Source organism: Chionomys nivalis, chromosome 1 (genome assembly GCF_950005125.1).
Source record: "Chionomys nivalis chromosome 1, mChiNiv1.1, whole genome shotgun sequence".
Classification (NCBI taxonomy): domain Eukaryota; kingdom Metazoa; phylum Chordata; class Mammalia; order Rodentia; family Cricetidae; genus Chionomys; species Chionomys nivalis.
The window spans coordinates 62,707,355-62,848,977 of NC_080086.1; the positions used below are offsets into that span (position 1 = coordinate 62,707,355).

Consider the following 141,623-nt stretch of genomic DNA (forward strand, 5'->3'; position numbering starts at 1 on the left):
GAAGCAGAGAGAAGGAACTGGAAGAGGGAGAGACAACAAACTCTCAAGGCCTACCCCAGTTACACACTTCCCTCAACAAGGTTCTGTCTCCTAAAGGTTCCATAACCTCCCTCAAACAGCACCAGCAACGAAGTGTTGCCATTCAGATACATAAGAAATGGAGACATTCCTTATTTAAAACACCATGGTATACTTACACTAGTGATTGGGAGATAAAGAGAGGTTTGCTAAGCTTACATTTTGAAGCTTCAGAGTACAGGATCAAATGGCTCCCTGGGTTTGGCTCTGGCAAGAGAAGCGTCATGATGGCAGTGTCAGGCAGGCACGAGCAATCCGATCTTGAAATGGGGCAGAGACAGAGAAGAGAGACAGATGTTGTGGAATAATTTTTTTGTACACTGTGAAGATGTGTCATTGTAATTGGTTTAATATAAAACAGAATGGCCAATAACTAGTCAGGGGAGAATCGGCAGGACTTCCAGGCACAGAGAGGAAGTCAGAGGGATGAACAGATGCACAGGAGGGCACCCGTGAGATGCAGGTGAAACAGGATGCGCCTTACAGAGATGAGGTAATGAGCCATCTGGCAGAACAGAGATTTAAAAATATGGGTTAATGTAAATTATAAGAGTTCATTGGAAATGAGCCTAAGCTAAAGGCCATGCTTTCTTAATTGGTAATCAAGTTTCTGTGTCACTATTTGCATATGCCAGGCTTCCCTGGACTCCCAGTCCCTAAATCAAGACATGAAGACTAATTATTAGTTATAAAAGCTCAGCCTTCGCTTAGGGCTCAGTTCTTGCTAGCTCCTACAACTTAAGTGGTTTCTCTTCATCTACATTTTGCCTCAGGGATTTTTTTTTTTTTTAGACAGGGTTTGTCTTCTGTAACAGTCCTGGCTGACTTGAAACTTGCTCTGTAGGCTAGGCTGGCCTCAAACTCACAGAGATTTACCCACCTCTGCCTCCCAAGTGCTGGGATTAAAGGTGTGTGCCACCACCGCCTGGCTTGCCTTGGGGATCTTTACCTTTCATTCTGTGCCCTACTTTTCCTGCTCATTCCATGTCTGACCTGCTGGCCCGGACAACAGCTCCCTTTAAATCTCCCTCATTCTTCTCTCTCTCTCTCTCTCTCTCTCTCTCTCTCTCTCTCTCTCTCTCTCTCTCTCTCTCTCTCTCTTCTAGATTTCTTCTCCTACTTATTCTGTCTGTGCACTAGTCCTACCTATGCCTCTACTGCATAGCTATTGATCATCCAGCTTTTTATTAGATCAATCAGGTGCCTTAGGTAAGCTAAAAACAAATGCAATACATCTTTACATAGTTAAACAAATGTAACACATCTTTACAAAGTTAAAGTAATATTTCACAATATTTGCAGGCTGGTGGACCTGACAAGAAAGTACTGTTACAGAGATCAGGGCTCACAGTCCCCTTCACACGCATGACTCCGGGACCCACATGCCACCTACACCTTGCAACACCTACCAGTACCACACTCTGGGGAGCAAGCTTTCAACTCATGGGCCCCAGTGTGAGATCATGCTGGGGAAGTGAATTCGAGCTTTATATTTGCCTTGGAGAGAAGAGCAGGAAAGAAGAGAAGAGAGGAGAAGAGACTCTGCTTCTAAAACTATTCCTGTGTTCTTCATACCCAAGAGCACCAAAAGCTCCTGACTTGGGGTACCATGTTCTGAGTCCCCCAGGAGTTAAAGGAAAAGTGCAGTCTGGGGTTGAGGGTACAGAGTGCACACTGATAAGTACTGGAGAAGCCAGGGGTGTTAAACACACAGCTCACCTCTTCAGCGGAATGGGATGTGTAGCTGCTCTTCCTAGAACGCTGGCAATGACGGAGTTTTGCAACCTGGTGACCCTTTCCTATCTGATAAGACAGGCTCTGTCTCTATCTCTCAGAATTTATGGTTTTATTTATCCAAGATTTTTTTTCCCTAAATATTGAGCATTGTAGCCGGGCGGTGGTGGCGCACGCCTTTAATCCCAGCACTTGGGAGGCAGAGGCAGGCTGATCTCTGGGAGTTCGAGGCCAGCCTGGTCTACAAGAGCTAGTTCCGGGACAGGCACCAAAGCTACAGAGAAACCCTGTCTCGAAAAACCAAAAAAAAAAATTAAAAAATAAATATAAATAAATAAAAAATATTGAGCATTATTTTTAGACCTTAAAACCCACTATACGGCCGGGCGGTGGTGGCACGCACCTTTAATCCCAGCACTCGGGAGGCAGACACAGGCGGATCTCTGTGAGTTCGAGGCCAGCCTGATCTACAGAGCTAGTTCCAGGACAGGCTCAAAAAGCTACGAAGACAGCCTGGTCTACAAGAGCTAGTTCCAGGACATGACCAAAAGCTAAGGAGAAACCCTGTCTCAAAAAATACAAAAAAAAAAAAAAAAAAAAAATTTAAAAGCTACGGAGAAACCCTGTCTCGAAAAATAAAAAAAAAAAAAAAAGAGTTAGTTCCAGGACAGGCTCCAAAAACAAACAAACAACAACAGCAGCAAAAAAAACCTACAAAGAAACCCTGTTTCAAAAAAAACAAAAACCAACTAACCAAACCACCCACCCCCACCACCACTATCTGAGTGGTGTAGTTAGTTTTTTTACTCTTTGGGGCCCAACATCTAGCACCCAAGTTAATACATGGAGATTTATTCTTCCTTATGAATGTCTGGTCTTAGCTTGGCTTGTTTCTACCAAGCTTTTCTAACTTAAATTATTCCATTTCTCTTCAGCTATGTTTTGCCTCGGTTTGTGGCTGGGTGGCTGGCCCCTGGCATCCTCCTCCTCTCTTCCTTTTCTCATTCCTTGCTCATCTCTTTTTTTCCCGGCCTAGATTTGCCCTCTGATTTATTCTCTCTGCCTGGCAGCCCCACCTGTCCCTCTACTGCCTAGCTACTGGCCATTCAGCTCTTTATTAATCAGGTGATTTGGGCAGGCAAAGTAACACAGGCAGAGATGAACAAATGAAACATAAAAGAATGCAACACAAAACAAATATCTCCAGCATAATCAAATGTAACACATCTTAAACCAATATATCACATGATGTCACTTGTGCTTTACAGCAGCCTAAGTGACTTCTGTGTTATTTTAGGGCCAGGCCAATCCTCACACCCACAAGTGTTATGTTTACCTTAGTCAAGCTCCCTAGACACCAATTTTTTTTTTTTTTTTTTTTTTTTTTTTTTGGTTTTTCGAGACAGAGTTTCTCTGTAGCTTTGGTTCCTATCCTGGAACTAGCTCTTGTAGACCAGGCTGGCCTCAAACTCACAGAGATCTGCCTGCCTCTGCCTCCCAAGTGCTGGGATTAAAGGCGTGCGCCACCACTGCCCAGCCAATCTTTTTTCTTTTTTATTTATTTTATTGAGCTATATATTTTTTTTCCGCTCCCCCTCCCTTCATCTCCCATCTCCTTCAACCCTCTCCCATGGTCCCATGCTCCCAATTTACTCAGGAGATCTTGTCTTTTTCTACTTCCCATGTAGATTAGATCCATGTATGTCTCTCTTAGGATCCTCATTGTTGCCTAGGTTCTCTGGGATTGTGAATTGTAGATTGGTTTTCTTTGCTTTATATCTAAAAGCCCACTTGAGTAAGTACAAATGATATTTGTTTTTCTATGTCTGGGTTACCTCACTCAATATGATGTTTTCTAGGTTCGTCCATTTGCCCGCAAATTTCAAGATGTCATTGTATTTTCTGCTGTGTAGTACTCCATTGTGTAAATGTACCACATTTTCCTTATTCATTCTCCAGTTGAGGAGCATTTAGGTTGTTTCCAGGTTCTGGCTATGACAAACAATGCTGCTATTAACATAGTTGAGCACATGTCCTTCTGGTACAATTGAGCATCCTTTGGGAATATACCCAAAAGTGATATTGCTGGGTCTTGAGGAAGGTTGTTTCCTAATTTTCTGAGAAATCGCCACAGTGATATCCAAAGGGGCTGTATCAGCTTGCACTCCCACCAGCAATGCAGGAGTGTTTCCTTTTCCCTACAACCTCCCCAGCATAAGTTGTTATCATTGTTTTTGATCTTGGTCATTCTTCCAGGTGTAAGATGGAATCTCAGAGTTGTTTTGATTTGCATTTATCTGATGGCTAAGGATGTTGAGCATTGCCTTAAGTGTCTTTCAGTCATTTTAGATTCCTCTGTTGAGAGCTCTCTTTAGGTCTGTACCCCATTTTATTGGATTATTTGTTCTTTAGATGACCTACTTCTTGAGTTCTTTGTATATTTTGGAGATCAGACCTCTGTCTGATGTAGGGTTGGTGAAAATCTTTTCCCATTTTGTAGGTTGTCATTTTGTCTTGTTGACCATGTCCTTTGCTTTACAGAAGCTTTTCAGTTTCAGGAGGTCCCATTTATTAATTGTTTCTCTCAGTGTCTGTGCTGCTGGGGTTATATTTGGGCAGTGGTCTCCTGTACCAATACATTCAAGTGTACTTCCCACTTTCTCTTCTATAAGGTTCAGTGTGGTCAGATTTATATTGAGGTCTTTGATCCATTTGGGCTTGAGTTTTGTGCATGGTGATAGATATGGATCTATTTCCAATCTTCTACATGTTGATATCCAGTTATGCCAGCACCATTTGTTCAATATGCTTTCTTTTTTCCATTTTATATTTCTTGCTTCTTTGTCAAAAACCAGGGGTTCATAGGTGTGTGGATTAATATCTGGGTCTTTAATTTGGTTCCATTAGTCCTCCTGTCTTTTTCTGTTTGTTTGTTTGTTTTTTGAGACAAGGTTTCTCTGTTGCTTTGGAGCCTGTCCTGGAACTAGCTCAGCCTGTCCTGGAACTAGCTCTGTAGAACAGGCTGGCTTTGAACTCACAGAGATCAGCCTGCCTCTGCCTCGTGAGTGCTGGGATTAAAGGCGTGCGCCACCAACGCCCAGCAACAGTACCCATTCTGGTGAAAGAAGCCAGATTACTGCCAGATTACTTCACAAGGAATCTCAATGTAAACATATTCTAAATAGTTGTGCACTTGGGGCTGAGTTACTTGCTATCTGAATACGGGGCAGACTCTAGACTAATGGTTCAGCACCTGTTACGATAAAATTGGGCCAAGTCGAGTTCTGTTCTTGTCTTTGTAGATCATTTTTTCCCTGCCTGCTGTAAAGCTTGTGGGGGAACAGCCACATTCTAGAATAGCCGTGCTTATAAAACTGGGGACTCACCCACCGGAGGCTTACTGACAGATAATGGGAAGACTCAAGCTACAAGGACAAAAACCCACTGCAAAGTGGGGAGGATGAGCTATGGGTGAATTAAATTCACATGCACGGGAAGCCAATCTTAACTTGATGTGTCCAGAAACAGCAAGAAATACACATCGTTCAGAGCTGTAGCCAACAAGAAGAACAAAGCCCAGCTGTAAGAGCAGTGGCTGCAGCTAGGCACAGGGGTGCTGTCTCATTGCTTCCCAGGAAGACTGAGGCCTGCCTGGGCAACTAGCGATCTCATCTCAAAAAGCAAAGACAAAAAAAAAGAGTGATTTCTTCTTATAGTGATCCTGGGACAGGAAGAGGTGGGACAAACATCTGTGCTAAAACTATTTAGTGTTTAGTTGTTTTTGTTTTTGTTTGTTTGTTTGTTTGTTTTAGCCATATGTATGTACTTTGACTTTTAAAAGTAAATAAGGGGGGCTGGAGAGATGGCTCAGAGGTTAAGAGCATTGCCTGCTCTTCCAAAGGTCCTGAGTTCAATTCCCAGCAACCACATGGTGGCTCACAACCATCTGTAATGAGGTCTGGTGCCCTCGTCTGGCCTTCAGGCACACCCACAGACTGAATATTGTATACATAATAAATAAATAAATATTTAAAAAAATAAAAAAATAAAAGTAAATAAGGTGCTGGAGAGATGGTTCAGTAGCTAAGGGCATGTACTGCTCTTCCAGAGGACCAGAGCACCCACAACCACCTGTAACTCCTGCTCTGGGAGACCCTACACTTCTGGCCTGCATGGATACCCACATTCACTTGCACAGACCCACACACAGTAATCCTGTAGTGACGGTGCACACCAGTGAAATCCTCTGAAGAGGCTGAGGCAGGAGGATCAGGGCTGGCGTGAGTACACCTCTGGGCTGTCCAGGCTCAGTAGGTAAGCCCGATGACCTGAGTTCGACTCAGTAGGTAAGCCCGATGACCTGAGTTCGACTCCCAGGACCTGGGGGGTGAAAGGAGTGACAACCTGAAGTGACCTCTGACCTTCATAGACAAGTCCTTTCTGACAGTCACACCCTGTCCTCCCCCACTAAACAGGCTTAACTTTTGAAATAAGTAAATAAAGCTTGTAAAAACAAAAACACTTGCCTAGCATGCACAAATCTCAGAATTAGAGCCTTAGCAACACAAATTTAAAAAGACTAAATTTTAAAAGCTTTGTTTTGTTGTTTTCAAGACAGGGTTTCTCTGTATCCTGGAACTCACACTGTAGACCAGGCTGGCCTCCAACTCAGAGCTCTGCCTGCTTCTGCAGCCCGAGTGCTGGGATTAATGGCACTCACACCCACTGCCAGGTCCCAACTTAAAAGTTTTAAAGTTATTTTAAAAATCAAATTGCAAGGCTGCATATAGTGGTATATGATACCAGCTGATAGCCTGACACAATCAGCTTCTCTTCCTTCATACATTGGGATAAGAATTAAACAGGTAGAAAATTCTTCAAGTTAACAGTAGGGGCCTGCCTATCTCTGACTCCTCGGTATAGGAATTATCACAGATGTGAACCACCAAGCTTTGCTTTTTGAAAAAAATGTTAAGGTAAAAGTCTCACTTTGTTGTGGTGGTTTTGGGGGTTATTGAGACAGAATCTCTCTATGTACTCTGGGATATTTTGGAACTCACTCTGTAGATCAAGTTGGCCTCAAACTCACAGAGATCCTCCTGCCTCTGCCTCCTAGGTGCTGGGTTTAAAGGCATGTGCCACCGTGCCTGGCTAGAGTCTCACTTTGTAACCCAGACTGGCCTCAGACTTGTTCCTCAACTTCCTAAATGCTGCGATTACAGGCATGAGCCACCACATACAGCCTGGCTTGAGAACTACTTCTTCTACCTCAGCCTCTGTGTGTGTGTGTGCGTGTGTCTCGCATGTGTGCCCGCATGTGCACGCACATGTGTGTTCCCATATAAGCTCATACCTGTGGAGGACAGAGGTTGATGTCCAGAGTATTCCCCTGTCTCTCTCTATTAACCAACAGAAGGTTTCTCACTGAACTCAGAACCCTCTGCTTTGGATAATCTAACTAGCCACCATGCTGGGCTATGGCATTAAGCATACAGGGGTTTTCGTTTTGCAGCAATAGATGGCTGATACAATAATTTGGCCCAGTGTCTGCCTGAACTAATGGCTGGAAAGTCTGGTACTCTGTCCTCCCGGAGGTGGTTAGCAGGTGGCATCCCCTGAAGTCTCCATCCCCAATCTCTAGCCCTGCCTTGCTTAACTTTACAGCTCTTAGGAGACAGAGGACAGAACCAAGCCATGCGCTGCCTCCTTATAGGTTGCTCAGGAAAGGAGACACCTGTGTCCCTGGCTCTGTCATGTCTCATACCTTAAAAGCCTTTTGGCAATGGTAGGGAAGGGAAAACCCAGCAGTCAAAACCCCACCAGAGGCTGTGCTTTTTGTGAACCCCCTCGCTCACCTTCTTTCCCAGCGGCTATCCCGGGTGTGCTGAGGGTCAGGACTGTGTTGGTCCTGTTCTGCCACCAGCTAGCCAACGCCCAGAACCAGTTTTAGTAGACTTCCTGAATTCCTCCCCATATGTGAGGTCCACAGTACACTGCCTTCAATTATGACTCTCAGTTGTCAATACCAGGAAAATAGGGAAAGTCCCCATCTGCGTCAGAGCCAGGGACCCACCACAACCTGCTCTCTGCTTGGGCTCCTGTGTCCACACGGTTTCCTTCTCTCTGACATCATAGCTGAGCGATGTTTCACCAGCAGTTTCCAGGATGAGTTATGACACCGTCTCCTCTCCACACCTTGAGAATGCTGGGCTCCCCGGTGATAACCGCCTTCCTCTTTCTTTACCGGCAGAAGTTTTGCTTTCCTGAGTCACCAGACTGCTACCTCCTCTGGGAAGTCCTTGAGTGTCCCACCTCCCTGGTGATGTCAAGGGCCTCTCCTGAGTCACTCCAGATAGCATTAATTCTGCTAGACTGATGGCAGACACAAGAAGTTCTCCACCAGCTACCATTCTCGTCCAGTGTCTGTCTGTTGCTAGAAAGCAGCTGTCCAAACTGGAGCCCAAGTCACAGCCCTCTGGCTTGTGGGCGTGGCCACACAAGTGGCTCCGGCCTCAGGTACGTGAGCAGAAGCTGTGCGTCAGGACTGCCGGAGGCTTTGAAGTGGGTGTGCCACTTGACTCTCTTGTCGTGTGATCGGCTGTATTTAGACAGTGACAAGCCCCTTTGGTATGGCGCTGGTGTGGCACCTGGGACCTGTTGATGGAGGGAACATACCTGCTGTTTGTAGCATGAATAATAAAAACCCAGAGACAGATATTGGGGTTCAAGGTGAAGATCAGAAAAACAATACAGCCAGGCCGCTAGAGAAGTCTTACCTCTACCAAGGCTGGGCGACTGCAGATTGAGCGCTGAGCTTCTGTCTCCTTCCGTTTATATTCCCCTTTAGTGCTGGAATTAAAGGCGTGACTCTCTAGTACTGCCATTAAATATGTGAGCCACCACCACCTGGATTTGTTTCTGCACTGATCTTCTGTAGCCCAGGGTAACCTTGAACTCACAGAGATTCTTCTGCCACTGTCTCCCAAATCTTGGGGTTAAAGGTGTGTGATACCACTGCCTGGCCGCTAGTGGCTTAGTTTTACCAAACTCTGATCTTCAGGCAAGCTTTATTTATTAAAACATAAATAAAATATCACAATAGCTGTTATTTTGTTTGATATGGAATTTCTTTGGAGACATATTTTCTTGTAGCTAAGTGTGAGCCAGCCCTAAGTCCTTGGCTTCCAAGATCAGATAAGGTGGGATACATTGCACCAAGGATTGTATGGCTACAGACCAGATATTTTGTTACAGCATCTAGTGTTCTCTTACTTAGAACACACCTTAATGTTCTGTTTACTCCTTACTGAATGTCCTCTTTGCGAGACTGGTTTTAAAAGAAAGTGGGGATTTTGTTTTTCTGTGAAGGGAGAGGACAAAGGAGCATCAGACATATATGTAACGCCAGCAGGTTAAGTTTTGCCTTCCTGACTCACCTGACTGCTGCTTCCTCTGGAAGGAGTGTCCCACCTCCTTGGTGACATTAAGTGTGTCTCCTGGGTCACTCCAGCTTCTTTCCTCTCTTCAGAGAGCATTCCTTTACTCTGCTGGACTAATGGCAGGGACAAACAAAATGAATCTCACTGAGGAAGGTCCCCGACACTGCCCCTGGCCTGGGAGTTATACCAATGCAAGAGGCAGACAAGGGCATGAGCTTTAGGGGGAGAACCACAGGCAATGTGACACTCCCCACTGGCTAGTATGCTGTGCTTTTCCCTCACTCGCCTGTTTGCAGCTTGATTTTTAGCTCCAGATCCCCTGTATGTTACATAGAGCTATATGTGCACACATAACCTTTGTTTTCTGTCTCTTCCACAAGAACATACATTCCAGTAGGGCAGAGTTTCCTGTTGGTCTTATTCACTGAGGTCTCCTATCAGGCCCTACCTAGAGCTGTCTGTGCTTGCCAGGCAGTAATGTTCAAGCTGTGTTCATTGTGTGAATGAATGATGCAAACAGGCTGGATTGAAACAGAGTCTCCAAGGCTCCAGGATCTTTCTAGAAAAAGCCTATCCGAGATGCACACAAATGGAGCAAGGCCAGCCACCCCCAGCTCGGTCAGGATATGGCTAGAGCAGGGCTTCAACCCACAATGGAGACAAAACGGATAAATGGAAGCAACTCTGTTATTTCTATTTATGAATCTGAGTGAAAGGCTGGAAACAAGTGGGTGAGAGGTCAGATGAAGTAGAATTGAGGGGGTGTCAACCATGTGACGTGCTAAAAGAACCCACAGTCAAGGTGTCTCTCAGCCACCTTAGCTCAGTTCCACGGGGGGCCGCTCTGGGGCTTGTGCCCTGCCTTCGGTGGGGTACTGAGTGTTGAGGGCTCAGATGCTGAAGTCTTGGTCTGCAGGTGATGACTCAGCAGAGGTGATTAAATTCCAGATGGGCTCGGTGGGTTGGTCCTCTGGACAACTCATCTTCAGGGGGCTGTTAGGAATGAACATTACTGTCAGACTGTCAGGACGTGTGGCCGGGTTTTGTGCTTGAAGGGTCACCTTGTTTGTGGGCTCTTCTTGCTTCCTACCAACCATCAGGTGAGCAATTTTCTTCCACCATGTCCTTCTGCCATGTCTCAGTAGCCTGTGGACAGAGACCTCACAGGCTGTCAGCCAAAATTCATTCTCCCCGCTTCATGTTATTTATTTCAGGTACTTATTTGAAACTACTAGAGAGTGGCTGACACACATCCGACTACAGCAGCCTGCCGACTCTGGAGTAGACACCCTGTCTATGGGCCAGGAATTGTCATCCTCATCCCACACAAGAGGGAAATGAGGTTAAGCATCATGTCAGGCAGGACTCTTAGAGGCAAGAGCTGGAAATCCTGTTTGAATTGGCTTGTGTTTCTTGGCAGCCTAGATCAGAGCCTGAGAGCAAAGTTCAAGATGATGTTGCTGACTGTGGTGTTCAGTCCTGGACAGCAAGACTGGGACAGAAAGAGAAGAGAAGAGAGAGGTGTGTCATCAACTGTCCACAGAAGCACAGTGCTCCATCTGTCCCACAGAGGCTGCCAGACCAAACTCAACGAGGCACAGGCAAGCGTCAGCTGTAGATGGCTATGGCTAGTGTTTTAGCAGAAACATTCACATTTGCGAATTCTGACAGCCTGGGCCCAGGCGCTATCTCTAGGGAGGTCATTTGAAGGCTCTACCTCTCAGCCCCTCTTCAAATTCTGAGTCTAGTCCTCAGTTTGTCCTGGGGGATTGTGTTAATAAGATCATCGCAACAAACGCCTGGCATAATTTATGAAGAAAATAGGATCGTCTCATGGTCTTTTGCTAAGATCAAGTGCAGGTTAAAAGAAAAGGCATGTTTTGGTTCATGTCTTTGGAGGTAGCCAGGTGCCTACACACACACACTCGCAAATTAAACAAACAACCACCCCACCATACACACACACGCACTAGCAACTTAAACACTCCACCACACACTCATACACACACTAGCAAATTAAACAACCACCTCACCACACACACACTAGCAAATTAAACAAACCACCCCACCATACACACACACACATAAGCAACTTAAACACTCCACCACACACACATAAACACACTAGCAAATTAAACAAACAAGCAAGCACCCCATCATACACACACACACGCTAGCAAATTAAACAAACAACAACCCCACCATACACACACACACACACACACACACACACACACACACACCCAGTAAAACAGTTTTGAAAGTTCCTGTCTGTGCTGATTCAGCTTTTGCCAACTTGACACAAGTTAGGGCTATCTGAGAAGAGGGGATGTCAGCTGAGAAAATGCTCCCATTAGACTGCCCTGTAGGCAAGTCTGTGGATGCATTTTCTTGATTAATGGTTGATGTGAGAGGGCCATCCCACTGTAGGTGGTACCACCCTGGGCGGATGGTACTGGCAAGTATTACAAAGTTGAATTTGAGTTTGGAGTAAGCCTGCGTTAGATTCCCAGCACCCACATGGTTGCTCACAACCACCTCTAACTCCTGTTTTAGGGGATCTGACGTCCTCTTCTGGACTCCAAGAGCACCGGGCACACAAATGGTACTCAGACATACATACGGGGATAAAACACACCCACACATGTAAAAACTAAAATTAAAATGAAATAAAATTTAAAAGGAGCACCTGGCAGCAGGGTGTAGTGCATGCCCGCATGCCTTTTATCCCAGCACTTGGGAGGCAGAGGAAGGTGAATCTCTGAGTTCTAGGTCAGCCTGCTCTACAGAGTGAGTTCCAGAACAGCAGGGCTTACACTGAGAAACCCTGTTTCAAAAAACCAATAAAGAAAACAAAACACAAATTAAAAAGAGCAGAGTAGGAAAATCAAAAGAAAGAAGTATAACCTCCAAGATTGTTTTTAAGAACTGAGGCTTTGGAAGGTGATTAAGTTGTTTATGAGGGCCCTACAGTCATGAATGGCATTAGTGGCCTTAAAACAGGGCTCAGAGAGCCTGGTCATTCCTTTTGCCTGCTTCTGCCATGTGAGGACCCATCAAGAAGGCTTCATGTTGGAGGCAGAAGCAACAGCCCTTACCAGTCACTGCCTGTCTTGGTGCCCTGACCTCACACTTCCCTACATGGGAGCTTCAAGAAGGCAACTTCTGTTCTTATACATTTCCCTATGTAAGGGATTTGTTGTGTGCATGCATGTGTGTGTGTGTGTGTAGTTTTGTTTGTTTGTCACTGTTTTCAAAACATGGTCTTCTGCAGCACAGACTATCTTTGAACTCTGTGTAACTGAGGGTGAGGATGGCCTTGAACTTTTGACCTTCCTGCCTCCACCTCCTGAACGCTGGGATTGCAGGTGTCACCACACACACGGCTAAAGTGATCATTTAAAATATCAAAATCAGCCGGGCGGTGGTGGCGCACGCCTTTAATCCCAGCACTTGGGAGGCAGAGGCAGGCGGATCTCTGTGAGTTCGAGACCAGCCTGGTCTACAAGAGCTAGTTCCAGGACAGGCTCCAAAGCCATAGAGAAACCCTGTCTCGAAAAACAAAAACAAACAAAAAAATTATAAGTTTGATTATTACAGATGGCTATTAATCTGTATTTCTTAATTATACATTACATTTTTAAATGATCTGCATAAACACAATACCCCAAACAAGAGTAGAAACATATATACAGTATACTCAAATTAGCTTTAAATTTGTATCAATAAACCAAAATCCATACCAATATAAATTATTTTGAGATTAAAGTTGTTTTTTGAATTAAAGAAGATTCAGTAATCTACCCTTTTATCTCATCATTTTTGTATTATACCCTCTTTTTTCCTTTAGAAAGAGATCTTTGCACTTAACTCTTTTGTTTAGCTTTTTTCTGACTATGACCAATCACAACTTGTACCCAATCCCACTAAACCATGACAAACATTTATAATCCATCGAATAACCTAAACATACCCATACTCCATCTCTTGGGAATATGGGCATCATTCTCTAGACACTTCCTGTTGTCTGTGGGCACTGGTATCTTAAGGGGAACCTTAAAATCAGGATAATTGTTAAGTCTCTTAGTTGGAGTTGTTTGTGAGGCTGGACCATTTCAGCCAGCACACTTAAAGCTATTCTGGATGCAAAATTCTGAGGAGAATGTAGCAAAGGCATTTTGAGATGCTGGCTCATCTGGATCATCCTTTTTTTAATTGGTGTTTGTTCCCTTGTTCTGAAAATACATAATTTTTTTTTTTTGTTTTTGTTTTTCAAGACAGGGTTTCTCTTTGTTATAGCCCTGGCTGTACTGGAACTAGCTCTTATAGACCAGGCTGGCCTCAAACTCACAGAGATCTGCTGGCCTCTGCCTCCTAAGTGCTGGTATTAAAGGCATACACCACCACTGCCTGGCATGAAAATACATAAACTTTTAAGGGTGACATATATGGCTGTATCAATACAAGTATAGACTATGTACTGCACAAGTTAGCCAAAGGTGATTTTCTTTTATGTTTGAGCAGTTCCTGTTGGGCTTCACGGTCATGTGTGTCAGTGTTATTAGCCAGTTTTGCTTCCTGACTGCTGGTCTAACTGTCATGTGGAGGGTGACGCTATGCCCAAGATGATTTGGAGAGGCAGGAGTGTGCACCAACTTCCCATATCCCTACAGTTGTGGAAAGTCTGACTCTATCACCAGTTCTTTATTTCAGTCATTCCTAAGGTTCTACTTCCCTTTCCAGTTTTAATAGGGAAGCTAGATAACCACTTTTACTAGTTGCTGAAGTCTGAGTTTATTCTACCCTGGCTTTTTGTTGTGAGATATTTGATTACATAGTGTAAAGATACATCACTGTGACTGTTTTAATAAAAATCTTAAGAATCAATAGCTAGGCAGGAGGTATAGGTGGGACACTTCAGGACAGACAGAGTACTGGGAAGAAGAAAGGGTTAGTTGCCAAGAAAGGGTTAGTTGCCAAGAAAGGGTTAGTTGCCAGTGGGGTGCAGAGGAAACAGGATATGCAGAAGGAGAGGGAAAAACCACAAGCCATGTGGCAGCACATAGATGAATAGAAACGGCTAATTTAAGTTATAAGAGCTAGTTAGAAACAAGTCTTAGCTAAGGCCGAGCATTCATGATTGACAAGAAGTCTCTGTGTTATTATTTGAGCGCTGGCTGGGACAGAGAAAAACTCATTATAACTCACCCCCCCACACACACAAAAAAGGTCACATAACCTCTTTTGTTCTTGTTCTTTTTTATAGTTCCAAAGTATTCAGTTGAATGGCCAAGTAACACTTAACTTTTGAGATCTAAGCAAAAATTTCACCGTGTGTTTTCATTTAAACACTGTCTGTTATATCAAGTGGTGAGGATCTTAGCAGAAAGGTCTTTTTAATTAATTAATTTATTTATTTGGCTTTTCAGGCTGGAGAGTTGGCTCAGCCATTAAAGGCTAGGTTCACAACCAAAAATATAAGAAATGTCTTGTTTTTTTCTATTCCTTAGGATCTACAGATGTCTAGCATGTTCTCAGTCAACAGTTTGTTGGAAGAACACACTTCTATTTATTTTCTATGAGTGATTTTATTGTATGCTCAAATCCTTATTTTCATCAGAGGCACCCCAAGCCTAACTATCCCATCTCTTCCTCAGACCAAACCATCTGCCACTTCCACATCTCATGGGGATGTTCCATCTCAGTGATTCTATACTTAAACTGTCTCTAATAGTCTATTACTACTTCTGGGCTTCAGTCTCTGTTCCTCTCCGACCCCTCCAGCTCCTTCAGTGGCACTGCAGTGTCCTTAGTCTGGTTTTCCCACTTAACCTTATCCTGTCCAGCTATTGGCCAGTCAGCTTCTTTATTAAACCAATCGCCGCGTAATTTACACAGTGTACAGAAGGATTATTCCATAGCATCCTCCCCTCTTTTCCTTTGTTGCAGCACTGTGAACCTACTGAACCACATCCCATAGCAAACTTCCTTCAATAGTTCTGTGCATGGATCAATAATCTCTACTTGTCTCTCTCAACCCAAACTCCTCACCTGTCTCACTGGGTTTCTGTGTCTCCAGACATCAAGCCACTAGAGATTTTATCTTATTATTTTTATCTGTCTATTTTTTTTGAGACAGAGTCTCATTATGGAATTTTGAGTGGCCTGGTAATGAATATCAAGGCTGAGCTTAAACTCAGAGAATCACCTGCTCTGCCACCAAATATTGGAATTGAAGGAGTGTGCCATGATGCCCAGCTTTTTGTTTTTAGACAGGCTCTCAGCCCAGGCCTTGAACTTAAGGTAATATTCCTGCTTTATCCTCCCAAGGGCTGGATTACAGACAAGAGCCACTGTATCCTGTGGAAGTAAGTGCAGGATGCATGTGTGCTGCTGGGGATGGAAACCAGGTGCTCAGCAAGTCCAGGGAAGTTGATTCTACCACTGAGCCACATCCAACCTTTCTTTTTCTTTCTTTCTTTCTTTTTTTTTTTTTAATTTTTCAAGACAGGATTTCTCCATAGCTTTTTGGTTCCTATCCTGGAACTAGCTCTTGTAGACCAGGCTGGCCTCAAACTCCCAGAGATTTGCCTGCCTCTGCCTCCCGAGTGCTGGGATTAAAGGCGTGCGCCACCACCGCCCGGCTTCCAACCTTTCTTAGAGAACTTCTCCTCCTCCACCTTTTGGTTTCTCAAGACAGGATTTCTCTATCTAGTTCCAGGCTGCTCTGGTATTTACTCTAGACCAAGTTGGCCTCTAACTCAGAGGCCTGCCTCTGCCTTGTGAGTGCTGGGATTAAAGGCGAGCACTACCACCGCCCAGTTTAGAGAATGTGTAAGTTTCTGTGATACTGTCATTCCCTAACAACTGTGAGATATGGTCCCACCTCCACCTGTTCTAGGACTTTTTAGACAACTCTTCCATTCCAGTATGGTCCTGTCCCATTTGTCTACTGGTACCTAACTAGGCAGCCAGCTGATGTGACTTGGGTATGGCTTGAGTGAGTCTCCCTGGAATTCATGTGTTGGGCGCTCTCTCCTTAGCCTGAGATGTTGGGGAATGACAGAACCTTTAAGAGGTTGTCTTAGCACAAACGGATTCCTTGATACCGGTACTGGATAATGAGTTTGTAGTCCTTCGAAATCGAAATATTATACAAGGTACTAGGAAAATAGAGTGGCTGTAGGGCCCAGGTCTACCCTTGTTCTTGGGGTTCATCTTGAGGACAATTTCTGGTCAGCCAGCTAAAACATTCTGTTTGTTTTGTGCTCCCTCTGCCCAGCCTGGTGATTAGCTGCAGGGCATTGTTTACTCCATCTTTGGTGTGTTAATTTCCCACCTGCCTGGGTGGAAATCCTTGTGCAGCTAGGTATATAAGGATTTCCCCAAGGCTAAATAAACTTATTTGGCTGATCTCCTTTCGAATGACCCAGGTCTCTTCGTGTGTTCTTTCAATCTCCAGGCCCTTGCCCGACTAGTGTACAAACTGTACCAAGGGGGTAACACAGAATTGGGTATTACTAGTGGCAGAGCCTGTAACCCTAGAGTTTGGTTTTGTTTGTTTTTTTGTTTTTTGAGACAGGTAAACCAGAATCCTGAAGGCTTGAGGCTAATCGGAGTTCAGGCCTTTAATTGAATTTCAGGGGTGGGGGGGTTTGGCGACCACTGGTCCTTTGGGTTTTTGGGAGGGGATTTGGTACTATCGAGAGATCTGTCCTGTCTGTCTTTATTGGACCTCTTTTTATGACTAAATTTTAGGCCTAGTCTTTTTGTTCTCTTGCTTCTACTTCCCTGGGGTGAATTCCATGCCTGTGTCGCCACAATCACCCTTCTGTGTGTCTCTTTTCAGTTCAGCAACCCCTTAGCTCTTTTTCCATTTTCCTGGATCATCTATCCTGCCCAGGTATCTAAATACATCTAGTTCACCCCTGGGCCTCCATCATTGAGGACACTGTAGACAATCCTTTCCATCCACCTTAGAGGTTGTACCCGGGTGTAATTAAGGGGTCGACTGCTTTATCAGTTCTCGGCCCAATATGGCGTGCTTCAGCTTCCGCACCACCCTCAAAGATGGCAGCCCCCATCTGGAGACCGCCATATTTACCCTACGAGACACCCGGCCAGGGCCTGAGGCGACCGGAACGTGACGCAAAGTGGAGGCGGGGCTCCTCCCCCCAACCCCTGGCGTCGAGTGTCTCGTGACAGGCACTTCCGCTCGGGGCGGCGGCGGTGGCGGAAGTGGGAGCAAGGCCGGAGCTTTGGCCATAAAGCCCGAGGCGGCGGCGTTGGCTACGGTGTTTGGGGCTGAGCAGCTCCGAGGAGCCTGCTGGAGCCGGAGTCGGACTCTCTGTCGCGGCCTGCATTGTGTCTCTTCCTCGGCGGACCCCGCGGTGAGTGGCGGGCCCGGGCCGCCCTTCCCCCGCCACGGCCCCGGCCTCCGGGCCTGGCGTCCTAGGCGAGAGCCGGGCCGGGCCAGGCGGGGCGGCGCCCGGCGGGCGGAGGTCGGAGGTCGCGGGGTGGCCCGGCGGGCGGCGGGTACGGGGACCCTGGGGCTCCGCGCGTCCTCGGCGGCAGCCCTGCTGGCTGGGAAGAGGTACCGGCCGGCCACCGAGGCAGCGCTGCCAGGCGCGTCACATGCCCCGGCCCGCCGCGGACACCGGGAGACAGGAGCTTTCAGGGTCCTGCACGGTAGATCCTATTTCGAAGTCCCAGGGGGCAGGACCTCCTGAGTGTCTCTCAGAAGGCCTGGTGCCCTCCTGGCTGGTAATCGTGCGAATGTGGAGAGTAACGTTGGGAAGATTGCGGATTTCTCGTTTGCCTGGGCTGCGTGGCAAGACCGCACAGGTTGCCCTATGCTCCCAGCAGCCCTCCGAAGCACCGAGGCAGTGTCCACTTACAGAGAAGTCAAAGAACAGAGAGGTTAAGTCTTTCATCCAAGGTCACACCGCTGATAAGTTACACAGAGAGAGACCGAGGCGTCGACACTCTGGCTACTTAGCAATCTACTAGCCTCTGGCCTCTTCTGCTTTAGGTGCTTCCAGAGCTTGCCACCTGTTATCTGTCCGTCAGCACCCCCCTCCACCTCCTGTCTAGTGATGTCATTTGAGAGCTTCTTGGTCCTACCTTAAAGCCGGGTTGCATTGGCAGTTGTAACTTATAAGGCATATCCCGGCAGTGTAGTCTCACCGAATCAGAAGATTTGAGTTCTGGCAAGGTATGTATTGGATTTGAATAGTTTTCGCATCCAGGTCTTTTCTTTGAGTCAGGTCTGGCATGCCTGTCGTGTGCACCTTCCCTTCTATAAGAGTTGATGGGTGCCTTGCTTGTTGAAAATACTGTCTTTGCCTTCCCACAGAACAGACTCTTGTCTCTTCCTTGTGACATCAGCTGATGACCCGCATGATTGAGTCAGTAAAATCTCCTGTTAGTATGTTTTTCTTCGAGCTTTGGGAGGGTTGATTCAGAATTGAGTTCAAGAGCTGGCAAGTGAGTTCCAGCTACTTCTGAAGCTGGCCGAGCTAAAGTTTGGTGTTCTAGAGTGCCTGGCGTTTACCATTGTTACCCAGCCTGGTCCACATAAGGAGTGGGAGAGCAGTGGCTGGCACCTTCATTTAGGAAATGTTTTCTTCCATCGTGTATGTGTCAGGCATTACTGGGTCCTGACTCAGGGAGACAGGCATGGGTCCTGGCCTCCAGGAATGCTAAAACGGTGAGCCTCACAATTCAGAACTCTGTTTTGGGATGACTGGGCTGTTAGAAAGAATGTGAGGCTTTTGCAGAAAGTGGTTGGTTTTTTTAGGTGAATCAGACATCCAAAAGTGTTGTGTTCTGGCTAAGAGCTTGAAATATTTGCCAACTTTTTGTGTGTGGTGTGTGCATGTGTGAGGTTGACATTGTTTGACTTTTTTTGAGGCAGTGTTTATTTACTAACCTGCAGCTCATTCAGTGCTAAGTAGGGGAGGCTTGGCGAACTAAAGCCCCCCCCCCCCCCCCCCGGGTTACAGGTGCCTCTGCACCTAGCTTTTTCTTTTTCTTGATTGGAATGTGAGTTCAGGGGATCTGAACTCAAGTCCTTATGCTTGAAAGCGCCTGAGCCATTTTTAGCCCCCATCTTTGTGAGCTTTAGGAACAGTGTTTGTATGGTTTGCTTCTGAAAGAGGGGATCAAATTACAGCTTATGACTGATCACATCTTATGAAGAGTAACCATCAACACTAAACTTGATTCCTTTTTTGTTGTAAGTGATATTTTTGTCCTCCCTCCCGGGGAAATGATGCCACTTGGTACAGTACACTGTAGTGTGTGAGCAAAGGCACATTTGATATGCTGGGTTTTCCTTGTCAGCTGACAAAAAACCTAATGTAGCTCCTGCCAGACTTCGTGATGCAGTCTGGATTTAGACAAAGAAACAAACAAACCAGTGCCTTCTGTTTCCTGCAGCTTTCTGGTTCCTTCTTTAAGGCCAGGTTTACTCTGAAGGTAGACCTCCATGAGTAGACACAGGAGGGTGGGGCTGAGACACCTGAAAAGTCTTATTAGTGCAGTCTTCCAGGTGATTGTTGGCGGCCGTGAGTGACTTTCCTGGCTTGCTTTTTTGGTGCCAATTGTACCTTACAGTCAGAGGTCCTAACCCTGTAAGAGGACAGCCCTTGTAGGAAACGGTCTGTGAATCAGTTTCTGGCTCCACCACCAAGTGAGGCAGGAAAGTTTGGTCCTTGGATTTGCTGTTACTCCATCTTCAAAGAGATCTTGCACTAGTAATCCTTTAACCTTACATTTCCCGTCAAGCTTGCTGTGAAAATACAGTGCAAACCCAGACCCTGAGGTCCACTAGGCATCTCTGCGTTCAGCCTCCCTGGGTCTGACATGAATCTTTCATTTTTTTTTCTACGATATCCATCCAAGTCAGCAGATATGGCCAAGATACATGACAGTTTCCCTGGGGAAGTAACAAGGAGGTGACCTCCTAATCTGGGCTTACCAGCAGCTCCTTTGGGAGCTAGGTCCTCTTTGGAAGGGTCCTGAAGCTCTGCTATATTTTGGCTCCTGCTTTCTGCACCACTGGGGTTGCTCTCATTGTCTTCTGGTTCTGTTCTCACTGTGTTCCCAGACCCTTACCTGTGCTGTCCTGTGCTCTTGCTCTGTGGTCTGGGTGCTGTACTGCCTGCAGTTGCTGCAGAGACATTTGCAGAGTTCTCGAGTTATTTGTCCTCAGATCTTTCACCTTTTAGAGCACTTGCATTTATGTTTTAAAGTGTAAATATAAAACACAACCAGAGCCAGACTTTAAACGGTGTCTGTGAGCAGTGATCTGCAGAGCTGCTGTGATGGGTAGGATTGAAACAGGCTTTAGAAGGCTCCCTGACCAGCTCCACTTTTAATGCTGCACTCTGATTCCAAAACCAAATTTAAGAGGAGCTACTTGCAAAATGGGAAGGAAGAGAACTTGGGATTTGGCTCCAGTGGTGAAGTGACATGCAGTATTGGCTTTGTTCATCTGCTTTAAGATGCAATAATTAATGCACAGGGTGGGAGTCCAGCCAGAGCTCTGTTTTGGTGATGTCATCACTGCTTTGGAGATGTTTGATTCTGTTGTCCACTTCCTGGTCTCCTAGGACTGCCTGTGTTGGCACAAAACAGATCTGAGGCAGCCTGAGGACCTGAGCAGTCTGTAGGGATTGCACAGCCAGGTCTGATTCTCACTTAACCTTGCTTATGATGCTGCCAGGCAGAGTAAAGGAGGTTCTTGACGCTCCCTAGGCGTTAAGTGAAGGAAGCTCACTTGACTTCAGGAGCCCTGTAACAGTTACTGCACATGAGTGAAGTGCACTATATACATGTATGAAAATGACATAAAAATACATGATAATAAAAATTAAAATGGTTAACACCATGTGTTCCAGTCTGTGTATCAGTGTAATTTTTAAAAGGTTGACTTCAATTTCGTAAACTTTAGTTTGAATTGAGCACACAATGACAAAGCTACTATGAATTTAAAGCTACTTAAAAAAATAGTGGGTTGGTGCTCATACACACACAAGCCAGGTACATCTTTTGAATAGGAACTTCTGTAGTCCAGGTTAGCCTTAAATCCTTAAATTGCTAAAGGTGACTAAACTGATCCTTTTTTCTCTAAGTGCCGCAACTGTAGATTTCCATCACTGTGTCTCTTAGATATAATGATTGGTCAGCCGGCCAACAATTCTCCATGCACTTACCAGATCTGGGGACCTTGAAGTAGCTCTAAGTCATCTTTGCAGTTCCTCGTAGAACTGTTTCTAGGGTGTGGTGACATACACCTTTTGGGAGGCAGACAGGTGAAGCTTTGAGTTTGAGGCCAGCCTGGTCTACATAGTGAGTTATAGATCAGCCAAGGCAACACAGTGAGGGCACCCCCGTTTTCTTTTTAAAGCAGCCTGGGTGTGTTAGCACAGACCTTTAATCACAGTAGGTGAATCTCTGAGTGAGGTCAGTCTGGTCTACATAGTTCCAGGACAATCAGAGTTACATAGACCCTGTCTGGGGGAAAAGTGCGTTAGCCTATGTTATTTTGTCACTCACTGCTGGAAGAACATTGTTGACTTGTAGAAACCCTCCTACCCAGCATCTTCTGTAAATACCGTCTAATATTTGTGTGTTACTTATGGGTTCCAGGGAATGTAATTTTATGCTCACAGCCTGGTGTTTCTTGTTGAGATGGTCGTGACTGGTTGGGTGGCCCAGCTAGAGTGGAATGCCATCCTGCCTTCTCCATCACACGTGTTCCCTGAAGACCTTAGTAGTTGACCTCTTATGCAGATGTGCCTTTCTTCTACTAATTTACTTAAAGCCACATCTTTTTTTGCTAACTATTAAACTACTCAGATATTTTTTTAAGGTAGGAACTAGAAAGAAGAAACGTTTGTAATTTTCTACCTACTAGTTTCTTTCTGCAAATATATACTTTAATTTTATTTATTTATTTATTTATTTATTTATTTATTTATTTATTTCCAGACAGGGTTTCTCTGTGTAGCCCTGACTGTTCTGGAACTCACCCAAGGCCAGGCTGGCCTCAAACTCAGAGATCTACCTGCCTCTGCCTCTCAAGTGCTGGAATTAAAAGTGTGCACTACCATGTATGGCCCACTTTTTAAATAGGCAAATATCTATATGGAAATAAATGTAGATGAGCAGTTTTAAAGACTTTTCACAAACTTTAAAGATTGCTTCTGCCTCTTTCAAGCCATTATCTCCTTACTGTTCTTAACTCTGCTGAGGGTTTTCTTTCTTTTTTCATCTTTGTAAAGCTATTTATTGAACATCTCCTCCAGCCCCAGTCCTATCCCACTCCCACGCTCAGAACATGAAGCCAGCTGCAGCTGATTTCTAACACAGTGACTAGTTTTGCTTGGTTTGGATTCTTTTGTGTAAAGGGACTTATCCACTGTGCAGTCTTTCCTCTTTATCTGATTTCCTTGACTTTTCTGAAACCTTGAGTAATGTGTAGTTTTAATTCCATTTTCGTTGCACAGTAATAGTCTATTATGTGATTAAAATGTTTAAATTAAGTAGAGTTGGTGGTGTGGTGTGCACCTCCATTTACTCTGGAGGCTGATACAGAGCAATCTCGAGCCCAGGAGTTCAAGTTCAGCCTGGATAACGCAAGAACACCTCTATTCAAAATATAAATGAATAAATAAAAGTAGAAAGGCTGAGTTTTAGGCAATGTGTCTGCTGGTATGCCATGAATCCAGTAGTTTAAATAGCAGCAGTGTATTCCCTTATGGCTCTGGAGGTTATGCACCTGAGCTGCAGACGGACAGACAGAAGGGGCTTCTGAAGCCTCTTCCCCGCCCTTTACATCATTGTCCTCTTTTGTGTGGTGTCCTGACCTCCTCCTCAGTCAAGCTGAATAAGGGCCAACTCTAATGACCTCTTTAACCTGTAACCCCTTTAAAGACCCTACCCTGCGGTAAGTCCCATTCTGAATTGGAGCTGGGCTTACAGTGCATGAATGGGTGTGGAGGGTTGGGGCAGGTCACAGTTTAGCTGCTTCACTGTAATAGACAGGGCCCTTGCTCACAGAATCCGACCCTTTGTGCCCCCCCTTCCCCTTTTTCCCAGTGTAGGGAGACCTGGAGTAGGCAAGAGAGATAGTTCTAGTTTGAGACTACTGACAGTGTTACCTGTTAGAGGTGAAGGCTGAGGAATGCTTGATTAGCGTGTGTAGGGACCTAGGCTTGATCCTATAGCACTTCAGAAAGGAAAATAAGTAATGAAATGATGAATGTTCTGAGGTTAGAAAACCAGAATGACTTCAGTGTGGTGAGTGGAGAGAAGCCTTCCATGGCTACTCATGTGGTCTCTTTGCTTTTATGATCTTTGATCTTGACCCATCTATCTCTGAGCTTGGCCCAAAGGGTATAGCTCGTCATAGCAGAGGGTGCTGGCATCAATCAGGCTGCCAGTTTTTTTGGCTGAATGATCTTGAGCTTTGAACATCAGATCTTAGTTTGAAATATTATATGTCTTTGCTTCTTCCCAAATCTCAGCCCCCTTTAAAGCTTTTAAATTCTGCACCCAGAACTCTTCAGAGTAATTTACTTTTGGTAGTATGTGAGTAGTTTCTGGACTGGTAGTTAATTTGCTAGATTTTTATTGTCTTCTATAAGAAAAGGCTGCCAGCAGCTGTGAGTAATGTAAAATTAGGAACCCTGTAGATTCAGGCGTAATTGTTGAACCAGGAAGGTGAGAGTCCTAGAAATAGCTTAAAGAAAATGTTAAAGTTCTTTGACTAAAGTAGGGAGACAGGACCTCAGTGAATTTTTGGATAGTGTTGGCATGGAAGTGTGACTTAGTGGGAAGGCCGTATTGTGGCTAAGAGGTGCCACCGATGTTAATGCTGTGCCATTATGTAGACATTCTCTGTTGAAGCTCATGACTGTATTGAAGAGTCCGGATAGTTGGACTGTTAGGACTCATGCTTTTAATCCCAGCACTTGGAAGCAGAGTCAGCCAGATCTCTGAGTTTGAGGCTGGCCTAAACTTGTAAAGCAAGTTTCAGGACAGCCAGGACTGTTACACAGAGAAGCCTTGTCTTGGAAAAAAAGAAGCAGCTGGATATGCCCTAGTTCTGGGAGAGAAATGCCTTTGTTGTGATAGCTTATTATCACAGTCGAACCAGGGGCCTCATAGGAGCTAGGCAAGTACTCTACCACTGAGCTATAATCCCACCTCAGATGCCTTTCGCAGTAGGTTGAAAACGGGAAGAATAGAGGTGGAAGATGAGTCTTAATTTGATTTACCTCTTCAACCAGCCTGCTGTTTGAGTTCCTTTTAGGAACTTAGGGCCGAGCTGTCATTGTTTGCAGAGTCTATGATACCTGGAACTGTTGAAAACAGTTCTTATAGAACTGCCTGTGTTACTAGCTATCTGCTTTATAACCTGCCTGTCTAGCCAAAAAACCACTATCACCCTTGTCACTTATTTAGTTCTAGGTTTAAAATTTTAACTTTGGATAGCTTTGGAGATACAGCTATATATATGGTAGAGACCAGCAAATGCAAGCTGCAAGCGCCTCCCTTCCCTGCTCACCCCCCCCACCAAAAAAGTAAACACGATAAAGCTATAAGAAGGGCAAACCCTCTTAACGAGAAATACTTTCCAAGGAACGTGCCTTTTTTTTTTTTTTTTAAAATTCCCCCATTGGTTTTTTGAGACAGGGTTTCTCTGTAGCTTTGGAGCCTGTCCTGGAACTCACTCTGTAGACTAGGCTGGCCTCAAATTTACAGATATCCACCTGCCTCTGCATCCTGAATGCTGGGATTAAAGGTGTGTGCCACCACTGCCCAGCTCAAGGAACTTGCTTTTTGAAAGTTGCCTTTGTTTTTTCTTCCCTGTGGGAATATGATACCTGGAACAGAGTGTGAATGGTCTGTACATTGCATCATTTAAGCTTCACAAATTAAATTTCTTGACATGTTACTTTTCTTCTTCCAATGAGATCTTCAGTATTGTGAAACTACTACGTAGAGGGTCTGGGTCTAGCACCAAGTATCTAAGTTTGTAGAAGGCACTGTGACCCTAATGTGAGAATAGCATCTTCAGTGAAGATCTGCCTTCCTTAATTTCGTGCTTTGTGTTTTACCAATTCAGAGTCAGCTCTACAAGCCAGGTGTGTGATGGTGCACACCTTTAGTCCCAGCACTCAGGAGGCAGAAGCAGGTGATCTATGTGAGATTGAGCCCAGCCTGGTCTGCAGAGTGAGTTCCAAGATAGCCAGGGCTACACAGAGAAGCCCTGTCTCAAAAAATAAAACCAGTTGGTTATACTTGCTGTTCTGTTTCTGTGATGTGTAAATTCCTTTGAAGCATTATCAGACATAACAGGTGAGGCTGTGCTTTGTAACAACCTCTGAATGTACAGTAAATAGCACATGGTTCTTAGCTTGCTGCTAGGATTTTATTTTGTTTTGAGAGGAGCCTCACACTGTTAACCCAAAATGGCCTTGTACTTGAGATAATAGGTCCGCTTCCCTTCCCCTCTTCTGACCTCTTCAGGTACCAGGTATGCATATGGTGCACAGACATCCATATGTACAAAACACCCATATACATAAATAAATTAAAAGAATTCAGTGTTTATCTTTTGCCCCTTATCTAATCATTTCCTTAAGATACAGTGTTTATATAATCTTAAAATTGTTTTCATTGCCAAGGGGCCTCGAGAAGGTTTGTACTTAACAGTTATAGTTTGGAAATTGTGCTCATATAGGTGTCAGTTGTCAGTTTCCTTAATTTTGTCCACTTAACAAATGAGAAAAAATGTTAAATACTTTAAGCTTTGAGTTTTGTTAGATTCAGTGTGTAGTAGTTTGAATGTTCCCCAAAGTCTCAGGCATTGAATGGGTGATCCCCAGTTGGTGATGTTGGAGGAGACCTAAGAGGTGTGGCTTTCCTGGAGGAAGTACTGTCACTAGGATCTGGCTTTGAAAAGCTAAAGCCATTTTAAGTTCATTCTCTTTCCTGCTTGTGAGATCTGTTTGCTGACATGACTGCCTGACACCAAGCTTCCCTGCCTTGATGGTGATGGGCTTTTATTCTTCTGGAACTATAAACCCAAACAAACCCTTCTTGTGTTGGTCGCCATGGTCATGACATTTTATCATAGCAGTCAGAAAGTAACTTAGTTTTAAAAATACATTCATTAGTTATTTGTGTTCTGTGAATTTGCTCTTGTGTGCCAAAATTCAAGTGAGTCCCTCCTTTCCTCCATCTATAAATGGCTCAAATAACAGTTTTTGATTCTTTTTCTTGGCGAAATTTGGTGGATGATGTTTTTTTGTAGAAACAAACCTTTTTGTGTCAGATCTGCCACCTGGATTTTATGTCATACTTAGCCCTTTTCTATACAGGACAAAAACAGCTGTTCATCTAGCCCTTGGTCCGTATGTGACTTTTGGGGGGGGGGGATCTTTCTCCAGATGCCTGTTTAGTGCTTAGTTGTAATGTCTGTTCCTCATTCACAAGGTACTACTTTATCACATGAATTCCCACCTATGTGAATTTCTCCCCTTCAACTCCCCTCCCCTCCTATCCCATCCCACATTTTCCTCTCTGTCTTTGGGGCAGTTTCCTGCTGTGTTTTGTAAGCCAGACAGTTTTCTGTCCCTCAAAGAACTCCATTAAAGTTGCTTCAAATATTTCTCCTTTGATCAGTTTGACCAGCAGAATCACTCATGTAGATATCGAGAGGAATCTTTTCCTAAGGTGCCTTCAAAGAGTGAAGAAGCTAAATATGTATCTGTTAATGTATCTGGGACAAGTGCTGTATAGTTGTCTATTTTTACAGATGCATAATGGTAGAAGACCTGTTTTTGATCCCCAGAGCCCTGGGTTTGCTGGGACAATAGTAATGGAATAATGTTGGTGTACAAAAGAGTTCACACTAGCCCCGAATGGAGTATAACAAAGGCTTATTTATTTGGGGATAAACTCACAGAAAATGTAGCGATCTCCAGTCCTCTGCGTGTGCTGGGAACTGGAACTGAATCCAGCAGCCAAGAGGCCCACTGTTTGCTTTTTGTCTGCATTTATAATACATGAGACCATACCCAAAGTGGACCTGTATCTTAAAAGCTATTGGCTGAAGGACTTCCCACAACAGAGTAATGGATTACCCCTTGAAGAAGCAAGTGTTCGATTTAAATTATGCCCATGAAACTCGTATTTCCTACTCTGCCTTCTCTTGTCTTTTCCTGCTGCATTTGAAACAGTCTCAGGGAGGTGGCTCAATCTGTAAAGTGCTTGCTGCAAGCTTGAGAACCTGAGTTTGGTTATTCAGTGCCTACAAAAAAAGCTGGATATGGTGGCACACTCCTGTGACTCCAGCACGGGTGAGAGGAATGAGGTTGGGGAGGCGAAGATAGATGGATCCCAGGGACTTGCTGGCCAGCCAGTGTCACCAGAATATTGAGCTACTGGATTTGTGATAGACTATGTTTCAACAAAGAAGCTGGAGAGCAATAAAGGAAGACACCTAATGTTAACCCCTTACATACCTGCTCACCCACCCACACGGGAGCATGCATGTTCAACAGCAACAACAAAAGATTTCACAAGAGGGCTGGAGAGATGGCTCAGAGGTTAAAAGTACTGGCGGCTCTTCCAGAGGTCCTGAGTTCAATTCCCAGCAACCACATGATGACATATAACTATCTATAATGAGATCTGGTGCCCTCTTCTGGTGTGCAGGCACACATGCAGGCAGAACACTGTATACATAAATAAATCTTTTTTAAAAAAAGATTTCACAAGAACAGCTCCTTCATAATCTACATTGTAGATGAGTTATTTACTATTAATACTGTATGTTAATTGTTGTCTTTGAACTGGATTTCTTTTATTATTCCTGTAAGGAGTTGTTAATGGTGGATTTTCTGTTTTACTAATTTAAAAAGCTTGATTTTTATATGTATGGATAGTTTATTTGTATGTCTTTGCAGCTCTCTGTGCCTGGTTCCTCGAGGAATCTTGAAGGTGTCTGATCCACTGGAATTGGGTTTGCAGATGGTTGTGGGTGCTGGGATTCAAACTCAGGTCCTTTAGAAGAGCAGTCAGTGCCCTTAACTGCTGAGCCACCTCTTGTTTTCAGATGAAGAAAAAGTTAATTAGTATTCACAGAGTTAACCAGAGGGCTGTTTTTTTTATCCCAGAACTTTTAAAGGAATGTTAGCCATCTGAACTGAGGAAAATGATTGCCTTCTAAACAGGAAGAGAGTTCATGGGTCCGCTAACTCTTCCCATTTTGCGTTGCTATCTTTTGGAGGCTGAGTTAATCATCTGTACATGCCATGTGAAGTCTGTCTTTATGTACCTGCTGAGTTGTTCCTGCCAAAATGGCCGCCTTTTGGCTTGCAGTTCTGTGCACCCATGAAGTTGTCTGGAGTTGCAGAGGATCCTCAATCTGCTTGTTGTTTCTGAAGGGCAGAGCCTTCTGGTCAATGTTTCGTTCTTTCTTTCTTTCTTTCTTTCTTTCTTTCTTTCTTTCTTTCTTTCTTTCTTTCTTTCTTTCTTTCTGTCTGTCTGTCTGTCTGTCTGTCTGTCTGTCTGTCACATAGGGTTTTAAAGCAGACAGGTTAGGAAGATTCCCCTTACCTACTCTTATTAGTGTGTGTAGTTAGAATGAGTGTGTATATGATGGGCAGATGGCATGTATAGTTAATTAGTAACTTCACCTGTTCAAACGGTGCTGGTCAGAAACCGAGAAGTGAGTTGGTTTTTCTGTTTCTCATTGCTGCTGTAGAGAACACTGAGTTCTGTCCTTGGGATTCAGGGGAAGTGAGAGTGTAGTCAACGTACAAGCAGCCTCAGGATGCATCATACTGAGTACTAGGCTAGAGAAAGGCCTGTGGAAGGGGTCGGTTTTTCTGCACTAAAGAATTGAAGTATGTGAAGGGCCATCAACAAAAGATGACATGAAGATATGATGTGCTGTGCTGAAAGTTAAGATTGCAGAGGCTTTAGGATAATTTTTTCCCCCTTTTTGCGTTATTTTGCAGTTTGGGGCTGCTGAATCCATGGCTCCCACAAGTATCCATCACTGAGCCACAACCTCAGCTCCACCTTTGTGAACAATGTTTTTGTTGTTGTTAGTTACTGTTTTGTGACACAGGGATTCTATGTAGTTAGTCCTGGATGTTTCCCCATCCCCCACAAAATACAAGGGATTTATTTAGAAGATAAAGTTCAAGGTAGATACGGTACAGAGGAGTAGTGAGTGAGGGCAAAATTGTCTTGGTTTGTTTGATTTTTTTTTAATTTTTTATGTGTATGGGTGATTTGGCTGTATGTCTGTGTGTGTATGCAGTACCTGCAAAGACTAGAAGAGGGTATTGGATTTCCTGGAACTGGAGTTAGAGATTTTTGTTAGCTGCCATATTGGTGCTGGGACTGTACCTGGGTCCTTTGAAAGAGCAGTCAGTACTCTTAAGTGCTGAGCCATCTCTCCAGCCCTGGCTTTTTGTTTGTTTGTTTGTTTTTTCTCTTTTACTTTTTTTGGGGGGGGGTAGTCTGGCCTGTCACTAACTTTATGTCCCAGATTGACCTTCAGCCTCCAGCAATCCTCTTGCCTCAACTTTGGGAGTGCTGGTACTACAGGTGTGAGCTGCCATGACACAAAAGGAAATCTTGAAAGTAAAGTGTTTGGCCCACTTCAGCTGAGATTCTCTTAAGAAATAATGTTGCACCAAGTGTACTGGTCCATGCCTTTAATCCTGGCACTCCAGAGGCAGTGGCAGGTTTGAGGGCAGGACTGCAAGGGCAAAACAAACAAAAAACAAACAACAAAAACAAAACAAAAAACAGAGAGAGAGAGAGAGAGAGAGAGAGAGAGAGAGAGAAGAAAAGCAAGAAAGCAAACAAGCAAGCAGTGTTGTAGCAGACTTTGACCTCTAGCCCCCAAATCATAACATCTGTCAAACAGATGGCAGGATCCTGGTGACCATGATGTGGAGCGTGGAACATTCCTTGTTCCCACATGGTCATTCATCATGGGGCTGTCCCTCTTTGAGGTTATTTCTGCTAAGTGCAGAAATCAAAGAATTTGTAAGGCAGTACTGTGAACAATTACATACCTGTTAATTAGATAACCTAGATGACTGGACAGATTCCTAGCAGTACCAAACCTAAGGTTGAATTACAAAGAGATAGGAAATCTGAGTAGGCTCATAACCAGTAAAGAAATTGAATCGTTTGTCTCTAGACTGTTTACAGTAAAAAGCCCTGGGCCTGGTAACTTGATTGGTGAATTCTACTGAAGTAAAGAACTTAGACCAGCTCTTCTAATAGCCATGGTGTCTTCACAGCAGTAGAGCAATGACTGAGACACTATGCGGCTACCGCTTTTACTTCATTTAGCTGTCTCCCTGACACTTCAGGTTTTTTCATCAATAGGTTGTGATTTTGTTTAGCCTCCTTGAATCAATTTAATTCTTTTCCATACTTTTATAAATAACTTGTTTTATTAACTTCCTTTTGAGATTATTAGTGTATAGATCTGTGATTTTAGCTTGTAGATTTAGTTTCTACAGTTTTGCTGAGTTACTTTATCAGATCTAAGCTTTCTTGTTATTGAAGTCCTTAGATTCCAGCCTGGCACACTAATGAGTTAATAAGTTAATAATTCCATGACCACAACAACTTTTTTTACTCTTCTTGTTTTGTTTTGTTCTTTTATTTCGAGACAGGGTTTCTCTGTGTAGCTTTGGAGCCTGTCCTGGACTAGCTCTTGTAGAACAGACTGGCCTTGAACGTTCGAAGGTCCTCCTGCCTCTGCCTCCCTAGTGCTGGGATTAAAGGTGTATGCTACCACCACCTGCACCACAACAACTCTTACAAGCAAAAGCATTTAATTGGGAGCTTATTTACAATTTCAGTGGCTTAGTCCATTATCAGTGCAGGGATCATGGTAGTTAGGCATGGTGGTGGAGTAGTTGAGAGCTACATGCTGATCCATAGTAGAAGGGTGAGGGTAAGGCAGGCAGACAGAGAGATCAAAACCCTAAGATGGACTAGTCCTGGGGGCTTTGAAACCGCAAAGCCCACCCCTAATGGCACATTTCCTCCACCTAGGCTGTACCTCCTGGGAACATTTTAATTCTATCAAAGAGTTTCATTCCCTGGTGATTAAGCATTCAACTATATGAGCCCATGATGGTGGGGTCTTTCTTATTTAAACCACAAGTCTGATGACCTAACTCAATCATTAAAAAATCAGATGCAGTGGTTTGCATCTATAATCCTATCACTTACTAGGGTGAGAAGGGAAACAAATTGCTCAGAAGCTTGTGGGATAGCTAGTCTGCATTATGTAGTGTGGTGCAACACACAACATATTTTTAAAGATTTTAATTTATTGTGTATGAGTGTTTGATATACACACACACACATACATACATACATACATTGATTGATTGTGCTATGTGTGTGCCTTGTGCCTGAGAAAGGCATTGGATCACCCAGAACTGTCCTCTACAAGAGCCACAAGTGCTGTTAACCTCTGAGCCATAGATCCAGCCCCTCTTAAGAAAAAAGAAAGAAATTGAAGAGGGCTATGATGAAACGGCTGAGAAGCAGCAGCTTAAAGGAAAGAGTGTTTGTTTTGGTCTGACTTTGAGAATATCCAGCCTCTCAAAATGGGAATATGGCAGCAGGAGTGTGAAATGGTGCTTACTTTGTATCCGGAAGAAAGAGATGTGCCTACCTGGTGGTCAACTTCTGTTGTAGTTATTCAGATCCTGACTCCAGCCTATCTGCTCTCATTAAGCTGTGTCTTCCCTGTTCAGTTAAAAAGTAACGCAGCCGGGCGATGGTGGCGCATGCCTTTAATCCCAGCACTCGGGAGGCAGAGGCAGGCGGATCTCTGTGAGTTCGAGACCAGCCTGGTCTACAGAGCTAGTTCCAGGACAGGCTCCAAAGCCACAGAGAAACGCTGTCTCGAAAAACCAAAAAAAAAAAAAAAAAAAAGTAACAAACGCTAATCAAAACACAAGCTTGACGGAGGAAATCCAATTTTTAATCTCAGCACTGGGGAGGCAGAGACTGGCAGATCTCTGTAAGTTCCACCCTGGTCTACAAAGAGTGTTCCAGGGCATTCAGGAACATAAACAGTTCCAGAGCCTGCCTCAAAACAAACAAACAAACAAACAAACACAAAACAACAATAGTAAAATTTCAGCAAATAGCCTCATAGACTTATCCAGAGGCTTCCATGGTGCTTCTAAACTGTTTCATTTTTTTGATAGTGTCTCGGTGTTAGCCCTGGGTAGTTTGGAACTTGCTAGTAGACTGGACTAGCCTTGAACTAACAAAGATTTGACTCCCCCTGCCTTTTGGTGCTCTATTGGTTTGTTGTTGTTTTGTTTCCAACAGTCTGACAGTGTAGCCCTGGCTGGCCTAGAACTCACTATGTAGACCAAGCTGGCTTGGAACTCAGAGTCCTATCTGCCTCTGCTGCCAGGAGCTCAAATTAAAGACATGTATCACTATGCCCAGCTCTGGTGATTCTAGATTTTATTTATTTGTTTGTTTGTTTTTTAAGACAGGGTTTTTCTGTGTATCTCTGTCTGTCCTGGAACTCACTCTGTAGACCAGGTTGTCTATAAATCTTAATCAATTGATAAGCTTAACCGTGCAGCTTGACTATAACTCAAATTGATAAGATTGACCACTGCAGCTGGACTGTAACTCACTGGAGAGGATATGTGACCCATCCTTAGCATTGCAAAGAGGGAAGGAAGGCTAAATGAATGAAAAGAAAGATAGCTTGTGTTCATTGATTAGAAAATTTACTGTTTTAGGAAATCACAGAGCATCCCCAAATTTAAATACCTACCTTTGTATTTTGACATACACCTCTAACTTCTACATTCAACAGGCCGAAAGAGGAGGGATATCTAGAATTCAAAGCCATCTTGACATTACAACATAGTAAGATTCTGTTTCAAAAAGAAAAAAAAATGGTGGGCTGTGGTAATACAGGCAGATCACTGATTTCTAGGCCATCCTGTTCCAGAACAGCCAGGACTACAACAAGAAACCCTGCCTTAACAAACAAACAAAGGGAAAGAAAATAACCTACCCCAGTTTTATGTGGGAATTCATGTAATTCTGAATACCCACATTGTCTTAACTACCCAGAACTTGGTTGTTGGGATTGGGGGGGGAGGGTTCCTAATTTCAAATTTTACATCAGAGCAAGTCAGGCATCACAGAAAACCATAGCTGAAATCCCACCAATCTGGAGACTGAAACAGGCAGATGACAAGTTCCAGACCAGCTCTACTTCCCCTAAACACAGTGAAACTTCTCCTAAACAAAGCTGCTCCAATCACAGCAGCTTGGTACTGGCACAAGTCCATATTCTGACTTGAGGTCATTTTTCCCTCCTTAGATAGCAACAACATAGTAACAAGCATAACTGACTTTTTTTCCCAATTTTTATTATGATACAGTGTACATGTGCTATAAAACTTGCCATTTTATCTTTTTGCTTTATTTGTGCTATTGAAGGCACATTTTTGGCAGGCGTGTGTGTGTCTGTCTGTCTGTGTCTGTGTGTGTGCACGCACTCAGAGTTGGGGGTGTGCTGAAGGCCAGAGGCTTATATTGGGTGTCCTCTATTACTCTCCACCTCATATATTGAGAGGCTACGTCTCAGTATATAAATATAGAGCTTGCTGGTTCAGCTAGTTTAGATTGCTAGCTTGCTCCAGGGATCTCTTGTTTCTGTTCCTGCCTGCTGGAATTACTGGCAGACCACCCTGCCCAGCTGTTATTTATGTGAGTACTGGGAACCCAAACTCCAGTCCTCATGCTTGCTTGGCAAGCGCTTACCTACTTAGTCAACTCCCTAGCAGAGTACACTTTCATTTTTATTTATTTTTGAGTTAGCTCTGGCTAACTTTGAACTTAAGCTCTTCCTGCCTTGGGTTCGCTGCCTTGACCTACGTGACTTTGGGATTGATGTGACAGGATGAGGGAATGAAGAAAGGACAGATACACAGAGGCTGGGATCAGGTGGGATTGAACCATGCACTCTGATGGAGCCATACCAAAAACAGTCCGGAAACTCAGTATTTATTCTTTTGAATGAGGACACAGGTTTTGCTAATTTTGATAGGTGGTCCCTATAGGGGAGCAATTTTAGACTGTAAAACATCTGGAGGTGTTCCAGGCTTTTTTTTTTTTTTTTTTTTTTTTTTTTTGCGGGGGGCACCAACCAGCTCCCAAATCATGACACATGGACTTCTTATTAGTTATGAATGCTTGGCCTTAGCTTAGGCTCGTTTCTGGCTACCTCTTTTAACTTAATTAAGCTTCTTTCTATCTATCTTTTGTATATCTTACTTTCTGTATATCTTACTTTCACTGCTTCTAATGTCTGTTTGGCTGGTGGCTGCCTGGCATCTCTCTCTCCCTCCCTCCATCTCCCCCTCTCCCCCCCCTCTCTATCTATCTCTCTCTCCCCCCTCTCTCCCCTTCCCTCCCCTCTCCCTTCTAGATTTCTCCTATTTATTCTTGCTCCCTGCTAGCACCGCCTATCTTTCTTTGCCTACCTATTGGTCTTTCAGCTCTTTATTAGACCAATCAGGTGCCTTAGGCAGATAAGGTGAAACAAATGGAGCACATCTTTACATAATTAAACAAATGCAGCAGAACAAAAGTAACACACCTTTACATAGTTAAATTAATACTGTGTAGCATAAACAAATATAGCTCGTCGTTACCTGGTTAAAATAATATTCCACAACAGAGAGGAGGAAACTTTGATCTATCCTTTTTACACATACTGTCAGCATTCAGACATGGCCCAGGGGAAGGTGTTGCTATTTTCATGATTCTGAAGCAGTGTAGTCTTTGATATGGCTATGCTCACGTCAATAGTACATTCATTCAGGACTTCATCCACTCCTTACAAAGGGCATCCTTTGATCCCCACAGTTCTCCCCTAAGTACCACGTAAACTGGGCATGGTGGTGCATATATCTGTAATCCTAGCACTGTGGAGGTTGAGACAGAAGGATCAGAAATTTAGTGTTACAAGTACCGCCTTCCAACATTCAACCTATTGAGATATACTTAGCTTGATTTCCACATCTTGGGTATTGCTATATCTTCTTTTTAAGAATATTCATTAATAGTAGTAGTTGTATTAATAAATTTAGTGGGATTTTTATTTTTGGTTATTCAAGACAGGGTTTCTCTGTGTAGTCCTGCCTCTCCTGGAACTCAGAGATCCATCTGCCTCTGCTTCCCAAGTGCTGAATTTAAAGGCATGCACCACCACTTCCCTGGTTAGTGGGATATTTTTGGTGTGATAAGATATACTGATGAGATTCTGCCTCCCTTTTCCACTCTCCACCCACACTTTTCCAGCCCCTAGTGATCATCATTCTACTTTGTAAATAATTTTAACCTCTCGTATACATGGTATATACATTTGTCTGTGTCTAACTGCACTTAATGTGCTCCCCTATAGTTCCACTCACTTTGCAGCAAATGACAGCGTTCGTCCTTCTTTATAGCTAAATCATACTTTGGTGTATATGTATTATTTCTCCTCCTTTTCCTTTTTCTGGCTTAAAAAAAAATCACTGTTTGCATGTCATGCTCACTGTTGGAGATCAAAGGACTTCTTTTGGAGCCAGTTCTTTCTACCTTTTATGGGTTTAAGAGTTGAACTTAGGTCATCAGGCTTGCTCTGCAAGTTCTTTTACACACTGAGCCATCTCACAGGCTCCTCTTCTGCTGTGTTTGCTTTGTGGGGTCTTTTTGGTTTGTTTGTTTTAATTTTTCAGTCAGTCTCATGTCAAACTCACTGTGTAGCTGAGGATGACCTTAAGCTTAAGACCTTAAGTGTCTGTATCCCAGGTGCTGGCATTACAGGTGTGCTGTACCATGTCTACTCTGTACCCTCCCCCCAGCTTTTTTTTTTTTTTTTTTGGTTTGGTTTTTCAAGGCAGGGTTTCACTGTACCTTTGGAGCCTGTCCTGGAAGTAGTTCTTACAGACCAGGCTGGCTTTGAACTCTCAGACATCCACCTGCCTCTGCCTCCCCGGTGCTGGTATTAAAGGTGTGTGCCACCATCGCCTGGCTTTTATCTGTTGGTTTTAACACCTGGCTGAGTTCATGTCCTAGCTTTAGTGCCACAGTGGACGTGGTGTGCTGGTGTGACATGTATCTTCTTTTGAGAAAAGTTCCTTAGGTTCTTTGTTCACTTTTACTGTAGCGCCTGTACTACGGGATGGTATGGGACGGTATGCAAACCAGGAACTAGGCTGGAGATTTAAAAGCATACACACACAGACAGAGACATGGGGACACAGGTCATTCTTGAAACAAGAATGCCAACTTTATTGTGCTCCAGGGAAGCTTATATAGGGATCCTTAACTGATAGCCACACCCCAGTTCTTGGGATTTCCAGCTCTAAAACCCATCAGAATTCACTCCTGATAGAACTCATGAGGGTCTCATGCTCAGAGCAGCTGCAAGCTTTTACAGGAAATTCGGGGTCTGGGGGTCCACAGCCCCCAACATTTCACAAAAATGTATTTTTATTATTTCTAAGTATGTGCGTGTGCACACGCACATGCATAGGTGAGTGCAGGTACTTGCAGAGACAAAAGGTATCAGATCCCACTGGATGGTGATTACAGGTCATCGTGGACTGCCTGATGTGAGTGCTGGGAATTGAACTCTTAACTGGTGGGCCGTCTCTCCAGCCTATCTTTCCCTACTTTTGATTGGATTGTTCTCATCCTATGAGTTGTTGCTAATATGTTTTGCCTTAATTCCTTATTGAGGGATGTGGTTTGCATATCTATATTTTCTCATTCTGTAGGTTGTTCTTTCTGTTAATAGTTTCCAATCCTGAATTTTGTACTTGATAATTAACTCTTTGTGAGCCATGTGATGGCTTTTAAAAATGACATAAAATCCCTTGAGAGGCCTTTTTCTTATCTGTCCAGACTGTGTAGACTTTCACACCCAAACAGGGCGAAACTGCTTGTGCAGGTTGTAAAGATGCATTGAAGCTTTAGTCTGGCACGTAGTGTTGCCCAGGTGATTGTCCCTCTGGTGCTGTGGTTGCTTTTTCCCTTTGTTCTGGTGTTATGATGGTTAGACTCCTTAGCTGAAGCTTAGTCCCAGTGGAGTCCAGAGACTTTCACAAAGGGTTTGGGTGCCTATGGTCTGCTGAGACAATGGTCACAGATATTTTGAAATGTACAGTATACCATTCTTATGAAGAATTCACATATTAGATTTTACCCAGTGCTTGCCCTTGAAAAACCAAGATTTACACTGTTCCTTCAGGAGCAGGAGAGATAGATGGGTTAGATACTGGGTAATGAAACAAGAAGTGATTACATGTTGAGATTTGAGATGGTGGCAGACTATTGATCCTAGTAAAATACCCTCAAATGTTTAGATCCACACTGTGCAGTAGAAGTTTCTGTCATGGTGGAAGTGTTCATATCTGCCTTTAATTCCTGGTGATTATTGAGCACCTAAAATGGTGCTAATGTTGCTGAAGAGAGTGTTTGATTTATTGAATTGATTTCCTTAAGTATAGCCAGCTGTGGCTAGTAATGACTATATTGTAGGTTCAGATCTTAACCAGCATTTCTCAAGCTTTTTCCATTACTGTTTTCTCCTCCTACTTGTGTCTCTAGACGTTTCCCTACAGTGTCTCCCCGAGTCTAGCACTCTGCCGTGTGTGCTGTGCCTATTAGATTTAAGGCCTCTGATCATTGGTTAGCATCTTTTTTGGGGAATGCATGGTCAAGACTAATGGAAGGTGATAATATTATGAAGCTAACTAATTATCATAGTGGTTGTTGTTGTGACAGTTAAGGCTAATCATATTTGTGACTTGTATAGTTGAGGACTTGAAAGCTGAGGAAGGTTTTGGAGGAGCTGTAAAGTTCTCATTCATCCTTTGTCTTTAGGGAACGTTCTTATACTATCAATCTGTATTTGTTTGTTTGATTTTTGAGGAAAAGTCTCATTATGTAGGCCTGGCAGGCTTGAAACTCTGTATACGGACTAGACTGTCCTCAAACTCAAAAGAGATCCACCAGCTTCTGCCTCCACAGTGCTGGGATTAAAGACATGTGCCACTATGCCTACCAATCTGTTCTAATAGTGGATAGTACTTCCATATATAACTCTGAAGAGACATACTATTCTTATCTGATCAAAGTAGGCACCTTGGACACTAGGAGTCTAGACTACCTTTCATGAAGAGTTGGAAGTTCCAAGAGTGTTCCAATTGGTTCTGGAGAGACTGTCTCTCAAAAGATGTCTTATGGTAAAGGATGATCCTAGTACCAAGTACTTCTCACAGAAGAACTAGAAGAATAATAGGTGGTTTCATTAGAAACTGCACAGGAGGTGGTGAGGTATTGTGGATCTTAACTGGTAAAGAATGTAAATAAAATGTGTGTGTGTGTGTGTGTGTGGGAGTGGGGACATGTGAGGACACACAGGAGCCAGAGGAGGTCATTAGGTGTCCTGCTTTATCACTCTCTACCTTCCATGACACAGGGTCTCTCACTCCTGGAGCTAGGCTAATGTACCCCACAGCACTGAGGTTATAGCATGTGGATTGTCCACTCCTGGATTTTTATGTGGGTGTTGGGATGAGGTTGTCATGCTTGCACAAGTGCTCTTACCCATCTAACCATTCCTCCAGTCACGATAAAATGATGTGTAAGAATCCTTTACGGCTAAGTTTAAGGTACTTTGGTTTTTGTTTTATAATTGGCCTGTTCTCTTATGGAATTGTTTAGATTTCCTGATCTAGTAAGGAGCTGTTCAGTAACCCCTGAATTGGTCATTGAGGTTTCTAATTTGACATTTGCAGAAGCCACAGAACTTGGTGCTGTGCTTACCATCTGGTAGGAAACTCAGATGGCCCTTTTTGATGCATGACAGGACTGGATGTACAGGTTGGTCTAAACTGAACTAGATGTTTACTACTACTAGATTATGGTCAGTGACTACTTCTCCAGAGTTTATAACTAGGGCTTGGGATTGGGCATCTGGAAGTTGGGACTAGAGGAAGTTAGTCAGAGGATAGGATATTTTAGCCTGGAGTGAATAGGATCATGAGAATTCAGATTGGTCTGTGGGAGTGAGTCACTTGGAGACAAGGGTCCATGATTTCAGTACTGCTTTCTTTTTCTCTTGTTGGTGTTAGCCATTTAGGTTCATAAAGATCTCTAGCTTCTTTGATGGACAAGAACCATGTGCTGAACATGAGTTTCCACTGAAGTGTTAGTTAAAAGCATATTGAAACATTGGGAAGTACACAGGTGAATGTGTACTACATGTTAGAATAAAGATGCTGGTCAGAAGACATATACAGTGAATGCACACATGGATAGAACAGAGCTGGTGTGGGATGTAGAGATGGAATAGTAACATTGCTGATTAATAAATGCTTTTTGTCCAAATTACTAAAGCTCTCATGTGATAAGGCCACTCATGAGATATAGTTCTGTTTTTTGTTTTTTGTTTTTGGTTCCCCCCCCCCCCAAGACAAGGTTTCTCTGTGTAGCTCTGGCTGTCCTGGAACTCGCTCTGTAGACCAGGCTGGCCTCGAATTTACAGAGATCTACCTGACTCTGCCTCCTGAATGCTGGGATTAAAGGCATGTGCCACCACCGCATGACTGAGATATATTTCTTGTGTCAGTTGACATACTATCAATTTTTTCTGCATTATTTTACTTAAGATTTTTGTTTTTCAGATGAAAATAAAGACACGTTTGAGTTCATGCAGTGGAATGTGTTGGAGTGGGTGGGATTTAAACTTGGGTTTTTCCTCAAGGCTGAAATTGAAATGGCCTTGCCTTGGCACTGCCTCACCCTGCTTCCGTCCGTCTGTCCTCCCTTCCTCTCTCCTTCCTTCCATAAATGTTAATTGTATGTATCTGCACACAGGGCAGGGGTGTGTCCATGCATATGCTTGCCATGGTATGCATGTAGAAATCAGGGGAACTATGTGGAATAAATTCTCTTTCCATCTGTTTGACTTGTACAGTAAATACTTTATCTGCTCAGTGTAGCAAAACTTTTTCGTAAGGACCACCAGCCCACAAATAGTGACATGGAGACTTAATAATTTTGAGAGCTTGGCTTTAGCATAGGTTTTTTTTTCCTGATTAGCGCTTACAACTTTATTAACCTGTTTCTATTAATCTATGTTCTATCACGTGACTCAGTTACCTTTCCTCTGTCCCATATGTCCAACTTGGTTTGTGTCCCCTTGGCATCTCCTGTGTGCCTTGATTCATCCTCCTCTTCCTCTTTCTCCCCGGAAATCCTGCCTATCCTCCCTGCCTAGGTATTGGCCATTCAGCTTTCTATTAAACCAATCAGAAAGCACCTTTAGGCAGAAACACAGCTTTACAGCGTACACAAATAATTCTACAATTGTTAAGCGTTTTCACAGCTCCTAGCCATGGTTCTTTCCCCAGTGATCAATCTAAACATTTAGCCGTCTCTTGAGAGTGTGGGAGTCTCTGCTTTTTGTCTGTAGTGTGTGATATGATCTCAAGTTCTTTAAGAAGCTTCTCTGAGCAGAGCAGTCAAAGAAGACTGTAAAGTCTCCTAGCACTTGGCAGGTGGAGTCAAGAAAGGGATTCAAGACCTCCAACCTCAGTTCCTTAAAGAGTTTAAGGTCAGCTTGGGATACACAAATATCCCCAATCAAAAATTAAAAATACAGTCAGAAAGTAGAACTGTAATATAGAACGAGCCTGGTATAGGGCACTTTGATACCCATGAAAAATGACTATTTGGGTGCTAGAGGATGATTCTTGTAGAGAGATATCATTGAAGAGTGGGAACTCAAACTATGCTCTCTGAGGTCACATACTGGCTTCATAGTCTGTAGCTGTGACCATTTAATCTTACTGTTCTCTGTAGGCCTTAAGTTCTGAGCAACAAATTGCCACTTACACAATAGCTGAGAGAATCTGTACCTTGTGTAGGTCAGAGCAGTTCTCCCTGATTGTGTGGGCTGATCCCACATGGCTTGGGAAGCTGCTGTCTGCCTTCCTGCTCCCTTTCTATTACCTTACAAGCAGTAGTGCCACAGGTCACACAGGCCACACAGCCATACAGGCTCCTTATGGCAACACAAAGGGATAGTAGTGTTTAAGGGCACCAAGGCTGGCTTGTGGAAATTAATAACAAAAGCCTTCTAACACTTAGCTCCCTATCTAGTAAATGCACACCAGCTTGCCTCTGCTGTCTACCATGGCAATAAGATAGAGAACCATGGACAGAGTTTATTGAAGTTTGATGGGGAGGGGAGTTGCCAGATAGGTTTTAGATCTCCTGTAATCTTCCTAGATTTTTGCTTTCTTACTCAGTCAACCCTTTAAGGATCACAGGCCACCGAGTAAAAAGTAGTATTTCCAGCTGAGGGATTTAGTCACCAATGGAGCAGTTGCTTAGCATGTGGGAGATCCTGTTAGCATATTTATAGCACTAGCAATAAATCTGGCTCTACTTTCTAAGGGTGAGCACAGGGAACACTTATTATCTTGTTGCTTCAGGTTTTTTTTTTCTTGTCCAGACTTAGCCAGCCTTTTCTCATGATGACTAATAGGCCTAAAATCTTCCTTTGAATAAGACTAAACAGCACCACAGACCCTAGTAGAGTTGGAAACACTCAGGGTAGCCACCTAAGAATGGGTGTCTAAAGAAAGAAGTTCTGGGCAGGACTGTACACTCTCCACAGTATTTACCAAACTTTCTTCCCCCAACATTGCTGGACGTGGAAAGTTAGCATGAAAGAAAGAATTACTTTAGGATAGTGTGTACCCTCCCCCCCCCCCCCCCCCCGCAGGACAAGTGGTCATGAATCTAACATAATAAAGAGTGGAGTGGCCTGGTGTCCAGAGCATCATTGCTCTCAGGAGAGCAAGCCTGCTAAAGGGCACGTAGTGAGTAAGGGCTAGGGAGTTGTGATGAGCTTACTTGACAGTAGGTACTGGGGGTTGAGAATGAGGCTTAGTTGAGAAGGTAGTTGTAAAGTTTAACTATTTCTCTCAACTCTGCATGGTTGGTTTCCTTTGCCATGGTTAGCTACCACCTTCGATGAACCTTCTCTACCTCCCAGCTGTCTCCTTTAACCTCTTGAACATCAGCTCTCAGGATCTGACCCTTGCTTGTTTTCCAGACTCCTGTTCCTTTTTTTCTTTTTCTTTTTCCTTTACATTTTCTGTCCTGCTTTCTGGATTAATAACAAGTAAAATGTCTTACCCCTTATCCCCGGCCCCCATCCCCCATAAACTATGATGCATGTATGGAGAGGTGAGAGGATAGCCTGGGCTGCTGATCATAGTCTCTGTTTGCATACGTCAGGGGAGCCTGCCTAATAGCGTTCAGAGACTCCTGTCTCTGCCTCCCGTTTCACCCTGGGACAGTGGGTCGGTCACAGATGTGCACTAGCTACCACGTTTATAGCTTTATATGGTTTCTGAGGTTTTGTGCCCAGGTCCCCATAGCCACACAGCATTTACCCTCTGAGCCTCTCGAACTCATTTCTGACAGTGCCAAGGAAGGAATGCATCTTTCCAAGAAATGCATATTCATTATTGAGTTTGTCTCTATGCTGGCATGTCCCTGCCTTTGCTATGTTCTGCTTGTACGGCCTGGTGTCGCAATGATATCATTTGACTTCCCAGATAACAAGCGTCTAGAAAGGCAGCTCTTTCCATCAGTTTTCTTTTATATTGCATTGTGTGTTTGAGAAATACTGGTGTTTGCAGCTTAGCGTAAGGGGGTAAAATCCCAACAGAAACAAGCATTCCTTCGGGTGAAATTTAAATCCCAAATAATCACATTATCCTTCTTTGAAGATAGGATCTCATAATACAGCCCAGGCACCCTTGACCTCACCATGTACCCAGACTAGCTTCAAACTCTTGATCATTCTGTTTTGCCTTCTTGTGTGTTTTTAACAAGTCACCTTGCTAGCAGAGCCCTACACTTCTTGTGCTCTTTCTGTCAATCAGGGTTACTGCCCAGATCTCTTGTTCCTCGATACTGTTTCCTCCAAGCCTCACCTTCATTCTAGTGCCATCAGCTCTTGTGTTGATAGCCGCATCGGGCCTTCGTGAGCTTCTCTAGACTGTGGTTTCAGGACTTTCTCGTGGCCTGCAAGGCCCCATGTGATGTGGTGAGTGGACTGTCTGATTCTTATTTCTTTCTCTGATGAGACCTATGAACATGCTGTTCTCTCTGCCTGAAAGACTCATTGCTATCTTTCTACTTTAGACCCACGCTCAGCTGGATCTTCTACAGGAATCTGTTTCCCGTTCTTGAAGCTGTCATAATTGCCTTCAGCATAGCTTGATTTTAGTATTTACCACATGAACACACAGCATACAGGGTAACAGGTTTCATTATGACACTGATTTGTTTGGTGTCTCGCACGCACAGTATTTTATGTCTGTGATTGATATGATTTTTGCCTGTATTCTAGTGCTGCATTTTGCATTTGATTGATATTCGTTTGGCGAATGTAGTAAGATCATTTTAGTGCTGATTGATGGTCCTGGGGCTGCAGTGTTCTGTCAGTAGCATAAATTCAGAAATCATGTATTCGAGCTTCTATATGGTGCACATATACACATGCAGGCAAAAACAGTCACACACATAAAACATCTACAGGAGAGAGAACAGAACTAAAAATCTAAGACACGAGGCTGAAAGATGGCTCAGAAATTAAGAGTACTTGGTGCTCTTGCAGAGGACTCAGGTTTGATTCCCAGCTCTAACATGGTAGCTTGCAAGTGTCTATAAATAACTTCAGTTCCAGGAGATCCAATAGCCTCTTACCTCTGCAGACATTTGGTACACAGACATTCATGTGATCAAAACCCTTGTATATATGAATATATCCAAGGAAAAAAGCAAGACATTTGAGAGACTCTTTATTTTCTTCCTACATGTTTGTCTATCATTTCCTGCTAGACCTATTTGAGTTTCTTTTGAGGGTTTCTAATAGCATTTTCCTTTTGAATTTCTTCAGAGATGGTAGTTCTAAATTAAACTACAGATCAGCAACTACTTACTAAGAGGATTGACATAAAATTCTTGGAACATGAAAGTTAGGCATGACCATTATGCTATGTATTTCAAGTCTTAGTACATTTTAGCATCTCAAAAGCAAGTGAAAACCACACAAAATCATGTAAGTGGAGGCAATAACTTCATTAAGAGGATGGTGATTTGGTAACTGTTCCCATCAAAAGTGGCAACATGCCTGTCTTTCATATGCACTCTTGTTTTGTGTTGTTCAAATTCCCTTCTCAAGTTAGCAGAATGGCTTGGATCATGTGTGGAACCCCAGTTGCTCAGGTAGTGCAGGAAGAGCAATGGCCACTGGAAGGATGGAGGTTGAACGCTAGCTTGGACTTTGTAGACGTCTCATGATTGTCAGTGAAGATACATTTTGACCTTAAGGAAAATTACAGACAGGCCCTTGTGCCCTGGGAGGCAGGAGACTGGATTTGGAGTTCAGTAGCTAAATTGCCAGTGGCACTGCTGTACAGTCAGAGAGGTACACAGACTCAGTGTGACCAGTTACTGAATTCTGCTTTCCAGGCTGTCCTCACAAAATGACTTCGTTATTTTACAACAGTGACCTGGCCAAAGCACCCACTCATACCCTTCTTTCTGGTCTGACTGGTGAGATTTTATTCTTGCACTCCGAGAACCAGCTATCAATCTCTCTCAACTTTTCTGGGTGCTCCAGATAGTATAGCTGAGCCATTACTTCTTTCCTTCTCCCTCCACTGTGCTAGCAGACATGAGCCGTTTGTTCCATCTAACCTGGGAATTTCCAGCACTTCCAGATAGTTTTTTATTCTGTTAGTTTTAACCAGTGAGACATTTTTGCTATTTGTAGTTCTAGTCAGTTTCAGCCCCTTAGCTTCCTGTTGTTTAAGGTAATGTTACTGTATTTCTGGGCTCTCTTTATTTCATTTCTATTTATTGTCTGGAGTGTATGTTTGGGGCTAGGAGGCATTCATGTGGCTAGAGGTACTTGTGGAGGTCATAGGACAGCTTAGGGGGCAGGATCAGTTCACTTCACCTTGTGGGTCTCAAGCATTGAGTTCAGGTCGTCACACTTGACAGCAAGAGCTTTTACCCACTGAGCTAGCTTGCCAGCCTATTCTGCCATTCTGACCCCTTTCCTCCTCCTCTGTGTACAGTTTTCCTGTGTGCAGGTTTATTTTATAGAACTTTTTGAAAAATACATTCAGGAAAGTATAAACAGAAGTGAATATGGTCTCATCTGCCCTAAAGAGGTGATGTTTGATCTGGAAGGGTGATCACTAAGTCCAAATAATCACCTATTCAGGACCCTTTCTTCACACATGATCTACTTAACAGGCGGATCTCAGTGAGTTTGAGTTTAGCCTGTTCTATATAGGGAATTCCAGGACAGCTATGGCTGTTATACAGAGAAATCCTATCTGGGAAAAAAAAAAGTTTGTAAAAACAATTGCAAAATTAAAGTGTGTGTCCTTCAACTTCTGGGTAGACTTCTTCCCCTACTTGGTGGCAGATCCACAGATGTAGATCTGCAGCTCTCTCAGGCAGAACTCAACATTTGGTGAAGACTTGCAGTAGAGTGGGCTGTCTTCTGCACATTGAACAGCTTCCTGATCTTCTTACTTCTGTGTATCACACCACATTCTACTCCTTTGCCTCCTCTCCCCCATCCAGCAAGCACGAGGAAGTAGCCTTACCTGGATTTTCTTAACTATTATTCAAAGTGGCCATTCTTCTCCCTACCCTTCAAAGGACCAGCTGACTCTGTCCCCAAGTTGTTCTAGCCATCATACTTCCCAAACCAGGGGATAAACACAAATTCTTTTTTTATTTTAAAAATTATGTATGTATTTTATGTATGAGTGCTCTATCTGCAAGTATGCCTGCACGCCAGATGAGAATGTGCTGTTTAGGTTACCCTTTATCTGTTTGTTTGTTTGTTTGTTTTTTGAGGATTGCGACAGGGTCACACTATGTAGCCCTGGCTGTCCAAGAACTCATTATGTAGACCAGGCTGACCTCAAACTCACAGAGATGTGCCCACCTTTGCCTCCCAAGTGCTGGGATTAAAGGCGTGTGCCACTATGCCCTGCTCTACTTGGCTTCTTAATGGTGTTCTATTCGGGGAAGCTGGGCCTAGTTGCTTCTGCTACTGCACAACTTTATCAGTACTTTACCATGGATGCCATTAGCTGATGCTGCTGTTAAAGTCTTCCATCTTAAGCTTCTCAGAATTAAAAGCCCAAATTCATATTTATATTTTATTTTCTCTTTACCCTGTTTGTTCACAAACTGATCCTAGAAACTGCCTAATTTTTTTATCAAACTTGTAAGTTTTCACTGAGACATCTTTTTAGATAGTATATACGCAATGCTTTGCTGGGAGCCAGTAAAGGCTGGTTTCACCTGTGCCCCCTAAGCTTTGGTAAAAGCAAAATATACCTTGGTTAGTAAGTTATGTGGGATGTTGAAGCTTACTATGGGCCCTCTGGGCACAGCAGCTTGTGCTGTATGTGTTCTTCATGGGGAGCCTGGGCAGCTGGAAGGGAACTTTTTCCTGTAAAGAATAAGTGTGCTCTGCCAAGGGTGACGCTGATGTCTTTTGATCCTAAACCGTATGCTGAATGGACTCCCGCAAGAACTCCCATTGTTAATGCCCACTGCTATCTACTGGCCACGTGTAGAAGCTGTGTGAGTCTGAATGGAAGATCTCTCCATCCCTGAATTCTCCTCTAGCTCTTACAACCTCCCAAAGAAAATTATCCCACAGACAGAAAGAATTCAGAAATATTTTCTCTCCTCTCTCTCCTTCATTTCCCTTCTCCCTCTCTTTTTGGTGTATGGACTAAACAGGTCCTTTTACCACAAAACAACATCCTTAGCCCCAGAGACATGCCTTACAACATTCATCCTTCCACATTTTTCATGTATTAACAGCATAGGAGAATCAAAATAAGTCAGTTGTATGCTGCTTGTTGTGGTGGTAACTTGATGGCCTTGGGGCAGCAGCCCCGTGTAGTTTCCAGATGAAGAAAGTGACTCACTTTACTGCTGCAGAGTAAGCATGTTAGGCGCTCTGTGGCACTGCCTGTGGGCAGACACAGTGGGAAGGAAACAGATGGGTCAGTATGTGTGAGCAGATCCTGAGTGTAGTCTTCCTTTCCGATACTCAGAGAGGCTACTAAGAAATCAAGCTATGACCAGGACATGTGGCACACGCCTTTAATTCCAACAGTCAGGAGGCAGAGGCAGGTCATGGGTCTCTCGTGAGTTCCAGGTCAGCTTGGTCTACATAGTGAGTTCCAGGACAGCCAGAGCTACATGCATGCATGGTAAGACCCTTTCTAACCCCCCCCCCCAAGAAAAAAGAAAGGAAAGGAAATCTCTGCAAAACCTTTCTCTTTATCTCTTAACTCTGTCCCTTGGATTTGCAACCTGTCCAGTGGCATAATGTAATCTCCATCTCAAAAAGTGATTCTAGACCTTAGGTGGGACTGAACCCTTGCTTAGTCAAGACAGCCCTTGGGGAGGTGGGGGGAAGTTAGACTCCATATATAATGCATGGTTTAGGGTATGAGAAAAATGTAGCTGTGACAGGAGGCTAAAGGAAAGTCTCTGAGGATTCGGATCTCTTACACAGCCTGTATACTCAGCACTGGCTGCTGTTTTCCTGACCAGTGCAACTAGTGAGAGTAGCCAGACCTTCTCTGATGGTTGATCTATTTGCTTGTTTTTTGAGACAGCATTTCTGTGTAGCCTTGGCTTCCCAGGAACTCACTCTGTAGACCAGACTTGTCTCCACCTTATGGGGTTGCACCTGCCTCTGCTTTCCTAGTGCTGGAAGTAAAGGTGTGTGCCACCACCACCTGATCTTGATTGCCAGTTTCATTTGATTGAGAGACACTTAGGAGATGTATAAGGCTCGTTTTGGGGGTGTCTATGATGGCGTTATTGCATTGATTTTATTGTGTGTATATGTGTGTGCATGTCTCAGCATCCATGTAGAGGTCAGAGGACAACTTTTAGGAGTTGGTTCTCTCTTTCCAATCTGTCATACTGGGGATTGAACTCTGGTTATTAGGCTGGGAGGCACTGACCCCAGAGACAATTAAGTCAGGAGACATTCTTTGAATGTGGGTGGTACTAACCCATATGTTGTTATGTGGTGGGGGAAGTGGCTGATGAAATAAGGAGCAAGGAGGAAGCCTAGTGGTACAGAGTTTCTTGGACCCCGCTCCCCCAATCATGACATAGAGACTAGGCTTAGTTCTAGCTATCTTTTTTTTTTTTTAACTTAAAGTAACCCGTTTCTACTAATCGATGTTTACCTCATCTGCATACTGTCCGTCTTGCTTTTCTACTTCCTCTGTGTCTGGCTGAACACCCCCTCTCCCCCGCCAGTCCTACCTTTCCGTCCTCTGCCTAGCTATTGGCCATTCAGCTCAGACACAGTAAAACAGCAGCACATCTTTACACAGTCAAGCATTCTATCTGCAATGGTGGTGTGTCTTTGGTTACAATTCCTGTGATGAAATGGCATGACTGACCTTGGGGAAGAAAGGGTTTATTTGGCCTACATATCCCAAGTCACAGTTCACCAAGGGACGCCAATGTAGGAACTCAAACCAGATAGAACTTGGAGGCAGGAGCTGATACAGAAGCCATAGAAGATTGCTATTTACTGGATTGCTCCTCGCAGCTTGCTCAGCTTGCTTTCTTATAGAGCTCAGGCTCATTAGCCCCAGGGTTGGTGCCACCCACAATGGGCCGGCTCTCCCACATCAATCACTAATTAAGAAGATGGCCTACAGACCTGCCTGATCATATGGAGGCATTTTCTCAATTGAGATTCCCTCCTTTCTGACCCTAGCTTGTGTCAGGTTGACATAAAACTAGCTAGCTAGCACCCATGATGCTTAAAGTGGTTCCTAGCCAGCTGTGGTGGTGCAGGCTTTTAATTCCAGCACCAAGGAGGCAGAGGCAGACAGATCTCTGAGTTGGAGGCCAGCCTGATCTATGGAGCGAGTTCCAAGAAAGCCAGAGAAACCCTGTCTTGAAAAGCCAGAAAGGAAAAATAAATAAGTGATTCCTTTGCTGAGAAAGTAGTGCTTAAGTAATGAGGCATATCTTTACTTGTGGACTCGTGATGACTCTGTGTGGACCATTAATCCCAACTAATAATACCAGGAATGGATCCAGCATTTGAGAGAGAAGGCAACATCTTCATCCTTGCAGCTCCTCCCTTGTTGTCTAGACTAGCTCAAGGGTTCACGGTTCTGCTAAGGATGCTGTTCTCTTCATCAGAACCCCAGGGCAATCTGAGTGAAGGCTGGGGCTCTGTTCCTGATTGGGTAGAGTGGCAGCACAGGAGACAATGTCTGTTTCCTCAGCTCACCTGTGCTTTTCTTCTTCTACAGCTTAAAGGATGACCTCTAGGAAGAAAGTGTTGCTGAAGGTCATCATCCTGGGAGATTCTGGGTAAGTATGTCTCATGAATTTGAGCTCACAGATGGATTTGAAGCCTCATCTTCACTGATCCCATCTCTGACAGCTCCACATTCTGCTCTGGGCCTGTCTTCTAGCCTTACTATTGGGATATAGTAGAAATTTGAATGTTCCTTTGGTATATATTTTTGTTCCTTGGTTTTTTTGCATGGGTTTGTGTGCATGTCCCTGTGTGGATGTGTGTTTTCCTGGGAATATTCCAGGGTGTTGAACATGTTAGGCATGCACTCTACCACAGCTGCATCACTGTCTCTTTTAACATGTTTGGATTTGGGATTTTTGGGGAGGTAGTGAGGAGGGGGTAGGTCTGAACCCAGTAAATGATTGTCATTTTTATGGATCCTCTGCTGTGCCATGTGGCCAAACTAGAAAGTGCTAGTCTCATGATCAAGGTACTGTCAGTACCTTGCCTATGCAGATGTGGGTCTGTCTGCATATACATTGCCGTCCCCTTCTGTGCCTGACCAAGGCTTGTATGTGGAAGAGCCAGGACCAGAAGAAGACTGGATTTTGTTTCTAGATTGTCCACTCAACAAGTAATGAACTCTTCAATGGCCATTATTAACATTACTTGTTGGCATACAAAAGAGTTCCACAATCGTCTAGTAGGCTTTTCTTTTCTTCTTTTCGGGGGGTGTTGAAACAGGGTCTCATCCTGTAGCTCTGACTATTCTGGAACTCATTGTGTAGACCAGGCTGACCCCAGACTCACAGAAGATCCACCTGCCTCTGCCTTCCAGTTGTTTTTTTTTTTTAGTTTCAGACTTGGTTTCTTATGTGACTCATGACAGCCTTGCTTCACTGAGTGTTTGTATATAAATAGTAAGTTGGCGCAGTGCACATGCCTGTCATCCCAGTTACTTAGAAGGCTGACATGGGAAGGTCACTTAAGCCTGAAGCAAGCCTGAGCAGCATAGACTCTGTCTCTGAAAAAAGAAGGCAATAAGAACATATAAAAAACAGGTGTGCCCCTCTATTCCAAATTTCCTTCCTTTTCGTAAGAAAACCAGCCCCTCCCCAGCATTATCTACAAACCTTCTAGTATGTGATGGTGGGGTGATTGTTGTCCTATGCTTGGTTGAGAGGGAGATACCTGTTCTCAATGATGACAGGCGGGTTACTTTGATAAAATGCTTTGTTGTTGTTATTGTTTTCATTTTTCAAGATGCTGTGGAGGTTAAAACCAGGGCCTATGTGTGTCATGCAAGCACTTGCCAGCTGAACTATCTCTCTAGCCCAACAGGTTGCTTGTTTTTTTTTATTTATTATGTATATAGTGTTCTGGGCACCAGATCTCATTATAGATGGGTGTGAGCCTTCATGTGGTTGCTGGGAATTGAACTCAGGACCTCCGGAACAGCAATCAGCTCTCTTAACCTCTGAGCCATCTCTCCAGCCCAACAGGTGGCTTTTTAAATTGTGAGCATAAGTTAGTTTCAGTCCCTTATTTGACTGAGACTTGTGGTTTTCTCCAATTTCAGTGTTGGAAAGACATCGCTCATGAACCAGTATGTGAATAAGAAGTTCAGTAACCAGTACAAAGCTACAATAGGAGCAGACTTTCTGACCAAGGAGGTGATGGTGGATGACAGACTTGTCACCATGCAGGTAAGCCACTCCAGAGCTGCTAGCCTGTTAGCTTACTGAATCTTTTAAGAAATGTATTCCTTATATGTGTGTGTCACAGGACAATTTGGGGGAGCTGGTTCTCTTTCTACCTATATATGTGTTCTAGGGATTGACTGAAAACACTTTACCAGCTGAGCCCTCTTGCAGGCCCAGCTTATTGAATCTAAATTGTTTTCACATCCACCTCTTGTAGGTGGACTTTTCTTTCCTACCTGCCAGTTCCCAAATAACTGACATGGAGACTCAAAATTTAATGAAAATTATAAATGCTCAGGCTTATTACTAACTAGTTCTTAAAACTTAAATTAACCCGTATATATTAACCTACATTCTACCACGTGACATTACCTAACTCTTTTACCTCACACCTCTTGTTTCTTCTCTGTGTCTCACTGGACTCCTGACTCCTCCCTCCTTCTTCCCGGTGTCCTTAGTCTGGTTTTCCCACTTAACCTTATCCTGTCCAGCTGTTGGCCAGTCAGCTTCTTTATTAAACCAGTCACTGCATAATTTACACAGTGTACAGAAAGTTTATTCTACAGCAACCTGTAGTCAGCTTCTTTATTAAACCAGTCACTGCATAATTTACACAGTGTACAGAAAGTTTATTCTACAGCAACCTGTTTTCTTCCCTGTTTCTTAAACCTACCATTATATTCATAGAATTGTTAGATAAAACAACCGGTTTAAACTTGATTGGAGGCATGGTAGGAATGGACCAGGGCCTTGTGCATGGGTGCACATGTTCCCCCCACTAAGTTAGACCTTAGCCCTAAATTTGAATTTTAGATTGCAAGACAACTAAAAATTTTTGTAAAATTTAATTTAGCTAGGTTTATTGTCTGGTTTTTGTTGTTTTTGTTTTCCTGTGTTCCAGAATATCATCTTTCTGGTTTTTTGTTTTCTTTCTTTTTTCTTTTCTTTTCTTTTCTTTTCTTTCTTTCTTTCTTTCTTTCTTTCTTTCTTTCTTTTTTTTTTTTTATAGATTGGGGGCTGTAGGGTCTTTCTGTGTAGCCATGATTATCCTGGAACTTAACACGGTAGACTAGGCTGGCTGGCCTTGAACTCAAAATGATGCACTCGCCTCCGCTGGAATTAAAGACTTGAGCCACCATTCGCCATTCAGCTTATCTCTTGGAATCTTTGTCCAGTGTTTCAGGTCAGAAATCTTTGTGTGTTTCCTAACTTCTTATAGCAGACATTAAGGTGGTATTTATTTATTTGCTATTCTATTTGTGGCCTTTGGGACTGTAAAAGATGGCTATGTGATTAAGAGCACTGGCTGCTCTTTGCAGAGGACTCGGGTTCAGTTGCCAGCACCACTATTTCTAACTCCAGTTCTAAGAGATCTGATACCCTCTTCTGCTCTCCAGGCACCAAGCATGCACAAGTGCAGGCAAACACACACATTAATAAATCCTTTTTTATAAGGTTGAATTCTGTTAAGCCAGTCTAGTTTTTCCATGTGTCTGCTCAGCTTCATGCTCCAAATATATTAGTGGTTCCAGTGAAACAGACTTTTTGAAAATCTTCATCTTATGGCCATACTTTTTTTGTTGTTGAGCGTTTTGTGTAGTGTATATATGTTCTTGTGCACAAACACGTCTAGAAAAAGAATCTCAATATTTTTGTCTTCTCTTCTGGTCCGTGATGCCCACTCAGGTAGTTGGTACAGCAACATCAAACTAAAGAGACAAGAGAAGATTAATTTTTTAAAATATTTATTTATTTATTTGTTATATATACAATATCTGTCTGTGTGTATGTCTACAGGCCAGAAGAGGGCACCAGACCTTATTACAGATGGATGTGAGCCACCATGTTGCTGGGAATTGAACTCAGGACCTTTGGAAGAGCAGGCAATAGTCTTAACCACTGAGCCATCTCTCCAGCCCGAGAAGATTAATCTTTGAGTTTCACATTAGATTTTTAGCTTTCCATTAAAGCTGAGGGCTGTTGTCCCTTATTTTAAATTTTTTGGTGTGTGTGAATGCAGGTACAAGTATACCGAGGCATGAGTATGTGGGTTAGGAAACAACCTCGGGGGTTGATCCTTGCCGTCTATCCTCCCACCCTTTTATTTATTTTTATTTATTTTCTCCTTAGACAAATAGGATCTCACTTTGTCGGTCTCGCTGACCTGGAACTTGCTGTGTTTACCAGGCTGGTGTTGAACTCAGAAATCTTCTGCCTCCTGAGTACTAGGATTAAAGGTGTGCACCACCATTTCCAGCTTCCACCCTGTTTTGAGACAGGGTCTTTGTTTTTGTTTTCCCACTACATATGCCAGACTAGCTTTCTCTGAGCTTACAGGAATTCCTGCCTCTGGCTTTCATCTCCCTATTATAGCACTGGCATTATAGAGGCTCTCCTTGTAAGTCTGGCTTTTATGTCATGAGTGATGAGGACCAGAATTCCGGTCCTCGTATTTATAACCCTCTGCTTTCTTTAAAAATCTTACTTTTTATGTGCATAGATGTTTTTGCCTGCATGTATGTCTGACTGAGGGTGTTGGATCCTCTGTAATTGGAGTTACTGACAGTTGTGAGCTGCCACATGGGTGCTGGGAATTGAACCCAGGTCCTCTGGAAGAGCAGCCAGTGCTCTTAACTGGTGAGCCATCTCTCCAGCCTTTTTTTCTTTTTCTTTTTTTTTTTTTTTTTAAGATAGTGTTTTATTTAGCCTTTTACGGGGCTTGGGGAACAACAGCGTCTCATAAAGTCCAGGTTAGCCTCAAACTCTGTAACAGAGGATGATGGCCTTGAATGTCTGATCTTTCTGCCTCTGCCTCCTGAGTGCTAGGATTATGGACTGCTGCCACACACCTGGCACAAAGTAAGAACTCTTTTAGTTTTTCGAGACAGGGTTTCTCTGTAGCTTTGGAGCCTGTTGTGGAACTAGCTCTTGCAGATCAGGCTGTCCTCGAGAGATCTACCTACCTCTGCCTCCCGAGTGCTGGGATTAAAGGCATGCACCACCACCGCCTGGCGTAAGAACTCTTAATTGGCTCACATTTTAGGGTGGAGGTAATGTAAATCTGCCCTCCCCAGCCTACCCACACTTAAACATCTGGAGGTTTCTAAAGTATCTGAGTGAAAGTTAAATAAACCAAATTTGAGAAAAGGAAATGACCAGATTATAGGAACAAAGAAGAAAGTGAAACTGTTACACACAGGCTCAGGCTTCTGCCATGGGGTGGGTGTGGCTCGACTTTCTTTGGACTGCCAACTCCCAAATAATGACGTGGAGACTTGGTGATTATGAGAGCTTAGTCTTAGCTTATGCTTGTTCCCAACTAACTCTTAAAACTTTCATTAACCCATTTATATTAATCTATGGTCTGCCATGTGACTCCATACTGTATGTCTGACTTCCTCTGAGTCTCTCTGGGGAATCCCTCTCACCTCAGATTCCTCCCAGACTTCCTACCTTTCTCTTTCTTGGTCCTGCCTATTCTCTCCTGCCTAACTATTGGTGTTTGGCTCTTTATTAACCCAGTCAGAAGATGCCTTGGGTAGGGAGTTTAAACAGAGACACATCTTCGCAGTATAGAAAAAGGATTATCCCACAACACATGGATTGATTTTGTAAGTTTCAGCTGTGAAAGGACAGAAGATGTAAGTTACTACCCATGTGGGGAGCTGAAGCTGCAAAACGCACGCTCAACAGCACAAGTCCAGGGCCCAGAAAGACTGTGAAAGGAGGACAGGAAGATGGGCCAAGGGTGTGGCAATGCTTGTGGGACTCCTGAGCTTGAGACATTGCTCCATTGTTTACCTGTCCACTCGTGTGGTGGTTGCTTTTGGTGTGTATTTGGGGAATGGAGAACTTGGAATTGAATCTAGGATTCCTTAAGTGCTGCACAAACACTGCTGTTGGGCTTTGTCTGCAAACCTTTTTAAAGTAGTGTCTTGAAACAACACACAGACCTTGAACTTGCAGATCTCTTTGTCTCAGCCTCCCCTGGGTTTGCCTTCCCAGATTTGACTTTGTATGTGTAGAATCTATACTCTTCAAAGAACCTGGAATCTGTCTTGAAGAATTTAATAGAAATGCCTATCATTCTTGACAAACACCAAGATTAGTTTGTGGGACAAAAGTGGAGTGAGAACATTCTCTCCTGGCCATATGAGGAAATCATATGCCACAAGTAATCTTCACAATGACTGTCATTTTTTTAAAAATGGGAATAGAAACCAGAATGGAAAAAAATGAGGAGATGGAGAATTTAGAACTTCAAAAACTGAAAAAACAACATCAAAATAAATGAAAGACACTGTTAAATTGTAGAAGCACAGTAAGCTACAAGGCTTGGGTAGGGTTTCAAAAAGAACCTGAGAGTGGCTAGGCTTAGTGGCACATGCCTTTGATCCCAGCACTTGAGAGGCAGAGACAGGCAGATCTCTGAGTACTGTGGATCTTTATGAGGCCCTCTGGTCTACTTAGTCGAATAAGCGTCTGCCTTTGAAAAACAAACAAAAGGAACCTGAGACTGCCAGAAACCAAATGGCTGCCCAGGAGCTCCCAGAAATAACAGGTGATATGGAGGAAGGGTAGCTAGGCTGGTGTTCCCCACAGCAGCAGAGGCGGGAGGGAACCGGTACTAGCTAAAATGCAAGTGCTGCCCTTGGGTCCTGTGGTCACAGGGTTGAGAATTTAGATCCCAGCCACACTCACTGTGGCAATACATCCCATCAAAGAGGCACAGCTGGAGACCCACAGGGCAGAAGGGTCCGGGAAAGGGTGAGATGAGATGGCCGCTTCTGAGTGATGGGGCAGTCTGGAGAGAGCTCCACATATTTCTCAGCTTGTAGTAAAAGATAAATAAGAATGAAGATATCACAAAAAAAGAACCCGAATGATGACCTCCCTGGGCTTGGAGAGTGTATTTTATATTTTAAAAAGGAGCCTGGTCTGGTTCCACAGGCCTACAATCCCAGCTAGTTCAGGATCATCCAGGACAATTGATTCATATTTACAGATAGTCCAGGCTGCCCGTAAACTCTTGGAATTCTTTTGCCTTTGTTCTCCCAGGGGCTAAGAGTGTAAGCATCAACTACCACAGTTGGTTAATGTGTAAGAACTCCCCACTTTGAGGGTTGAGCAATGTTAGGGACCAAGCCTAAAGCTTCCGATAGGAAGGTGTTCAACCACAGAGCTCTGACTACAGCCCTGTACACTGATTTTAATTTAAAAGAGGAAAATAATTGTGCATCTGCAGAAGAAACAAATGGCAATATAGATTTGAGGAGAAAAAATTAATAGAACTTCTAAAACTTTGGGAATCTTAGTTCACAGTAGATTGGATACAGCAGAAAGGATCTACAACAAAGAAAACTGGCAGGAAATGGACGGGAAGGCTCTGTAAGGGCACACCTACCCACTTGTTTTTGTTTAGGGCCTTACACATACCCAGCAAGCACTCCCACTGAGCTTATGTATTTCCAGTACAGACCCACTTTTAATTAATTTCAGGAGGAATAAGAGAAGAGATTAAAGATGAAATTTGCCAAGAATTTCTCAGAACTGACATTGCACCAAATGATGCCCACTTTCAAAAGATTAAGGAGGAGCCAAGGGAAGTGTAGCCACAGAAGCCAGGGAAGGAGCAGCCTTGAGGTTGCCGCTAATCCTCGATGGCGGTGCAGCAGCAGCAGGGGGTGCTGTCCAAAGGGCACAGTCAGCATATTCAGCAGGCTGTTCTAGAACTCTTGACACTGAAAGCGTGAGTTTTCCTGCTTTGGCCTCCACTAGTGCCCCACCACAGAGACACATAAATAAGAATAAAACAAAAGCATAGAACTAGAGGAGTAATTTCATGATAGAATGTTTGCTATGACCTATGAAGCCCTGGCTTTTATCACTGTGGAGCAAAGAAAGCATAGGCAGCTTCCCTTGGTATCTACTCAGAACTGGTCTGAGACACTTCCTCACCCAGATGCAACTTTTATATCATGCCCAGGGCTTTGGGTTTATATCGTTGAGTGGTCAAGCACTTGCATAGCATGCATGTGCTCCTGGATTCAGTCCCCAGCACAACAGAAAACTGAGTGTGGTGTAGCTAGCCTGTTAGCCAGCACTTGGGATACAGCTACAGGCAGGCGGATTCAAGGTCAGTGTGGGCTGGAGAGGTGGCGAAATGTTTAAGAGTACTGGCTCTTTTCCAGAGGACCCAGGTTTGAATCTCAGCATGCATAGTGGTATTCACAACTGCTTGTAACTCTAGTCCCAGGGAATCAGGTACTCTTTTCTAGCCCCCTTGGACACCAGGCATGCACATGGTACACACGGGCAAAACACTTATAGACTAAAATAATAAAAATTTTAATAGAAATAAATGTTATAATTGATTGTCATGTCTGTATAGAACGTAAGAATACCCTTGTATATAATTTTAATCTTCAATTTACTTACAGGATCTAATCCCATGTAAGCAGTTATTAGACTGTGTCTAGGAATAATGATACAGAGGGAAATCCATAAATGCCTACTAAAGTTGTGGCCTGCTGTTAGTTGGATCTTCAGGTGTGGCCCACATTGGGTCCTACTGTAAGGAAACCAGGATTGGAGTTATGCATTGTAATGTTCAGTGGAAGAATAGTGGTGGCTGTGTTTTATTTACCATTTACATTTCTGATATTGTCGAGGAAGAAGCTAGGTGTCAGGTGTGCATAAACACTCAAACTCAGTAAGCTGAAATTGAAGTCACTGAGGCAGCGGTATTAGCACAGATACACAGAAGGCCCATGGGGCAATAGATAGGCACAGAACTCTCCTGGGACCCTTAGGGAGAGAGCTTCTGCTTGGGTTAGAGTGGAACCTTCAATAGAATAACTAGAGGCTTCAGGACCCAAGTGAGGTGGAAAAAGCATAAAGTAAAAATGTTTAGATGGAAAATAGCCTTTGACATTTAAAGTGCAGCAAGAACAAGGTCAAAGTTGTATGAGACCACATTAAATCAAATACCTAAATAGTGTGATTCCCAAATAACCAAAGTAATCACTGAACAGGAGAGTATGCTGTGTATGTATGCCTGTGGTTACATGGGCAGGCTACAGCAAATGGCAGGTTCTAGAAGCCTGATTTCAGGGAATTGGAGTGATGTCAAGGTGGAAGCAGGCAGGCATTGTACTTTTTTACAGTGTGGATACCCGCATACCTCCCAGCCTAATGTTTTCTGTGTCTAATCAATGGCTTAAAACTTACCTATGGGCAGGAGGAGAGAAGCATTAAGAGTATCCATTGCCACCCTGCATGTGAGGGTGGATGGCCAGGGAATAAACTGCAGTATAATAAGGTCATGGGATACTGTTAGCTGTTGATTTGGGGTATGAGGAAAGACAATTGAAAGAGATTTACAGCAGAGTACTGTTAGTGTAAGACATTTTTTTCTTTTTTGTTTTTCGAGACAGGGTTTCTCTGTGGCCTTGGAGCCTGTCCGAGAACTAGCTCTGTAGACCGAGCTGGTCTCGAACTCACAGAGATCCGCCTGCCTCTGCCTCCCGAGTGCTGGGATTAAAGGCGTGCGCCACCATCGCCCGGCTAAGACATTTTTTTCAAGAACCATTTGCTTCTGGGGGAAAGGTGTCATTGGGGGCAGTGTTTTATGTGTGTGTGTCTCTGCACCACATTCCTGCCTGGAGCCCACAAGAGCCGCAAGAAGGCATCAGATTTCCTAGAATTGGAATTACAGGTAGTTATGAGTTCCAATGTGGGTGCTGGGAACTGAGTTCTCAGGAAGAACAGCCATTGCTCTTAACTGCCGAGCCATCTCTCTGGTTATTATAAGTACTCTTAAAAAAAAAAAAAAAGAAAAGAAAGAAAGAAATGTAGGGGCTTGCCGGGCGGTGGTGGCGCACGCCTTTAATCCCAGCACTTGGGAGGCAGAGGCAGGCGGATCTCGGTGAGTTTGAGACCAGCTAGTTCCAGGAAAGGCTCCAAAACCACAGAGAAACCCTGTCTTGAAAAAGCAAAAAAAAAAAAAAAAAAAAAAAAAAGGAAGGAAAGAAAGAAAGAAATGTAGGGGCTGGAGAAATGGCTCTGGCTCAGTGGTAAGAAGAGGCCCTGAGTTCAATTCCCAGTAACCACATGATGGCTCACAACCGTCCATAGTGAGATCTGGTGTACAGGCATACATGCCTGCAAAATACGTATACATAATAAATAAATGTTCTTTTTTTTAATGTAAAATAAGAACAGTGGCAATATTAATACTTACCAGGTGGTAGAATGTATACTTAGCATTCATGAGGCTATAAGTTCCATCTCCAGGTTCCTTCTCTAGTACCCCCCCAAATTAGAGCCTTGGATAGGTAAATATATGGGTATTCTTTTGGATATAAAAGAGAAAATATTTCATTTGGGAATCTGTGCAGTAAGCAGTAGAGCTTGCCCAGAGTGTGTGATGCCCTGTATTCTGTTCCCACCACTACTTTCCAAAAAAAATTCAGTTAGAAAATTTAAAAGGACCATTTGACATAGGGTTATTTTTTTTTTTTGTTCTTGTTAATTGACAGATATGAATTATACTTTTGTAAGTTTGAAGCTAAGGTAAATTTAGAAACTTCCTGGGAATAATGCACCAGTTTTCAGCATGAGTTTTTTTCTTCATTTTTTTTAATATGCTCTGACTTTGATTTCCTTATACCATTTGCACCTGTAGGACCATGTATATGCCGAATCAGTGGGACCTGCTCCTAGCTTCTACTTGGTTGTTCTTGTCTCTCCAGATCTTTTTTTAAAGAATTTTTAATTAACTTTGTTTTTGTTTTAATTTTTTTTAAAAAAAAACTTGTTTATTTAAAGAAATGACATTATTAAAAACCCATCAACACAAATATTCATTTTAGTCAGTAATCTTTTATTTCTACTACCCCTAGAAAAGCTTGTGGTAATGAATACCTTGTAATCTCAACAACTGAGAACCTGAGGCAGAAGGATTGCAAGTTCAAGGCCTGCTGTAGCTACATAGAGTACTCAAATAAAGCACAATAATCAAGCCCTTAGAAAGTTCCCAGAATGCGTAAGTCTTGAGGCTGTACCTTCATTTTCTTTGTAGCCTGTCCTGGAACTCACTTTGTAGATCAGGCTGGCCTTGAACTTACAGAGATCCACCTGCTACTGCCTCCCCAGTGCTAGGATTAAAGGCGTGAGCAACCACCACCTGGCTTTGTATGTTAATTTTCTTTTTAAATTTATTTATTATTTATTGAGAGTTGAGTATAGAGTTCATTCAGTGGATTATGGAGGGGAAAGGAGAGAGGGGGGAGGGAAGGAATTGAATCTAGGTCCTTTGGAGGAGCAGTAGTGCTCTTAACTGCTGTAGCTTTATTTTCATTTCCTGTATGCATACCTGGGAGAAGATAGAGGAGACTCATGTCACTCCCTCCTATACCCCCCCCCCACACACACACACAGTGCCCAGCATCTTCTGGAGACCAGGTCTTTTGTTTCTTGCAGATCTGGGACACAGCTGGTCAAGAACGGTTCCAGTCTCTTGGTGTGGCCTTCTACAGAGGTGCAGATTGCTGTGTTCTGGTGTTTGATGTGACTGCCCCCAACACATTCAAAACCCTTGACAGCTGGAGAGACGAGTTTCTTATTCAGGCCAGCCCCCGGGATCCCGAGAACTTCCCTTTTGTTGTGTTGGGAAACAAGATTGACCTTGAAAACAGACAAGTAAGTGCTACCTTATCTTGACAGGCCCCTCCTCTGGGACCTTGGAGTTTGGTGGGTTCTCTTCCAGGCTGAGAATAATCTAGGAAGGTACTAGTGGGAGTGCTGGTCACCCAGCCAGCTGTGATGTGAGACCGACTATTAGAGGAAGGAATAGGAATAGGTTTTCTCGCTTCAGGGTGGAAGAGTGCTATGAGTCATGCTGCTCATCGGAGTTCTACACAGCATTTCTGTTGGAACACAGTTTTGTTGATTTTAGCTCAGCTTATTTCTGACCATCTCTCTCCCTTTCTAGAGTTTGTCTCTGTTTCTTGGCTTGGGCAGGGGAAAGACCTAAGGGGTGAGCACTGCAAAATCTGTGCCACTTGCCACTTGCAGGTGGCTCAAGATGGGTGTGAGTAAAGGGGTTTATACCAGAGATCAACCGTGGACCCCAGGAGAAATCGCTTTCTACCTCCTGGGATTGGCTCTTGGCTGGTGGCACACTGCTAAGGCCCACAAGGTCTGGCTACAGCCAGAAATAGCTCGAGTTTGGATACCTCACATGGGCAGCAGAGTGACTGACCTGCAGGTCTATAGGCTACACTCATCCTCATTCCCAGATCTGTCCTGGGGAGGACCGAGTCATTGTCTACTGTTCATGTCAGTAGTGTCCTCCTCCCTCCTCTAGGTGGCCACAAAGAGGGCACAGGCTTGGTGCTACAGCAAAAACAACATTCCCTACTTTGAGACCAGTGCCAAGGAGGCCATCAATGTGGAGCAGGCCTTCCAGACAATTGCTCGGAATGCCCTTAAACAGGTGGGTCTCCAGGACTCCCCAGATGCAAGGCGCTCTCTGGTGATGTCTGATGTTTTTCCTTGGTGACTTTCTTCCCAGCTGCAGCTGGGAAAACCTAGGGTGCGTCTCTGGGTGGGTTAGGTCATGATATACTCTGCCCCAGTCCTTAAGAGAGCCATGGCTTTATTAGTCGTCTAAAAGACATAGGGCAGAGCTAGGGTATGGCTTAGTGGTAGAACACTTCCCTAAGATACAGAGCGCTCAGAGACAGCTTGGTCCTTGAATAATGAGTTCCAGACATAGTGAAACCTTGGGGAACAAAACAGACATCCAGGTGAAGGAGGTATGGGCTTGTTTTTTCCTGGGCTGTTTAGGAGATCAAGCCACATGGGACCTCATGCCAGATCAATACTTCTAGTTGATGAGTTAAAATTGAGTCAGATCTCAGCTGCACCTAATTATGTATGTCTGAGCTTCTGCCTCTTCCATGCAGAACAATGCCAGCTTTGAAGGGTGGGTGGTTACCTGCCTCAACTCTCAGACCATGAAATAGCTGTTTCCTGAGAGTAGTTATGGACATATACAAGTAAGAAATACAAGAAAACTGAATCACAAAATCCAGAGCTCCTAGCTACCCTCTTCTTGGAGAAAATAGTATGCGCCACGGCAGTATGGAAGCCAGGCCTATGACATAGGCCTGTAATTCCACCTATTGCAGGGAAGCTGAGGCAGGACGGCAAATTCAAGGCCAGCGAAGGAAACACAATAGTGCATAGGAGCGCTGGAGGTGTAGCCAGTTTAATGTTGGTTTAGCACATGCAAGACCCAGGAGTTTGTCACAGTGTAGGGGAGAATTTTTTCAAAAGTGTGGGCTTGGGCTACTGGCACTTTTGTAGGCCATGGTAAATTAAAGCTGGCTACAAGGCTTCATCATGCATGATCCAGAAAACAGTGTGGGTCAGCAGGGACACCTGAGGCAGGCAGTAGCTGCAAAGACAAGGCATGTTCTCCCATCTCTAGGGAGCTGGGTATCAATGCACTGGTTCTCAGCAGGACAGGACTACTGGCTGTGTGGGTGGCAGAGACTTGGAATGAACTGTTTCAGAGGCAGGAGTTCTGGTGTAGAGAGGCTGCACAAAGTGCTTTAAGACAGTGGTGGGCCTGCCCAGGTAGAATCATTCATGCAAATACCAAGAAGCCCTCCCCCCTCCCCCAAGAAACATGCTTTCTTTTGATGTCTCTCCCCCTCCCCCAGTCTACCCTCCTACCTGGATTTTTCTTAGCATGCATGTATCCATGTGAAAATCCAAGTCTCTCATCTCTGTTCTGTGGCCTGACACCGTCAGGTTCTCTCCAACCCTGCTGTTCTCTTTCCGGAGATGACTCCTATACTCTGGTAGACTGTTTTGGATGGGGCTGGGTGGTTCACCCAGGGAAGCTCCCCAGCTGTAGGTGGTACCACAACTCCAGCTGCTGGATCTGTAAGTTACCACTTTATAGCACTGACCCTTTGAGCCTCTCCTAGGCTTGACACTCTGGTCTGATGCTTTTCTGTCCGCTTAGCAACTAAACATGAATCTATTGACATTTTAATTATCATCTGCTACCCCACGGCCCATCAGTCATTGCCCTGCCAGTAGTTTTAAATTAAGTCTTTATCATTCTATTTATCAATAGAAGACTCAGAAGTCAAAGGTGAGGGTGAAAACCTGCTGGCTCAGAGAGATTGTTGCAACTAGCTGATCATGCTTTTTGGTTAGATACACTGCAAGAACTTCATCCTAGAACCAAGAGAGCTCAAATTTTAGTCCCTGTCCTGTGCATCCTTTCTATCCAAATTGCTGGCTTCTCTGTGCCCAATTCTAGTCAGCTAGTCACTGGCTGTGCTCCCTAATTCAAAGTTTATTGGACAGTCTTGGGCATATCAGTGTCATCAAAATGTCACACAACATTCTCATGGGGCTTGTTGTGCTTTTTAATAGTTCATCTTCTCTTTTCCTGGAAAGAGAAGCTACATGTCCTTTTCTCCAGACCAAGATACCTTTAATATGATGGGACTTTTTAGTTCCCTAACTCACCAAGGGTCCTTATACCAATGTGTGGTTCTTTCAGAAGGAGTTCTTGGGAATGTGCCCAGAGTGAGCGTATGAACTCCTAGGGAGTTGAGGTAAGAAGAGAGGAGAATGACAAATTCTAGGACAGCCTGGGCTACATGTGGTAGAACATGTTATAATCCCAACACTTGGAAAGTGGAGACAGGAAGATCAGGAGAGTTTAAGACCAGCCTCAGCAACAAAGCAAATTCAAGGCTACCCTGGAAGACCCTGTGTCTAACAAGAAAAAGTCATCTTTCTGTCAAATACAAATACAGGCTGGTTGTAACCTTTGCCCTTCAGAGAACCCACGTTTCCAGTGGGAGTGGGTGTTGGGGTAGCTGTTGTCCCCTTAAAGTGTGCCCAGTTGTTAAAGCATTCATGTTCTTCTTTCAGAATTCCTAGACTGTCTTGGCCATGTCTGGGTTCTTTTACCTCAGTGGTTCTCAAACCTATTGTTCCTCTTGTTGTGGTGAGCCCCCTGACCATAAAATTATTTCATCGCTACTTTTATGAATTGTAAATATCTGATTTGCGGGTTAACCCATTTACCTGGAGGAACATCTTTATTTCAGTATCTTGAGTGTATAGTTCTGCCTACCTGTAGCTACCTCCCAACTCCCTCTCAGCCAGGTCAAAGCCTCTTGAGATTTTTGTTGGAATTGTATATCTACTTGGGTGGGCCATAACAAAATACCATAGATCAGACAGCTTATACATATATTTTATTAGAGTCTGAGACCAAGGCTGACACACTGGTTTTAGGATAGGAGACTTTCCTGTCATGCAGATGACTGTCTTCTTGCTGTTCACACAGAGATAAGCCTCCTGGGGTGTCTCAGTGACAGCATATATAGGGTAACTTCTGGAGCTTGAGCTCAGTTGGTATAGAGTGCTCTCCTGGCATTCATGAGACCCTGGGATCCATCTTCAGTATGAGATAAACCCGGCATGGTAATACATTCCTTGTCCCAGCACCAGGTAGAAGCAGGAGAATTTAGTAATTCAAAATTCAAGGTCAGGCCGGGCGATGGTGGCGCACGCCTTTAATCCCAGCACTCGGGAGGCAAAGGTAGGTAGATCTCTGTGAGTTCGAGACCAGCCTGGTCTACAGAGCTAGTTCCAGGATAGGCTCCAAAGCCACAGAGAAACCCTGTCTCGAAAAACCAAAAAAAAAAAAAAAAAAAAAAAAAAAATTCAAGGTCAGCCTGGGATACATATGAGACCCTGTCTGAAAAGGAAAATTGGAAGTCCTGTGAGATCAGATGTCAGAGATAACCCTATCTAATCTGACTTTCTAGGCATAGGCAACTAGGGGGTTAGAGCTTCAACATCCAAACTTTGGGTTGACACCCATTCTGTCTAAGACTGTCATTCATAATCTGCTTTTTGTGTTAAATGTACATATTAGTACTGACAGGAGTGTATGTACATTATTGTTCACCAACTGATGAGTGTCTAAACAAAAGGTGGTTTCATCTACTACAGATGTCATTCAGCCATAGGAGCAGTGGAGTAGGCCAAGGGTCTAATGCAGAGGCTAGAATGAAACCTGTATCATATTAAGACCCTGTATCTCAGAAGTCCGTAGCGTATGGTGTGCACACTTGCCGTCCTTGTAGAAGCAGGAAGATTGCCCACAAATCCAGGGCCAGGCTGAGCTACAGAGTAAGACCCTTTGTATAACAAGAGAAATGAGACAGGTCTGGGATGAAATGTGACTCATTGGCAGAGTGCCTGCTTAGCATTTATGAAGCCCTGGCTTCCACTCATATTCATGGAGGGGGAAGGTGATGAGAAAACAACATTGGTTGTGGTGGTGGTGGTGGGGAGAATGGCTGCTAAAGCACAGGGTTTCTTTTTCGGGTGATGATGCACTAAGATAAAGCTCCTGCTGTATTCAGTATGTATTCTCAGTTATTGCATGTTTTTGTAGCTGTTGTGAATAAAACAAGAATAATACTGCTTAGGAAACTTTCCTTCTTGGGTACCATGCTGAGGGGCAGCTCCATTCCTCCTTATAAGGATTAGTCCAGGAAATGACTGAAGCCCATCTTAGCTGCTCATGAAGCACAGGTGGTGGCATCCCCCACAGCTCTGCCCCTCAGGCTGCAACCTGTGGAAGAAAAGAGACGAGCTCCTGGACAACAGTCCAGAAAATTCAATGGGACGTGATCACATGGGGAGCATCCTGGGACTGTGGAGCAGTGAGCAGGGCCCTACCTGACAGTTACTGGTGTGGTCTACGATGCTCATCAGCAACATGTGTTCTGACTAGCTGGTGTAGATGTGGTTCCTGCAGACTCCTCACCGAGTCTGTCACCTGCACCAAGCTGAAAATTGTCATCAACCTCTCTCTCCCCACCAGGAAACAGAAGTGGAGTTATACAATGAATTCCCTGAACCCATCAAACTGGACAAGAATGACCGGGCCAAGGCCTCCGCAGAGAGCTGCAGCTGTTGAAAGGGCAGTGAGCACAGAGCACAGAGTCCTTCACAGACCAAGAACACACATAGGCCTTCAATATGCGTCCCTCCTCCTCTAAACAGAACAGAACGTGATCTCTCACATCCAGCTGCCAAAAGAAAACTCCACCAAACACAGTCAGCCACCACACACACACACATACACACACAGCAAGCAAACTCTAGCCTGTGCCTGACAGGCTCTTGGGGCAGTTGCCCACCATGAGCCCTGTGTACGGCAGGCATATGGCGGAGACCCTGGGTGCTCTGGGGTACAGTGGGCATGGAAAGCTTACTCTTTTTGTCCACTGGAGAGTGAGAGAACTGTTCACAGTTCGTCTGTGTCTAATTATCTGATTTTTTTTTTTAACGGTCTTGTGGTCTTTACCCCTACCCCTCCTTGAAGGTCCTGTGGGAAGGCTGGTGCCCACGTTCCATTCTGAACAGGCTGTTTTGTATGTATCTGTTAATGCTTGTTACTTTTAACTAATCAGATCTTTTTACAGTATCCATTTATTATGTAATGCTTCTTAGAAAAGAATCTTATAGTACATGTTAATATATGCAACCAATTAAAATGTATAAATTAGTGTAAGGAATTCCTGGATTGTGTGTTTAAGTCCTCTAACGCAGGCGTGCAAGGTGGAGGGTTGAACCCTGTCTGGATTACAAGAGTGTTAGAGACTCAAATTTGGAAGTCCAGCTAGCGGCAGTATTCTGTACAGTAGACACAAGAATTATGTACGCCTTTTATCAAAGACTTAAGAGCCAAAAGCTTTTGATCTCTCCAGAGGGAAAACTGAACTAGACAATTTCCTTCTGCGTCTAAATTTTCCAAAAGGTTGATTTGCATAATACAGTAGTATGTACAATGGGTAAATTGCTGTTATTTTAGAAATTAAATTCTAATTTTCCCCTTCTTAGTTTTTTTTTTCTTCCGTTCAACACTTTACTAGGCCCTTTAGATCAATATCCTACTCTAAGGGGAAAGAGAACCCCACCAGACCTGTCCTAGTGACTCTACCTTTGTTCTAGAAGGCGCTCCTTTCAGGGTGGTACCTGTAGGTTAGCAGACCCCTCCTCCTTTTCCCCCACCCCACCCAAGTGTGGCCCAGCACTAACCCACCCGTCTCTTGGGTTGAGCCCTGGCAGTTTTGTCCCCTCCCGAGGTCTTGCCCTGCATCATGGCTTGCTTCCCAGAGCACTTCCCCTCCAAAAGTCTACATTCTAGAGTGTAGGCTGAGTTCTTCTGTAAAGAGACGAACGTGATGCCAATAAAATTTAACAGGAACAAAGAAGAGTTGCCCTGTCTTTTTTTTCTTGCAGACCAGCTGTGTGGAGACATTCTCTGTGTTCATTGTACCCTTGTGGGCCCTTGTGGAGCTTAGAGGCAGGAGTGCCTTCATGCCTAACCCTAGAGTACCTGCCGCCCTAGTGGGATCTTTTTCTTAACCACAGTATTGGGAGAGGTGGGGCATGGAATGGAAAACATGTTTCCTGAGAGCAGCAGCCCTAAACTGCTGGTGACCTCGGGCCATTATACACCTGGGATCTGTGTGTGTGTGTGTGTCAGACAGGTGGGCTGAATGACTGTGTGTATGTGTGTGTATGTCACAGTGTCAGACAGATGGGCTGAGTGACTCTGGGACCAAATGACAGTTGTCACTTTTCACAGGTCTTCCCTTCTGGCAGCAGGAACCTGTACCCCATCATACACAGGGCACGTGCTGACTGAGAGGCTGCCATTGCAGTGGTTCTTAATGTGTCCGTTGAGGTCTTACTAACCATCTCCCAGAATCTTCAAACTCCTCTCACTTTCCTTCTTTCTCCTGCCCCTTGGCACAGACTTCATTGTTAAAAATTACATTTTTCTGGGCATTGTGATATACTTGTAGGCAAATGAGACAAAAGATTGAGGCAGGAGGATCGCTTGAGCTTAGGCATTTGGTGTCAGCCCTGTGTCTGTCAGAAATCTTGCCAAAGTTGAACTGATAAAACCATTTCCCCAAGACAGACTTGACAGCACACGAGGGAGGCTAGGGCAGGAGGAAGGGGAGTTCAGGGCCAACCTGGGCTACATAGTGAAACCTGTCTCAAAAAATGCAAATATAAGGCTGGGGGAGGTGGTACATGCTTTTCGTCTCTGGAGGCAGGGGTAAGTAGTGAACTCTGTGAGTTCTAGGCCAGCCTGGTCTGTGTAGTGAGTTCCAGGGCTATATAGAGAATCTGTCTCAAAAAAAAGTCAAATACAATTTCCCCTTCATACATCCAGCTTTTCTACCTTCACTTTAAAAACCTGGAATACTTCCTAAGTTTCTAGTAGTGATTAAGGGCCCACACCTCAGTCAAATTCTGGGGGTAAGGGTGTGACTTGGAGGCTCACACTTGCCTGGTGAGACCTTGGATTGCACCCAGAATCCACAGAAACCCTCACATCACGAGCAACTATGAGTGGTATGGCCTCTGCCAGGCAGAACATGCTGAGGCTGGAGGGTTGCTGGGGAGTCTGTTCCTGCCCCTTCCTATAGAGGGGGCCCCTGTGCACCTCACTCTGGCACAACTGCCATAGTTTACACTACAGGGCAAGCACATGCTTTACACTGCCCGAGCTCCACAACACCACCTGGAGTTTGTGCGTTTCCTAGGGTTTAGATCAGCCCACTTTATCCCCAAAACAACATAGCACAGCCCCATGATAGAAAAGTGGAAATGTGTGTGGCATCACAAGGCCACATAGGCAGAGCTGGCATTAAATCCTGAGAGGCCGGGTGCTCAGATCGTGGACAAGATGGCCACATACTTTGGCACCATCAACAAAGCAGAGAAAAGGCATCCAGATTGCAAAGGAAGACATCAGCATGTCTTCCACAGACAGTGCACTCATGTAGAATACTGTTAGAGCTGATTAAGTCAGCAAGGAACAATCCCAAAAGCAAACCAAGAAAAATACTACATTTATAAAATCACCAGAAAACAAAGGTTTTCAGTTTTGAGACAGGATCTCTTGTCCTAGGCTCACCTCAGATTCACTATAACTATGGATGGAATGGCCTTGAACTTCTTTCTCATCCTGCCTGTGCTCACCTCCTTACCGCCGGGTTACATGTGAAAGCCACTTGTGGTTGGTCCATGCTATATATACTAGGAATCGAACCTGGGGTGAACACTACCAACTGAGCTACACATCTCAGCACCAAAAACTAAAGTATTTAATGTTGTAATATGAGCGGCGGGGCTGCGTCCCCGGCACCCAGCCGCCCACATGGCTAGCTTATGCCCCGAAATAATTACACGGAAACTGTATTCTTTTGAACACTGCCTGGCCCATTAGCTCCAGCCTCTTATTGGCTAGCTCTTACATATTGATCTAACCCATTTCTAATATTCTGTGTAGTACCACGAGCTGGCTTACCAGGGAGGATCTTAACCTGCGTCTGTCTGGAGTGGGAGAATCATGGCGACTCACTGACTCAGCTTCTTTCTCCCAGCATTCTGTTCTGTTTACTCCACCCACCTAAGGGCTGGCCTATAAATGGGCCAAGGCAGTTTCTTTATTAAATGAAAGTAACACCTCCATCAATTTAAAAATAACAAGAAGGTAAAAGATTTGCTCATTAGAAACAAGACGTGGCTGAAGCTCAGTATGGTGACATGACTTCATCCCAGCCTCTGGGAAGCTATTCAGGGCCACAGAGAAATACTCAAAAACTTTACACATTTCAGAAATTAAGATAGCTGGGCAGAATAACTTACAACTGTAATTCCCTCTGACACCAGGCCCTACCTTCAGTGTGGTGGTTCTGGAGAGGACTCTGTTGCAGCACTGTGTAGATTGGGGTCACTGGAGGGGCTGGCATTCCTGCCAGACCTGCACTTGTAGGGCAGCCGTTCCCAGGAAAGTCCCACATCGACGGCTGGCCCAAGTGCTAAGCCCAGGATCTGCTTCCAGGCTTTCAGGGCTGTCTGAGTGGATAGACTCGCTTCGAGGTCCCCCCCCCCCCACGCAGCTTCTAGAGAGGCAGAAAGAGAAGAAATTTAGCTGTCATTTGATTTTTCTAGTTTCCTTCTTTTTTAGGCCGGCCTCTTTTGGCTGGTGGGTGCCGCAGTGAAGGGGGGCTTCAGGCAAGGGTAGAGTGCCCTAGTAATGGCAGCATTTCTCTCCGTAAAAAGAAAATTACAGTTAGACCTGTAAGCATCTCACACAGATCTAAGGCTAAGGTGCAGGGGTGCGATGCTAGACCCGCAGTTCTCAGCCTGTGGGTAGCGACTACCAGAAAACACATTCCCAATGGCCTTAGGAACCCTCAACCATAAATTTATTTTCATCACTACTTCATAATTATATTTTTGCTACTGAGTGATGTCTCAGTTCCTAAGACCATCAGAAATAAGTGTTTTCCAATGGGTGCGACCCACAGGTCGAGAACCACTGCCTTAAACTGTTGGAGACAAGCTGACCATCCTACTTCTTGGCTATACTTTCCTGCTGGGTGTTCAAGACCATTGTTGTGGCCATAATTAATTATGTTTTTTGTTTGTTTCCCTGTCAAGGCCATTTGAAGATCTGGTCCTCAGGCTCCTCTAGGCTCCTTAGATCCGTTTTTTTCCATCTATGCGAGAAAAGTCTGTTGTAGGAGCTGCGGGCTGCGTTCCTGCCTCCCAGCTCCCGGCCGCCTGGCTAGCTTATGCCCCGAAATAACAACACACAAACTGTATTCTTTTAAATACTGCCTGGCCCATTTCTATTAATGTGTGTAGCACTGAGGTGCGCTTACCAGGAAGATTCTAGCCTACGTCCATCCTGGGTCAGGGCTTCATCACGTCTGCCCCAGAGAGAGGAAATGGCTTCTCTGAGGCGTCTTACCTCATTTCCTCTTCCTCCCAGCATTCTGTTGTTTACTCCACCCACCTATGTTCTAACCTATCAGGGCCAAGCAGTTTCTTTATTAATTAACCAATGACCTTCCTCCATAACAAGTCAAAGGCCTTGCTTGAAAGCATGGTGCACATTTTCCCTCTGTTCTGACCCTCCTCTTTGTAGACTGGACACTGGGTAGAGCTCACCACATGGGGTATCCGTGGCTCTGAAGAAAGGAATGAGACTCCTACAACTAACATTTAAAAGATGCCTGCCGTACAGTCCCTACAGGTCAAGGTGGGAAGATTCTGCCTTTTCATCCCTCTGAGAACATTCGTGTAGCTCCTGATACAGTTGCTGAACACCCAGAAAGTGTCTGTCTGGTACTGTAATGACTGTGCACTATTTAGATAAAGCGTGGGTAAAAGCCAAACACTTAAAACTTTGATTAGATGTACATTTTTGTTTCTTAAGCCAGTTCTTGTCATTGTTATGGAGACCAGGCCAGTAGTAATTCCATCAATTTAAGTTGAGATTCAATATCAGCAAAATGAACTCTGACCTACATGCCATATCTAACTCGCTCAGGCCCTTGTCACTTTGGAAACACATCTAGCTACCCTGCAGAACATAACATCAATACCACCTTAGTAAAAGAAAGTTGAACAAACCGCATACATAATAAGTGATCATTACCTGTGTGCGTGCTGCTAAACTGTGGGTTGGAAAGTTCCCAGGTAAACCTTTTAGAGCACACAGGACGCTCTTCATACACTGCACGGAGCGATGTCTAACTGCTTCTGGTTCTGGAGGAACATTGCGTAGTAGAGACAGCTTTGTTATGTGTGAGATGAAGAATGGTCACAGGCCTTTACTCGGGTTATTTTGCTGTCCTTTCTTCCTGCCACAGAGTCGGCCACACTGACTTAGGAAAACGTAGGGGCCTTGGAAGACATTTTTAAACAAAACATGGTTGGGTCCAAATCCCACCTCCAGAGCCAGCTTAGCTTTTCCATGAGCTCAAACAGCATGTGATAACTTAATGAATACACAAAAGGCATTTGTTCTTCTCTAAGCCTGAACCTCAACACACTGTTGGGTCCAGGGGTATCTGGCTAGATCCAAAGTACCTGTCCTCCCTTTTGTGCAGATGCATCATACCTATTGGGGCACACATTCTAAGACTTCACACTTTTCCAGTTCAGGAGCATCCGTGGTCAAGAGGACCAAACTGACCAAAGTTTCTGCTTTATCAATGCCTAACCTGAAGCTCTGGCTAGACTTAGAGGGACCAAGTGACTGGAAGTCTGTAGTACTCTCTGCTGCTAGACTCTGCTAAGGAGGGTCTGTGGATATGTGGCTCTGAATACTGCAAGGGAAACATTCAAGGGAGATTGGGGCCATGCCTCCTGACAAGGAACAAAAGAGGGTTGTTTGAGTTCCTGAGGATCTAACTGTGCTAGGTGTTTGAGGAACAGCTGAATGGACCTTTCTTGGAACCAGATAGTTCTGTCTGCAAGGAGATGGAGAGGAAGAGAAGTCTTGGGCCAGAGTTGCCTTCTCACTTCCATGGTTCCTTTGCCCACCAGGATGAGCATGTCCAATCTGGGAGCAGCTAGTGAGGTCTAGTCTGTCCCAGGGAGGGACCAGATTTAACTAGGATTTCCACACTTTATCCATGGCTCAGTCCCCTACTATTTGCCGTGTCCTCCTTTAATAGACTGTAGAACCCGAGAGGAACTGGAGCCCATTTGCCTATGTGATGGGTGCTGTTCCACTCCAGCCTCATGTGATCTCATCATCAGTCACAGAGCTGGAAGCACAGTCAGATGCAGAAAGGAATAGGCAGGCTCCAGCTCCTTAGCCTGTTGGCACACTGCGAGAAGCCCAGGAGCCAGGACTGATCTGCTTATCCTGGGACCCATCCATCGACAGTGAAGAGTCATCTGCAGAAATCCTAGAGAAACAAATAGAACACATGCATACCCTCCTAACTCACGGCACAATAGCAATCCGAGTTCAGTGTCCAGTGTTTAAATCCATTTATAATCTGGGCTCCAGAGGGCCCAACCAGTGCTTCGGCTCTGCCTTCTTCAGCACAGTCGGCCTCAGGCTCATGCCAGCCCCACTGCACACCTCCGCTGTCTGTGGGGTCATCCCAGTTACTGGCATTTCCCGCAGCTCTCTTGCCACTAAAGTTTGGCTGCCAGCATGGGATACAGCCTTGGTCCCTCTTACCACAGCCCGTGTGCTGACCTGGAAGAACTACTTCCTAGAAGATTAACCACCATGACACTGTTATTAATCACAGCCAATTCTTCACCCCAGCTGACTGACCAGAGACCATGGCTCACATGAACAGCCCTGAGTCACACTTCCCTCTGAACCTTCACAAGCCACACCCACTAACCCATTACCAGCCACAGCTGACAGCCCACAGGTTTGCCTCTGACACCATATTCCCATCTAGTCCTCAGATCACAGCTGCTAGAGTACATGTGACCTGTCTTTGAGACGAATGCCATCCAACTGAAAAAGGTTCCATGCAGCTCACAGGTCCTTTCAGACTTGGCCAGCAAGGTTTCAGACACATGCAGGGCTTGCCATTTGCTACCTAATCTGCCCAGTTGATGTGGGAGGTCCTTCTGTCTTGGTTAATGAGTAAAGAAACTGCCTTGGCCTGTTGATAGGGAGAACTAGGTAGGGGGGAAAACTAAGCTGAATGCTGGGAGAAAGAAGGGCAGAGTCAGAAGCCATGTAGCCACCAGAGATGGGATGCCGGAACTTTAGCCACAGCCTTGTGGCAATACACAGATTAATAGAAATGGGTTAAATTAAGATGTAAGAGTTAGCTAATAAGCTAGAGCTAATGGGCCAAGCACTGTCTTTAAATAATATAGTTTCTGTGTGATTATTTTGGTTCTGGGTGGCCAGGACAAACAAGTGGCCCCTGTCCTCTCCAACAAACAGTGGCTGTTCATACCCACCTTTCCCTTTGGATCTCACTATACAACCATCAGGACAAGTATTCAAGGTGCCAACAAGTAGCACCTGTCACACAGTGACCTCAGAGGGTGAATCCAGTGGCCCCTGTGACAATGACTTCACACCTCACAGGGAGACTCCTCAGTGGCCTAAAGCCACCCCTAGTGGGGTGGAGAACATCTGATTGGTACAAAGATGCGAGCACTCATGGTCGCTACCTCCAGAATCCCTGTGACAGTGGCCATGGCTTCTCGTGGTTAAGTGGCATCTACTCCACTTTAGCACTACCTCTCCTGGCCTGGCCATGCCATGGTCACTGTCGGTATCTACATAGAAAGCAGCTCGTTACATAGGAAGCAGCTGAGCAGTTGTCCCATGGCCAGCCTACCCCAGGTCCTGCACACACCTATTCACAGTCCACCAGAGTGCTCACAGCCAGGATCACAGCCCACCAGAGTGCTCACAGCCAGGATCACAGCTCACAGCCAGGCCCACAGCTCACCAGTGTGCTCACAGTCAGAATCACAGCTCACCGGAATGCTCACAGGCAGGATCACAGCTCACGAGTGCTCACAGGCAGGATCACAGCTCACGAGTGCTCACAGGCAGGATCACAGCTCACGAGTGCTCACAGCCAGGCCCACAGCTCACTGGAGTGCTCACAGGCAGGATCACAGCTCACGAGTGCTCACAGCCAGGATCACAGCTCACCCGAGTGCTCACAGCCAGGCACCAGGCACCCAGCAATCTGGCGGAGGACTGAGCTTCCCCGAGATCCTTCCTTCCCCACGTGTACTGAGTGGGGCTCTGCCCTCTCTGCCCCTTCCTCCTTGAGAAAACTCTCCATTCCTTGCTGTCCATTTCTTGAGGTCCAGTTTGCCCAGCCTCTTGGCTTAGGAACAGCAGCCTAAGCACCCACTCTGGTTCTCAAGGAATCAGTCTCCTTCCAGCCCTAAAAAGGTCAGATCACCCCACCATCAGAGCCCGAGCCCCTACTCTCCTCCTCCTGCTGGAGTGGGCGTTCATTATGCTAGCTGTGGTCAGTGTGTTCCCTAGCTCAGAAGGGACCCTTGGAGTACCAGTTGGGTCACAGCCAACTCAGTCCTCCAAGATTTTCAGTTAAGTCAGTTCTTCTGAAATTCTGGTAAACCCCCAAGAAATATAACCAGAGAAGACAGCTGTCTACAGAGTTACTGAGTCCCTTCTGGCATAAACAAAATATCGAACTGGGAAAGACCAATGACACCCCAAGAAAAGAAAAGTAACAACTTCATCCACTCAGAATGGGAGAAGCTGGAAGCCGTTTGTTCCACTGGCCCCTGGGTCCTCCCTGTTCCCCTGTCCATCCAGTCTAGACACCCTCTGACCCGAGAATAGCAAACCTGCCTTAGCTGCATGCTTCTGCCAGGAGTAGGGGCTACAGCCTGTGGTCCCATTTGCCACCACAGAACTGTCTTCAGTTTTGCTTTACTCTCAGGGTTTGTTTTGAAACAGGGCCTTAGACTCCTGGGTGCTAGGCTAGGCAGAGAGTAGCAGAAAGAAACGAGCCTGTTCCTTCAGAGGCTCAGGGTTTCATTTCCAGCATCCACTGGGCTATTCACAACTCCAGCTCCAGGCAGTCTGGCGCCCTCTTCTGGCATTCGCCGCTATCGCTACCCCGGGAAGACGGGAAAATAAGGTTAAACACACACACCGGGACTCAAGCAGGTCATGTAGCCTGGCGTCCACACTGGGCTTCACCGTGGTAGGGCCTCTGTCCCCTCCAGCCCGGCCTTCACAGGGTGCTTCATTCACTGCCCTTTCTCCCTGGCCCTGGAGGCTCAGCAGTCCTGAGAGGGATTTGACCAGTGAGTGCTTTGTATCTTGCTTTGCATTTTTTTGGGGTTTGTTTTTGTGGAGTTTTTGTTTTGTTGTCTTGATGTTTTATAGGGTTTTGTTTTGGTTTGGTTTTGGTTTGTGTGGTTTTCTGGGACAAAATTGATCAGAAACAAACTCCAGACTGGGGCTGTGAGCACATGGACAAAAAGACCTTAGGGTGTGCTTGATGTGGTTGCTTTTGTGTCCCGGGCAAGTATGGGAACCACTGGTCCCAGTGTCCCTAACCCCACAGCGACCAGTGGTCTGGATCTGAGATAATGGGCCAGAGGTGCTGACTGCACAGGCCTGGGAGACACAGCAATGGGCTCCATCCTGTGGTCACTGGAGAAGCCAGCTCTGCCAGGTGACGGTCTACTTGCAAGTGGGTTAGCCTCACTTTTCTAGACAAAAATTAAAGAGGAGGTACAGTAACCTGATGGGTGGGAGGGAAGTCCCCAAGACAATGGCCTTGGGTTACCTGGAATATAGCCCAGGGGAAACCTCTGAGCCCTCTCTGGCGTCTGCTAGGAAACCACTCACCAGATCAAACGGAGAGCAGGGCTGCAAAGAACTCTAGAGCAGGGCTGGCCCGGCAACAAGCATTCCAACACCCCCACGCGCTTCCCTGGAGAAGGTCGGTGAGGAGACAGTGGCTTTGTGAACGGTGGCTGCACAGGGTCCGCACTGGGGGCCGGCCTCCTTGACTGGTGGGGGGGGGTGCGGGTATCCATGGAGACGGGGCGGAGAAGGGGTGGGGCGCTCCAACGTTTACCCAACGGCCAACCGCTGAACTGCAAGACAGTCGGGCACTGGATGCTGCTCCTCCTGCAGCAGGGCCTGAAAGCTGGGAAAGGCGGCTGCCTCTTCCTAAGATCTGGGCCTCTGCAGGCCAGGACAACCTCAGAAACAAACCCTTTCTTCCTCCCTGCTAGCCTGGGCTGGGCAGCGACCTTTTGGGTTGCCTGCCACAGCTCTGGCAGCACTTAGGGCACCCAGCATCAGGACCCAGGCCCTTCCTAGCTCACTTAAGCAAATGAACATTTGTGAGCCTGAGACCCAGTTACATAGGACTCGGTTACACAGAGTGGTCGATAGGACCAGGGGAGACTAGATAGCACAGTACCTCAAGTGCCCCGAAGGAAAAACATGCAAAAGGCACAAGAATGGGGCCGGGCAACCCTACTTCAGATGGGGGGTTTGGAGAGGGCCTTTCTGTGGAGGGGCAGGGCATGGGGAAGTATTTGGGGACATTAGCGGAAACCACGGAAAGCCCCCAGGTAGAATGGGTGTTCTAGAAAGGCAGGACCCTGACACCTCGCTCCAGAGACATTGGATTTCATTCCCGCAGGGGAGGACCTACGGCGTTTTTTTTTTGTTTTTTTTTTTTAAAAAAAAAAAAAAGCAGCAATAGACCCAGTTGGATGGGGCAAGGGCAGGCACTCCTCAGATCAGTGCGGCTGTGGACCAAGATACCTCCAAGAGGCTGAGTCTTTCCCCCATCTTTTTTTCCAGGGCAGGAGCTGTCTTTTGAGACAGGGTCTCTTTACATAGCCCTGGCTGTCCTGGAACTCACTATGTAGACCAGGCTGGCCTCAAACATAGAGATCCTCTTGCCTCTGCCCTCCCCATTCTTCGGTGCAACGCCTATAAAATCGTGTCTGGCTCTCAAAAGTCTGATTCTTGAGGTTTTGTCATTGAGGCCTATAAAAGTGCCCAAGGCCTTTGTTCATGGTACTGTCCTGACCCAGGCCACCCAGGAATGAAAGAACCAGTCACTGGCTTTCTCTGCTATGCTGACCCTCGACTTTAGGGATAGCATGGGAATGATGACACTAAAAAGCAACAAAACCAAAAACACCTTTTTATTTGAGGCTAGGGGTGAGGAGGCAGGCCTGATGTGTGTGTGTATGTGTGTGTGTGTGCAACAGTGAAAAGCATGTCCTTGTACTGCCTAAAAGTTTAGGGACTCGCTACTCGCTGTACCATTTACCCCAGACAAGAACTCTGGCCCTTACTTCCAGATGAATAGTTAAGGTAACTCTGAAAACTTTCAGAAAGAGGAGAGCTCCTGCCTCACGGCTGTGTCATGCTGTGCTCAGTGGGTCACCCCACTGCCTGCTCAGCCCTGCTGGTGGATGCTTTTTACATGAGGAATACAGACCCTTTCCTGAACTTTAAAGTAAAATTCACCTAAATCTCCTCTGAAAACTTCTAAGGGAGAAAAACATTCTATTATAGGTTTTGGTAAACTTGTTCTTTTTTTTTGGTGGCAGGATAGAACCTAGGCCCTCGATTACTAGGAAAGTATTCACTACCGAGACAGCTCAGTCTCCTTTAAAGACAATGCACAATACAGTTTTCAGGGTGAAAAGTATGGGTCACAGAGCTGAAATTTTCTTTGTCCAGGTCAAGGCCTGAAACTTTTGTGTGTGTGTGTGTGAAATAGAGAAGTATTCAAAATTTTTGCAAAATGAACATTTTCTACCAAATATGCTCTCTTCCTTCTGCAGTACTCAGTGATAAAGGGTAGGAATGGCCTTTTTCCTTCTCATGGTGGACAGTGTCTCAAATACTTGCTGGGTTTTATTGGGCATATTTGTTTACATTAATTGCTGACCTTAAACAGAGAAGACCCAGAGTGTAGAATTACCAGAAAAATTCATTAGTTTCTTCTGTGATGTCAATAAAGATAAGCTGGATGGGGGTTACAGAGCCCTATGGACCTTTCACAGTGCAGGCAGAGCACAGGACTGAACCAGCAAACAGCACACACACGCCCTGTCTCCTGAGGCTAGACAGTTTCTGGGACTGTTGCCAGTGGCACATATGCAGAGTCCGCTTGGGATACATAATGATTGTCTTTGTGCCAGAGACCCAGGAGGCTAAGGTACCCTTCTGTACCCTGTGTCCAATCCTGCAGCTTCTCATCCTCTATGAGGTGGCCTGCCAGGTGCCTCTATGTGACCCCCTGCTAGCTGGACAGTTGCAAGGGCGAGGGCAGGACCTAGGAAATCTGCTTGGACGATATTCCAGATACGCATCCTGGTCCCCACCTCTTTGCTGGACCTCAGTTTCTTCATGTAAGATGGAGGCTGGGACAAGGGCACCTTCTAAAGGCCATCTCTGATAGACACTCTTGTCCTAGGAGAACAGAGGACAGATCCTCTTCTGAGGTGTCCCAGCAGTGCCAGCTTGGTGAGGTTTGCTTTGCTTTTTAATCTTTCATAAATATAGTCCAAGACAGAGTGACTGTTCTAGATCTATCTCTATCATTTGGCATTGTGAAGACCAAGTCTCTGTTACAGAGGGATGGATTCTGCAGGAAAAGCTTAATGAAAAGGAATCAGAACGGCCTGTTGAGGAATAGCAAAGGAGGAGCATGGGGCAGAAGACAAAGCCCAAGAGGTCGGCAGGGGCCAGGATTCTGGAGCCCTGGGATCTCGGCAGAAACGTGGTGTCGCCAACTCACCTGCAGTCAGACGCTGCCGATGCCCAGTCTGTGACACTGTCCATGTCTGTCTGTGATGGCAGTGAAGAAGCGGTGGTGTGGCCCCAGCAGCTGCTGATCAGCTCCTAAGTTGGGGAGCTCAGGATTCCCGAGCCCTAATGGGGCAAGGAGCTCTCTGTATTAAAAGGAAGTTCTGTGTCCCTCACAAGAGCTACAATTACCAGGCCGGGCAGTGGTGGCGCACGCCTTTAATCCCAGCACTTGGGAGGCAGAGGCAGGCGGATCTCTGTGAGTTCGAGACTAGCTTGGTCTACAAGAGCTAGTTCCAGGACAGGCTCCAAAACCAGAGAAACCCTGTCTCGAAAAACCAAAAAAAAAAAAATAAAATAAAATAAAAAATAAAAAATTAAAAAAAAAATAAAAAATAATAATAATAAAAAAAGAGCCACAATTACCTTTATGCTAGGTTCTGAGGTGAGGTCCCACCACCTGCCCTGTTGGGTGCCCTAGACCCCATGAAGCTCTTGGTCCTGGATCCCCCGTGGAGATGGTGGCATGAAAGAGTCAGAAACACCCAAAATCTGTTCTTGGCTTTGAGTCGCATCTCATTCATTCAACAAATATTTATTGAGGGCCTACTACGTGCCGGGCTGTATAGTAGTAGTTATCGAGTCTTCCTCTAGCTAATGCAGGATCCCAGGGCCCAACAGTAAAGAGTCGCTATCTGTCACAGCCAGTCTCTCCCAGCTCCCTGACACTGCTCTCAGGACCCCTGCCAGGGCCTGCTCTGCTGTCCTGGGTTGAAGTTTTTGCCTCCTTCCCCCAGTCAAGTGAGATCAGTGGTCCAGCAAGATGAGGAGCCGAGCTGCCAGGTCTTACCTAGGCCCTTCCACAGTGGCCTCTCCTCCCATCCCAGCTCCTTAGGGACCCATCACTTCTTCAGGGACAAAAACAAGGTGTGATCAGAGCCACTGGGAGAGTTCAAGCAGGGCTAACAGCCCCCCCACCAAGACTGTAAACTTGTACCTGGTGAAGATGGACCCCTGGACCCCTTCCCCCAAAGCAACTGGATGTCCAAGGCTTTAGTGGGAAGCTGAAGGGCCTCCAGTTCTGGTGCTGAGCATGGGACATCCAGGATGAGGCCTAGGAATGGGTCTTTATTAACACACCCCTGAACAACCCTTTTTGAGTCAGAATGCAGGAAACAGCAATTCCAAACTAAGGTCACGGGGCAGGTGGCAGGGCCCAGGGTAGGTAGTAGGCACACGAGGTGGTCAGCATGGATAGCAAGAGACAAGAAGCAGGAACTTGTAGTGAGGATGAAAAACAGGAGCAGAGCTGCTCCCTAAGCTGGTCTTTCCAAGAGCCCGAGGAGGGTGGCAAACTACGGGGCGGAGCGGGGGGGCTGTGTTGGCACAGCAGGAGGATGGAGAAGGACTGACATGTAAGTCAGTGAGCAAAGCCGGGACGCCTACCTAGCCACGCTAAAGGAAAGCCCACACTATACCAGTGCAGAGGGCAGCTGCTATGTTAATAACACAAAGGATCAGAAGTCTGGTGCCAGGTGGCTTTTCCCAGTTCACTGGCATTGCTGCCACCCTCAAGAGTGCCCTTTTCTTTCTTAATAAACTGCCTCTATTTCTATCACTATCCATGTGTCCCTTGTTAGATCTCAAACACTGGACAATTGGCTGAGGTGTCCATTAACATATCAAAGCGGACACTGGCCAGCTGCCCCAGCATCGCTCAGTGCTTGTGACTCCAGCCCCTCCTCCACCCCCACCCTCGTCATTTTTTTGCTAAAGAGGCCTCTTGGTCTCTTAGCCCAGGCTGCCTCTCTTGCTCCTCCCTCTCAAGGTCAGCCTGGACTCTCCCCTCTGCCTGCTTTCTCCCTTAGCTCTACAATAAAAATCTTCTCCAGACTTTAGGTAGTGGTGTCCTCCTCTTATTTCATTCATCTGGTGCCGAAACCCAGGAGCAGCATAAATGAGCTCCCTTCCAAGGGCCTCAGCCTCTGGAACCAACTGATATGATACGACACGTTATGTCCAGATCATTTGTTTATGCTGGCTGCTGTCACCCACAAAATTTGATTCCAAATTCTACTCTCCTCTATCTGTTCTAACCATTGTCTCTCCCGCTCTCCTCTGCAAGCCCAGCTCACATGTCAAACAATACTCCTGGACATTTAAGCAGATGCCCTCCAAACTCAAATCTGGGCGCACTACAGCACCAGAAGCTGAAATGGGGCTCAAGGCACACAAAGAAGAGCAGAAGGGGATGAGAAAGGAATCTAGACCTGGCCTAGGCCGGTAGTGCGATGCTGTCCAAGATATGGAGCACAGCGAGGGGGGTGGTGAGGGGGGGGGACTCCATACCCATCCTCCAGTCTCTGAATGACCCTGCACAGCTCTGGAGCAGAGTAGGCGAGAGAGAGCAGTAACTCTGGTGCAGCTTCTCAGGCCCAGCACCCAGAATCAGAACTCTACACTTAGGCTGCAAGGGTCTCCATGGTGAAGCCCTGGCCTGCTGGCTCATGGTCCTTTCCACAGGGGCCTCTTTAGGACATGTTCTCTCAGAACATCAAAGCCTCTGCTAGGTCCCAGCATAGTCAGGACTGTCTGCAACTGGGGTCTGCCCTCATCTGGAATCCCACTGCAGCCCTCTGCTGATCTCCCGATCTGGAGGGCCCCCCAGGCTCTTGACCAGCAAGTCCCCCCATCATTGCCCAAACTGGGGAGTGGAGACAAAAGGGGTCCCAGTCGAATAACAAGGCCTCCTGCAGCTTCACAATACTCATTTGCATCTTAAAGGCACCTTCCCACCATCCTAGTGGCTGAGACTTCCCTTTTGTGCTCCCATCCAGGCCTAAAGCCACTTGATGTTCCTAAAGGGGGAGCACCCCTCCCTCACCCCATCTTGCTGGCCACTGCAGAGAAGGCCAGGGCACGCACAGCCTCCAGCTCTGAGCCAGGACTTCAGAGCAGCACGGGCCCTCCCTCCCTTTGCCAGGCTCTGCCTGTTACAACCCAAACTGAACTCAGACGTCACACCTGCAGCAGACCCTCTCCCTCCCCCCTGTCCCCCCCCCAAGTGCCCAGATCTTTGACTTGTGGCTACTGTGGTCATGCACCCCATCCTCTCCCCCTTCCCTGTTATTTGCTGCAAAATGAGAGAGCCTGACTTCAGGCTGTGAACCCCCATCCTTCAGGGACCCAGACTCTGTCTGCTGACAGCCATGCTGCTATCTGTCCATGGCATCAATAACTCTTCTAATGAACTCCTTACCCCCACAATCCATCTCATTGTCCTCTCTGAACCCCACTATTCAAGACCTTTCAGCTTGTAGGGAACAGGTGCCCCCACCACTCAGAGTTGTGGGATCTTAATCCTGGTCTTCCTTCCCTGAGTCTGTGTGGATCACTTCAGCCAGGCTGCACTTGCTTCTTGTCCATCATTTTCTGAAGCTACTTTCTCTACACGGATATGAGACTGGCACTCCAGCTGCTAGGACAGGGCCTGGGCCTTAGCAGCCCAGGAAGTTCCGCCATCATCCTCAACAGGTCTACCAAAGAAGCAGGAGAGAGGAAAGATTTAGTGACCACACAGGGAAGGAACAAAGACCCAACAAGAGCCCCAGCATCATCCTGCCTACCATCTTGTCCAGCACAGAGGTCGGACATGCTGTCAGAATCTGAAATCTCTTTCCAGAAAACAAACTCCCCTCTACATTCAGCCTTTTCCTTTCCCCAAGAGGAGATTCTTGGAAACATTCCAATGCACTGGGAAGTGTTGGGAGCCAACAGCAGGGGCATATAAGTGTCAACAGTGCTTCTCAACCTGGGGATCGCGACCCCTATGGGATCAAATGATTCTTTTTCAGGGGTCGCCCAAGGTCATCGGAAGACACAGATATTTACATTACAAAATTACAGTTATTTATTAACAACAAAAATACTTTTCTGTCTGGGGGTATTAAAGAGTTTCAGCGTTAGGAAGGGTGAGAGCCACTGCTGAAGACCACCTCCACTCTTGCCAGTGATGAGCTTTCAGATGAGCTCACCAGAATATGTCACCTGCAGCAGCCTCCTCAGCTGGAGGAAAGGCGAGCCTGTGTACTGCAGACCTCCGACAGACTCAGGTGCCCTGTTTCCAAGAGAATGGCAGGGCACACTAATTATTCCCTGAAGGAAGTTTACAGCCTGCAGACTGCCAGACTACAGAACATGAGAGTGCTCTGAGTGTAATGAGCTCGGCCCAATTAGCCTTGCCACCCTTCCAGCTGTTCGTACAGCTTTGGTGTCAAACATCCCTTCCCTGGAGTGCAAGCTGGTACTGTGCCTGCTCAGCTGCCAGGTAGAAAACCTTCCTTGCTCTGAAACCACTAAGAAGGGACTCCCACTCTGCCTCAAGGGCCTGAGTGCTCTCCTCGGGGCCCCACCATGCTCTTTCCATGGCATTAATATCCAAATAAATCCCCTACTCCAATGGCAATCAGCCTCAGTGTCTTCCTTGAGCCCAGTCCCCAAAAACTTTCCGTTACAGGAACGTCAAGGAGAAGGGTCACTCACTTCAAATGCCGTCTGACTGGGTGTGGGGAGCTCATATCAGGCAAATTATCAAGTCATGAGATTGGGATTGCTGTCAAGCCTGCTTTGATCCCTAGCACACACATGGTGGAAAGAAAGAACTACTTCTCACCAGCTGTCCTTTGACCTACACACACACACACACACACACACACACACAGAGACACACGTGGTGGCATGAAGGCCCTCCCTTCCCACCTCACTAAATACAATTCTAAAAATTTAAATAGCAAGTCTCTGTCTAGAAAAAAAAATGCATACAGACACAAAAGCAACAATAACAACAAAAACCCACAAGCCAGAGCCAAGCCCACAGCTAAGAGAGAAGTGCACCTGGTGGCAGCAAGGCCGTGAAGGAAACAATACTGGGAGGCAGCATCGTGCGCCCTGAGACTGCCCGAGCAGCCGCCTCAAGCAGGAGCCCTCAGGGGAGTGTAAGGAAGAAAAGGGCTAGAGGCTGAAGCTGGAGCCAGGGAGGAGCCTGGACCGGTGGTTGCAGGGCTCACCCTGCCGGTTGCACAGCCACTGGAGTCTATTAGCAGAGGCTGGCACCACGCCCCTCTTGCAGATGTGGGGTGAGGTTGAGGGTAGAGGCTTGGACAGATGTGGGGCAGGTTGACTGTCAGCAGCATCAGGAATACGCAGCCCAACACAGCGGCCAGCACTGCCTGGAGACCTCCACTTAGGTGAAGGGAGGTCCTTGCCTGCATCTCAGAAACACTTCAGAATGAGTCAGAGTGGAGAAAAGCTAAAGAGGCTCAATATTCAGACAGTTAAAAGTCAGGCAGGAGAGAAAGATAGGGGAATGTATGGGGCATGAAAAAAGAGGGGAGCCCCTCATCCCAGAATCTGGCTGAAGCAAGAATTCCAACACGAGTAACTGATTAAGGCTGTCTCTTTCCCCAGCTATCAGCCTGCATCTTCCAGGACTCTCACCAGACCCCGTTTACAGGGAAGACATACACATTGCACCCTCTGCAGTTCTCGTGGCTCCGGGTTTTAGTTAACCAGGTAATCCCAGCCACGGCATCAAAAAAGGATGTGAAAAATATGAGGATCTGAGTTCAAATCCCCAGCACCCCATAAAAGCCCAGGAAGACAGCATGCCTCTAGAGTGCCAATAATGGCAGCGGCAACAGGCAGAGCCTGGAACATCACTGGCCAGCCAGTCTATCACAATAGCACTAGGTCCAGAAAACAAGGTGGTCGGGCTGAGACAGCTGAGAGGTTAAGAGCGCTGAGTTAACTCAGTTAACTTCTTACAGAGAAGCCAGGTTCAGTTCCCAGCAGCCACACAGCGGCTCACAACCATTTGTAACTCCAGTTCCTAGAGTTTTCTCCTGACCTCTGCACACATGCAGGCACAACACTCATATACACAAAGTAAACTATCTTTAAAAACTAGGGGGAAGCTTGACGGGAAGACACCCACACACATGGGTGAGTGTGTCCCCACGCTTTATGCATGGAGGAAGGGAAAAGGAAGGAGGGTTTCTTAGCAATCTTTTGAGATGTAACTTGAGAGCCACCAAATGGTACACACAGCTAGGGATCCTGACTCCTTCAGGGAAGCTGTGTTTCATTCTCTGGAGCATCTTTCTAACACATCTCCAGCTCTACTTCGTAGTGGCTAGTCCTCATTCTTTCTACATCAAAACCACAAACTAGTTGAGCATGAGCAGAGGTCCCTAAAAACTGAAGGGAACTCTGAATGTGAAGGTGTGGAGCTGTCTGTGGCCTTCGCCACACCTAACGGTAATCCGCAATTCCAAGACAGGGGCGTGGGAGCGAAAGGAGGGAGAGGAAGGGAAGAGGAAGGATGGGGGGGAGAGGGGACTGGGTGGGAGCAGCTGAGAGCCAATCCCTGGCGCCCATCTGGGTCTGTCTGCACATCTGTAACTCTAGCACTGCCAAGGCAGACACAGCAGGTGCCAGGAGCTTGTGGGCCAGCCGAGCTAGCAGTGGGAGACACCAAGCCATGCACGTGTGTGTGTGTGTGCGTGCACACACACAGCCACACTCAGTCATCTTTATAACAACTTTCTAAAGTTATTCCTCAGAGAAGATCATTTACAGTATAGTTTAAAGATTTAAGCGAAGCTTAAAATGCAACTAAAGTTTAAGAGTGGGGTAAAAAAATATATGATCTGGCTCAGTTTTTAAAATCTTAAATAATTTGTCTTTTGTGCTAGACAGTGGAGGCCCATGCCTTTAATCCCAGCACTTGGGAGGCAGAGGCCAGTGGATCTCAGTGAGTTCTAGGCCAGCCTGGTCTACAAAGCCAGTCCCAGGATGGTCTGGGCTACAAAGAGAAATCCTGTCTCAAAAACCAAACAAACAAAACTCATTTTGCAAATGAAATGTGTTTTTAAGAGCTGCATTCTGAAGGTCAGCGATGAGAGAAGTGCCAAGCTGACATAACTGAAGGTGACATTGTGTCCCTAGCTAGCGATAGCTCATCTGATGTTTCGATGTCTTAGGAAAAGCATATTTCTGTGGTTGTATTGCTTGACTCTTATCAAGAAAGACAAACTAGACCAAGAGGGAGGGGCTCTCCTCACCTTCCCTTTTTTCCCAAGGCTATCCTACCACAAACTGACAGAAACCAATAGACTGGCCGGAAGGGGTGAAAGACAAATCAGTCCTTCTGCCTGAAGCTCCAAGTGAGCCTGTGGGCAGCATTCTAGAGCACAGAGCAGGAGGCATCAGGTTTCTGCTTGCGCGGAGGAGGAGTGGGTGCCATCAGCCCAAGGTGTTTGAAGTCACCAGGATGAGCTGCTCTGGAAATAGCATGTTGAGTGCAGGAGAGAGTGCCCCCACACAGTTTCGTAGCGTCTCCTCCTGATGACCATGGGGCAATTCTGGCTCTGATCTCTGCTAAACCCCTGCCTACTTCCTGATGATCCTTACCACCCTTCTCCTTTGATGGGGTGTGCTGGGGCATATTTGTACACTGTGTGAAGGTGTAATGCTGTGATTGGTGTAATAAAAAGCTGAATGGCCAATAGCTAGGCAGGAGGTATAGGCGGGACTTCAGGACAGAGAGAGGAAGAAGGAAGAGAAATGGAGGCACTAAGAGAGATAGGAGGAGCTATGGAGGAAGCAGGGTGGGTGGCAGGTAATAGATAAAGAGAAACGGGTTAATTTAAGTTATAAGAGCTTGTTAAAAACAAGCCTGAGCTACGGCCCAGCCTTCACAATTAGTAAGTCTCCATGTCATTATTTGTGAGCTGGCAGCCCAAAGAAAACTCCACTACAGGGATGGGGGAGAGAGGCAGGTGGACCCAGTAGTTTGAAAGGCATCTCTGATGGCCAAGAATCTTGGGTTTCCCTTTCTTCATGAGATCGGTGGAGTGAGTTAGGGCCTTCCTGATCTCCGGGCAAACTCTCCCTTCACCCAAGAGGCCAGGGAACTGCTTGACACCTATCAGCGAAAAATTGCGTGGATTCCAACTGGTATCTACTATGTCCTTCACAGGCTGGCCACTGCCTGAACCATTCATTCCCTTCTCCACCTACAAGCCCTCCCTTACCAAATGCTGCAGTATTCGACCCCAAAAGCCACTCCCTGCCACACCCTCTCAGGGACATGCCTCTGGGGCTCATAACCTCACACTTGTACATCTTGAAGCCCCCCATTTCGTTTAGATGGGACCAGGGACAGCTACTTAAGCTTCACAAAATGGGGTACTTGGTGCCAGGGAATGGTGAAACAGTGTCTGGGGAGAGGCCCTTGTGGTCGTACCAGCGCTGACACTCCCTTGGGACGTCTGGTGCCCAGAGCCCAAGATCCCAAGCAAGCAACCTCAGGGCACCTCCCTTCTGCTGTCTCCTTAGGATCCAAAGGAGACCCCCGCCCCAGAACCTTCTCATTCTTCGCATTGCTCCTGTCGGCCGCATGAGGGCGTACCCTGTGTTAGTTCGGACAAATTAAAGCCCAGCTTGCGGGTAGGCCTGTGGTCCCCGGGGCCCAGACCTAAATCGGGTGCCTGAGGAGCACCCTTGGCTGTCCCCTGCAAAGCTCTGGGCCTTGGGGTCTCGCCCTGGGCCCACGATAATCGTTCTCAAACCGTGCGCCCCCCTCCTCCACGCTCGTGTAGTCTGGGGTACACACCTCTGTGCCCCTCCGCAAAGCCCCTCCTAGGTGCAGGCTGCCTCTGTGCCGCGCAGCGGGCTCGGACCCTGGCCAGGGCACACTGCTGAGGGTGCAGCCGCGCCCGGAAGCCACGGGCGGAGGAGCCAGCGGCCGCGGAAGGCACTCCAAGAAGCACAAGTTGGCGCTGGCCTGGGCCCAGGCTGTTGTTGTTCTCAACGTGGTCCGCCACGGGGAAATAAAAGCGGAGCGGGGCGCGCTTTCCGCCAGAGCGCAGCACGCACGCTCAGAGCTCAGGAGCCGGCGCAGCCCCGCCGCGCTCCCCGCAGGCTCTCCGCATCCCACCCCCGAGCCCCGCCGCGGCCGGCCCGGCCCCCGCCCGCGCCCCAGCCCTGCCGCCCGGTCCTAGGCCCGGCCGCGGCCGCTCCCGCCTGGAGCCGCCGCGCGCCCCCAGCCCCCCGGCGCCGCCGAGGCCCCTCGCCTTCCTCTTCCCGGCGCGGCCCCCAGGCTACCGCGCGCCGCCCGCCACTAACCCGCTGGCCACCATGTCCGTGGAGCTTGAGGAGGCCCTGCCGCCGACGAGCGCCGACGGGACGGCCCGCAAGACGGCCAAGGCGAGCGGCCCGGCGGCGCCCGCGCAGCCCAAGAGAAGGAAGAACCGCAAGAAGAACCAGCCGGGCAAGTACAGCCAGCTGGTGGTGGAGACCATCCGCAGGCTGGGCGAGCGCGGCGGCTCGTCCCTGGCGCGCATCTACGCCGAGGCCAGGAAGGTGGCGTGGTTCGACCAACAGAACGGGCGCACCTACCTCAAATACTCGATCCGGGCGCTGGTGCAGAACGACACGCTGCTTCAGGTGAAAGGCACCGGAGCCAACGGCTCCTTCAAGCTGAACCGCAAGAAGCTGGAAGGCGGCGCCGAGCGGCGCGGAGCCTCGGCGGCCAGCAACCCCGCGCCCAAGGCTCGCCCGGCGGCGGCAGACAGAACGCCGGCCAGGCCGCAGCCCGAGCGGCGCGCGCACAAGGGCAAGAAGGCGGCGGCGGCTGCCGGCGCGAAGAAGGTGAAGAAAGCGGCCAAACCTAGCGTGCCCAAGGTGCCCAAGGGCCGCAAGTGACGCCCCCACGGTCTGGCGACGTTGTCAAGTTTTTCAGTCTCTACCCCGCGGTGTACCGGTTCCGTACGGTTCGGCCTGGCCCAGGTCCCCCACTCCCTGTCCCTTTCCCGCCCCTCCCCCAGCGATGCTGCGTTCTGTTTGCTTTAGGTTTTTGAAACGGCCCTGGCGACGCCTCCATTGGCTCTCACCCTTGGCAACGGCCGTCGTCATGGTTACCGGCCCGGCGGCGCCAATGGCCTGGCGGCGCCTGCCTGCCGTGCCCGCCACTGGCCACCCCGCGCTCCGGTTGCGCGGCGCCTTGCTCCGCCCGCCGCCCTCCTGGGGCGCAATAAACGGTTCCAACCTTGACCCCTTGTCGTTGTCTTGTGGGGCTGTGGGGGGAGTCGAGGTTTCTAAGCTCAGCCAGACAACTGGCAGCCCGCGCTGGCGGAAGTGGGGCAGGTGTGCCCTGAGACGCTGGCCAGCAGAGAGCACAGCACCTATAAGAAGTGTGAAGAGAGTGGATTCCCAGCCTCGGGTCACTGCGCTGTCCAGCGTATACAGATTAGCTGGCCACATTGTTGGGGGTTAGAGCTCAGGGTCTAGTCTAACTGGACAATTTTGCAAATGGAAGACCCGCAAAGTTCTAGAACAGTGTGTACACATACGAGGTGGGGGTGAGCTGGAGCCAGGTTAGGGGAGAGATACGGGGTGCTATTTCTCTGTCACTTTTAAAAAGTGGAGAAGGGCCCTCCCTGGGTCAGTAGCTGAGGGTGGGAAGGGTCCAGCGTTTCTTGGCAGGTGTGAACATGAGGCAGACCTAGCTACCTGAACAAAGTGGTCGCTTCACTGCCTCTTGAAGTCTGGTAACTGACTGAAGGTTCCCTGAAAAAGGCATGGCCAGTTACCATGTCGAATTGGGCTCTACCATCCCCAAGCTGGTCAGTGACTGAGGTAATGACTCCCAGAAGGCTCAGACCCTGTCCACAGGGCCATGACTGGGGCTAGGCCTAGGGAACAGCATTGCCCAACCTCACGGGTATTTTTAAAGTTTCCTGAAGACTACGGGTTGGCTTTGCCTACCTGAGTGTTCCCAGTACTCCACAGCCAGCGCAGTGAAATCCCTACCTTGTCTTCCGTCTGCCTGCTAACCCTCTTTGGAGACATTTCCTGAGCTCTGGGGCTCCTTGGTGCCTTTTGAACTGTCGTTTTTCCTTAACTCCAACTACACTCCTGCCTTCCAAGGGCTCCCCCCCCCCCCCAGTGCTGCTGCCCGTTGTCCAGCCCCTGGAAAGCATCCCATCTCTTGGAGATGTTGGTTCTTGGCTTCTGGCTTCCACTCCATGCCCACGCTGGACATCAAAGCACCCAGAGTACTCCTCAATAGGTGTCTTAGGGTTTCTCTTGCTGTAATGAAACACCATGACTGAAGCAATTTGGGAAGGAAAGGGTTTATTTGGTTTGCATATCCTAACTGTCACTCTATTGAGGGAAGCCAAGTCAGGAACTCAAACAAGGAACCTGGAGGCAGAAGCTGATACAGGATGCTGCTTACCGGCTTGCTCCTCATGGCTTGTTCACTCTGTTTTCATATAGAACCCAGGACCACCAGTCAGGGGTGATACCACCCACAATGGGCAGGGCCCTCCCCCATGAATCGCTAATTAAGGAAATATCCTACAGGCTTGCCTACAACCTGATCTTGGGGGTCATTTTCTCAGATGAGGTTCCCTCCTCTCAGCCGACTCTTAACTTGGGTCAAGTTAACAAAACTATTTGGCAGAGTAGGTCAGGGCCCCTGCACATTGTACAAGTCCTTTAGGGACCAAGCCCACCCCAATGTCAAGTTACAGGGCTGGGGGAATGCTGAACCCCTCAAGCCCCAGGGGTGGTCATGTGACCTAAGACCTGGCCAATGAGTGCTTAGGTAGGTTGTTAACTTGGCTTCAGTTTGAGATGGAGACGGATTCAATGCCAAGCAGCTGAAGGGCTTCTCTGCATACTATTGAGAGTGACTAAATGGTAGGAATATAAGGCCAGAGGTGCCACCACTCCTGAGGCAGCAGCGTGGCTCTGGTTCTGAACGGCAACTGCTGTTCTGGCCACTTGTCACAAGATGGAGGCTGAACACCAATGGCAGTGTTAAAGTGTGTCAAGATCCCACCTGGGGTCCTTCACTCAGTGCTTTCTGGATGGCCCTCTGGACAGTGTCAGGCTGTGGACGGGGTGGAGAAGCCCAGAGAATCAGAACTAGCACAGATCTGAGGTCTGGAGATGCTTCTGGGAGGTGAGAAGGTGCAGCAGAGATCAGCAGAACCCAGGCTCCTGGGTCAACCAGAGCTCAACAGGAAGTAGAAACTGAGGGGACATGGGAGCCAATGTAGGGGTCTGACACGTTATGGACATTCTCTAAGAATGTCTTCATGTCAGTTGGGACCTGAAGTCACAGCAGGCAAGCCCCCCGCTAGCTGAGATGGTATCCAGCACAGAGTGAAACCTGTCATGATAGTGAGAGCATCTTGGAGAAGTCACGACCCTTGTCCACTGTTCCTAGCGACAGGAAGGCTGGGGAGTATGGTGCCAGGCTCTGGACATTAGGCAAGTCAGCAGATAAGCAAGTGACATGGCTACTTCCTTCTAAATCTGGCGGGAATCTGCCCACGACTCCCCTGTCCCGTGGGAGATAGGCAAGCAAGGTTGTTCTGGGGATGAGAGGAAGGAGGGTATATTAGGGTTCTCTAGAGAAACAGAATTTATAGAATGAATCTATATACAGAGAAAGGACATTTATTAGAATGGCTTACAGGCTGTGGTCCAGCTAGTCCTACAGTGCCTGTCTGCCAGTGGAAGGCCCAGGAATCCAGGAGTTCAGCCCACAGAGCTGGACTGGATGTCTCAGCTGGTGCTCAGTATATGCTAGAGTCCTGAAGTAGGCTCTAGGGCCAGAGAAGGGACGGACGTGCCAGCAAGAGAGCCAGCAGGCAAAGAGCAACCTTGCTTCTCTCAGCTCAAGCTGTGACCCAGGTAAAAGATGTCTCTTCTCACCTGAAAAATCCAGAGTAGGAGTGGGCCTTCCCACTTCAAATGATTTAATTAAGCAAAATCCCTCACAGGCATGCCCGGACATTTTGGTTTTACTTAATTCCAGGTGTAGTTGAGTTGACAACCAAGAATAACCATTACAAAGGTGGCTCCCACAGGCCGTAGGCAGGATAGTGCAACCAAGTCAACTTATGCTAGAGCCTATGACGTACCTCATTCAACTGAGTTTTGTCAGTCAAAGTGTTTGTATTCTCCTTCAGATGTACGACCTCCTTTTCAAGAAGTTTTGTACGAGTCTGTACCATGTCTAAAAGTACCTCAGTTGACTGAGTATTGTTAGTTAAGGTGGTTGTGTCCTGCTTCAGAGTCCCAACTTCTTTCCTAAGAAGCCTGGATTCAGTCTGTAAAGACTGAACCATTTCTAAAAACGCCTCATTCTTAGCCCTATTGTCAAACCATATTTTTAAGAAAAAAATATTGAGGACAAGACTAAGCCCCAGAAATATAGTGAGGTATGTTGAAGCCCATGCAGGTCCAACACAGAAAATTCTTTTCCCTAACTGGAACTGGAACGGAGTCGCGAGAAATAATCAGACACAGCTTACACGGTCATCATGGAAGGGCAAGATCTCCCGATCTCTCTCATTTATTCTCCAAACAGTTTATATATCATCCCATAAATTGAGCAGGAAAACACATTAGGCGGTATCCTAGGTAACCCTGGTGAATGGCCTTCTGTCATGTCCGCATCTGTATGCTAGCTGTCACGTAGGCCTAAATTAGTATCTCTATAAGACTTCCTCCAAATTACCAAGAAATAAGCACCAAACATCCTGACCAGTTTCAGCCAACCCCTCTCCTCATGAGATCTACATTTCTAACAAAAGAAAGAAAGGAGCAGTACATCCTTGCTATTGTTACGCAGAGACAGCTTGTCTGCAGAGCTACGTGAGCACCTCAGACTGTACTTATGGCTTTTGTGCTTGGCTGCCACACCATACAGAAATATGGGCCTACAGAGGTAGAAGGGACATCCTATACATCTTGTAAAACCTCGCACATGGGGTAAGTAAAGAGGCTATTGAAACCTTGGACAGTTAGGTTGTCTGACATATTGTCCTTTTAAATCAGCAACTTATGAATTATAAATCTTACCTGTGGTTTAATTAGCTGGAGTAGGTGCAGTAACTGTTACCTGCCAGTAGGTGTCGCGGTGCACTTGGAGCACTTGGTTTAAATCTGATTTTAGAGTTAAATGCTGAAAGATACGCTTAGATTAAAAAGTTATTTAGTATAAATCACAGACTGTGTGCTGCATGAAGGTCCCTGGCTGTTCAACAGTCGCACGAGACAGTTGTCAGAGGGAGGCAGGCACTTCCTGCTCAGGACAGAGGGTGTGTAGCCCGTGCGGCAGTGGCAGAGCAGAGCTGGGTGTGAGCTTCTCAGCTGTTGCCCATTGTGGCGGTGGTAGCGCTGGGTACAAGCTCTTCACCCTTTTCCACCTTGACCTCACACATCTCTCCTCCCACACTGCTTGAGCTTTCTCCAGCACAGAAAAGCCTGGACCCAGAAGTCAGCCAGTAGCGGCTAATCAGGGCTGCTGTGCTTGGGAATTCTATGCCCAAATGAACGCCAGAGACTCTAGTGGCCTTACGCTGAGCACCAACTGTGGAAGTTAACTTGATTCAGAAAATAGCCAGGCTGTCTTAAAGATAAATAATTATATTTTTACTTATTATAAGGGGAAACTCACGCCACAAGAATGGAAAGTCCCAAGTTCCTCTGTGTCCTGGGGAATCATCCAGAGGGAGTGAGCACCTGGTCCGTCCCAGTTTTTTTCCTGGGCTCCAGGAAGCCACGCCTTAACTAGTTCCACTTCTTAACAAAGCTTCCCCATCACATCTATCTTCAGCTTGCAGGCCTATGACATCTAGCAAACTTTTCTTTTTTCTTTTTTTTTTTTTTGAAATTATTTTGTGTACAACAGCTTGAGCCCCAATGTTTCATTTTTTCTTCATACAGAAATGGATTACATACATTCTGTGAATCTAAATAGAATACAATAGTTCAGAATTTAGTTTAATTGAAAAAAATAGGAGTTAAATGACACTATAGTCACTATAAAATTTCAAATTCAATCACAATTTGATTACCTCTTTTATAAAATAAATACACCAAACTTATTTTAGTATTTTTAGTAGAAATGAAGAATAAAAGTATTCTTACTTGATATAGGAATCAAATCAAGCATAGTAATATATACACACTCAAGACACTATGTTAAATATTAACATGCATGATAAAAGTAATTGAATTTAATAAAACTACTTTTTAAAAAAATAAATATTAAAATAGTCTCAACTGGTGACACAGGAAAAACACTTTTTAAAAGCATATTTTAAGTCATGGCTACACATGACTGAATGAAGATCAATAACAGCTATTTTCAGTGGTGGTTAGGTTGTCATGAAGAAATGGGACTAACCAAAAACAAACATTGTAAAGCGAAATTTTCTTTCTTTTCTTTGTGACACATGCCTTTATTCCCAACACTCAGAAGGCAAAGGTGTGTGGATCACATCATTCCAGACCAGCCTGGTTTACATAATGAGGTACAGGCCAGACTGTACTACATAATGAGAAAAATAAAAAGTTGGACATGCACAGCTTTTTTCTATTTTTTTATCTCAGTCCATGTCAATACCTTCTATATATGACAAATTTCAAGGTGTCCTTTAGCAAACTTTTCTATGAAGCAGAAATTTTGAAGGACTGTTCCACCTCGTCTTGGTAAAGTTTGGCAGTTCCTTTCTTTTGTGTCCTACTTGTACAATTTGGACAACATACAGTTAGTAGTGGAGGCAAGGGAAGATTCTTGCCCAGTGGCTAAGATTGCCACAATAAAAGCAAATTCCATATGAAGTTTCTTTGATGCCCATCATCCTTTTTTGATGTAAGTTGGTGCTGCCAGGAGTAGGTGGTTTTATTGTCATGAAAAGACTGAGAAACAGGGTCCTTTAGGGTACCAGTCCTTCAGACGCCTCCAAGCTCCAACTGAGGCATCACAGCTGGCAAAGGAAAATAAGTCAGCTGTCTTGACTAGGACAGTTTTCAAAAATTATCTTTGTGATAATCCTATTCTGGCACCAAAATATTGAGGTTTATTTTGGGGTTAAGCCCACTAAACCTCTCAGGGTTCAGAAAGATTCACTATAACAGGCAAAAATCTGACTAATGGGGTCTGAGGGTAAACAAAATAAGTTAACTCAAACACATCACCTCTGCATGTTCTTTATTCTTTGGGTGAAGATGTAGAGAGAAGTATGATCTTCATCAGGTTTTTAGTTTTTACAGACATAGCTTTAAAAAATTCCATTGGCAAAAACAATGGTATCAACATGCATTTTAGAATCACAAAACAAAACAAAACAAAACAAAAAAAAACAGAACCAGACAAAGCAGCGCTCCAGGAACAGTTGACACTCCCAGGAAGGGCCAGCATCCAAAGGAAAATACCTGACATTCTGAACCATTGGATAATATCACTAGATATCCCTGAACCCTAGACTCAGCCACTCCCCTCACCCCATCTCTATTGTGATAACCAGCTTTGGTGATATCCAGACCTGTTTATCAGTAAGGGTGAGCACACAGTTTTCCTATCTTTTTTTAAATCCCTACATGGTCTGTTAGCAAAGGTAATTATGGGGGAATGACTTTATGTAGATGTGATTATTAGAACAAAGAGTGAACATTGTCACTCTAAGGTCCCATGGAAGGCCATTCTATTGCCCATACAGGAGGAAGTTACACTGCTGAAGTATATTGGGAATGAATCCCATTTTGAACAGGAGAAGAGTCATGCCTTCACAAAGTTTCTACAGAATGGACAGCCACTTATCCAAGACAAGTGTTCTTGAAGCTCTGCAATCAGGTTCTTTGTGTGGAGTGCACACTCCCGTGGATCTGTCTGTTGGTCTGCCAAGTATATATTCACTGTATAAGACTTGTGACTCCAACATTAGGTTATTAAAACATCTTAAATGCCATATTCTGTAGGTCTTTGAAGTGTTTGAAGATCATCTATCTAAAATATATCTATTTGACCTTGAAAACATACTTAATAAGGTATGTAAATTTGATTGTTAGATGACTAACTAGTGACCTGTATTTCTTTTTTTTTCTTTTTTTTTCTTTTTTTTTTCTTTTTTCTTTTTTTCTTTTTTTTTTGGTTTTTCGAGACAGGGTTTCTCTGTAGCTTTGGTGCCCGTCCTGGAACTAGCTCTTGTAGACCAGGCTGGCCTCATGACCTGTATTTCTTAATTATCCTAAATAGTTTGCAGTAATTACTTTCAAGGACTAGAAATTTACATTACATTGTTAAATGAGCTTCATAGGTACAATACATATATGTACAATATGTATATATGTGTACATATAATAACAAAAATATCCCTAAATTTGTATCATTATACAAAAATCCATCCCAATGCAAAATATTTGAAGGTGGTCCTGCAGCAGCAGCAAGGATGGACTTGCCAGTGGGCGAGGGCAAGAAGGCAAATGCTGGCTTCCTTTTCTGTGCCCTTTCATCTGTGCCGCCACACAATATTGCCCGTCTTTCAGGGGTATCTTCCTGTTTCAAATAAACTGACCAAGAAAACCCTTCACAGGCGTGCCCAACAGCTGGGGGTTTGGTTAGTTCCAGATGTGGTCAAGTTGACATCCAAGATGAACCACAACACGAGAGGAATTCCAAAACAGCTGGGGCTGGGAAAGAGAAAATGGCAGTGGGAGTCCAAGGTCCACAGGGACAGGGAACAGAGAAGCAGCAACCACGGAGGAGGGGGAGGGGTGCAAAGCTCAGCAAGCTGTATTAGAACAGACGCGCTAACACTACAGGGACAGAAGGGGCTTCCCAGAGCCGGGAGTCCACCAGGGGAACTTGGGTGTTCTATAGACTTCTGCCCCACTTGCCCTGTTTTGTCTGGGCATGTGGTATCCTCCTGAGAGGTGTGGGGAGGGAGGGAGAGGGGGTTGGAGGATGGGGGAGGCTCTTTTCCTCTCACCTGCAGGTTTTCCTTTTAGCTGGCCAATTACAATATCCAGGAGAATAGACAGACACGAAAAACAGAACCCTTCCCCTTTAAAGGGCCTGTCCCTGCTTTCCTGATGAGCCCAAATTCCCCTGACTCCCCGACCTCTTTTCATCACTTCTCTCATAGACAGACATTGACTGCCTTCATGAATGGGGCCATTGGGGTGGTGACCGCTCTGCCTGTTTCCTGCTGAGAGGGGATAGTGTATTAGGGTGTTGACCGGAGAGAAGAGTTCTCAGGGAAGGGTCTCTTGGACAAATCCAGAAGGCTGCAGTAGAGCTCAGCTGACTGTGTAGGTCTGGGGTGGGGGTGCAGGACAGCATTTTGGCCACAGGGTGCTAAGCAAGCACAAAGTGGAACTGTTAGAGATTATGATCCTGCCAAAAGGACAGCTAAAAACAGTTGTAGCAGGACGTAGTGGCACACGCCTTTAATTCCAGCACTCTGGATGCAGAGGCAGGTGGATCTCTGTGAGTTTGAGGCCAGTCTGGTCTACATAGTGAGTTTCAGGACAGCCAATGTTATGTCTTGTCTTAACAAAACCAAAAGCAAACCAAACAAACAAAAAGCTCAAAGTGCAGCAGCTTCATCCTTATTAGAGGAGGACAAACAAGAAAATCACAGAAAACAAAACCATCTGTTGGTTTCTGTCCCACCAGCCAGCTCCCAAATAACCACACAGAGACTTAATATTGATAATAAATACTTAGCCAAGGGCTGGAGAGATGGCTCAGCGGTTAAGAGCATTGCCTGCTCTTTCAAAGGTCCTGAGTTCAATTCCTGGCAACCACATGGTGGCTCACAAACATTTGTAATGAGGTCTGGTGCCCTCTTCTGGCCTTCAGGCATACACACAGCAGAATATTGTATACATAATAAATAAATAAATAAATATTTAAAATAAAAAATACTTAGCCAATAACTTATGCTTGTTTTTTAACTAACTCCTATGACTTGTATTAACCCATTTCTATTCATCTGTGTGCTGCCCTGAGGCTCGTTTACCTCGTGTATATGCTTCCCATCCTGCTCACTCTGTGTCCCATGGTGTCCCCTCCAACTCAGCCCTTCTTCCCAGCATTCTCCCTGCCCTAAAAATCCTTCCTAGCCATCTGCCAATCAGCTTTTTAATAACAATAAGAGCAGTGCATCTTCACAGTATACAAAAGAATTATTCTACAAGTGTCAATGAGGCTGGTGAGTTCCTAGACACTTGCGCTCATTGCAAGGTGGACACTGTGGGGAAGCCACTCGCCAGTCAGCTGGAGTTTAGAGGTAAGCCACTATGTCTCTTTAGTTGTCACCTAATGAAGAACATTAAGAGACAAGGTTAGACTGGACAGTGTTGGCATGCACCTTTAATCCCAGCACTCAGGAGGCAGATGCAGGTAGATGTCTGTGAGTTCGAGGTCAGTCTGGTCTACAGAGCAAGTTCCAGGACAGCCAGGGCTACACAGGGAAATCCTATCTCGGAAAAAAAAAAAACAAAACAAACCCAAAAACAAAACAAAACAAAACAAAAAAAAAAAAAAAAGAAAAGAAGGAAGAAAAGAAAAGAAAGAAAAAAGGAAAAAAAGGTGGGAAATGTTAGGGGCTGGAGAGATGGCTCAGAGATTAAGAGCACTGACTGTTCTTCCAGAGGTCCTGGGTTCAATTCCCAGCAACCACATAGCAGCTCACAAACTTCTATGAGATCTGGTGCCCTCTTCTGGCATACAGGCAAACGTGCAGACAGAATACTGTATACACGATTAATAAATCTTCAAAAAAAATTTTAAAATAAAAGAGACAAAGTTAATGAAGAAACCTCTTGCCTTGCTCAGTGAGGTGAACGCACCTGTGTAGCCGGCTGAGCCACACGCCAGGGCCCTGCAGAGCACAGGAAATGCTTAAGCATCACAGATAGGAGTGGGAGTCATGGTATTGTTAGGCAGCCCCTCCCAGCTGTAGATGTCACTTCCCGGTATCAGATGTGCTTTTTGATGAGAACAGACACTAGAGGCCATGTCTGGGTGAAGTCAGGGTCCCATTTTCACTGGGGGCAGAAGGCAGATGTCATTCTCTAACTTACAGCCTAGGACAGAAATGAAATTCCCTTGGATTTTATTTATTTATTTATTTAATTTTTTTTTGGGATTTTTCAAGACAGGGTTTCTCTGTAGCTTTTGGTTCCTGTCCTGGAACTAGCTCTTGTAGACGAGGCTGGCCTCGAACTCACAGAGATCCTCCTGCCTCTGCCTCCCAAGTGCTGGGATTAAAGGCGTGCGGCGCCCCACCGCCCGGCTTGGATTTTATTTTTGAATAGTTGCCCATGGGCACAAGACTAGTGTTCTCAACAACGAAAACTAATTCTGTGAGTTTGATGGCTGAGAACTTAGTCTCCTCCCTTCGTCGGGAATGAGCTGCAGAACACTGGATGCTATTTTACTGTTTTCCAGAGGGGAGGGGTACCATCATCAGCAAAATATGATGAGAACTGGCCTCTGATTTCAGGTGGGCGGCCATGGGTTCATAGATGTTATTATTTTTTATGTGGGGGTGTTGTTCGGGAGGGGGAGACACGAGACACGCGGGGTTGGGGAAGGAGAGACGAGACACGCGGGGTCCCACGTGGGTAAACTTTAATGGGGGAGGGTAACATACAAGGAGCGGGAGTGAAGAGACGGAAGGGAAAAGAGGAGGGGGGGAGAGAGGGAGAGAGGGAGGGGGCGGGTTGGAACGCCCATTTTTAAAGGGCTCTGGGCATTTTGGGAGGAAATGTCCTGCGCGTGCGTGGTTTTCCATTGTACCACTGGGGTTTGTAGTCCACTTGGAGACTGTATTTTCTGCGCATGCGTGGCCTTGTCTCCAAAAGAACAGCAATAGATAACTAAGATTCCGTTTAAATTAGGAACTAGTAGACCAAGTGGGGCATGGGTGTCATTTTAAGGTGTGCTTCTTTTGTTTATTTCCTAGAACATTTGTTTAATGATGCAAAGATTTGCTTAACTAAAATTCATCTGTGGTCAGGATGCTGCGTCAGCTGACAGGAAGTGGTAGGGAGGAGCTGGGTGGAGAAGGGTTTTTAAGGAAGGGTGAGGAGCAGGAGGGCTTCTGGAGAGACACAAGGAGGGGAGGCGAGCTGCTTGCTATTCAGCTCTCTGAGGAGCAGAAGTCCACCTCAACCTTTGAGCTTTGAGTTCTTTAGAGGGACAGAGATTTAGTAAGTTCCCTTTGTAGCTTTGGGGGAACAGAATTACCTCACCTTCAGTTCTTGGGACCTAAACACTGCTGACAGCGTTGGAGTTGCAGTTGCTGATTCTGACAGCCCTGACTTAAAAGGCAGCTCCCAAGTAGTGGCAGAGGGGCCCAGCAGCTCCACTGTCCAGGGATCCAGCTCCCCTGTCGCCATGAGGAGACCCCTCCTTTGCGCCACAGTCTGTGGAAGGCTGTGCACTGGAACAGGCTGGATTCGCTCAGGCGAATTCCCAAATGTGTAACTTGAGCACAGTTGGTTTTCCTGACACCTTATATTCCCGTTTAAGAAGTTGAAGAGGGACTTAATTCCCTGGGAATTTTCCTCCTCAGATGCCCCCAAAAGCAATGTCATCAACACCCTGGGTAAGTCCACATGAAGGCTTGAGCAGTTTGTGAGGCTGTGGGCTAATGAAGATACAAATGAACAGAGGCTATCTCTGTCCCTAGGGTAGGGTAGTCCTTAGGGTGGGACAGTCCCTATGGCAGGGCTGCCCCTAGAGTAGGACTGTCTAAGGGGCTCATCCTGCCTTCAAGTTGGATCGTTGGGGACAAATAAGGTTTGACTGCCAGGATCCAGGGAACACAAAATAGTAAGTTGCCCTCCCTGGATCTGAAGGAAGTCAGTACAGGAACTGACAGGACCTGAGGCAGGAGCTGATCCAGAGGCCATGGAGGATGCTGCTTAAGGGCTTACTCCTTGTAGGTTACTCAGCTGTTTGCTTGCCTGCCTGCCTGCCTGCCTGCCTGCCTGCCTGCCTGCCTGCCTGCCTGCCTGCCTGCCTGCCTGTCTGTCTGTCTGTCTGTCTGTCTATCTATCTATCTATCTATCTATCTATCTATCTATCTATCTATCTATCTATCTATCATGTATACAGTGTTCTGCCTGCACACCAGAAGAGGGCACCAGATCTCATTACAGATGGTTGTGAGCCACCACGTGGTTGCTGAGAATTTAGCTCAGGTCCTCTGGAAGAGCAGCCAGTGCTCTTAATCTCTGAGCCATCTCTCTAGCCTGCTTTCTTAGAGAACCTAGGACCATCAGCCCAGGGACGGCACCACACAGAATGGCCTTGGCCCTCCCACATCAGTCCAGTTAAGAAAATGCCCTACAGGCTTTTCCCCTAGGGTAGGGCTTCTGCCCTTCTGGGCAGAAAGTGTCTTCTTAATTTAGGTTCCTATCTCTCAAAGGACTCTAGCATCTGTCAAGTTGACATTAGTCAGTACAAATGTCCCATAGGAGCCTTTGGGGATGGCCTCTCCCCAGGTGACTTTCATGACTCTCATAGGTACCAAGTAACCCTGGCTAGCCCAGAACTCTTTATGTAGACCAGGCTGGCCTTAAGCTCACAGAGATCTGCCTGCTTCTGCTTCCCTATTGGGCACAAAAGTCCTTGTACCCAAGATGACCAGGGAAACCACGAATGCTTACACACAGGGCCGCCGCCACCAAGGAGGAAATGAAGAACTGTGTTCCTCCCAAAATGCTGAGGGTGGATGCTGTTAATGACCTGGTGACCTTTGCTGTCTGTAGGGCCAGACCCCACCAAAATCCCCTAGAACATTTACCCTAGACTCATCCTCTCTCCCTACCTTTATCTTTTGCTTTGTTTCTCAGTACTAGAACCCATCCTTAGGGGAGATATCACAGGGACTTTATCACGCCTGCTGCTCTCGATGCTGTTTCAGTCAGAGACCACATCAGCTCCCAGGCCCAAGTGCACATGGACTCTGAGCAGAGTTCAGTGTAATTGTGCTTCCTTATGCACTGGAATGCACTACACCTGGAAACTTTTTCCAAATGGTACTGCGTTTATAAATATGCTTGCAATAAACTACGTGGTCAGGCTCTCTAGAAATCTGAACCAGCACCAGCTAAGTCGGGCTCAGTCCTTTCTTGCCTCTTGCAGTTCATTTCCCTGCCAGCTGTAATGCTTGCAGGGACCCCACCCCTCCCAAGTGCTAGGATTCCAGCCAATCACCACCTCTTTTTAAATTTTTTTTCTCTGATAATTTTTATTACTTCATAAATAATAGGAATCAAAATTTCCACTTCCCTCCTCCCACTTCCCTCCTGCTCCCCCACTCCCCCTCTTCCTCTCCCCCTCCAGTCCTAAAGAGGGCAGGGTACCCTGCCTTGTGGGACAATCACCACCTCTTAAGAGTCAGAATAATAGGTCTGAGCCCTCTGTTGTCTCGGGTTTGAGTGGGCGCTGTTTCTGATTGGAACAATATGTGGGCTCCTTTAAATATATCAGGACTGATGAAGCAGTTGCAGCTCAGCCTATGGTTTCCCTATCCATCCACATAGAGGGGTCTGTGTTAGTATCGCCAGGTATAGGCATGAATGTCCCTGATAGCAGGAACACTCTGCCTAGCATTTGGAAAGGATATCACTGCCTGAGAGGGATGCAACCTCAGGTCCCCAGGGGAAAGAGTACTCTCTCCCCTATTGGCAGGCAAGAGGTTACATAAAGTCACATTTTAAGTGTTGGCCAAATAAACCCCAAAGGCTTTAGTGTGGCTGAACTGTGAGACAGGAGAGAAAGGTAATACTGACTACTGGCCTACCATAGCCACAAGACATTTACTGTATCCTGTTCTATTGGTTGGGCTGCCCTGGGCTCTTTGAAAATTGGAGTGGGATCCTGGAGAGGGTCTCAGTAGTCAAGAGAGGGAGAGTGTTTCAGGGCCTTAGAGGGACATCTGACTTCTGGTGATCACCTCCAGAATTAGGATAGGGTCTGGTGAGTGCCTGGCCTTCCCCTTAAGGTCCAGTCTTTCTGAGGACATCCCTTCCAGAAGTCCCCTGGCTGCCTACAGAGGAAACACGTTCCATAGGGGACTTTTGGGACGGCCCCTCCCCAGGTGACTCTCATGATGGCCAATTAGTCGTGATGAATTTCTTCTTCTAAAGAACTTATGTGTAGGAGTGTTTTTTGCCTGTTGGCCTGTGCCTGGTGCCTGCAGAGGTCAGCAGATATAGCTTCTGGAGCTGGAGTTAGGGATAGATGCCACCTTACGGTTTCTGGAAAACAACCCGGCATCTGCCAGAGCACAGGTGCTCTTAACTACCAGGCAGCTCTCCAGCCCCCAGTTTGTCTGTTTCTCTCCTTTTCCAGGTCTCAGTTATAACATATGGAGGTGGCAACCTGGACCAATAGGTCTAAAATCTTGTCTCGTTCACCCACCAGTTTTTGGTTCTGTGAATAATTGGTGACTGTACCAGAATTTTCTCTCCGAAGAAAACCTTAGGACCTAATGTGCTTCCTAACCGCCTCATTCATTAGTCTACAGAGGGAAGTGACCAGGTGTCCCTTCTCCTCCTGGCAGGCAGTAGCCACCTGGGAGTACTGATGGTCTTTAGTCTTGCCCATTGTAGGCCTCCATTGTGCAAAGGTCAAGTGCTTCCTACGCTAAACTTCCCACCTCCCCCAATCCAAATTATCTCGAGAGAGGTTCCACTAAGGGTGCTGTAGCTTGTGTGCCGGTCAAGTTCCCTACATTAAGGGCATTGCCATGGGGCCCAGAAAGTCATTGCCTTCTCGACTGCCCCCTGTGTCTCCTCTGAGGTTAGGACAGGGTCCGGAATTAGCATAGCATCCCTCCAAGTTAAATCAGAGGGGAAGTTTAGCTGTTGGCAGATTTCTAAATATTGGTCCAGTTCCTTTTTATATCTTATAGTTTTGGTTATGAGGCTAGTTAGCCTTTAACAGCTGAGCCATCTCTTCAGCCCCCTTTTTATATCTTAGTTTAGAATGTGGAAATGTCCTAAAGACAAAGTTGGGGCTTTGTGCTCTGCTCTAACCTGCAAGGATAGTGTCCTTGGCACCTCATGGGGTCTATGAACCTCTGATTGAGTACCCTGGAGGCTCCCAGGATACAGGAGTGAGTAAGGTGTGATATAGAATCTTGGGGGCATCTGGAATAAGAAGAGGGGAATTGGAGGTAAAAAAAAAAATGGGTCAGGAAATAATGTCCAACCTTTAATGAAGAGAGAGACTCATCCTGCTGACAGACAGCATCCAACAAAACTAGAGTCTAGTTGGCATTTCCTGACTAGTCGAGGGCGGCCCCAGAGAGAGAGAAATGCACACAGAGCACCCCTGACCATTTTCCTTCTCTTTTTACAAAGCAAATATAGTTGCGGGCCAGGAAAACTGAGGCTTCCAGTGGGAAGCTACTTCTCACCATCCTTTAGGGAACACTGAGACCCAGCTTCCTGGCAGAAACGATCACAGAAATGTTCACCTAAGGTTTTGGGGTTCTAGTTCTACCCAGGAGGCAGCTGAATGATTGCAGAGAAATCTGGGGATTGGTTTGTCCCATCTGCAGAAGATGGAACCGGGAAAATCTTAGGTGGGGGCTACCCTTCCCTCACCTGCATTTCTGTTCCCGTGGTGGTCTGAATAAGAACGGCTCCATAGGCTCATAGATAAGAAAGCTTGGTCTCCAGTTGGTGGACTGTCTGTTTTTCTTGGTTTTTTTAGACAGGGTTTCACTGTGTAGCTCTGTCTGTCCTGGAACTAGCTCTGTAGACCAGACTGGCTTTGAATTCACTGAGAACCTCCTGCCTCTACCTCTTAAGTGCTGAGATTAAAGGCATGTACCACCATCACCCAGCTGATGGACTGCTTGGAAAGGATTTGGAGGTGTGACCTTAATGGAGGTGTGTCACTGAGGTGTGTTACCGTTCCCAGTTAGCTCTCTCTCTCCTCTGTGCTTGTGGATCTGATGTAAACTCAGCTGCTGTGCCAGCATCACACCCGCCTGCCTGCATTGTCTGCCCGCCTGCCTGCTACTGTGCTCTATGCCATGATGGTCACGGACCCTCACCTCTGAAAAATGTAAGCCCAAGTAAATGCTTTCTTCTATAAGCAGCCTTGATCATGGTGTCACTTCACAGCAATAAAACAGTGAGACACAATCCCTCAGAATAAAAGAACCACTGTCTTGTTTCTGGGTAAAGAAAATCTGCCTTAGCTACCTTTCAATTGCTGTGACCTATGTCCATCACAGAACAAACATTACTATTCCAAAAGGGAGGAAAGGGAGAAGAGTGAGGAAATACTGGACCAATGTGTTGTGGGAGCTGTGGGCTGTGTTCCTGCCACCCAGCTCCCGGTTGCCTGGCTAGCTTATGCCCCGAAATAACAACACACAAACTGTATTCATATAAACACTGCTTGGCCCATTAGCTCTAGCCCTTACTGGCTAATTCTCATATCCCGATCAACCCATCTCTAATAATCTGTGGTGTAGCAACAGTCTTACCAGGAAAGATTCATCATGTCTGACCTGGCGACTTGCTTCATCGCATCTGCCTCTGAGAGGAGCTGCCCTGCATCTGCCCCAGAGAGGAAAGGAAATGACATCTTAGCTCACTTCCTCTTCCTCCCAGCATTCTGTTCTGTTTACTCCACCCACCTATGTTCTAACCTATGAGGCCAAGCAGTTTCTTTATTATTTAACCAATGACCTTCCTCCATCACCAATGCAAGACCAAAATCCTGCAGGACAAACCCCAAATCCTTTAGTTCCATGTCTGCTGTCGAAGGACTCAGATGGCTCTGCCCTTCCAGCTTTGCTGACTGTAGCACTCTTCTCTCTCAGGTCTGGTTCCACTTCATGTGTGCAGCTCTCTCTAATAGATCTCCCATGGCTCTGGCATCTTTAGCATCCTGAGGTCAATGCAATTTATAATTTCATGCAGTGTCCTGGGAACCCACGCAGGAACTCCACTGCCACAAGCCTCAGTGACTCTCCTTAACTATAGAGGAAGATTCCACAGTCCCTTTACTTCTGTGTTCTCCATGACAAAAGCCAGAATCTGATGTCACCAAAGTAGGCTGTCTCCTTGGGATGAAACTTGGTTCACCTTAAACTACATTCGCATAAACTTCTTATAAGCTGGAAGCTCGGTTGGGTGGGATCATGCCCTGTTTACTTTGCTTTGGTCTGGCCTCTCCTTTGTTTCCTTCAGCACAGCCTTTGAGATTCCTGTTGCCCTTTTCTTCTCAAGATTTACGTTTCTTTTTCCCCTCCCCCACTTCTTTTCATTGTTATGACCCGCATAAGAGTGATCACTACTAACCACACGACAGAGTCGATATCTGATCGACTTCAAATATCCTCTGCCAATGAAAGGCCTATGGGGGCCATTCTCAACCAAACCAGCGCAGGCTCCCTAAAGTAACAGAAGCTGGTTAACTGTACGCTACCAGAAATTTGCATAGAAAAATCAAAATACACAAGTAGAAATTTTCCTCTTGCCCCTGAAGGATCCAGTTTCCCAGAGACCAGAAAATGTAATAGGGTTCACAGTGAATGGAGATCCAGGATGCTATCAGCTGCTTTGTAACAAAATCCTCCTGCAACCGAACTCCTTCAGTCTCTTTGGAAAGGACTGAGACTGTCAACATGGGTGATGGGCAAGGTGTAAAGGAAGTTTTGGGGAAAGGGGAAATTGGTAGTAAAAGGAAGTGTGCTACAAGACATTCTATGAAAGGTATGAGTGTCTCAGTTAGGGTTTTTATTGCTGCGAAAAGACATCATGACCACAAAAAGTTTTGTGTGTGTGTGTGGGGGGAGGGTTTGATACAGGGTTTCTCTGTGTATCTCTGGCTGTCCTGGAACTTACTCTGTGTATCTCAGGCTGGCCTCGAACTCACAGAGATCCGCAGTTATAGTTTTCTTTAGTTATGATAAAAGATAAAGTAGATATAAACATTGTAACTGTAATTCTTGCTAGATACCTGTTACATGTAATTTTACTATGTTAAAGCCTTCCTTTTCATTTAAACAGAAAAGGGGAAATGGTGTGGGAGGTCCTTCTGTCTGTGTGTTGCTTTTCTTGGTTAATGAATAAAGAAACTGCCTTGGCCTGTTGATAGGGCAAAACTTAGGTAGGTGGGGAAGAGGGAACTGAATGCTGGGAGGAAGAAGGGTGGAGTGAGAGAGACGCCATGGAGCCACCAGAGACAGATACTGGGAATTTTACCTGGTAAGCCACCGCCACGTGGCAATACACAGATTAATAGAAATGGGTTAAATTAATGTGTAAGAGTAAGCCAATAAGAAGTTAGAGCTAATAGGCCAAGCAGTGATTTAATTAACACAGTTTCTGTGTGGTTATTTCTGGTGCCCAGGAGGAACAAGTGGCCCCATCTCTCCTATACCCAGGGATGTTAAAAGGCCCTGCATGATCAACATATGACTCAGCTAAGCCTTTGTACACATGCATGAGCCCTGTCATCTGCATATGACATAGCCACATCAATCCCCCGTGCACATGTGCTAGGAGCTTTTAAAAGCTGAACACACCATCTTCCTCCCTCACTCTGCACACTGACTTCCCCAGGCCTGTGCATGCCCCCTCTAATAAACTCCTAAGTGGGTTTGCTGCATGTTTCCTTCTCACGTGTGCCAGGTAATTTCAGTAACCTCAGGCAGACACTTCAGACAAGGGCAGAAGGCAACTACTCTCTTCTCCAGAATATCCCAAGAACAATTTCTAGACACCATACTCAAACTGGAATCACGTGAGAAGTGAGAATCTGACATGTGGGATTGCCTCCATCATCACCCTGGGCACATGTCTGACATGTGGGGTTGCCTCCATCATCACCCTGGGCACATGTCTGACATGTGGGGTTGCCTCCATCATCACCCTGGGCACATGTCTGACATGTGGGATTGGTTCTATCACCCTGGGCACATGTCTGACATGTGGGATCGTCTCCATCATCACCCTGGGCACATGTCTGACATGTGGGATTGCTTCTATCACCCTGGGCACATGTCTGTGAAGCGTTTTATTGACTGTTGATAGATGTGTAAGAGCCTAGCCCACTGCAGGTAGTATCACAGCAGGACAAGTGGGCATGGGTTGTGTAAGGAAGGGTGTTGAGTGTCCTATTTAGGGTTTTTTATTGCTGTAATGTAACACCATGACTAGCAAAACTTGGGGAAGATAGGATTTATTTGTCTTATGCTTCCAAATCACTGTTCATCATTGAAGGAAGTCAGTATAAGAACTGAATGAGGGCAGGAGTCCAAAGGCAGAAGCTGAGACAGAAGCCGTGGAGGAGTGCTGCTTACTGGCTTTCTCTTCATAGCTTGTTCAGCTTGCTTTCTTACAAGCATATTTTAAGTCAAAGAACTCTGGCTCTATAGCTAGGGGCCAGTAATCCTGTAATAGCAACTGATTAAAAGTCTGATGAGAAATCTTTTGGATCTGTTGTAGAAGAAATATGGACAAGTTTACAATTTAGGGTGCAACTAATAGGCTTTTTAATAAAAGGAGAAGGGGGTATTAAGAAAGGTAATATCCAATTCTATATTGGACTATCAATGAACCACCAGACTGAGGCATCCAGCTGTTTCTAACATTTTTAAAGATCCACAGGTGTTGGATCCTATCTTTACTATTCTTGATTGGATGACATAAAAGCAACTTCCTCTAGCAAAACTTTCTTTATGTCTTCAAACATCCTTTCTAAAGTGTCCATATTTGAATCAGATAACAAAATGTCATCCATGTAATGGTAGATTATAGACTTAGGAAATTGCTTACATATTATTTCCAATGACTGGCTGACAAAGTATTGGCACAGGGTGGGGCTATTGAGCATTCCCTATGGGAGGATGGTTCATTAATATCTCCTAGTAGGATGAGAGTTATTATAAGTAGGCACTGTGAAGGCAAATTTTTCTCTATCCTTTTCTTGTAAAGGTATAATGTAAAAACAATCCTTTAGATCAATAACTATGGGAGACCATTCCTTTGGTAACAGAGAAGGCAGAGGAATTCCAAATTGCAGAGGGCCCATAGGTTGAATAACCTTATTGACAGCTCTAAGATCTGTCACCATTCTCCAGATTTTTTTTTAATGACAAATACAGGAGAATTCCAAGGGCGAGCATCTAGTTGCTCTTGTACCAACTGTTCTAAAGCCTGCAGCTTTTCTTCAGCCAAAGGCCACTGTTTAACCCATATTGGTTTCTCAGTTAACCATTTTAAAGGCAGTGCCATTCGTACCTCTGAAGGTTTACCAATTGCTTTGTGTTCTTGTATAGACCAAATGGCTGGTGACTGTCATCTATAATTTTTTCTAATACTTTCCCCAGAAACATAAGTTTTGGTGACTACAGGGATGTTAATCTTGGTATTCCTTTGCTGTAATAGGTCACAACCCCACAAACTCACTGCAATATTAGCTACATATGGCCTCAGTCTTCCTCTCTGTCCTTCTGGCCCTAGGCATTCAACCCATCTATCTCATGCTTTGTTTTAACTGAGATAGTTCCAATTCCTAGGAACTGAACATCTACCTCTTGAAGAGGCTAATTCAGATGCTAAGATTCTGGAGTAATGATACTTACATCTGCACCTGTGTTTAGTAAGCCTTCAATAAAAATGCCATTTATACACACTCTTAGCTTTGGTTTTTTTGATCATTTATAGAAGTCTGCCAGAATATACATTTCCTCTGTCCTACTGGAGTTTTTGACTCATCCTCCACACTTATTCCATCATTCATACCAGTATTGGTTTTTACAGTAGGCATTGGATTTTTAATTTTCCTGGTGAGACACGTTCTCCACGGGAACAGAAAATGACTGGACCATGTTTATCATGGGGGCCTGCAAGAGGCCCCCCATGGCATTTCCCAATGGTATCAGGTTGCCTTGTCTATCCTTTGTTGACCTACATTCATTGGTCCAATGTTGAAATTTGCCACACCTCCAACATATATACCTTCCCAGAGGAGACATTATTCCTAGGAATCCCTAGTCTACAATCCCTTCTCAGATGTCCCATCCTACCACAATTAAAATACTTGGTATTTTGATGCCTTCTCTTACCATTGAAATTTGCTTCTCCTATCCAAGCTTCAGTACTATAGTCAAGTGTCTCGACATTCATTGTATGCAAGACCCATCCATCCAGGGGTGCTTGTCTGATCTTTAAAGGTTCCTTTGGAATTCTAAGTTGGCATTCCCATAAACCAAAGATTCAGTTTATTATGTGTTTAGCTTCTGGGTCAGTCACCCCTATTTGTACAGCCCTAGTTAGTCTTTGTAAAAAGTCACTAAAAGGTTCTCTCTGACCCTGTTTAACCCTAAGATATGATTCAACTCTTGTTCATAGTTTCTGAATCTCGTCCCAAGCCTTTAAAGCTGCTGTGCTACATAGGGACAAGGTGTAGTCATCATAAAGAGCTTGATCCCGAGGATCAGAGTAAAGTCCCTCACCTAAAATTTGATCTAGGGAAATCTCAAGTCCTTTTTTTCCTGTTGCTCTAAAATTTTAGCTTCTTCCTTAAAATAATGCCTCCAAAGCAACTGTGGTCAACTTTCTAGGACTGAGATTAACTGAGTCCAGCCAGCCTTGTGGCATTGCTTTGTTACTGGAAGCCCATGTTTTGACCATCTCTCTAACAAAGGACGAATGTAATCCATAAGCTACAATTGCTTGTTTAATTTCATCATACATAATTATATCAGTCATACGTATGGGCTCCCATGAATATTCTTTGACAACCTTAGGGTACATGGGGCCAGATACTCTTTCCGATGTTATCATCAGAAAGGCAGGCAGAACTCTGGGGAGCTATCCCAGAGGTTTTTATGTACTGATGAGGCTAAATTTTGTCTTTGTATCTTTTTTCCCTGGTCATCAAATTTGATAAGTTCCTCAATCTTTTCAAATCTATTTACCATTGCCTTTTGTAAAGTCTGGATCTCCTGTCCAGTGTTCTGTTCTAATTCCCTCGTTGAGGATTCCAAGGTATAATGTAGAGATAATATCTCATTCTTGGACATAATCTTCATAGCATGCATATTACCTGCCTGAAGAGACATTCTACCAGCCAATCTGTCATACCCCTTTGGCAGAGTCCAATTAATACATTCAACATTATGAATTCTCTCAAATAATGTTTCAGCACTCACTGTCATTGACTGGGTTTTATGTGCCAAATCGGCTGTATCCTTCTCCAGAGTGCTGAATTTTCCTCTTAATAAATCACTATCAGTCTGTACCATTTCTAAAAGTACCTCAGTTGTCTGAGTTTTGTTAGTTAAATTGTTTGTATCCTTCTTCAGAGTTCTAACCTCTTTTTTGAGAAGCTTTGTATCAGTCTGTAAAGACTGCACCATTTCTTAAAGTGTCTCATTCTTAGCCCTATTATCAAACCATATTTTTAAAATATTTATTTATTATGTATACAATATTCTGTCTGTGTGTATGCCTGCAGGCCAGAAGAGGGCACCAGACCCCATTACAGATGGTTGTGAGCCACCATGTGGTTGCTGGGAATTGAACTCAGGACCTTTGAAAGAGCAGACAATGCTCTTAACCTCTGAGCCATCTCTCCAGCCCCTCAAACCATTTTTTGAGGAAAAAATATTAAGGACAAGACCAATCCCCAGAATCTCAAATAGTGATATAGGAGACAAATCATATAAGTTTTGTAATAAGAAAATATAAAGAACCATGGCCAATCCATAGCAAGAAAAGCTGCTACACAAGAATTCTATATCCAAATAAACTGTGGCTCCTCGAACAGGCTGCACATGGCCGAGGTGGGGTGTGGGAGGACTTGTGCCTAGCTGGGTGCACTCCAAGCCTGGCAGAGGATGCACATGCAGTTAGAGCCGGGGGGGGGGTTCTAAAACTAAATGGTTGGTCACCAGATGAAAGTGAAAGTCACAAAATAATCTCACACCAGTTCAGAATTACAAATAATAAAGGATTTTTTATTTAGTGGAAACTTACAGATCACTGTCCAAGATAACAGTTCTCTGCCCAAACATGAACAGAGTCTAGCAGCCAAAAGCAAAAGCAGGAAGCAACAGAGTGAATGCATGCTTTACAGCTGCATTTACAGTATAAGAGACCACACCCAACTGGGCTGGTATCTTAAATGCTATTGGTTGAAGGAACGGATGTGCTCCCACAGCATCTGCCCTTATCTGATCTAATTGAAAAAAAAATTGTGTGTTAGCTGTAATGAATAATATAGAAACTTAGTTGACCATAGGCCCTTAATACATTTAGTTTATGCATTTTGTGGTTGGTTCTATGTGCTCCATATTTAGCTGTTCTGGAATGAATTCCTTTAGGATTAACAATTTGGGTTCAATTATAGGCCACTGTTCCACCCAGATGTCTTGATTTGAGAGCCATGTCATTGGACTGGGGCTAGGAGGGTCTCCCTATTATTTTTATGGACAGCAACCCTTAGAATTGGGGGTGACACTTGCATAGGATTGCAGTTTGCTAAACCTGTCTTTTCATGAACCTGAAGGTAATCAAAGAAAACTGTATCATCAGTAGTTAGGACAGCACCCATATCCTCCAGGATGTCTCTGCCCCAGAGGTTTCTCAGTACCATAAAAACAATAGGGAGAATGGTATTGCAGTCTGTGAAATCCAGTGTGCCCACTAAGCATGCTCCTGAGTTGTTAAAGCAGTCTGTGATAACAGAGAGAGATGTGGGAGAGATAAGGGATGGTAGAGATATTTGGCTTAGAGCAGTTAATGAGCAGTGTGGTGAGAGAGTCCTAAGCCAACGAGTGAGGCCACAAAAGGTGGTCATGAGTTTGACCCAGGAGGGACACACAACCAGCATTCTCCAAGGTGGTCAGGTAGAGCATTAATGGTTAATATGCAGAGGTTAAGATCTGAAACAAGGTGGTGTGACAGAGAGGTGGAATCAATATCATCTAAAAGGATTGATGTTAGGGATGTAAGGATCTTTGAAAAGAATTGGACCGCTGATCAATGTGTTACAGCTCTGAGGAAAAAGGTTTCTCTATTGCAACTTATTTTATTACAATACAAAACTCAAGAAGTAAACTTTAGAGAATAAATCTGAGAGCTCCACAGAGCAATGAAGGCATGAATACTTGCTCTCTACTTCATGTCCTAGATTTAAAAGACCACCCAAGGGGCTGGAGAGATGGCTCAGTGGTTAAGAGCACTGGCTGATCTTCCTGAGTTCAATTCCCAGCAACTACATGGTGGCTCACAACCATCTGTAATGAGTTCTGGCACCCTCCTCTGGTGTGCAGGAATATATGGAGGCAGAATGTTGTAAACCTTTAAAAAAAAAGGCCACCCAACATTTTGGCTTCTCCTCTTCTTCCTCCATGTGTCCTATCTCCCTCTGAGCTCACCTGGAAACTCTGCTGTCCTCTTCAGCCAGTCGAATGTGGACTCCACCATCTGAACTGAGGTCAGACTCTGTTGGTATTCTCAGAGCAATCAATACAAATCTCCCCAACATTTCTCCAATGTAAGTGATGCATCTCCAAAGGGAAAAGTTTCCTTGAAGTCAAGGCAGACAAATGAGAGGTCTCCAAGAGAATGGTGATGAGGAAGAGTATAAGGATTGGTCACTATGAGGTGAAGGGAAACAATGGGTCCTTAGTTAGGATGAAAAAGATCCCATTCTTCATAAAGACAGATTCTTTTCCGGAATGGGCGTCATGTCTCCAGCAGTCTCCACACACTACCACATGAGTGGTCTGGTTGAACTGCTGGGTATGTATTTCCTGAACCTCAAATTCCCATACATAGAGTCTGCTAATGATAGGGGGTGAGTAGGGGGAAAGGGAAGAGGTAGGGCATGACACAGTGGGGGGGGGGCTTGAGTCTTGACAGGTGTGGGAGGTCTCATTCTTCTGAGACCAGAGATAGGCTGGTATTCTGTAGATAGTTTTAGGGTTTTCCTCCTTGCTAATTTCCAGGCATGGGTTAGAGCTATCAGTGCAGCCTGCTGATTTGTGATTGATTAGGTCAGAAGGGCCTGCACTACAACCACTATGGTTTCTGAAGCAATAGCTTATCTTGCTTATGTACTACTTCATATGAGGGAAGCTGCCATCTGTGTGCCATGTATACGTGCCCTGAAGTAGTGCTGTTTCCTTTTCAGTAACATAGAGAGAGAAGGGGCGAGTTAACTCTGGAAGTTGTAGGGCTGGAACCTAGAGGAGGGTCTGTTGAAGTTTACAGAATAGCTTGCTGACAGGGGTCAGAAGAGGTTAGTGGAGGGGCCAAGATCTGCTTTACATGTCAATGGGCAGAAAGAGAGAAAGAAGAAATCAAAAGAGCATAAGAAACTGGACATTCCTAGGAAATAAAGAATTTCATCCTTTGTAGTAGGGACAGTGAGTGACTGGATTAAGGATCTTCTGTCTAGTATAAGCTTAAGTTCCCTGAGGTTTTGGAGAGAGAGAAATTATTGGGCCCTAGTTATATATTTGGTTGGGCTTTGTGGTTAGATGATATCAATGGGGTGATGCTTGGCTGTAGAAGATTTTGGGGTGTTCCACACCTGGGGATCTACTTGAGAGGCAGGTAAAGGAAAAGAAGTAACAAAATGTGTGGTTTGGAGGAGAAGGAGGGGAATGACTGAGGTTAGCTAGATGGAGGAAACAAAAGAAGTAGAGGCTCCCATTTTGGTTAGGGGGCACCTTTCTCAGCAAGGGGATGGGACAGGTTGGTACCACTAGGAAAGAGTGGGTGAGGGGAATAACCCCAAAGAAGCAGCTAAGTGGTGGGGTGCGGCGAACTCCCTGACCAGCAGGAAAAGACGACCACCAGACGAGGATTCTTCCCAAATCACGCTTTATTGGAGCCTCTTGGTTGAAGGGAAAGCGGAAGCGAGGGGGCCCCCGAGTGCCAAGCAGCGGCTACTTATATAGGAGGTAAGGGAACGAGTCATGCCTGGATTGGCCGATGCGTGCCTGCCGATGCTCCTGGCCACGGGATTGGCCCTAAGCACACCATCGTCACTGCACATGCAAGAGGCACGGTTCCACTGCATTGCCTAATATGGAGCTGTCCACCAAGCGAGGCCGGGGCCAAGTGCCATCTTGTAATGGCGGCCACTCGAATTGGCTCCCAGCAGCTCCCCCTTTTTGTTTTTCTCTGTAGGCCAGTGAGAAGGTCTTACTCCCGTTCAGGTCCTCACCTCATGATGTGAGGACTGATCAAAGGAGGCCCAAAACTCATGGTACTCCTTCTCCCGTGCAATGGAATAAACTCCTGGGCAGTGCAAAGGCAGTACTCAGGGTAAAAATGCATACCTTCCTCAGTGCAATGGAGAATTTCTCCCTGAGAGTGCAAAGGCTATGCAAGGAACAAATCAACTGGCCTTTTAACCATACTTGGGGTGAATCGCCATTCTCCAAAGCGGCTAACGCTTGTAGAACCGCAACCTTATCTCGAGATGTGTGAGCTCGGAGGCGGCATATTAGCCAAAGGCAGACTATACATTCTCCTATGCAGCATGCAAAAAACATTCCTGATATCCGAAAACCTTTTGTTGCAGCCTCCAGTGAAATTAGCGGGGGCCCATTGAGGCCCAGAATAGCCTGTACTATTACTCACTTTGCACTTATTAGTGGTATTGATAGCACAACTAAAGTTGCTCTGTCCAGCCTGCCCTCCCTGAAGTAACACAAAAAGGGGAGAGATCAGAGCAACTGCCATTAACCCTGCAGAGGAGCCATTTATTATAGGGCGTTAGCAGATTTTAAGAAGGTTCCATTGAACCAAAAAGCCTGTAACATGGGGAGGCCCAAATCCTTGTTGGTAATAAAAAAGCAGGGGAAAACCATGGTATTGTGGCGAACAGGAATCGGCTTAGGGAAGGCAGACAGTATTCCCCATCTCTGCTCCGCCCGAATCCGGATTGTCATCGCCACCATCATCAGGAACAGCAGCGGCGTCATCTTCGACCGGATCATGGCCTTCCTCCATTGGCTGGGGAGCAATTGAATCATCCTTAATGGTTCTTGTCAATCGGTACGGAACCCAGTGAGGCACCTCTTGACCCTGCGGGAAAACACAAATAGCTCCCCTGGATCTTCTGATGACAGGATCCGGGCCATACCATTTGTTATCCAACACATCCTTCCACATGACGGCCTCTCCTTTATCTTCAAGGGTCATTGCAGCATGCCGATCAGCAGCTGTCCTGCCCTGGCCGTCAACTATCAAAAAGTTAAAAGTAAAGAGTGCCAGTGCAACTCTGTTCCTGGGGGAAGCTATCTCCACTATTCCCCCTTTCTGTTTCTGTAGGAGTTCTTTAAGGCTTCTATTTGCCCTCTCCACAATCCCCTGACCTTGGGGATTGTAGGGTATGCCAGTGGAATGTTCCACCTGAAGCTGTGCACAGAAGGCGCGGAAACCTTTTGAGGAATAAGCAGGGCCATTATCAGTTTTAAGGCAGGTGGGTTTGCCCCAAGCCGCCCAGGCCTCTAGGCAGTGGGTCTTGACATGGGTGACTTTTCGCCTGCCAATGGAGTGGCAAATATGATACCCGAATAGGTATCGACAGAAACATGAAGATATTTAAGTTTTCCAAACTCAGGAACATGGGTTACATCCATTTGCCACAACGCATTTGGATGCAAGCCTCGGGGATTAACTCCTATGTGAGGAGGATGAAAGAAGGTGACACAAGAGGAACAGGCTTTTACAATGTCTCTTGCATTACTCCGAGACAGGGCAAATTTTCTGCGAAGGGTATCAGCAGGTACATGATAAAGATTATGAAACTCCTGAGCGAGCTGCAATGGGTCAGCTGCAACCAGAGCCATGGCTCTAGTAGCTTGATCAGCTATGGCATTATTCTCTGACATAAAGCCAGGTAATAGGTATGTGCCCTAATATGACCAATATAAAATGGATTATTCCTCTGTAAGATGTAATGTTGAATTTGCAGCAAAATATTAGATACTGGGCTCACCTGGCGAACCGAGGCAACTATCTCAAGCAAAGAGACAGCATTAACCACATATTGAGAATCTGAGAACAAATTAAAAAGCTCTTGGAATCTCTTAAAAACTTCTAACACCACCAGACATTCTGTGGCCTGGGGGGTGCTGGGCTGGTAGCTGAAAACCTCCGGTGGTCGATTACCCACCACCATAGCACCTTTCCCTGATTTGGACCCATCAGTAAATATAGTCAAGGCTCCCGCTATTGGTCTTAGGGAGGTCACTCGGGGGAAATAGATCAAGTTATTTTCTACAAAACTTAGGATGGGATGTTTAGGGAGATGATTATCTATGATATTTGGAAAAGCGCAGACCAAAAGGGCCCAATCATCCATGGTGGCAGCCAAAGTCTCCACCTGATCCTTGGCATAGGGTATAATTAATTTGTCGGGCATTTTTGCAAAGGAGGACAAACAAAACCTTATGCCACTTAGAGCCTGAACAGCCACCAAGTTGGGGTAATACCTAAGTGTTTTTGTCCCAATGGAATTGCCATGCAACCACCATAAGGGCCCCGTTTGCCACAGGACCCCTGTGGGTGAATGGCTCGTCTTTAAGATGCACAAGAGAATAGGCAAAGAGGGATCCTGTGGCCCGCCAAGACTCGACCAGCGATGAATTGAAGACCACCGACACAGGATCCTTCTCTATCGCGCTTTATTGAAGTGCACTCGGTTACAGTTGACTGGTGGAAGTAGGGGGCCCCGAATGGCGGAAAGCGGCTGAATATATACAGGGAGAATGGGCGTGTTCAGAATCAAAGAGACGTGGCCGCATGGGATTGGAAGCAGCTGTTGCTGGGCAGATCAAGAGCAAGATCAGGCGGTAGAGACGTTGGTCTAACACGCCAAAACACACTTGTTCATCAGGCTCTCGGCGCCATCTTGTAATGGCGGCGATAGTTCGCCACATCTCCCCCTTTTTTGTTTGATTAGAGAAAGAGACCCCCAGTCATGGCTGAAATTAGAGGGTTCCCCCCTGGGCAAAAATGATAATCTCTGTTTTTCCAGGGACGGGAAAATTAGTCAGAGGAAACCCGTCTGCACGGAACCATGATTTCCAGGGTGGCTCACCCTGTGCACTCTGTGGTGCAAGCCACCTGGGTAAGGCAAGCCGTTCTTCCGAGTGCAATGGGCAACAGGACCCGTCGGGTGCAAAGACACGGCTTAAGTCTCTTTAAACATAGTGAGCCAAGCTTGGGGGGATGTGCCAGCCTCAAGTGCAGCGAGTGCTCGGACAATTGCCATCTTCTCCCTTTTGCGTGCTCTCATCATCTTTATAATCAAGAACAGTGCCACCATCAACCCTGCACACATCAGCACACCAATCACACCAACCCCAGCCCACTCTTTAATATAAGAGAAGGTAGTAACCAGCCAGTCCGTAAACTCTCCAAGTGTAATCACTTCTGCTTTGGTAGCATTTAAACTTAAAATTTTCAAGCTTAAATTGGATTGTAATTGCTCAAACTCCAAGCTCCAATTACCTTTCAAGTAATTGGATAATCGTTTTGATTCATTAAATGATGCAAAATAAGGAGTAACACATAAGTATTCTTTGCGTAAAACACAACTCATAGCCATAACATCAAACATCTTATATAAATTTTCTTCCACTAAATCTATCCTCTTATTAAGTAATAAAATTCCTGAAGCCAAATGCTTATTTATAGCTTCTTGTTGTATCAGGGCTTCCGAGGTTTTCTGCACTACTTCATTAATGGTATTTGCTACATGTACCTGGTTGGCCATAGCTACCCCAGCTGTAACAGCCGCAGCTGCGGAAACAGCAATAGCTGCTACGATAGCTGCTGTGATACCGAAATCTCGCTTTTGCCGAATCAGGGACAACACAGAAAATTCATTTGGGTCTGCCTTCACTGGTACCCACACAAAGGTAGGCACCTTCGCTAGCAGGCCGGTTGTGTGCCGAAAGGACCAGCATTGAGATAATACACAAGAAGTCTTTGAGCAGTTAAGCTGCTTGTCGGTAGAGTGATTGCTTAAAATCCATAAAAACGGGGCATCCACACAAACTGGATTTTTTGATTTGGAAATATTAGCCACCCCTTCACTCTCTTGGATCAACAACTTGGACCCATTTAACACTCCTGAACTATTTGTTAATATCCACTTGGAAGTGTTAAATAAAATAAAAGGTGATAGATCCACAAAACCTCCATAATTATTGGAATAAATCCAAGGTGAGGTAAGCAGACCCCTTTTTAATCCTTGTTTCGTTGACTTTGGTAGCTCTTTCCAAAGCCACCAGCCCGGAGAAGCTGGTTTGGGCTTGTCAAAGCGAGGGACACAATTTAAAAATGCAGGTGGCCATTGAAAATTTACCCTACGCTCACAGCGAGGTAAGGATAGGCTGTAATTATGGGTATTGTCTTTTGTCCCGTTGGAATTACCTGTCTGAACAACAAATGGAAGGGCAGCGGTAACATTTAACGTATAGGTGGTAACATTAAAAACAGTCTGGTTGCTTATATCACCTGAGCCACTTGACTTGCCCCCATTCGCCTGCTTAAGAGTCTGAAATATGGCATCAAGCATCCACGATTCGTGAATGCCATTTAAAGGATCTAAATAACTAGCAAACATCTTAAAGTCTAACATCAAACAAGAGGGAAGGGAGGCGCTACTATTACTAGTCAGGCAAAGGGTTCCCTGTAAATCGTAGCTGGTTGCATTATAAGCTTCTTCTCTATAATCTACTTGTTGGCAGGACAAATCAAAAAGGCAATCTTTTATATACAAATGGGGCAAGATTCTAGAAACATTAGTAACCGGCATGGGAATGGGCCAGGTGCGGGTAACTGCCCAAAAATAATTGTCTTGGCTATTAACAGTCATCAGAAGGGGAGCAAGGGCGAGTATGATGTTCAGGGTCAGACGGTGCTTCCTCGAGAATTGGCTCGTCATCCTGGGGCTGTCCGGCGTCTTCTTTGTCTTCCACTGTTCTGGTTAACCTCGAAGGCACCCACACCGGATCGGGCCGCTCCTGAGGAAAAACACAAACAGCTCCCCTGGATCTCTGTATTACAGGATCCGGTCCATGCCATTTGTTATCTAACACATCTTTCCATTTTACATATTCTGTGGATGTTATAATGTGGCCAGCATGTCTATCTGCCGGTGAACGGCCATGATTATCCAAGATTAAAAAATTCAAGGTAAAGAGGGCTAGTGATAAACGATCCTTGGGAGAGGCAGAGCCCTCAATACCCCCCTTTTGTTTTTGTAGCATCTCTTTGAGGGTTCGATTTGCACGTTCAACAATCCCTTGCCCTTGAGGGTTGTAGGGCAGCCCAGTGAGATGAGCTACTTGCATTTGAGCGCAAAAGGATCTGAAGCCCTGGGCCACATAGGCAGGACCATTATCTGTTTTTAAGGTCATAGGCTTTCCCCAAGCTGCCCAGGCCTCTAGACAGTGGGTTTTTACATTTCTCACTTTCTCACCCGTTAAGGCGGAAGCATGAATGACACCTGAATAGGTGTCCACAGAAACATGCACCCATTTCTGTTTGCCAAACTCAGGAACGTGGGTTACGTCCATTTGCCACAAGGTTAGGGGTTTCAATCCCCGAGGGTTAACCCCGGTGTGAGGCGGGTGATGAAACATCACACATGTCTGGCAGGATTTGACTATGTCTCTGGCTTGGTTCCTAGTGATATTAAAGCGGAGGCGTAACGTCTCGGCAGGTACATGAAAATTGTGATGGAAGGATTGGGCTTGGAGTACTGGGTCGTATAATAGCAGTCCAAGCTGTTCTCTTGTAAGAGCATCCACCGTGGCATTAGCACCAGCGAGTGGTCCAGGCAAGCCTGAATGTGCCCTTATGTGACCAATATAGAACGGCGTGTCTCTTTTATAAATACATTGTTGTATTTGATAAAGGACTGCCACAATCATACTTTGTTCTTTAATATGTGATGTAGCCTCCAAGTGTCGAACCGCATTAACAACATAGGAGGAATCTGATAACAAATTAAATGAGCATGAATGAAAAGCCTTGAAAACTTCCAAAACGACCAAACATTCAGTCACCTGGGGGGCTCCAGGGCGAAATTGTAACTGCACTGGCTCGCTCCCCATAACTTGATAAACTCCTAATCCTGTTTTTGATCCATCTGTAAAAATATGCAGTGCACCTGAAATCGGTGTTTGAGAGGTAATAATAGGAAAATATATAATATTATGGCACAAAAATTGTAACAATTTGTCTTGGGGATAATGATTATCTATCAAATTTGAATAAGCTGTAACAAGAATGGCCCAACTATCTATTGTACCAGCAAGGACCTCTACCTGCTCTTTTGTATAGGGTATGATCAATTTATCTGGCGCATACCCAAAGGTAGAAATTGAAAACTTCAGCCCCAATAAGGCCAGAGAGGCAACAGCTTCAGGGTAATAAGTTAAAGTTTTTTGGCCTTGAGAATGGCTATGTATCCACCATACCGGAGCATCTTGCCAAAACACCCCCGTGGGGCTACCAGAAGTGTGAAGTATACAAAACGTTAATGGGCGCAAAGGATCAATGCGCATCACTTGTACTTTCTGAATTGCGGCCTCAACCAATTTGAGGGCTTCGCGTCCTTCTGCCGTTAAACTCCTTGGTGAATTAAGATCAGGATTACCTTCCAAAATCCTAAATAATGGTTTTAATTCTTCCCTCGTCATAGGGAGATATCCGCGCAACCAATTAATATCTCCTAAAAGCTTTTGAAAATCATTAAGGGTCTTTAGGTGTTGTGTGCCTATCTTAATTTTTTGTGGTCTGATTGTCTGTAATTCAATCTTAGATCCTAAAAATTCCACTGTTTCAGTCTTTTGCACCTTTTCTGGAGCTATATAAAGTCCTTTCTCTCCCAGGGCTGCCTCCAAGGCAATTAAGGCCTGATCTAACTTAACCTTCTCTGGGCTCGCTAGTAAGATATCATCCATGTAATGAATTATTCTTACATCAGGAAAACTCCTCCTAACAGGGGTAAGGGCCGCATCCACAAAGAGCTGGCACATAGTAGGACTATTTGCCATGCCCTGAGGCAGGACCCGCCATTGGTATCGTTTGTCGGGTTCCTCATGATTTAATGAAGGAATAGTAAAGGCAAAGCGCTCTTTATCAGCTGGATGCAAGGGGATGGAGAAAAAACAATCAACAATATCGATGGCATATACGTGCCATCCTTTAGGTAAAGCTGAAAGCACAGGAAGGCCTCTTTGAATCGGGCCCATTAAGGACATTTGTGCATTAATGGCTCTCAAATCATGCAATAAGCGCCATTTTCCTGATTTCTTCTTTATAACAAATATGGGAGCATTCCATGGCGACGTGGACGGCTCTATATGTCCTAGTTGTAATTGTTCTCTCACCAACTGCCATGCCGCATGGAGTTTTTCCTGAGAGAGGGGCCACTGGGGTATCCATACGGGCTTATCAGTCTTCCATGGAATTTTTATATAATCTTCAGTGGCCCCTAAGAAAAACCCAAACCCTTTCTATCATGTTTTCCCTCTGGGATAACAGGCTCAGGCCTACCTTGTAAATTACAGCCTAAACCTGCTCCGGGCATATATCCCTGCTTACTCATAAGTTCTTGGCTAGTACTTGAGTAACTTCCCTCATTGGTTAACATAAGTTTTAGTTGCTTTTGTACATCTCTTCCCCACAAGTTTAATGGCAGATCTAGTACGAAAGGTTGAAAAAATCCTTCTTGGCCATCCACATTCCATTTTAAGCTCTTCGCACTCATGTCAGGTGTGTTCTGATATCCTAGCCCTTGGAGTGTTTGTGAAGCCTTTTGCAACGGCCAGCTCTTAGGCCAAAACTGACGGCTCATAACGCTCCTATCTGCCCCTGTATCTATCAGCCCTGTAAAGGACTTCCCTTCTATTTTTAATGTACACATCGGCCGATCGTTCAACTCCAAGGAAAGGCAGGCCATATCTACTCCGGAAGACCCGAACCCTTTGTCTCCTCTCTCCGCGGTATGAGCCGGAAAGCGCTCATGCATGGATGGCACGACTATCATCTGAGCTATTCGATCTCCCGGAGCTATAGAAACAATTCCAAAAGGAGAGTGACACATGATCTTAATGGTCCCTTGATAATCTGGGTCAATAACTCCTGGGAGTACCAGCAGCCCTCTCATTGTACTAGAGGATCTACCGATAACAATTCCCACTGAATCTTTTGGAAGCGGTCCCTTCATGTCAGTGGGGATCGCTTGTACTCCCATACTTTGAGTTAAAACCAACCCGGAGGTGGCACGGAGGTCCATCCCTGCGGAGCCTGATGTGGCTCGTCGGGCGATTTGGGAGGATCCATGTTCCCCTCCTGTATTGCCCCATAGATTTTGGGGCCCTGGGGTCGAGGGCCCCTCTGCATGTTTTTTGACCTGGGAACATATGGGTTGTTTATGGGTTGACCATTAATATCTTTTGTTGACCTGCATTCATTGGCCCAGTGTTTCCCTTTCTTACACCTAGGACAGGTGCCTGGTTGTCTGCCCGCCGGTGGGCCATTGCTTGAGCTCCCTTTGTTTGGACAATCACGTTTCAAATGTCCCTGCCTACCACAGGCAAAACAGCCATTCTGGCGGCTCTTTTGTTTTGTGGCGGCTATCATGGCACGGGCTAGCCCTTCGTTTGTCAGTGGGCCTCCAATCTCACGACAGGCCTTTAGCCAGGCATCTAGCCCTTTTCCCTTCCAGGGAGTAATGGCCCTTTGGCAATCTTTTGTACATTGTTCATACACTAACTGCTGCACCAGCGGCATGGCTTCCTGGGCGTCACCAAAAATTTTTCCCGCTGCTTCCACCATTCTAGCTACAAAATCTGAGAATGGCTCATTTGGGCCTTGTATTATCTTAGTCAGATTTCCTGACACTTCTCCTCTTTTTGGGATCATTTTCCATGCCCTTTTATAAATATCATGGATTTGTTGATAAACCTGAACTGGATAAGCTGTCTGGTTCACGGCCCATTGGCCTTGACCCAGAAGCATGTCAGCATTCCATGGCGCTGTATTTTGTGCTTGAGCGTTGACTCTAGCCTGCGCGTGGGCCGCCTCTGTCACCACAGATCTATAATCTAGGTATTGCCCGGTGGTCAAGCAAGCCCGCGCTATCTCCCACCAATCATTGGGTGTTAATGCTGAATTCAATATCCTGTCCAATAAGGTTATAGTATACTGTGCGTTGGGTCCCCAAGTCCGGGAGGCCTCGACTAAGTCTTTCAGCTGTTTATATGGAATTGGTTCATGATACCTCCGCTGGTCCTGATCCTCAAAAACAGGAAACGCCATAGACGGGATTGGGGTAAGTTCAGCTAGATATCAAAGAGCATTTCGAGAGAGTCTATGAGCTCCCCCTGCCGTACCACGCTTGTTCCGACCTGGGTATGGCGGTGGAGCATAGCTAGGCTGTGGTTCATATCGGCCCTCCTCATATCTAGCTGCCTCTTCCTCCAGCTCCTCCTCCTCCCACTCAGTTAGTTCCTCATCTCCCTCTAGTCCTTCATCCTCATGTAAGTTCATGGTGGCAAATTCATCTAAAAATTCATCGAGGGGTGGGTAGAGGGGTGCACTTGGCACAGGTCTCTCACCCTCCTCCCCTTTTGCTCCCTGATCGGGATTTCCTTTTTTCTCTATCCCATGATCGGGGTCCCTTTTTTTCTTACTGGGTTTATCCTTCTCTCCCAGTTTGGATCCATTTCTTTTGCTATCCTCATCTCCCTTCATTGAGCTTAACTCTGAGAGGCTATCCTGATGCTCTGTCAACGCGCGTCGCCCTCTTTTCACATGCTCCATATGCTTGCCTTCTTTTAAACAAGCACGAATTAATTTCCAGATCGGGATCGTACCTGCTCTAAGTTGATGTCTTTCCTCTGCCTTGTCGAGGTCCTCCCCCAGTTTCTCCCAACAAGGGATATTTAAGTCCCCTGACACTACGAACCACGGCGCCTGTTGGTCAATGTCTTTTAATATGGTTCTAATAGTGCCATCAGAGACCTTCAATCCCCGTTCTTTCAATAAAGCTTGTATTGGGCTAACAAAGTCAGGCGCCCGACCCTTGCTGCTGTCAGAGCCCATCACCTTCCTTCTTTACGAGAGTCTTACGATGGGACTGAAATACCGAGTTGTCTACCCCGGATTTTACTTTCAGTTTGACACGCAGCAGAGGCACTCCTCTCCGGGACGATCACACCGCAAGCACAGGCAGCAGAAAAAAATTACCAACCCAAAGACTACCGCAGCGATGCCAAACCACACAGGCTCAACCCCCCCCCACCAGCAAGCTCGACATACCTGAGGATACTTTACCGACGTCGACCACTTCGCGTGTAGAGTTCTGAATCCTCTTCGGCCCCCTACGGTGTCCGCCGAAGTTCCCGGGTTTCGGCACCAGCTGTGGCCCGCCAAGACTCGACCAGCGATGAATTGAAGACCACCGACACAGGATCCTTCTCTATCGCGCTTTATTGAAGTGCACTCGGTTACAGTTGACTGGTGGAAGTAGGGGGCCCCGAATGGCGGAAAGCGGCTGAATATATACAGGGAGAATGGGCGTGTTCAGAATCAAAGAGACGTGGCCGCATGGGATTGGAAGCAGCTGTTGCTAGGCAGATCAAGAGCAAGATCAGGCGGTAGAGACGTTGGTCTAACACGCCAAAACACACTTGTTCATCAGGCTCTCGGCGCCATCTTGTAATGGCGGCGATAGTTCGCCACAGGATCCTATCGATGTAATTGAGCCTGGGATAGGGCTTTCTCAACCTCTTGCAAGGAGTGCATGGCTGCAGGTGTCAAGGAGCGAGGGGAAGTTACTTCAGGATTACCCTCCAGGATGGAAAACAAAGGCAACAGCTCGGACCGAGGTATGTGAAGATACCCCCGGATCCAGTTAATATCCCCAAGCAATCGCTGAAAATCATTAAGAGTTTTTAAATGCTGAGTCTGTATAAGAACTTTCTGGGGACGAATGGCATTGGGAGAAATGATAGATCCCAAGAATTTCGCTGTCATAGAACTTTGTACCTTGTCAGGGGCTATGGTTAACCCATATGCCTCCAAGGTTTGAACTGTCGTTTGAAAAGCATTTTCAAGCGTCCTTTGGGACGCTGCTGCCAATAAGATATCATCCATGTAATGAATAATTCTAACAGAAGGGTATTGTTGCCTCACAGCCATCAAGGCAGAATCCACAAATAGCTGACACATACTGGGACTATTGGCCATTCCCTGTGGGAGAATTCGCCATTGAAAACGGGCATCCGGTTGCTCATGATTGACAGAAGGTACAGTGAAAGCAAATCTCTCCCTATCTCATGGGCATAGAGGAATGGAGAAAAAACAATCTTTAATATCCAGGACCATGATAGGCCAACTCCTTGGCAATGCTGATAGCAATGGGAGGCCTCTCTGGGTTGAGCCCATAACTTGCATCTGACTGTTAACGGCCCTCAAATCATGAAGTAATCTCCATTTTCCTGATGTCTTTTTTACAACAAAAATTGGGGTGTTCCATGGAGACACGGATCACCTAGTAATAACTGTTCTTGAATCAATTGTCTAGCGGCTTCCAGTTTTTCCTGGGAAAGGGGCCACTGGGGTACCCATACTGCCTTGTTTGTTACCCATGGTATGGGCAAGGATCTTATAATAGAAGCCGACATGTCAGTGGCCCCTAGGAAAAACCCAGTCCCCTTCGATCGGTTTTGCTGACTGGCAGAATCGGTTGGGGTATACCTTGAAGGCACCTCCCCAAACCTTGTGAGGGAACAAACCCCTGCTGCTGCATCATATCCTTGCTTTTTTCTGAAAACTCATTGGTTAATCTGAGCTTGAGCTGCTGTTGGATGTCCCTCCCCCATAAGCTGATTGGGAGATCTACCACAAAAGGCTGGACCTTTCCTTGTTGGTCCTCCATCCTCCAGGTTAGTTCTCTGGAGCTTATGCATGGAGTCCGTGCATATCCCAGCCCCTGTAAGGACTGGGAGGATTGTTGCAAGGGCCATTGTTTCGGCCAGTCCTGGTTTCTGATAATGCTTCGGTCTGCCCCTGTATCCACCAGGCCTGAGAAAGTCCTTCCTTCAATTATCAACTGTAAAACAGGCCTATTGTCCAAGGCCATTGATAAACAGGCTAGATCAACTCCAGTAGAGCCTAGACCAGCACTCCCCCTTGATGCGCCTGTGAAGGGAAACTTCTCATGCTGAGAAGGCAAAATTAACAATTGTGCAAGCCGATCGCCAGGGGTGATAGAGATGACACCATTGAGAGAATAACAAAGGAGCTTGATCTGCCCCGTATAATCAGGGTCAATAACTCCTGGAAGGACAATCAAACCTTTCATTGTGGATGAGGAACGCCCCAGGACAATCCCGACATGGCCCCGTGGCAAGGGGCCGGACATGTCAGTCCCCAATATCTGGACGCCTACCTCCAGGGTCAGTACCATTCTGGAGGTGGCACAGAGGTCCATCCCTGCGGAACCAATGGTTGCCCTCCGGACTGGTGGGTTGATCCTACTGGGTTCTGGGCTGGAACTGAAGTCTGAAATGCCCCAAATATTTTTGGGCCCAGGGGTTGAGGGCCCCTCATCCCGTTTTTTGACTCAAGATTGGAAGTTTGTGGGATGGGATGGCCGTTAATGTCCTTAACTGAACGACATTCATTAGCCCAATGCTTTCTCTTTTTACAGCAGGGACAAGTACCAGGCATACGTGGGCCCAGTTTCACGGCTGTTCCTGGCGGCCCACTGCCATTGGGGCAGTTTCGTTTAAGGTGCCCCAACTGGCCACAGCGAAAACACCCTTTTCCTTTATTATCACGGGCTGACTTTGTGGCTGAAAGCATAGCGGCTGCAAGTCCTGCATTAGTCAAGGGACCCCCGATCTTTCTACAAGCCTTTATCCAGGCATCCAGTCCCTTGTGCCTGACCGGTGCTATGGCTCTCTGACATTCCTTGGTACTTTGCTCAAAAATAATCTGCTGCACAAAGGGCAAGGTGTATTCAGAGCTGCCAAACGTTTTATCTGCAACCTCCATCATCCTAGCCACAAAGTCTGAAAACAGCTCCACAGGCCCCTGAATAACTTTGGTTAGATTGCCAGCTACCTCCCCCTTATTGGGGAGCGCCTTCCAGGCCTTGTAGTGAATATCACTTATCTGCTGATAGACCTCTAGAGGGAATCCAACCTGGTTGCCAGCGAACTGTCCTTGTCCTAGAAGCATATCAGCTGTCCAATCATGATGACCATTTTGAGCATTAACTCTAGCCTGGGTATGGGCTCTATCGGCAACCAGAGACTTGAAATCCAGAAACTGTCCCCGAGTCAAGCAGGCCCTAGCCATCTCTGTCCAATCTGTAGGCGTCAGCACTGAGGTGCAAAGTCTGCGCAGGAGGGCGATTGGATAATCTGCAGTAGCCCCAAAATCCTTAACTGCTGTTACCAGATCTTTTAGTTGTTTATATGGCACTGGCTCATACCACATATGATGGGTGACGGGATCCTCCATCACTGGGTATGCTGAGGCTAAGCATGCCCAAGTGCTCTGGCTAACATAATGGCAACCCCTTCCTGGTTCAGCTGCTTGTGCACCTAATGGCGGTGCCGAGGGGCGAGACACACCCTCCATCAGTGCACGAGCACCGGGTGGGTTATAGGCTGGGAGACGGTGATAGTCCCACTCATACCTTTCTTCCTCATACTTAGCAGCCTCCTCTTCTAGCTCCCCCTCTTCCTGTGAGCTGAGTTCATCATCGGACAAATCTAAGTCAGTGAACTCTGTGAGGAGTAGGTAAAGCCGGTTTTTCTGCTTTTCATCCCCTTCTTCCCGTTGAGGGTCCTCTTGAGTTTCTTCTCTAGGTATACCCTTTATCTTGTTATCCTTTTCCTTTTTACTATCCTTTTTTATCTTTATTCTTTTCTGTCTAGACCTGCCTAAGTCCCCCCCTTTTGAATCCGACTCTGATAGGCTGTCCTGGTGTGCTTGCTGTGCCCTCCTCCCTTCCCTGTGCAACCAAAAGCAGCACAGAAAAACAACAATCATGAGGGCCACAAAGATCAAGCAAAACACCTCAGGTGCAACCCCAGCAATCATCATACCTGGGAGACTCACCGACGTCGCCGCTCCGCATGTCGAGTTCTGAATCCTCTTTGGTCCCTCACTCGGTACCAAAGCTTGTCCCAGCGTCCGGGTTTCCAGCACCAGTTGCGGCGAACTCCCTGACCAGCAGGAAAAGACGACCACCAGACGAGGATTCTTCCCAAATCACGCTTTATTGGAGCCTCTTGGTTGAAGGGAGAGCGGAAGCGAGGGAGCCCCGAGTGCCAAGCAGCGGCTGCTTATATAGGGGGTAAGGGAACGAGTCGTGCCTGGATTGGCCAATGCGTGCCTGCCGATGCTCCTGGCCACAGGATTGGCCCTAAGCACATCATCGTCACTGCACATGCGAGAGGCACGGTTCCACTGCATTGCCTAATATGGAGCTATCCACCAAGCGAGGCCGGGGCCAAGTGCCATCTTGTAATGGCGGCCACTCGAATCGGCTCCCAGCAGTGGGGTTTTGTTAACTTGGTAAGGTGGTCCCCCTATTCTGACAAGAGAGGAACAAGAGGTTAAGGTAGGCCCCCAGAACTTCATCAGGACTGAAAAAGTGGCCCGGTATTGATTTTTAAGGAGATGTGTTGCCCAGATGTTGTGTTGGCTACCTGGGGCTCCTTGTTGGAAATGGCCGTGGTTGGGCCAAGGAACCCTAGGCTTTGTCAGTTGTCCATGGACAGACTAAGGAGGTTGGCAGAAGGGTATCTTGGGCTTGATATCCCCATGTCCCTCATGGCATGAAGACAGTCAATACCCCAATGCCCTTCTTGATGGCACCTTGGACATGATCTGGGTGGTTTATGAGGATTAGGACAGGCCTGGACCCAGTGATCCTCCTGACCACATTTGTAACAAGGATATAAATGTTCTCAGACTTTTGGAGGCCAGAGAGCCTGAACTTTTTGATGAGCTGAGCAGCTTTAGCCATCATCAGGTATTTTTTGTTTACAGGCTTTTTATCCCTTCCATGATACACCTTAAAGGCCACACCTAAGGCTTCTGTCTGTGGACTCAGGGTTGCTCTCTCTAGACATTTAAGTTTAGCCTTAGTATCTGGGAAACCCTGAGAGAAGAAGTAGGTTGTAAAGAGTTGCTTTCATCTGGTGCCTCAGGATCCAGGTTGGTGTATTTTAAGAGGGACTTTGTAAGGCAGTTGAGGAATTGAGATGGGTTTTCATGTCCTTTTTGATTGTCCTTGTGGACCGTTTTAAAATTTACTGCCTTAAGGGCAGCCCTGCAGAGACCCAGCTAGGAATGGGGCTTGTTCAGATCTGGGAGGTACAGGAGGTCCAGTAGCAGGATGGGAATGAGTAGCAAGTAAGGACTGTCAGTGAGTTGAAAGAAGGTGCCAGGGAGAAATGACCTGGACAATCTGTCACTGAGGCAAAAAGGGAAGTTGAAGGTACCAGAGAAGTGATGTGGGGTTCCCCTATATATGCTGTGAATATGGCTTATTACCATTGGTTAATAAAAAAGTTACTTTGGCCTATGGCAGGGCAGAATATAGCCAAGTGGGAAATCCAAACAGAGATATATATAGAGAGCAGGTGGAGTCAGAGAGACACCATGTAGCTGCCAAAGGAAAAAGATGCTGGAATCTTACCAGTAGGCCACAGCCTTATGGTGATACATAGATTAATCAAAATGGGTTAATTTTAGATGTAAGAGCTAACTAGAAAGACACCTGAGCCATTGGCCAAGCAGTGTTGTAATTAGTATAGTTTTTGTGTGATTATTTGGGTTTGGGTGGCCAGGAAATGAACATGCAGTCTCAGTCTACAAATAGTGCCTACCAGCTGGACATGGATCCACATAAGACCTAAAAAAGCTTAAGAAAAAAAGGAGGGCTTCTAGACCCACAAAAATGGGAGTCAAGTACAGCTTCTTGGTAGGAGCATTTTTTTTTTCCCAGATAGGCTCTGTTTGCAGGCCGTAAGTAGAAATGGCTTCCTGGTTTGTACTGGCAGCATGAATGACCTATCTGTTTCAGGAGGTCCTACTACAGAGTACTTAGGGTTTGTGGGCAGAGTGCTACTAGTTGCTCAGTAGTGACATAGACCCACTGTGTCCCCTGGAGCTGGGGTGGTGAGCATGACTCACAGAGGTATTGAACATAACTCTGCCATGTTGGATGGGATGGAGCCAACAGGCAAAGCTGCAGCCTTAGTCCTAGCCATGCTTGCTTAGCATTTAGAAAAAAGTGCTCCTGGTAAGAAAATTATTACAGATATGCAATAAAGACAGATTCAGATAAAAATAAACCTTTAAACTCATCACAGAGTGTTTAAAAATGTTAGTTATGTTTTCTAGATATATATATGTTAGATGTATATAATCTTCAACACTTCAAAGACCTACAGAATATGTCATTTAAAAGGATTTAAGAGCTTAGTCTTTTCTTGACAAAAGACACATCTGCTCCTGGCAGTACCAGTTTCTTCAGGAGGAAGATGGACATCAAAGAGTCTCCTTATGGAGTTTGCTAGCCATTTGGTCAAGAAACTGCACTTGCCTGGACTGTTTGATGATATGCTATATGAACTGGACATGCAGGACCCACAGAAAAAATGACTGCTAAAACTTGTCTAAAGAGGTGAGAAAGTCCTTCAGGGTTCCTGCTTCATGAAAGAGTCTGCTAGACATTCTGTAGGACACAGAAGAAAGTGACTGACAAACTACCAATATAGGTGGAACTGTCTTTGAATTTTCCTGCTTCATGGAAAAGTCTGCCAGATACTATGGGCCTGTCGGCTGCATATGGATGCCCCAACGATACAGAAGAACTTTGGGTGACTGTCCAGGCAGCAAGATGTCTCTGTCAATTCTAGAGTTTTGAAACTTGCTTACAATGCACTTCCTGTTTACTTAGGCTAATAGTATATCCTTCTGGAGTCTTTGATAGAGTTGAAGACAGAGAGCTATAGTTATGGTTTTCCTTAGTTATGATAAAAGATAAACTATATGTGAAACTTTCCAGATATAAATAAACTAAATATTGCAGTGTAATTCTTTCTTGATACCTGTTTTGTTATATGTAATTTTACTATTTTAAAGTTAAAACCTTCCTTTTCATCTAGACAGAAAAGGGGAGGTGATGTGGGCTTCTCTTCTATACGCTGTGAATATGTTTTATTATCATTGGTTAATAAAAAAGCTGCTTTAGCCTATGGCAGAGCAAAATATAACTAGTCGGGAAATCCGAACAGAGGTATATATATATATATATATATATATATATATATATATATATATATATATAGAGAGAGAGAGAGAGAGAGAGAGAGAGTAGGCAGAGTCAGAGAGATGCCACGTAGCTGCTAAAGGAGAAAGATGCTGGAACCTAACCAGTAAGCCATAGCCTCGTGGTGATACATAGATTAATAGAAATAGATTAATTTAAGATGTAAGAGCTAGCTTCAGTCCATCCTGAAAAAGTATCTATAAACGCCAATAAGTATCTATAGCCATAGAGCCCAGGCTTTAACTCAGTGAAGTCAATTTCCCAATTAACTGCAGGCCATGTTCCTCTTTCTCTGCTCCCCATTAACATTTCTAAGCCTGACTTGACATTCCCCAGGCATCAAGTTGGGCAGTGGACTACAACTTCTTCCATTTTTGGTCTTAGGTCAAACACCTGAGTTGTCTTCTTCTTAGTAGATCCTGTATTGTCCTAACCCCCAAAGAGTTCTCTGCTATATTTGCCAGACTAATTGTCTGGCAAAGTCCAAAAGGGAGAATAATCTGCCCGTCAGGAGTCCTATACCACCCATCCTTTCTGTAGACATTAGTGTGCATTTGAACCCTCTGAAGTTCCTTCTTGGGTAGACAGGGTTTTCAGGCAAGACTGGGGCTGCTAGTTTAGGCAGGTTGACTGTCAGGGTGGCTGCCTCCTGGGCAGCCATGTCTCAAGCAGCTGTATTGCCCTAGAAACAGGGTCTTCTCCTTCTGATGTCCCAGGCAGTCTGTAACAGTCATTTCTTGGGGTAGCCATATGGCTTGCAGGAGACTCAGGATCTCCTTGCTTGTTCTTCATAGTCCTTCCTTCTGCTGTCAGGAGGCCCCTCTCATATAAATGGCATCATGGATGTACACGTTGGCAAAGCCATATCTACTGTCTATATATTTATTGAGTTTCTTGAGTTTTTTCCCTTGTCCAGCCTGTAAGGCCTTGGTTAGGACTATTAGTTCAACCTTTTGAGCCAAGGTACCCGGGGACAGGGCTTCTGCCCAGACGACTGTCTCTTCCGTACTCATCACTGCCCAGGAATACTTGGTGACATCCTTGATGAAGCTACTGCCGTCTGTATAACCAAGTGACATCAACCTCATTTAAAGGTGAATCGCTAAGGTCTGGCCTTGTTCCCTGTAGGTGGCTCAAGATTTCCTGCCAGTTGTGTGAGGACCCTCCAGGTCCGGGACTGGAAGCAGGGTGGCTGCGTTGAGCGAACCACTGGAGGTAAACTGGACTCAAGGGAAGTTCAAGAGCAAAGCCTGGTAGTGGGTCCGCCCGGTGTTGGGCAGCCATCTAGCAGGCGATGTTTAAGGACCCCAATAGCATGTGGTGTAGTCACTATGAGGGCCTGGCCGAAGCTCAGTCTGTCTGAGTCCTTGACTAATGAGGCTGTGGCTCTATTATGCAAAGGCATGGGGGCCATTCCATTGCCATTGGATCTAGCTTCTTTGACAAATAGACCTTTTCCAGGGTTTGAAAGACTGGGTTATGACTCCTTTGGCTACCCCTTCCTTTTTGTTCACATACAGGTAAAACGGCTTTGTGATGTCCAGCAGGGCTAATGCCGGAACCTCTAGTAGGACTGTTTTTGATTTTGCCAAAAATTTTTGTTTCGATTCTTCCATTTGCTCAGACCATTCTAGTTGGGGGGGGGGGGGGGAGCATATCCTGACTTACAGGTTGCTTCATATAATGGTCTGGTATCTAAAGTCTAGAGAATCCAGTTGACGCCAAGAACTCTCTCACTTCCTGGCAGTTTGTGGGCCAGGGGATTCTTAGAATAGTCTCTTTTCTTGCCTTTGAGTATGTGCCCCAGATTGATTACCTCAGTCTGTCAGAGCTGAGTTTTCTTGGCAGAGACACGGTATCCCAGAGTCCCTCAGTGAGTACACAGCAATCAACAAATCATCTGCTGTAACAGATGGACAATTGGGTGAGCCTGCCTATACTCACCCAAGTCCTCGTGGAGGGTGTCATCGGAAATGGTGGGGGAATCCTTCAATCCCTGAGGAAGCCTTGTCCAGGTCATTTGCTCATTGAACCTGTCATCTGGATCCGACCATTTGAAGACAAATGAACGCAGACTGGCTAGGGCTAAGGGCGAGCTGAAGCGACCATTCTTGAGGCCTAGAGCTGTATAGATGACTCGTTCAGCTGGCACAGCGCTAAGAAAGGAGTATGGATTGCAGACAGTGGGATAAATGTCTCCTTCCTGCTTATTTTTCTGAGGTCCTGTATAAACCTAAAATCAGTGGAGTTGGGCTTTTTGACCAGCAGCAGGGGTGTATTCCAGGCAGACTGGCAGGGGACAAGGATGCCTAGGTCCCTCAGGTATCCGATGTGGGGGGCAGTCCCTTGCTTGGCATCTCTGGACATTTGACATTGTCTGATGTGGGAAGGCAAAGCATTAGCCTTCAGTTGTGCTACCACAGGGGCTGTGTTTGGCCAGTCCTGACCCTCTAATCTCCACCCAGGCTTAGGGAATTTCCTGGAGCCATTGTTGGAGCAGGCACCCTGCCTCCCAATCTCTTTTCCGCACAGAGGAATCTGTAAATAGCTTGTATTCATCTATGAGGGCCATTGTGAGGACATGCAGGGCTTCCCCTTTCTGGTCATGCACCAAGATCACACAGCCTGGTCAAAATGGATGTGGGCCCCCATTTTGGTCAGCAGATCCCTTCCCAACAAGGGATATGGGCATTCGGGAAAGGCCATGAAGGGGTGGGTTACCTGTCCCTTCGCTGTGACCACTGACCTTCAGGTAGTCCTTGAATATCGGCTCATTCCTGTGGCCCTTTGCAGCCATGGTAGCTGGAACATCTGGCCCAGGGGTTATTTTAAGATGGAGTGCTGTGCTTCTGTGTCCACCAGGAAATCAGCAGGCCTCCCTCCACTTTTAGGGTTATCCAAGGCTCGGGGATGGGTGCTGAGCCCCGTCCCCTTCAGTTTTTCAACTCTCCCAGCTCTAGTACCTTGGTATCTGAGCCCAGTCATTCAGGGCTTTCATTCTTCCAGTGTCCCAGCTTCTCTTGCAACACACACATTGGTTTCTCTGGAGATGGCACCTATTGCCCAGTCTCTGCTTCACGCTCTTCTTCCTACAGGCTGACTTCCCAAATGCCAGGTTCCTCAGATTCTGTCTTTCTGCTCTTGGGTCAGCTGACGTTGCCAGCAGAATCTTAGCCGGTCCCCCCCCCCCAGTCTGTCTGTCTTGCCGTATCTCCCTATTGTTATTGTATACTTTCTCCGCTCACATCATACCCTGAGGCCCTGCTCTCCTTGGTCAACTTCCAGCATCCTCCACAGGCTCCTGTACCATCAGAGTCCTCTGCTGCCTGCCAGATACTGGTCTCCTACAGGAACCTTCCCTCCATCCTTGTCAGTCTGTCCACTACAGGCTCCCACTCCCATCCTTCCGAGGCTCCTACACCCGAGCATTCTGTCATTATCCCCTGGGCCTCGTACATTTGCCCTAATCCTCTGCCTACCTTCTCACCTACTGTCCTTCTCACTCCTGAGCACCTATGGCTCCCCAAGCTCATCCTTCTGCCCTCTCCCCCAAGCCCTCTCTCTTCCCATTCTAGAACCTGTGGTCCTCTACAGACTTCTGCCATTCACTAGCCCCCTAAAATCTCCCTTGAGCCTTCTGCCTTTCCCAGAATTCTGTCCTCCTTAGCCTCTAGCTACCCTACCTAGGCTCATGTCCTCCCACTCTATGGTGAATCCTCAGATCCCCCACGGGGCTATCTAGCTGACAGCAGACCTGCTAGCTCCCACAGCCTCCTGCCCATACCTAGGTTCCACAACAGATTTGCCCTCCAATTGAGCCTTTCTCCCAATTCATATTCATTTGTCCTCCAGATTCCCCGCCCCTTCTCCAGTCTACTGTGTTTGCTCTCAGCCCCTAACCCATACTAACCATTCCTGGATTCCTCCTTGGGTTTTCCCTTTCCCATGGCTTTCAAAGCGTCCTCCAGTTTCCTGTCCTTCATATCATCTCTAACTTTTCTAGCGAGCCTCTCTTTCATTCATGACACTCGTTCTTCTATCCATCCAGTCTCTGCAGCTTACAGCAGATGTCTGGAGCCAACTTGTTGACAAAAGCTAGGCTAATCGCAGTCCGGTTCCTGGTATCGCCAGGTCCAAGGTTGTATAGGGCCAGTAGGCCGCCATGAGTATCTCCAGGAAGGCAGAAAGGCCCCTGGCGACTCTTCAAGCCCCTGATGTACCTGACTTACTTTGAGCAAATTTGTGGGCCACCCTATGGTGGTCCAGAGACTCCCCCATCAGAGCGTGGCAGTACAGCTTCAACCTCTCCCTGCCTTCCTCGGTGTGGAAGTCCCATTCAGGTTAGATCGATGATTTCCAGGTTTGTGGTGAGTCTCCCACTGGCACCAGGAATCAATTTCCAGGCCTTGACCAGAATTTGTCCCCTTTCCTCCATGGTAGAGAGGACCTGGAGTAACTGATGTCAGTCATCCCAGGTCAAGAGAACCCGATCTAACAAGTCAATTAATTTCGCATGCTTCTCAGAGATTTCTAATTATAGAAGTCATTAGTGGCAAAGGGCCAGTGAACCAGCAGCTGCCAGTCACCCACATGGGGGGCGGGCACTGCTCTCAGTGGAAGTGCTCCTCCTTTTGTGGAGGACACATGACCTCTCCCGTGACTCCCCCAGCCTCCCCCTGATGCTCTTTAAGCTGGTGGGGGGAGGGGTTGTGAAATCTCCCTCCTACAGGTCCCCTCCTGGGGGATAGGACAGGGTAAAGAGGGACCAAGGGCTGGGATTCCCCTTTTTTTTTTTTTTTTTTTTTATATTTTTTAATTAAAATTTCCACCTGCTCCCCATTTCCCATTTCCCTCCCCTCCTCCCAAATATTGCCCTCCCCCCACTTCCCTCCCCCTATCCCCACTCCTCTTCTCCTCCCCCCACTCCATTCCCCCTCCCTCTCGATACTGAAGAGCAGTCCAAATTCCCTGCCCTGCGGGAAGACCAAGGTCCTTCTATCTACGTCCAGAAAGGTGAGCGTCCAAACAGGCTAAGCACCCACAAAGCCAGTTCATGTATTAGGATCGAAACCTAGTGCCATTGTCCTTGGCTTCTCATCAGTCTTCATTGACCGCCATGCTCAGATTCCGGACTCTTTGGTTTCTTTTCTGCCACTATTGCAACTATCACCTGGGGTGGTGGCAGAAAAGGTTTTACTTATTTTGGGGACTTAGCCACCAATATTTGGCAGGTATAAGGAGCCTGATCCAGGTGCCCCAATGGCCCATAGCTTACCTCCTTTACGTGATGGACAGTGGGGAGATCAGAGGTCCCTTCCTCAGGCCATCCCACATTTGGAGTCGGTCACTTGTTCCTGCAAAAGATGGTTAATTTTCCCTTCCAGACAAGTCCAGAAGTCCTTAGTGGTTCAGCATAAAGCTTAGGGAAGTCCAAGTTTTCTGACAGATTTCTTCCAGAGGAACAAAAATGCTTACTAGACAAAAACCCTGAAAGACACACCAGAGAATGTGTACACTAGACAATGTACACACCAGACAATGTACACACCAGACAATATATACACCTGACAATGTACACACATTAGAGAACATGCACACCAGACAATGTACACACTAATAGACTGATACAAAACACACAAAAAAGAACCTTATTCAGGACGATGGCCTCTCTCATGGTAAGCGAGCCCTGCTAGCAGGAGGCCTCTCTCACTCTATGTGAGCCCTGCTTGACTGGTTGTGACCTGCTTATCCCACTTGAATTTTCAGTATTTCCGATGGGATCTTGTCCCCTGTGGTGAGTACAAGATTCTCAAACCCTGGTACAGATGTCAATAGTGTACATCTACCTGACATCTGGGCCTACAGGATCAGCTCGAGCTTTTAACAGTACAAAAATCAGACAGGAACAGACAAAGACTCAAAGTGCTTGCTTACTGCCCAAATGCTCAGTGTGGTGATGGTCTCTGGGATTCCTGGACAACACACCAAATGTTAGGGTCCACAGAACATCTACAAAACAGCAATTCCCATATGCAATCAGCAGGAGCATTGTTTATTACAGCATGCTGGGTTCTCCAGCCAGACAACAAAATGGCTACAAGCTCAAACTGGTGTGGGAGGTCCTTCTGTCTATGTGTTGCTTTTATTGGTTAATGAATAAAGAAACTGGCTTGGCCTATAGCATGGGAGAAGGAAGGCAGAGTCAGATAGAAGCCATGGAGCTGTCACCAGAGACAGAAGCTGGGAACATTACCCAGTAAGCTACAGCCATTCAGCAATATACAGAAATGGGTTAAATTAATATGTAAGAGTTAGCCAATAAGAAGCTAGAGCTAATGGGCCAAGTAGTGATTTAAATAATATGTTTTCTCTGTGATTATTTCAGGTCTAAGCTAACCAGGCGGCCAGGAAGAACAAGCTGCCTCCTCCAACACTCAAACAGAGCATACAGGCTTTTTTTTTTTTTTTTTTTTATAGGCAATCAGGACGGGAGGAAAGGATTAGGCTATCCTGAATGTAATTGGCAGGGAATTAGTTATCCTGAACCTGATTGGCTGGGGCTCCTCTTCCTGCTTTAACAGAGTGCAGAAACCTAAAGTGAAACTAGAACAGATTGAAAGTGAAAGGAAGCTGGGGCGGGCCAAGGGGAAGCTGGGGCAGGACAAGTCTGGCCCTGGAGCTAATGCAGTCTCTCACCACATGTACGTCTGATCTCTTCAGTGTCTCCCTGGCATCTTGCTGGCATAATCCTCACCTCTCCTCTTCCCAGAGTTCTCTCTCTCCCTGGAAATCCCACCTTTTCCCTCCTGCCTAGCTATTGGTCACTCAACTCTTCATTAAACCAATCACAGTGGCACATCTTCACACAGTGTAAACAAATATTCCTCAACAGGGGAGGCTCGTTGCCTGGATTGAGAATAGTGGAGGAAACATCTGGCTTGGTCCTTATAGCCAGGAGCTGCTTGCTCCTTTGCTGGACTACACGGTGTGGTTAGCCAGGAGCTGTTTGTTCCTTTGTCGGACTACACCATGATCACTTCTAATCAAGATGTGAGGTCACATGGCAAAATCCATCCTTCCTAACACGAGCAAACATGGCTGACAGACATGCGGCTGCCCTCATCCTGATGGGAGACAGCAGCTAAGATGGCAGCAGCCACATGTTTCCTTTATGATCATCTATGTATAGATTTTTAGCTATCAACTCTGGTGTTATGAATTTTAAGTTAGCCCTTTTGTTTGAGTCTGCCACCACAGAGCCTGCAGCCCAGATTCACTGGTTTCTCTTTGCAAAGTGGAATAACCTGAGAATTAAAGAGGCAGTGTAAAGCTCTGGGCAGGTATAGTAATTGCTTGGGCATTTCTTGCTTTCTAGTCTTTTTAAGGAGCTAGGTAACTAGTAAAAAGGACTTCATCTCTGATTTTTGGTCTACAATTAGGAAAGGCAAAAGAAGGAAGGGGCAGGTAAAAGAACAGCTTTACAGGCAGAAACTTTTGGCTAATGCTATGTGGTTTACACACCTGTAACTGGATCAGTAAGGACATTTTTTTTTTGGAACAACAAAAGAACAACATAAGAGTATCCCAGTTGGGCAGAGTGTGCTGCACAAGTCTTACAACCTGGACTCCAACCCTGGAACCCATAGAGGGGACTGACCCCACAGTTTGCCTCTGACCTCCACATGTGTGCTGTGGAAGCACATGGCCCACTCTCCAGAGCTCTATAGACAGGATCACACATTGGCAGGAAGGCAGGAAAAACAGGTCACGTGCTTCTGAAACAACTGAAGATTTGGTGAACAATTAGTAATGCCCAGTAAAGCTGGTGGCTTAAAGAAAAAGCTAAAAATGTAATGCCTGAGGTGTTTCCACCTTCATATCTGAGAAGTTTTATGATTTACATGTTTTGTAGTCTCCTGTTGGCTAGCCTTGAACTCCTGACTCTCCTGCCTCCATCCTCTACCTGCTAATGATGCAAATATCTATGTGATTCAGTGAGTGTTCTAATAAGTTATCCGAATTTAAAACAAAACAAAACTTATAGAAATGAGTTCACTCCCTAAACCAGAGCCCACAGCAGAAGTGCAGTGGGCCTGCACCCTCATGTCCAGGTCAGTCTACCTTCTCCGCTTCGCTCAAGGGGAAATTCGGGAAAGGCAGCCCGGGAAGGTATGGGTGATGGGGCCTGCATGCACCTGTCCCTGTCCCCAAGGGCCCACCTGCACTTGGTGGGTACCCCCCACACCAGGGTACCCAGACAGCATAGGGTGCAGGATTGGTGGAAATCTGATCCTTAATTTGCATAAGTCCCAAGCCAGTGCAGGCAAGATTGCAGGATCCCTGAACCCAGCTGCATAAGCAGCTGCCAGCCATCAGACAGTGCCCAGGTCCTTAGTCCGTATCTTTACCTGAGTGATCCTTCTGTGAGCCATTCCCAGTGGCTGCCCTAGTCTCTGTACCTGCTTCTCGAGGGGCTTTGCAGATGAGCCCTGCTGGGACACTAGCCCTTTCGGCAGGGGCAGAACTCCGGAGCACTTACCCCATTCCTTATTTCTAAGGTGAGCTGCAGTGCAGGCACACAGAAGTGCTCACAGACACTGAACAAATACTTACACCTGCACTTCTTAGGCAGCAGTTACACTAAATTTGA

The 141,623-nt window shown here is 45.9% G+C and overlaps 2 protein-coding genes across 3 annotated transcripts; both read left to right on the forward strand.

Moving 5' to 3' along the window:
• The first annotated feature begins 17,471 nt into the window (after window positions 1-17,471).
• Window positions 17,472-67,832, forward strand: Rab7a (RAB7A, member RAS oncogene family). 2 transcript variants are annotated; one of them, XM_057778772.1, is made up of 6 exons: window positions 17,472-17,641; window positions 49,793-49,853; window positions 51,362-51,488; window positions 60,969-61,187; window positions 61,855-61,983; window positions 66,424-67,832. In XM_057778772.1, the coding sequence occupies exons 2-6, from the start codon at window positions 49,801-49,803 to the stop codon at window positions 66,517-66,519; spliced, it is 624 nt and encodes a 207-aa protein (XP_057634755.1). In that variant the 5' UTR covers window positions 17,472-17,641; window positions 49,793-49,800; the 3' UTR covers window positions 66,520-67,832. The 2 variants fall into 2 exon arrangements, with proteins under 2 accessions (XP_057634755.1, XP_057634761.1); XM_057778778.1 differs by lacking the exon at window positions 17,472-17,641 and adding an exon at window positions 18,315-18,465.
• A 20,753-nt stretch (window positions 67,833-88,585) lies between these two features.
• LOC130881261 (histone H1.10) lies at window positions 88,586-89,811 on the forward strand. Its single transcript, XM_057780736.1, has one exon. The coding sequence runs from the start codon at window positions 88,897-88,899 to the stop codon at window positions 89,461-89,463; it is 567 nt and encodes a 188-aa protein (XP_057636719.1). The 5' UTR covers window positions 88,586-88,896; the 3' UTR covers window positions 89,464-89,811.
• Window positions 89,812-141,623: the final 51,812 nt, after the last annotated feature.

Bases quoted from the DNA above. Each gene is read 5' to 3' on its own strand.
- LOC130881261 (XM_057780736.1), top strand. From the start codon at position 88,897: ATGTCCGTGGAGCTTGAGGAGGCCCTGCCGCCGACGAGCGCCGACGGG.
- Rab7a (XM_057778772.1), top strand. From the start codon at position 49,801: ATGACCTCTAGGAAGAAAGTGTTGCTGAAGGTCATCATCCTGGGAGAT. The intron at 49,854-51,361 runs GTAAGTATGTCT...CTCCAATTTCAG, and splicing joins ATCATCCTGGGAGATTCTGG to TGTTGGAAAGACATCGCTCA. The intron at 51,489-60,968 runs GTAAGCCACTCC...TGTTTCTTGCAG, and splicing joins ACAGACTTGTCACCATGCAG to ATCTGGGACACAGCTGGTCA.